At 44.2% G+C, this 135800-nt stretch overlaps 2 protein-coding genes across 3 annotated transcripts; both read left to right on the top strand.

Moving 5' to 3' along the window:
* Window positions 1–17538: 17538 nt before the first annotated feature.
* Window positions 17539–111379, top strand: LOC139367238 (zinc finger E-box-binding homeobox 1-like). Of its 2 annotated transcripts, none has more exons than XM_071105469.1 (9): window positions 17539–17690; window positions 81427–81582; window positions 89641–89799; window positions 90993–91195; window positions 91495–91600; window positions 92031–92473; window positions 93150–94496; window positions 107255–107435; window positions 108367–111379. In XM_071105469.1, exons 1-9 carry the CDS (start codon window positions 17633–17635, stop codon window positions 109260–109262), a joined length of 3549 nt encoding a protein of 1182 aa, XP_070961570.1. In that variant the 5' UTR covers window positions 17539–17632; the 3' UTR covers window positions 109263–111379. The 2 variants fall into 2 exon arrangements, with proteins under 2 accessions (XP_070961570.1, XP_070961571.1); XM_071105470.1 differs by lacking the exon at window positions 17539–17690 and adding an exon at window positions 19413–19506.
* A 15497-nt stretch (window positions 111380–126876) lies between these two features.
* Window positions 126877–130991, top strand: LOC139367239 (zinc finger E-box-binding homeobox 1-like). The gene is made up of 2 exons (XM_071105471.1): window positions 126877–127045; window positions 127977–130991. Exons 1-2 carry the CDS (start codon window positions 126904–126906, stop codon window positions 128870–128872), a joined length of 1038 nt encoding a protein of 345 aa, XP_070961572.1. The 5' UTR covers window positions 126877–126903; the 3' UTR covers window positions 128873–130991.
* The last annotated feature ends 4809 nt before the right edge of the window (window positions 130992–135800 follow it).

Consider the following 135800-nt stretch of genomic DNA (forward strand, 5'->3'; position numbering starts at 1 on the left):
CCGTGGATTGATGGCAGCATTTGCGCAAAACTGAAAGCAGGAACCACTGCTTTTAATCAGGGCAAGGTGACCGGAAACATGACCGAATACAAACAGTGTAGCTATTCCCTCTGCAAGGCAATCAAACAAGCTAATCGTCAGTATAGAGACAAAGTAGAGTCGCAATTCAACGGCTCAGACACGAGAGGTATGTGGCAGGGTCTACAGTCAATCACGGACTACAAAAGGAAAACCAGCCCCGTCACGGACCACAATGTCTTGCTCCCAGACAAACTAAACAACTTCTTTGCTCGCTTTGAGGACAACACAGTGCCGGCTACCAAAACCTGCGGGATCTCCTTCACTGCAGCCAAGGTGAGTAAAACATTTAAACGTGTTAACCCTCGCAAGGCTGCCGGCCCAGACGGCATCTCCAGCCACGTCAGAGCATGCGCAGACCAGCTGGCTGGTGTGTTTACGGACATATTCAATCAATCCTTATCCCAGTCTGCTGTTCCCACATGCTTCAAGGGGGCCACCATTGTTCCTGTTCCCAAGAAAGCGAAAGTAATTTAGCTCAGGTAGCACTCACTTCCGTCATCATGAAGTGCTTTGAGAGACTAGTCAAGGACCATATCACCGCAACCCTACCTGACACCCTAGACCCACTCCAATTTGCTTACCGCCCCAATAGGTCCAAAGACGACGCTATCGCAATCACACTGCACACTGCCCTAACCCATCTGGACAAGAGGAATACCTATGTAAGAATGCTGTTCATAGACTACAGCTCAGCATTTAACACCATAATACCCTCCAAACTCGTCATTAAGCTCGAGACCCTGGATCTCGACCCCACCCTGTGCAACTGGGTACTGGACTTCCTGACGGGCCGCCCCCAGGTGCTGAGGGTAGGTAACAACATCTCCACCCTGCAGATCCTCAACACTGGGGCCCCACAAGGGTGCGTTCTCAGCTCTCTCCTGTACTCCCTGTTCACCCATGACTTTGTGGCCATGTACGCCTCCCAACTCAATCATCAAGTATGCAGACGACACTACAGTGGTAGGCTTGATTATCAACAACGACGAGACAGCCTACAGGGAGGAGGTGAGGGCCCTCGGAGTGTGGTGTCAGGAAAATAACCTCACACTCAATAACAACAAAACAAAGGAGATGATCGTGGACTTCAGGAAACAGCAGAGGGAGCAGCCCACTATCCACATCGACGGGATAGTAGTGGAGAGGGTAGTAAGTTTTAAGTTCCTCGGCGTACACCACGGACAAACTGAAATGGTCCACCCACACAGACAGCGTGGTGAAGAAGGCGCAACAGCGCCTCTTCAACCTCACGAGACTGAAGAAATCCGGCTTGTCACCAAAAACACAAACTCACAAACTTTTACAGATTCACAATGGAGAGCATCCTGTCGGGCTGTATCACTGCCTGATACGGCAACTGCACCACCCACAACCGTAAGGCTCTCCAGAGGGTAGTGAGGTCTGCACAACTCATCACCGGGTGCAAACTACCTGCCCTCCAGGACACCTACACCACCCGATGTCACAGGAAGGCCAAAAAGATCATCAAGGACAACAACCACCCGAGCCACTGCCTGTTCACCACGCTATCCTCCAGAAGGTGAGGTCAGTACAGGTGCATCAAAGCGGGTACCGAAAGACTGAAAAACAACTTCTATCTCAAGGCCATCAGACTGTTAAACAGCCATAACTAACATTGTAACCAACATACTGACTCATCTCTCGCCACTTTAATAATAAAAAATTGTTGTAATAAATGTATCACTAGCCACCTTAAACAATGCCACCTTATATAATGTTTACATACCCTACATTTCTCATCTCAAATGTACACTGCTCAAAAAAATAAAGGGAACACTAAAATAACACATCCTAGATCTGAATGAATGAAATATTCTTATTAAATACTTTTTTCTTTACATAGTTGAATGTGGTGACAACAAAATCACACAAAAATTATGAATGGAAATCAAATTTATCAACCCATGGAGGTCTGGATTTGGAGTCACACTCAAAATTAAAGTGGAAAACCACACTACAGGCTGATCCAACTTTGATGTAATGTCCTTAAAACAAATCAAAATGAGACTCAGTAGTGTGTGTGGCCTCCACGTGCCTGTATGACCTCGCTACAACGCCTGGGCATGCTCCTGGTGAGGTGGCGGACTCCTGGACAGTCTGTGATGCATGGAGCGAGATATGATGTCCCAGATGTGCTCAATTGGATTCAGGTCTGGGGAACGGGCGGGCCAGTCCATAACATCAATGTCGTCTTCTTGCAGGAACTGCTGACACACTCCAGCCACATGAGGCCCAGCATTGTCTTGCATTAGGAGGAACCCAGGGCCAACCGCACCAGCATATGGTCTCACAAGGGGTCTGAGGATCTCATCTCGGTACCTAATGGTAGTCAGGCTACCTCTGGCGAGCACATGGCCCCCCAAAGAAATGCCACCCCACACCATGACTGACCCACTGCCAAACTGGTCATGCTGGAGGATGTTGCAGGCAGCAGAACATTCTCCACGGCGTCTCCAGACTCTGTCACATCTGTCACATGTGCTCAGTGTGAACCTGCTTTCATCTGTGAAGAGCACAGGGCGCCAGTGGCGAATTTGCCAATCTTGGTGTTCTCTGGCAAATGCCAAACGTCCTGCACGGTGTTGGGCTGTAAGCACCACCCCCACCTGTGGACGTCGGGCCCTCATACCACCCTCATGGAGTCTGTTTCTGACCGTTTGAGCAGACACATGCACATTTGTGTCCTGCTGGAGGTCATTTTGCAGGGCTCTGGCAGTGCTCCTCCTGCTCCTCCTTGCACAAAGGTGGAGGTAGCGGTCCTGCTGCTGGGTTGTTGCCCTCCTACGGCCTCCTCCACGTCTCCTGATGTACTGGCCTGTCTCCTGGTAGCGCCTCCATGCTCTGGACACTACGCTGACAGACACAGCAAACCTTCTTGCCACAGCTCGCATTGATGTGCCATCCTGGATGAGCTGCACTACCTGAGCCACTTGTGTGGTTTGTAGACTCCGTCTCATGCTACCACCAGAGTGAAAGCACCGCCAGCATTCAAAAGTGACCAAAACATCAGCCAGGAAGCATAGGAACTGAGAAGTGGTCTGTGGTCACCACTTGCAGAACCACTCCTTTATTGGGGGTGTCTTGCTAATTGCCTATAATTTCCACCTGTTGTCTATTCCATTTGCACAACAGCATGTGAAATGTATTGTCAATCAGTGTTGCTTCCTAAGTGGACAGTTTGATTTCACAGAAGTGTGATTGACTTGGAGTTACATTGTGTTGTTTAAGTGTTCCCTTTATTTTTTTGAGCAGTGTATATACTGTACTCTATACCACCTACTGCATCTTGCCTATGCCGTTCGGCCATCGCTTACGCATATATTTTTATGTACATATTCTTATTCATTATTTTACACTTGTGTGTATAAGGTAGTAGTTGTTAAATTGTTAGATTATTTGTTAGATATTACTGCACGGTCGGAACTAGAAGCACAAGCATTTTGCTACATTCGCATTAACATCTGCTAACCATGTGTATATGACAAATAAAATTTGATTTGATTTGATGCAATCAGCCATTCATATAATTTAATTTGACCCAAAACCAAAACAAGGAGTTACTTTTCATAGCAATTTTTTTGCAGCTTTATGCAGGTAGAGGATGATCTTGCAAAGATTCCCATGCCAATTCTCTCTTACCACAAATACAAATAATTTAGGCTCCAGTACCATGCTCATTATGTCAGTGTAGTGAGGGGGTTTTGATGTTTGGAGATGAAATGCTTTGAGATTAAATATGTATTTTTAGGTTAATTATGTATGTATGTGTCCACTGTCAAGTTGAAACTCATGCTCCTGTGATGGTGTTATTTCAAGTTCACCTTTATGCCAATGGTGCGGAATACATTTCCCCCTTATTATAGGGATTTCTTAGGTAAACTCATATGCAACCTTATGGAAATGAGGAGAGTGTATAACACACCTCATTGGTGTGTTTCCAACATATTCTATCTATGGACAGTTTTGTCCTATCCAAGCCATGCTGTTAAGGTGGGTTGAGCATTAGATATTTTCCGTGGGGCTATGTTCAATAACATATCTAGAGGCACTGAAGGAAACAGCATATTGACTCGAATGGGGATGTCCATTCTAGAAATTATATTTCTATGGCCGAGAGGCTCAAACATCTGGGACCTGGAGGGATGAACAAAATTAGATTCTGTCCCCCCCCCCTGCCTCTTTCTGTCCCTCTCTCTGCACCTCTATTTCTCCTCCCAGCGATCAAGGCAAGGCAGTATGCCCTCCCTTGATCGCAGTCTCCAGAGCTGTAAAACATTCAAATGAAACACTTGACTCTTCTCAACTTTTGACATTTTCAGTGTGCCGTAATGGAGAGACTTTTGGTGTATGGCTTGCGTTACTCCACGGAGTGTACGTATACTGTTGGTGGTCATGGTTTTACTCTTTAGGTGCAGGTCTGTGTTGAGTGAGTGTTTCACACAACTTATTACAAACTGTAAGTGATCATTTTGAAACATAAAAAAAAATAATTTAGTGCTGTAGAAGGTTTCTATCCCACTTCCTGTCAACCAATCCATGAGTTATTGGGAGAGGCCGGATTAGGCACCAATTATAGAATTCATGCACTGCTGAACTTCTATTTTTCCCCCGTTTACCATCTTTATTATGAATAACAAACGAGAATATCATTGTAGGATGTTTATTTCCAGCTAGCCCTTTGACAATGTTGTGTTATTACAGTCGTTTCCTGTTCTGGAATTTAAACTGTGGCTTTGGGTTTCCCTTACTACCCATACTCCCCGGCGGTCCCGTAACCCTTTCAGCACCTCGCCGGTTGGTGCTTGTAAAGGTGTGGGTGGTCGGGCTCAGTCTTAGTCAGGGGTTTGGACCCTGTAGCGGACGCGTGGACTTTGAGATGTGAAATTGCCAGTTCTAAAGTCATAATGGTAAGGCGAGGAGCCCAGGCAATCCTCCCTTTAATGAAACCTAAGTTACTTTACAGAGGAGAGGACCAGAGAAGGTCTGTTGGAGTTTGGCAACTGGGACTTATAAGGGGGAGGTTAAATGGAGGGAAACTGCAGTCATTCACATGCAGTTATGCCCGTGGTCATCTAAGATGAACACATACTTTATGACTCGGCACACTACCTCCGTTACAACAGCATATAGAGTAAACATGCAATGAAGGCACGGGAACGGATTTGAAATGTCTTACTCTTGTGGCACAGGAACAGATTTGAAATGTCAGTGGATGTTGTTTTATTCTACTCATCACAATCATACATTTGGTTGTTTTGTGTGGTCATACATGCTTATACCATGGTAACTGATCGTAAAACAATTGTGGAAGACCCTTTCCCCATCGCCACAACAGAAAAGAATGGAGCTGCAGTCAGATACGCCATTTTGGAAGACTCTCATTCAGCACGGCAGATCAATATTAAAGTAAGGAGAAAGAGAAGAGTGGTCTGGGAAAATATCCTTCCTTCTGCCTGTAACACCTGAGTAACAATTTCCTTCTCACTACATCTCACCCCACAGGTATTATTTCATCGCAGAGCGATTTTAAAATGTGAGAAGATGCCTCCAACAATAACACCTTGATATACTGAGCTTGACGTCTTTGCAAAACGTAAGGGTGGCCGTTCCAGGAACAGAAACAAATGAGCAGTAAAATACAACAGGCGCTCCAATAAACACAGTATAAATTTAAAACAGTGGTATCCAGGGGACGGCTGTCTCTTTTGACAATCACAACAGGGGGAAGACTGAGGAAGGAAAGATTGTCTGGGGCTCAGCGTGTGAGGCACACGTACACACATGCATACACACACACATATGTATGCACACAAACACACGTATGCTTTCCTTGCCATAATCGAAAGCTCCAAAGTCTCCATTCACGACACACACGCATGTACCACACACTGTCACAGAGCGAGCGAGAGAGCGCTGTACTGAGCGGCCAAGGTAAGTATGTATCTTGGATAGTTGGGCTGACAGACGTTACTGTATTCACCCTGAGGTTAGAAGACCTCAGTCCCTCAGCTAATGACACTGTCAGTGTAAATTCATATGAGTGAGTTTGTGTTTGTTTATTTAAGTGTGTGTGTGTGTGTGTGTGTGTGTGTGTGTGTGTGTGTGTGTGTGTGCGTGTGTGTGTGCACGTGCTTGCATGTGTGCATGTGTGCATGTGTGTGTCTAGTTGGGTGATACTGGTCCCTTATCCAAAACCTTTTCAGGTCTCATCTTATGCAGAGAGAAAAATATGAGGCCATTTGAATGTGATTCCCAAATGAATAGAAGGTGGTACACTCAGATGACCAGTGCTGTCCTGCATTACTTCACAACAATGTGTGAATGCCCTGGATCTTTCCCCCTGTCCCGACTCGGATTGTTTGTGTCAGTCAAATATTTCCTGGTGAGGAGAAAAATCCATAGAGCAGAAAGGAAGGTAGCCAAGCGGTTAGAGCATTGGGCCAGTAACCGAAAGGTCGCTTGTTCGAATACCTGAGGCCACAAGGTGAAAAATCTGTCGATGTACCCTTGAGCAAGGCACTTAACCCTCATTTGCTCTAGTACTACTATTGCTGACCCTTTAAAAACAACACATTTCACTGCACCTATTTGGTGTATGTGACAATAAATAAAATTAGGTCATAGCAGACAGGAAGTGAGTTCAGAATGACCTGGCGTTTAGGAGGGAAACGGACTAAGATTGAAATCTAGTCCTCAAACATTGTTGGGTTTGCAGGGTCTTTGTGTGTGTGTGTGTGTGTGTGTGTGTGTGTGTTGTGTTCAATAGTTATGGTATTTGTTCTGGAATGTCCCTTCCCAAGGGTTGGGTTTGACCTGTGAGACTCGGTCGGAGAGTATGGATGAGAAACATTTGCAAGAGTATGTATGAGAAAAATGTGGCAATATGATTTGTTTATTTGTGTCATTTATTGTTTGTTTATGACAAACTATCCAGTAATATACATTTGTATTTTGGTAGTAGTAACTATTATTGCTTATTAGTAGGGACGTAGTCACTATGGAAGCTCTAGTCTAGAGCCCCTGGTGGTTAAATTGTATTTACTAGCATTTTCTTTACTCACTCCATGGTTAAAGTAGTACGAAATATATGTCATTGTTGTAAACATTATTTTGACTGACGTTTTGAATTCGCCGGAATTAACCAGTAGAAAAGTGTTGTATTTCCTTCTGTAAGACTTGTTCTACTGGTTAACGTCAGTAAATCATATTCTCACGTTTATTTCTAAATAGCGACAGGGGCTAGCTTTCATTTGAGTGATAATTTGACCCTCAAATCCGTATGTGTTATTAAGGCCAGAGACGTTTGTAGGAAGAGCGCCCCCATTTTTCTTGTCACCGTGGTCCCAGTTCCATCGGGCCGATTCGATTATGCTGAACCCTGGGGCACCAGTCTATGGCCTGAAACGTGAACGGGCAAAAGTGGTGAGGGAGGAGCGCACTTTTCGAATCAAACAGTGGTCTGCGCCACTCAGTCATGTTGTCAACATGGCAGCAATGTGCGTCGTCCAGAAACATAACTATTTTCCATAACATATTTGTTTTAATTTTTATAATAGTTTTCATTGAAGGCAGATAAAGCATTTGTATTGAAAATCAGAATCCTACTCATTACTCCACAAGCTTAATTACGTTGCTTTTGTCTGTTCCGTTCCGACTTCGCCAAAAAAAACGAATGCAATCAACTTTCACCCGGTGCAAAACACGTCTACCGGGGCGCCCGTGCCAGATTAATCGAATCCCCTCATTGATTTCAATACAATTGTTGATGATATTAGTGAAGTCTTGAAAATGAGTTTGTCTGGCCTATTATTGGTAATGGATCTCTCTATTATTATCAATAACCATCTTTGCCCCACCCGGGCAGCTGGGGGTGTGCAGTACACTCTCTTCTAGTTTGTTATCATCTATCACCACAACTCTGAGTCTGGTGTGGTGATGTAAGGGATGTGTGGAGGAAGGCCTGGGCCTCACATTTAGCTGTTCTCTCCTGGGAGAGATTAGCCTGTTTAGGCTCTGGTGTCTCTCTCTCTATCACCGCCACACTTTGACTGCTCACTGCTGCTGGCCTCTCTTTGTTTTAGAACCAATGGTGTGTTATTCTCTCTCTCTGCTCTCTTTTTGTGCTTTCTGTTTCTCTCTTCTTTGCTCTCTGTTCCTCTACTCTTGCTTTCCTTCTTATCACGCATCCCCATTTGTCACTGTCTCAACCTGAACTGTTTCTATTTTCCTTTCAGTGTCTATTTCTCGCTCACTCCCTCCCTCTCTCTGTTATCTTGAAGTGTGCCAACACTACCCCTTTCTCATTTTAGCTCCATCTATTCCTTTCCCTCCCCCTCATCTCTCTCTCTCTCTCTCTCGCTCTCAGTCCCTCCCCAGCAAAGCTGATGCTCTTAACTGACAGCCCAGATGGCTTGGTGGGGTCCAGGCCCAGACTGGGCCCCTCTCTGCAACCCAATCCCACACCAGGTCTCTTGTTCTGCTCCAGAGCCCTCTACTACAGGTCTATCCCAAAATGGCACCATATTGCCTATATAGTGCACTACTTTTGTCCAGGGCCCTGGTCAAAAGTAGTGCACTATATAGAAAATAGAGTGCAGAGCCCTCCTCCACAGAACCCCAGGCCCACCGGCAGGCTGCTAGCTAGGTTCCTGTCTCCTGCCTCCTGCTCTGGCTAGGCCGGTAGGAGCTCCACTGCCCCACACCGCTGTTAGCATAAAACTCCTAAACGACCCCAGCCATAAGAGGATCAATACTAATTTTAAGGGAGAAGCATGATCCTCTCCTCCCCTCTCACTGCCTCCTCTCCCCCATCCCCTGCCTCTGTCTCTCGACAGGAGCCATCGCAAGCAGCTCTAGTCATCCTTTCATTTCTCTCACTTCCTGGGATGGGGTTAGTTAGTTAAAGACAATATCCTCTTTTATTGCTGATACCATTATTTCTGTGAATTGTGCTGCTTTAAGAACATCTGTAGTAGGTTATTCCGTGTTGGGAGGATGTGCCTGAATTTTAGATTCATGAGAATGCTGTATCTTTCAATATCTGTATTAATAGCTACAATATTGCTTTTGGTCCTTGGTGCCATTTTTTTTTATAAATGAAGTCCATGCATTGTAATTGACTTCTTTGAACCATCTTACTCTAGCTGTAGGGTCAACTTGAAGGGTCTCTGTATATAATAGCACAACCATCCGTCTTCATCCCCCAGTATATGAATTTATCCTAATACTTCTGCCAAAGAAAATAAATTGACCTGTTTTATTCGAGTTGCTTTTAAACACACCAGAGAGCACTCTCCCTCTCTTCAGACCGTTTCATTATTGGTAGTCATATTATTATTATTCTTTGTTTTCCACAGACGTTTCGTTTAAAAAATGACTTCACGCTAACAGTGGCATAATCCAAGGAAAATGGGAAAGATTTGAGAGAGTTTCCATTGGATAACAACCATCTCTTTTTCCAGTCAGTCTTCTTTGTATTGCACGAGCAGGGTATGAACAGGAACAGAACGTGGTTTAGCTAAACGCCTCATCTTTGATCTTTGCTGATGTAGACTGTTTCTGGGCCTTTTTTCAGCAGAGATGGAGGGAGGGAGGATGGGGCGTGGGTGAAACCACTCTTCTCTCACCTCCTCCATCCCCTATCCAACATGGCATGGCGGGTTGACTACCGTGGGAAACTGAAACAGGTTAGGAGGGACTCATTGGGTATGCTAAAACTATTATTCCCTGTCAGGACAACCGAGGCCCCACCGCATGGCCGTTCACTGTGGACCGACCGACCGACCACTCTGCTGAATTATTCAGCCTGCAGTCACATAAACAGTCAGTTTATCTCTAGTTTTCTAACTAATCAATGCAAGTGAGAGGTGACTCTTCAAGAGGTGTTTGACCAAACAGTGAATGATATAGGTAACATGATAATAGATGTGTGGTTAGTTACAAGCTGAACAGGTAAAATATATTTGCTGTAAAACAATCTGAGTGTAAAATCTGTCTTATGTTTAAAAGCTGAAATGTAGTTTTTTTTTTAACCTTTTGGCTCTTGGCTCAAATATACTACGTAGACATAATGCCAAGCTTTCTCTCTCCACACAAAAGGAATGCCTCAAGTCTGTGTACAATAAACCCTATAGTCTGTAGGTAGAAGAATAGCTTGGCCAAACAGCAACAGTTGCTCCTGTGTGTGACCTATAATTGCCTGCCTACCATGGGACCTCAAGAAGAATTTCATTTTGACCTTAGCAAGCAGGATTGTGCTCAATTCAGAATTGAATTGAGAATGCCTCATCAATTCCTATTCAATTCTTGAATTTAATTTGAATTTAAGTGGTAAACAGGATACAGAATTGCAATTTGAATGAAAGGAAATATAATTGAATTCAATTAAATTCAAATTGCAATTTGAATTTGAATTAAAGGAAATATAATTGAATTCAATTAAATTCAAATGCCTCTTCTATCCCCATTTCCAGCGCTCGACATCACCGGTCTAATAACCACCAGTCCTGGCACCATCAGTACATACACCTGATCCCCATTGTTATGCACACTTTGACCTCATCATCACCTTGATTACTCTCCATTTATTTAGCCCTCAGTAGCCTCAGTCATCAGGCTGTATTGGTTTGGTCTCGTTTAGTACGCTACTCCTGTTTTGTTTATCTGCGTTTTATAATGATTAAACTCACCTTCTACACCTGCTTCCTAACTCCCAGCTTATACATTACAGAATAATGCCTCACAAACTATGGAAGCAGCAGAAGAGAAAGACATCTCCCAGATGGTCGGAGAACAGGGACCCTTACCCTCCAACAACACAATCAGCTAGCGCAACTGAGTGCGGCTATGGGTGAGGTCCTCCGAATCCTCCACCCGAGAGGATTCGCCTCCAACTACCACGAGTCGTCCCAGCAAGCCAGTCCCCCAACCTAACCAGCAATCTGCCCAGGGAGGCGATGCCTGACTGTACCTCCCGGACAAGTATGACGGGGCGCCATCCAAATGCCGTGGCTTCCTACCCCAGTGCTCCCTCTATTTCGGCCGTCAGACGGGAGCCCCCATCACTGAGAGCGCCAAGGTGGCCACAGTCATTTCCCTGCTGACCGGGAGGGCGTTGGAGTGGGCTACAGTTGTCTGGGAGAGTGGAGAGGGAGAGCTGAGTTCCTACGAGAGGTTCATGGCTCTGTTCAGGGCAGTCTTCAATCATCCACCGGATGAGAGAGGGAGGTGAGCGACTATTCCAACTCCGGCAGGGTGCCCAGACCGCTGCTGAGTACACCCTCAACTTCCAGACCGTGGCAGCCTGCAGCGGATGAAATGAACCGGCGCTCTGCACCCTATTCCAAAGAGGACTGCGTGAGGAGGTCCAGACAGAGTTGGTGTGCCGGGATGACGACCTTTCCTTGGATGCGCTCACCGCGATGGCCATCCGTCTGGACAACCTTTTTCAAGAAGGCTGGCACCTCCCTCACCCCTCGCTTACATGAGGCAGAGTCTGAACCCATGGAGGTAGGGCCCACACACCTCTCCACGGCAGAGCGGCGTCACCAGAGACCGTTGGGGCTGTGTTCCTATTGCGGCCAGTAGTGGCACCAGCTTCAGCGGTGTCCGGTGCGTCCCAACCCGGGGCCACTGGGCAGAGGGGTGGCCCCATGATAATCCATCTCCCAGGGTAGGCATGAGTATTCATCATCATGTTTTTCCTACAAACCCTTCCTGGTTTCCATTTTACTGGCTTGTCTGTCCCTCAGGTGTCGTCTCTACAGCTCTAGTGGACTCATCAGGAATTTCATCGACCAGGCCCTCGCCTCCTCCCTGAACATCACCTCGTACCCGCTCTCATCTCCTTTACCGGTCCATGCCCTGGATAATCGACCATTGGGATCCGGCACAATCACGCACATCACTTATGTCAGTAACCTCCGGTAGCCGCTAGATGCAGTTGCAATAAACTTAGTGGTTTCTGTTGTCTTCCTACAAATGTAGCTCCATATTCTGAACAATAATATGACCCCATCACTGAAAGATAAGACTCTCAGGTACATAATGTTTTCCTCTACTATTCCCACAAGCCGTTAGAACCAAGTGGACAAAACCAGGCACTAAATCAAACTGGGGGAAAAAGAACATCATCAACGACGAGGCTCTTTTTTACACAGAAGATTATACAACATTATTGCCTGATGATCTTCTGAACTTCCCAATACCTTTTTGATGCATTTCAGTCACTTAAAACCATACGGTCATCAGATTGAAATACTGTCAAAAGTAATGTCAGACTGATTTGTAATAAACTGTCACAGTCCAAATTTAAAAAAAAGTTTATGGTGGATATCTAAACATGCAGCCCAACATTTGTATCACAACTAAAGTTGCATACAGTGGGGCAAAAGGTATTTGGTCAGCCACCAATTGTGCAAGTTCTCCCACTTAAAAACATGAGAGAGGCCTGTAATTTTCATCATAGGTACACTTCAACTATGACAGACAAAATGAGGAAAAAAAATGCCAGAAAATCACATTGTAGGATTTTTAAAGAATTTATTTGCAAATTATGGTGGAAAGGACCTCCCGGGTGGCGCAGTGGTTAAGGGCGCTGTACTGCAGCGCTAGCTGAGCCATCAGAGACTGGGTTCGCGCCCAGGCTCTGTCGTAACCGGCCGCGACCGGCAGGTCCGTGGGGCGACGAACAATTGGTCTAGCGTCGCCCGGGTCAGGGAGGGGTTGGCCGGTAGGGATGTCCTTGTCTCATCGCGCACCAGCGACTCCTGTGGCGGGCCGGGCGCAGTGCGCGCTAACCAAGGTTGCCAGGTGCACGGTGTTCCCTCCGACACATTGGTGCGGCTGGCTTCCGGGTTGGATGCGTGCTGCGTTAAGAAGCAGTGTGGCTTGGTTAGGTTGTGTATCGGAGGACGCATGACTTTCAACCTTCGTCTCTCCCGAGCCCGTACGGGAGTTGTAGCGATGAGACAAGATAGTAGCTACTAAAACAATTGGATACCACGAAATTGGGGAGAAAACAGGGTAAATTAAAATAAAAATAAAAAACAATAATAAAAAAAATATATATGGTGGAAAATAAGTATTTGGTCACCTACAAACAAGCAAGATTTCTGGCTCTCACAGACCTGTAACTTCTTCTTTAAGAGGCTCCACTGTCCTCCACTTGTTACCTGTATTATTGGCACCTGTTTGAACTTGTTATCAGTATAAAAGACACCAGTCCACAACCTCAAACAGTCACACTCCAAACTCCACTATGGCCAAGACCAAAGAGCTGTCAAAGGACACCAGAAACAAAATTGTAGACCTGCACCAGGCTGGGAAGACTGAATCTGCAATAGGTAAGCAGCTTGGTTTGAAGATATCAACTGTGGGAGCAATTATTAGGAAATGGAAGACATACAAGATCCTTGATAATCTCCCTCGATCTGGGGCTCCACACAAGATCTCACCCCGTGTGGTCAAAATGATCACAAGAACGGTGAGCAAAAATCCCAGAACCACACGGGGGGACCTAGTGAATGACCTGCAGAGAGCTGGGACCAAAGTAACAAAGCCTATCATCAGTAACACACTACGCCGCCAGGGACTCAAATCCTGCAGTGCCAGACGTGTCCCCCTGCTTAAGCCAGTACATGTCCAGGCCCGTCTGAAGTTTGCTTGAGAGCATTTGGATGATCAAGAAGAAGATTGGGAGACTGTCATATGGTCAGATGAAACCAAAATAGTACTTTTTGGTAAAAACTCAACTCGTCGTGTTTGGAGGACAAAGAATTCTGAGTTGCATCCAAAGAACACCATATCTACTGTGAAGCATGGGGGTGGAAACATCATGCTTTGGGGCTGTTTTTCTGCAAAGGGACCAGGACGACTGATCCGTGTAAAGGAAAGAATGAATGGGGCCATGTATCGTGAGATTTTGAGTGAAAACCTCCTTCCATCAGCAAGGGCATTGAAGATAAACGTGGCTGGGTCTTTCAGCATGACAATGATCCCAAACACACCGCCCGGGAAATGAAGGAGTGGCTTCGTAAGAAACATTTCAAGGTCCTGGAGTGGCCTAGCCAGTCTCCAGATCTCAACCCCATAGAAAATCTTTGGAGGGAGTTGAAAGTCTGTGTTGCCCAGCAACAGCCCCAAAACATCACTACTCTAGAGGAGATCTGCATGGAGGAATGGGCCAAAATACCAGCAACAGTGTGTGAAAACCTTGTGAAGACTTACAGAAAACGTTTGACCTCTGTCATTGCCAACAAAGGGTATATAACAAAGTATTGAGATAAACTTTTGTTATTGCAAATAAATTTGCAAATAAATTCATTAAAAATCCTAGAATGTGATTTTCTGGATTTTTTCTCTCTCATTTTGTCTGTCATAGTTGAAGTGTACCTATTATGAAAATTACAGGCCTCTCTCATCTTTTTAAGTGGGAGAACTTGCACAATTGGTGGCTGACTAAATACTTTTTTGACCCACTGTAAATTGGGGTGGCAGGTAGCCTAGTGTTTAGAGCGTTGGGCCAGTAACCGAAAGGTTGCTGGATCGAATCCCCGAGCTGATAAGGTAAAAATATGTCGTTCTGCCCCTGACAAAAGCAGTTAATCCACTGTTACCCGGTAAACCGTCATTGTAAATAAGAATTTGTTCTAAACTGACTTGCCTAGTTAAATACAATATTTTAAAATACTCTAAATGAAGCATATACTCTAAGAGGACCTGTTTCTTTGTGAACCGCTCAATGCAGATTAGTGTGGGCATTCCCTCAGAAATTTATTTTATTCAGCTACAGTGCATTCGGAAAGTATTCAGACACCTTGACTTTTTCCACATTTTGTTATGTTACAGCCTTATTCTAAAATGGATGTATTTTTTTTTCTCTTATCAATCTACACACAATACCCAATAATGACAAAGCAAAAAATGTTTCTTACAATTTTCTTTAAAAAAATTTACAAACCGAAATACTATATTTACATAAGTATTCAGACCCTTTGCTATGATACTTGAAATTGAGCTCAGGCCCATCCTGTTTCCATTGATCATCCTTGAGATGTTTCTACAATGTGATTGGAGTCCACCTCTGGTAAAATTGATTGATTGGACATGAGTTGGAAAGGCACACACCTGTCTATATAAGGTCCCACAGTTGACAGTAAATGTCAGAACAAAAACCAAGCAATGAGATCGAAGGAATTATCCGTAGAGCTCCGAGACAGGATTGTGTCGAGGCACAGAAGTTTGGAACCTCCAAGACTTCCTAGAGCTGGCCGCCTGGCCAAACTGAGCAATCGGGGGAGAAGAGCCTTGGTCAGGGATGTGACCAAGAACCCAATGGTCACTCTAACAGTGCTCTAGAGTTCCACTGTGGAGATGAGAGAACCTTCCAGAAGGAAAACCATCTCTGCAGCACTCCACCAATCAGGTCTTTATGGTAGAGTGGCGAGACGGAAATCACTCCTCAGTAAAAGGCACATGAAAGCTTGCTTGGAATATGCTAAAAGGCACCTAAAGGACTCTCAGGAGTGGCTTCGGGACAAGTGTCTGAATGTCCTCTGGCCCAGCCAGAGCCCGGACTTGAACCTGACCTCAACATCTCTGGAGAGACCTGAAAATAGCTGAGCAGCGACTCTCCCCATCCAACCTGACAGAGCTTGAGAGGATCTGCGGAGAAGAATGGGAGAAACTCTCCAAATACAGGTGTGCCAAGCTTGTAGAGCCATACCCAAGAACACTCAAGGCTGTAATCGCTGCCAAAGGTGCTTCAACAAAATACTGTGTAAAGGGTCTGAATTCTTATGTAAATGTGATATTTGAGGGGGGGGGGTTTCATTCATTTTCAAAAATTCCTAAAAACCTGTTTTTGCTTTGTCATTATGTGTAGATTAATGAGGGGGAAAAAACTATTTAATCCATTTTAGAATAAGTCTGTAACGTAACAAAATGTGGAAAAACGTCAATGGGTCTGAATACTTTCGAAGTCATACAGTAAGTGGGGTTAGATTTTTTATTTTTTATTTTTTAAATGGGGACGCGGGTCCAAAGGTGTTTGGGAACCCCTGCCCTATTCCCTATCTAATGCACTACTTTTGACTAGAGCTTTTGACCAGGGCCTTTAGGGCTCTGATCAAAAGTGGTGCACAGTCACACAACTCTTATCACCCACATGTTGCATCCCAAATGGTTGCCATTGTGAGACTGTGGAGGGTCAGGTCTGATGAGACACAGTTGGACCTGCAGATTGTTTTGGCATGGCCCTGTCTTCCTCCCGTACGCCACACCTGGGTTCAAACACTATTCAACACATTTCAAAATACTTTGAGCATTTGTTCTAGTCTGCCCATAGAGTGCAAGATAGGTGGGATTTGCAGTTTTGGAACTAGCCAGGCAAACTCAATCAAGCATAGATAAAGTAGTTGAGGTGATTTTGAATAGTATTTGAAACCAGGTGTGGGCCCTGTTGTCCCCAGCGCTGCAGTGAACCCTGGTGCAGTAGGAGAACAGCCAGGCCTTTCTTTAGGTAGGAGGCAGGAGGATTGAATCACCGCTGGGCTGGCTGGCTGGCTGATGGTCTCATGACCCTCTCTCTCTCTCTTTCTCTCTCTCTCTCCCTCTCTGCAGTCTCGGAACAATCACATCGCATTCCTTCATCCTACACGTGCCCTGTCTTCTCCCAGAGAGTAAGGTATGAGATTTGTGGAGAGAAAAGCTTGTTTAGATGCATCATACATTTGATGGTATCCTAAGCAAATGTATTCCAATTTTGGTGAAAAACGTCTGAAACATTCTTCATTTATATTATTATTTTTGTTTAAAAAATTACAACAATTCTATGTAAAAATATATATATTTATTTGTAAGTCTTTTGCATTTTAAATTTTTTTTTGGGATTGATTCATCTTGCTCCATGTTATAGCCTTATTCAGTCCATGCGACCAAAAACAACACCCACAGAGGAGTGATATAACAGGTGCAAGCTGTTAAGCTCCACCCACCACTACATGTACCAGTTGTGTCACTGTCATAATGAACCTAAATTAAAACATAAGCTCTACTAAGGATTTTTTTTAACCATAAGACTCACTAGAGTCTTGGTCAATTACTTTTAAGCTTCCATAATGACATGGCCCCAACCCTACCAGAATCTCAGAAGAGTTTATATATATATATTTTTTATATATAAGCATGTTGAAAAGTGCGATGATCACAGGCAGAAAGAAAACATGGAGTAGGAGTTTAGGTTTCTTGGTCCTATGGTTTGGGTCACTAGGGTCCTTAACCCTTACCCTAACCATAACCCGTACCTAACCTTAACCCTTACCTTAACCCTTTTAACTGTAAACTTCATTGGGATAGGGACGTCCCAAGGATCCCGGATACCATAGGACGCACCCTAGGGTTTGGGAGGTGGAAGGTAATGTCGTAAAGCAGAGTGTCGTAAACCAGGTGCAGGGAGGGGAGGTGAAGCGGGGGGAGTGGGGGAGAGAGAGGAGGTGACTCTCCAGCAGCATTTAGACACAGCGAAAGGATCATGGCGGATGGCCCCAGGTGTAAGCGCAGAAAGCAGGCAAATCCGAGGAGGAATAACGGTATGTAAAACTACTTCAATGTCCCTTCTTTTCGTGTGGTGAAGTGGACTATAATGTGTTCTATCGAATTCTCTATTCTCCGGAGACTTTAGTACCTCCGGAGTCCCGGTTTTAGTGGGTCAAAGTGCTGGAAAGTAGCAAGTAAGCGCACCATTATAGCCCTATGTGGCGTACCGTTATACCTGTCTCGCGACTCTCCCTCCGCCTAGCGGTTGAGTGCACCACCCTGGACCGTTATACGCACCTAATCCCGTCACTTCACTCGCTTTTGGCTTTTGTTTCCCGTTCAGTCCCTTTTAAATTCTATTTAAATTCACTTTTCAATTTTTTTTTTAGTTTTCAACTTGATAGCTTGTTTCACCGTCTCTCGCCTTTGGGTAGCTTTTTGAAACCTGTGTCTGGGAAAATAATGTTACCTGGTTGTTTTTGCGGACTGCGGTATTTTTTCCATCAATATGGAATATAGATTGATGTTCTGAAATGAGTGAATATGTGTATAAGGTTAATTCCTTCAATGCACTTTCGAGAAAAAATAATTGTTTCTGTCGCTTTTCTCTTTGTCGTACCGTGGCAGGTAGCGCGAGCCATGACAAGACACTGTTGCTACATTGAGGGCTCGGGCTTTAGGAAATGTTTTTACTGTGGAAATTGTGCTGTTCTGTTGCTTCATATTATATTCAAATGCATGATGTTATGTTTATGTAGACTACACATCTATTTTCTCACTACTTTTATTTGTAAAAGATGTGTAGGCGCGATGCACGCGTTTTCACAATTCAATTGGTTTTCACAATGCAAGTGTGCATTTACAAATCATTCGAAAAGTTATTGCTAAAATAAGTAGACAATATGCAGAACAAGGTAAAGTAGCTATAATTAATAAATGCAAATGAACTTCGAACGAAAAACGTTGTTTCTGTAGCATGCATTGTTGGGTAACGTTTCAGAGAATGGGAAGAATACATCAAGCGTTGTTTGTGTAAACAAGGCACAGCCTATATAAGGAGTGTGGGTTTACATCCACAGTCCTGCGCTGGGAATTCTGATTTTACACACTCAAGGTTTGGTGGCGTGGGAGCGAAACTTGAAGTTGGAGCCAATCTGTTCATCCTGAGTTTCTATACTTAAATAATTGTTATTTTGTTTTTGTTTGTGCTTTTGTGTTTGTGTGTGTGGTTAAAAGGCTGCATTGTAGGGTCGTCCGGGTAGCCAGTGCGTTTCTCTGAATAGTTATTTTTTTTCTTTCTCGCCAGTAATTTAATCAATTTAATAGTGGAAGGCTTTTATCTGGAAATCATGTTAAACCCTATTTGACTTGCAAAGATCATGATCTTCGGGTTGCTTGTCTTTGCCTTGTGCGTTTTATTAGTCTCGTGTGTTCTCATTTTATTTAGTTAAGGGACTTGTGACTTTTTTGTTTCAACATCGGAGGTGGTAGTTTTTCACACATAGGAATAATGTTTGTGTTGTAGGCTGTTTGGAGGCATATGGGTTTTTCTCCTGTAGGCTAGCTGACGACATGCGTAGTCTACTTACAGCCTCGTGAGAACAGTCACCGGCACAGCATCGCAAGTGGTCGAGCCACCCAGCACAGCTTGCAGGAACTGAGAACATGTTTAACTGATCCGGAAAACGGGTATTTTGGTCTTTGTAAACACCCCTCTGTCAAAACATAAAAACAAACCAGCAGTCTGATTTCTGGGGACTGAATACGCTGTTAGATTCCCGTGAGACGATTCCTTCTCTATCGTCCCTTTCCAAAGCAGCGGAGAGCGGTCCCTGTGCGGTGCGCCGCAACAAATGTCAACTTGTGCAGGTAGAAAAGGCAACCGTGTCTGTAGGCGCTGCATGCTGTCATCATGAGTGAATTTGCTGTGATTTTTCTCTTGGAGTCGCTTGTTGTGCTTACTCTCCTTGTTTGTTGTCGCTTTCTGTCATTGATTGTATGACATGGACATATTTCGTGTGCTCCTTATTGCTTTTTTGGCTGAAAAGGTGTTGGTCACCGGTCCATATCATGTCAGCTCTTGATTGACGACGGTTCATGTTGTGCATTCTGTAAGGTACACACCTGATAACGGACTTGTTCTAGCGCATTTGCACCTCAGTCATGGTAGGCCTACATTATTTATAGCCTAGGCTACATTTACGACATTTTGTCACTGTAAACTTTGTCCATCTGATGTTCATTTCAGAATAAATTGAGATCTGTTTTATTCCTTATTCTTTGTGTTCATGTTATCCATTTGAAATGTTCTGTTTTCAAATACATAGACTACAATATAATACATCAAGAGGGGGGGGATCGAACAAAAAGTTCAGGAGACCATAGTGATTTTAATCATGTGATATGGGTGCATCAACCTGCTGGGTGGAAGAGCTCAATATACTGTACCACTACAATGAGAGACAGAGAGAACCTGGGTTGATCCAATACCTCATATTTGTCGGGGGTGTTATGTTTGTCATCAGGTTAAAAGCCTTTTAGGGGCAGGTTACTGTTGGTTACTGAAGCCAAAAGGTACTTAGTTGTCTGGCCCTCCCCTGTCCTGTGTTGGTTGTCTTCCTGGGTCTGGCAGAGCAGGCTAAGACCAAGGTGAGCTCCTGTCACAGCTGTAAACATGGAGGCGCTAACAGCCGGCCAGCTGGCAGGACGACAGGTGTTTGCAATCTGTGGGATACTAGTGTTTCCACTGGCTTCCTTTGTCACTTCTCCTATCCCGTCCAAGTCTAGCTCCCGTCAGGAATAGCAGTGACCATTTCCTGGAATGGCAATTTAACACTTCAAATTTGTGAAAAGAGGAATGCGGCACGGTATTAACCTTAACACTCTTGGCCCGTATTTGTAGATGAGTGGAGGGTATTGGGCCTACATTTCAAAGGAACTGAGTATACAAAACATCCAAGACCTAGACTGACCAGGTGAATGCCATGATCCCTTATTGGTGTCACTTGTTAAATCCACTTCAATCAGTGTAGATGAAGGGGAGGAGACGGGTTAACGAAAGATTTTTAACGGGATATGGTAGTAAGTGCCAGCGCACCGGTTTGAATGTGTCAAGAACTGCAACACTGCTGGTTTTTCACACTCAGCAGTTCCTCGTGTGTTTCAATAATGGTCTACCACCCAAAGAACATCCAGCCAACTTGACACAACTGCGGGAAGCATTGGAGTCAACATGGGCCAACATCCCAGTGGAACGCTTTCAACACCTTGTAGAGTCCATGCCCTGATTAATTGAGGCTCTTCTGAGGGGAAAAGGGGGTGCAGCTCAATATTGCTCCTAATGTTTTGTACACAGGTTGGATTTCTATTTCTTTGAATTTATCAAAGGAGTCTCTCTCTCTTGCTCTGTCTCTCTCTCTCTTGCTGTCTCTCTCTCTTGCTGTCTCTCTCTCTTGCTGTCTCTCTGTCTGTCTCTCTGTAACACACACACATACAGTACAAAACAGTTTTGGAAGTTTTTTGTCTCAATGCTACAGAAGAAGAATGGGTCTGTGGGTCTAGTTTTGGCTACTGTACAGCTGTATGATGTAACAGAGGATGTTTATTTGGCTGTCAAAAGTATAATTAGTGTGCTGGACTCATTTTTCACCCTAAATAATATTGAATGTAACCACACGCTGTAAAGTTGTGTGAGAACAATAAAGAAACACTGTGGTTAAGCTAACACTCTTAAGAAAATAAGATGTTTTGGCCATTCCAAAGGCTTCAGGGGGAGAGGGGTGGTGTTCTGTGGGCCGGCATGTTGCTTTAGTGTTTTAAAAGCCAGCTGTTAACATTTAAAAGGTCTACTACCCCTGGTGAGTGGAGTTTAGCAGGAGAGGAAATTTTCATTTATCAGTTATTTTGCTTTGGAGCAACTTCCTCTGCTGCATATGAAAGTGCCAAGTGAGAGGAAAATCCCCCGCCCCCTCTTCTCATCACCCCCCCCCACCCCTCCACCAGTCCTTTATTCCAGGGGGAGACACAGTAGCCAGGGGTGCTGTTGATTGCCCCCTGACCTAGGCACCCATGCGTGCCTCCACTATGACTTCACTTTCCCCCCCTGTGCCATTGTTGGGTTCCTTTCCAGCATGTCCAATTGCGTTTGTGTTTAAGTCCTTTCAATAAAAGGATCCTGAGGGGTAAAAACCCTTGTCCCTACTCCCTCAATCCCTCTCGTGTCTCCCTCCATCCCCCTGACCAGTACATCCCTTCAGTCCTGTGGAGTTTGGTGGAGAGGAAGAGGGACAAGGGAGAAGGATAAGGGGGGAGAGGGGCTGTGAGAGCTGGCAGAGTGACACTGAGGTGCTGCTGGAGACGAGAGCCAGTGGGAAGAAAGGTGGACACTCACTCACTCTGTCAAACATGACAGCTCCTTTTACATTCGAATAGTGTGAGTGTTTCTTATGGAACGGAATGGAGAGGATTCATTTAGGTTAGTGAGGCAAACTATAGCCTAGGTATTGTCTTTATAGACTTCTGAGGTTCTGTCTTGTGTCTTGAATAACCTGTTTCTTTGTTATTGCTTGTCACTTTTATGTATCTCCAGGCTTTTTAAAATGTATGATATGAAATTCTAATTTACACCATTCAATTCACCATGTCACACAGTTCAATGATTTCCCAGCAGACAATTCTGTTTGTGCCCATAATCTGAGGTACGGCACTCAAACCCTTTCCCACTGTTGTTGAGGGAGCTTAATGATTAGCAAGCTCCTATAGAGGCATTGCATTACCCTATAAAAAGGTGCTTTCTCTTGCCTTAGAAAAGCAGTTTTAAAACCCAAGTCAGTTTCACTAACCCCCTTAACTGTGTTTGAATGTGCTTTATTGGGGTTGTATGTGGATGAATGCTTAAATGAACCATTGTGTGTTAAGGCTTTGGTTGGAGAAAGCCTGAGGAGAAAGAGCCTAGTTACCTTTGCAGTCTGCCTGCTCTACTTCATACACTTTCAGTGGAGGAAGAAAAGGCCCATTGAGTGGGGCTGGCGTGGGGAGGGAAAGGCCTTTTCACACTCTGCTTGTGGGAAACTTCTATCTGTACTGGGCATGGCCATTTGCATATGACCCATTCTCTTCCCAGAGAACCCAAGACTGACAGAGGAATCTGTGGAACACTCTGAGAATTCATCACAATCTTCCTCAGTCTCACGACACGCAATGCTCAGGTTCTTGCGTTTGCGTGTGCATTTTTTGGGGGGCATATGCGCACCCCTCTTTTGTTTTGAGAATGTGTTTAGGCTATTTGTCTGTGTCATGCACACTTTTTTGCTGAAGGCTTGTTTGTGTCTACTGCCGATGCCTCCTGACTGTGTCATTTTGTGTTTTGTTTTTCCTGCGTGTCGTCTAAGCCACGTATTTAGTGTGTTAAAACTGAGGATGAGTCCTATAATGTGCTCCAGCTGCAGGCAGGAGTCCCCCTTTCTATAACCCGTATAGGGCCCACGACGGAGTTGCGTGCCTGGGCTGCCAGGGCTGGAGGTGCCGGGGGGCTATGCGGGGGCCAAGGCTGACATAATGAATGAGGAGGAATAAGCAACGGAGTGTCAACACTGTTGTTGAAAGGAAATAAATATTGTGTAGTTATTCAGTTGGGGGTTGGCGGGACAGTGAGGGGGAGGGGGAGCTGTGTGTGTGTGTATCAAGGGGAGTAGGCTATGCAGCGAGGCGTCAGGTCCACTGAACTGAACAAAAACATGCCGGGGGGGCTCAGAAGGATCGAGAGGGAGACTGGGCTCCAGAATAGAATAGGATAGCTCCTTGTAGCTAGATCAGGTCAGGAGCCTTCCTCAGTGGTTCAGATACACTCAGGGGACTGAGAATGGGACCTTGAAGGAAGCAATGAGATATTGTCAAGCTCCCTGCTATCACTCTATTGAGTGATTCATATAGGCCTATTTTCCTATTTTTGTCCATCAGCGACTGAAAAAAATGCATTGATTTGACCAATGACATTTCCTCCTCCCCTCTGACATGCCAGACAGGTATGTTGGTAAGATGACCTCACCCAGCCCACAGGCCTCAGGAGTTGTCATGTATCGCTTCTAAGGGAAATAAATGCAATGTCTACTCTTCCCTCTCTCTCTCCCTCTCTACCTGGATATTGAGACAGATGGGAGTTGAAATTACAGTCCAAAAACATATTAAGTGTCTTCCCCTCCCTCCCTCCCTCCCTCCCTCCCTCCCTCCCTCCCTCCCTCCCTCCCTCCCCCCCTCCCTCTTTCTCTTTTGTTCTCTTTTTCCTCCTACCTGTTCCATATTACATAGAAACAGGTGGGAGTTGAAATGATAGTCCAAAACCAAATGAAGCCTGTTCCGCAGACCAGTGTTTCCCAAACTTTTTCACTCAGGCCCCCCCTTATATCATTGGGGAACATCCCACGCCAGGTGGGAGCTGAAATTATAGTGTACCGTTGTGTATAGCCTATACCTGGGGGAGATGGCAGCTCTAAATTGCCATCCTTTGGGGGTTATTCATTGTGAGCAGCTTGGGCTTGGTTTATGTGTCTTTTTTAATAATGTGTTTGGTGGCTGATCTTTAGGCTGGGCTAGTCCTGTTGGGTGTTGACACTACTGTCTGTAGCTTCAACCTCCCCTTTCCTCCCTCTACTCTACCCTCCCCTCCTGTCCTCCCTCTTATCCCCTGTTCCTCAGTGTCTTTTGCTTCAGCCTCTCTTCCCTCTCTCTCTTTCCCTCCTCCTCTCCCATTCTCCTCCCTCCCTCCCTCCTCACTATGTATTGCCTCAGCTTCTCCTCCCTCCTCCTCTCCTCCCCTGTTCCCCAGTGGAGCGGTTAATGAAAGGCCTGTGTTAACAATAGGCAGGCAGCAGGCGCTGGGCCGCCAGCCCTCTTCATGCCAGCTTGTGTTTGGGCCACAAACTCATCAGTGGAATCTTTGTTCCTCACATTTAACCTGACAATTCACTACCATTTTTTTCCCCCCTCAAAACCTGACAATGCACAACTGTTGAAACAATATGGCGGCTGGTATGTATGCAGAGATCATAAAGTTGTGTACCTGCATCACATTTGTTTAAGTTACTATATCATTAACGTTTACTGCAGTGGGCTAAATCAGGGTCACACGGAGTGTTTCTTGGTAGTCTTAAACAAATCTACTTTGAAACAAAAGTATACACCTCACACACCTGGTTATGGGCTTACAGAAAATAACACACCTGTACCATGTCAGATGTAGAGTTGACATGTATTCAATGTTGAGTTTGCATCCCAATATTACACTTTATATACATCATAGAAGACTGAAATATAACAAAACTGTTTGTTGCTTTTCTCTTCCTGAAGCAGACTGATTGATCATGGGAGTCCCAAATGGCAACATAATCTCTATTTAGGTACTACTTTTGACCAGGGCCTATAGTGGCCCATAGTGCACTTTAATAGGCATAGGGTGCCATTTGGGAGGAAGCTTTAATGACAGAATGTGAGTGCAGTCTTGTCTCACACACTGATTACACCTAGCATTGAGCTCTGCTGAAAAATACTATTCACCCACTATATCTCTATCGCACTGGCAGGGCCAGGCCGGGCCGGCACAGCCGCTCGCTCACTCACTCACTCACTCACTCACTCACTCACTCACTCACTCACTCACTCACTCACTCACTCACTCACTCACTCACTCACTCACTCACTCACTCACTCACTCACTCATTAGTCCAGTGTGTTGTGATGTTTACAGACTCTGACATTCAGCGTAGCAGCCAGCCTCTCTCCTCTCCACTCCTCTCCTCTCCGCCTGACTTACAAAACAAGGTGACTCAGGGTTTCTGTTAAAGCTGTAGGCTGGCTAGCTACCTATCACAGTGTGACTGTGCCCTGTGTTAGTCACTCACTGTATCCTGGGGACAGGGACATCACAGGGGCCATTTTCGTCTCTGTCAACATTTTCATATCATTAGGATGGCTCTGGATACACACATCTCTCTGGTCTGTGTCCCAAATAGCACCCTATTCACTATATAGTGCACTACTTTTGTGCCCTATGAACCCTGGTCACAAGTAGTGCAATATATAGGGAATTGGGTGTCATTTGGGATGCAGCCCGGTTGATGAATGAGTTTGGTCTAGAAACAGCATTATAAGCTTCATTCAGCACGATGCCTGTTGATCAGAGGCTGTATCGTCTCATTTGCTTACGGTCCTTAATTTGATCAGGTTTTGGTGTGTCTAACTACCGACCTAATACTCACCTTATGTCATTGACTCGAGACTAGAGCAAAGTACACCTAGTCTGTCCACGCTCCAACCCCTCCAACTCTCTCTGCCAACTCCGGGAACAGAGAACCCTATATGAACCAGTACAGATGTAGGATCTTTATTTAATCCTGAAGCAATTATGCAGCAATTATGTGGATTATATTAATGGACATTTTTGTAGGGGTTGATATTTTTTTTTGTATCTATCGTTCAGGTGTTGGCTATCAAAACACACCATGGCCTCAGCCTCGCTACACACGTTTCACCCACAGAGTTGGGGTGGACTGAGAATAGGAGTAAAAACGAGGTCAGCCATATAGCCAGACAGTACCACATCTGTCCTCCTCTTACTCATAGAGATATCATCCTGTTCGTGCTCATTATTCTGACAGACTGGCACCCAGCCTCCTGTCCCATTTAGACAGAGGGAGAGCCAATGAACTGTGGGTTCTAATTGATCATGTTTAGAGTCATATGACACCATTTATTTAGTGCTTGTAGTCTTTGGGTGTTTGTTTGTGTGTTGGTTAGTTGTTTCCTGCTGTTGATCTACGCACGCCTGCCACCGTCGTTACGCGCATCTGCACTTCACGAGACTCACCTGGACTCCCATCACCTTCCTGATTAGGAAAGGGGGAGATACCTAGTCAGTTGTACAACTGAATGCCTTCAACTGAAATGTGTCTTCTGCATTTAACCCAACCCTTCTGAATCAGAGAGGTGCGAGGGGCTGCCTTAATCGTCTTCGGCGCCCGGGAACAGTGGGTTAACTGCCTTGCTCAGGGGCAGAACGACAGACTTTTACCTTGTCAGCTCGGGGATTTGATCCAGCAACCTTTCGGTTACTGTCCCAACGCTCTAACCACTACCTCCCTTATATCTGTCACTCCCTTAGGTTATTTCCCGAGGCGTTATTGTTTCTGTTCCTGTGTTTCATGTCTGTACACTACTCGCGTTTCTTGTTTTGTTGCATGTTTAATTTATTTATTAAATTCACTCCCTGTACTTGCTTCCCGATTCTTAGCGTACATGTTACAACCAGGCATCATTAGGTGTCTCATCTGTTAGCTGCGCAGCACTGAGTTAACATCACATGCCCGGTGTTGCACTACCTCTCTCTGTCCCCATCTCTCGATCGCTCTCTTTCCAAATTTCTCTTTCTCTCTTTCTTTTCCCATCTTGCTCTCTTACTCTCTTTCCCCATCTTTCTCTCTGTGTGTGTGTCTGTCTTTCTAAATCTCTCTTATCTCTTTCTCTCTGTCTTTCTCGCTCTCTCTCTTCCTCCTTTCTCTCTCTCTTCCTCCTCTCCCTCTCTCTGGCAACTGCCTGGGTTATCCTACTCCAACATGAGCAGGTGCTGCAGGCACCAGAAACTCACTACATCACTCATAAATAACACCTAACAAAAGTATGAGAGAGTGGGAAGGAGGGAGAGAAAGAGCGATGGGGAAAGAGATTTAAAGTTTCGTCTGGCAGTGGAGCTAGCCTAGACCAAGCAGGGTGTGGCTCATCTCATGGTCAGGCAGTTCCTCAGTCCTCCTGCAGAAGGATATGCTGCTGATCACTGAGAGCAACGTGAGCTTCTTAATATCTTCTGTCAGTTTGAATGAAGTGCCTGCCCTTCTCAAATGTATTTGTTCAATGCCTCTCCCTCCCTTTTTCTACCAACTACCCATAAAACGTTTCAGCTATAGCCTACTCTTTCATGCCACATCAAATTAGTCCCCACCCCAAAAAATTAAATGAAAAGGGCACCACTTAGTGAACACACAAAGAGGAAGTTGGTAGAAAGAAAGACGTAAAGTATTGTCATTCAGTTATCTTTTTCTGTCATTACGAATCTAAGAGCTTCCGAACAATGTTAATTGCCCAGTGCTCTACAAGAAAATGAAGTGGTCAGAAAGGAATTACATTTAATGCACACTTTAATAATCTTCCACAATAATGAATCTGTTCCCAAAAGAACTGAACCCCATAAATACATCTAAATGGAAGAGTATTAATTAACATTAATGAAATGAAAACTATAATGCAAGAACATGTGTTTATACCCTAGGCTACTTCAAGTCTTTAGTCTGTCTTCAGCCACTTCAGCCAATCACTTCTCTGAATCATCACCCTATGAACACAACCAGGAAGTCTGTGTGAGATTGCAGCTCAGGATACAACCCTGAAAGGGCTTTATCTCTGTCAAATCAACAGTCTTCCTGGCCTGGGGATGTTTCCCAAATGGCACCCTATTCCATAGGCCTATCCAGTGCTAAGGTTTATTCAACGCTGGTCTGACCAATCAGAATCCGTGCTTTAAGATTGTTTTGATCACACGGACTGGGATATGTTCTGGGTTGCCTCTGAGAATAACAGTGACGTGTTCACTGACACATTGACTGAGTTCATCAGGAAGTGTATAGGGGATGTTGTTCCCACTGTGACTATTAAAACCTACCCAAACCAAAATCCGTGGATAGATGGCAGCATTTGCGCCATAAAAGTACGAACCACCGCATTTAACCACGGCAAGGTGCCTGGAATATGGTTGAATACAAACAGTGCAGTTTATGCCCTCTGATTTATGTGGCAGGGACTCCAGACAATCACGGTTTACAAAGGGAAAACCAGCCACCTTCTTTGCTGGCATTGACACACAGTGTCACCGACGTGGCCCGCTCCCGAGGTCTGTGGACTCTCATTCTCCGTGGCAGACATGAGTAAGACATTCAAGCGTTTTAAACTTTGCAAGACTGCCGGCCCAGACGGCATCCCTAGCTGCGTCCTCAGAGCATGCGGAGACTAGCTGGCTGAGTGTTTATGGACATATTCAATCTCTCCCTATCCCAGTCTGCTGTCCCCATTGCTTCAAAATGTCCACCACTGTTCCTGTACCCAAGAAAGCAAAGGTAACTGAACTAAATAACTATCGCCCTGTAGCACTCACTTCTGTCATCATGAAGTGCTTTAAGAGGCTAGTAAAGGATCATATCACCTCCACCTCACCTGACACCCTAGACCCACTTCAATTTTTATACCGCCCCAACAGTTCCACAGATGATGCCATTGTCATTGCCCTGCACACTGAAAACTGCCCTATCCCATCTGGAATACCTACAGTATGTAAGAATGCTGTTCATTGACTACAGCTCAGCCTTCAACACCATAGTACCCTCCACATTCATCATTAAGCTCGGGGCACTGGGTCTGAACCCCGCCCTGTGCAACTGGACTTCCTGATGGGCTTCCCCCAGGTGGTGAAGGTAGGAAACAACACCTCCACTACATTGATCCTCAACACAGGGGCCCCACAAAGGTGCGTGCTCAGCCCCCTCCTGTACTCTCTGTTCACCCAGGACTGTGTGGTCTTGCACACCTCCAACTCAATCATCAAGTTTTCAGACAACACAAGAGTAGTAGGCCTAATTACCAAAAATGATGAGACAACCTACATGGAGGAGGTGAGGTCCCTGGCGGAGTGGTGCCTGGAAAATAACCTCTCACTCAACATAACAAAGGAGCTAATTGTGGACTTCAGGAGACAGCAGAGGGAGCATGCCCCCATCCACATCCATATTCACTGGACCGCAGTGCAGAAGGAGAAAAGCTTCAAGTTCCTCAGCATACACATCACTGACAATCTTAAATGGTCCACCAACACAGACAGTGTGATGAAAAAGGTGCAACAGTGCCTCTTTAACCTCAGGAGGCTGAAGAAATTTGACTTGACCCCTAAGACCCTCACAAACATTTACAGATGCACCATTGAGAGCATCCTGTTGGGCTGTATCACCGCCTGGTACCGCAACTGCACACCCCGCAACCGTAGGGCTCTCCAGAGGGTGGTTCGGGCTGCCCAACTGGTCACTTTAATAATGTTTACGTACTGATTTACTCATTCCATATGTATATACTGTATTCTACTTCTATTCCGACATTGCTCATCCTAATATTTCTTAATTCCATTATTTTACTTTTAGATTTGTGTGTATTGTTGTGAATTGTTAGATACTATTGCACTGTTGGAGCTAGGAACACAAGCATTTCTCTACACCTGTAATAGCATCTGCTAAATATGTGCATGTGACCAATAAAATTTGATTTGAATTTGATTTGATTGGAACAAGTTTTGATTAGCATCTTATGGGCCCTTATTAACAGTAGTACACTATATAGGGAATAGGGTGCCATTTAGAATGTAACCTTGGTCTGGTCCTGATCAGCTAAAGTCAGCAACCCCAGCACCTGTGGAAGGCAGCAGCCTATTTAAGGTGTCTTGTTTGGAGTGGGCACCCCAGACTGGGAACAGCATAAAAGCCTTTAGTTGGGAGGAATAGCTGTGCTGCGCGTATAGGCTAGTTTTATAACCCTTGTGAACTAAGCAGAAGAAAATAACTTTTGTGATAACAGAAGTATTACAATTTTAGTTGTGTAAATTAAGGGGTACTGCAGGAATGAGAGGGCATTTTTTTCCCCAAATAGCAGCAGACACAGGTTCATAAAGGAGGTCTGACTCCTCACACTGCAGAATGTATAGAGCTGCCACCTGTAATCCCAGAGTCTCAATGCACGCATTGTTGAAGTGATTTTCCCTTCCGCCTTAGATAGACCTGACTTAGGCTGACTTAAGGTGGTTGGGTCATTTGGAGGAGTCATTCAAAGTTGGTACTCGTTTGATTGATAGAAAATTGTCTATTAACCCTGTCACCCAATGCTGTATCAAGTCAAATCTTCACGCTTTCTCCTTTTGATTGTGTGCCACTGGCATCCAATGTTTCCCAAACACCAACCTGCCTTGAATACAAATGACCCGGTCCTTATTCTGGCAGCTATGCTAACTGCCCCCCTTCACTGCAGAAGTCTGGAGGATAAAGAAGCTTCATTCAACCAGTAAACAGTGTGTGACTGTGCCTTCCTTGTTCTAGTGCCAGGATGTAGCACGTCTCGTGGCAAGGTGCCCTCACCCATCTGCCCTGTACCATTAACTGATAAATGTATCTCTGGTGAGTGTCGAAACTAAATTAGCTTCTGGTCTTGGGTCAGTTTTACGTTCCCCCCCGGTATAATGTTTAGGATTTGTGCAAGCTGATCCTTTCTACCTCGAAACTCCTTGTAGCTAACAGGGCTGAGAGGTGGGTCAGGGTCAGTGGAAGCTCACTTCCCGTTGGTGATGGTGCTGCAGCTGTTGTGTGAACAAGGTTAGGAAAGGAAGGTAAGGAGGGAGATGCACCCATGAGATTACCCCATGAGAATCCTAGTGTTCTCTGCATGGGTCTAAGGCTGTGTGTGTGTATGTGCATGTGTGTGTGTGCCTGCATTTGTGCGTGTTTGTTAGTTTGCTAATGCATACCTGACCTCCACCTGAATGCTAACCTGTGAGTTTCTTTCTGAGGCCTCATGCCTTTTGCCCCCCTCCCATCCAGCCCAGGCAGTAAACCTTAAAAAGAGTCACAGAGAAGCGTTTCACATGGGGGGGGGGGGGGGGTGGGGGGCTGTTACTAATATATATTTGGACCACGGCTGCTTTGCCACTCAATAACATGGGCATGTATTTTGTCCCCCACCTGTCTCTCTGGAATGCATACACATACTTTGTGGGCACTGTTACATTGTTTTGCATGATCCACTAATGTAAAATACCACCATACTTGAAATAATAGAATGCTTTGCTTGATCAGATTCAGAGTGATCTATCTACGACTCAGGAAGAGGACATTTTTCTTTGAATCTGGCAATAGAAATGATTATGTGATGTTATTTCCCCCAAATGGAAATGTCTTAACATGGTAAAGGCCATGGCAAGGTAAAGCATAGAGGGCATTGACTCTCCACTTAGGCCTTAATTCCCTGAGTTAAGCAGCCCCTGTTTCCTCCCCCTGGCTAGCTAATTTAAAGCAGTGGCTTCCTAATCGAATGTCTGTCTAATAAATCTATTAGATCAAAAGGAATCTCTTCACTCTGGCTGGCGCGTGGGGACAGAACGTCTAGACAGGGGGACGCAGTTGTAGAGTCACAACTGAAGTAGTCTTACTGTATCCTCTCTGTCAGGAAACACGGAATTAGAACAGAAGGAATCTTGCCTACAGACAGTAGGCTTTGATTCCATCTGCAGGCATGGAATGAGTTGTAATTCAATCATTTCCACAAAGCTGTATTTCTATCCTATATATAGGAAGGTCCGATTAAACCTCTGAAAACAAGGATACTTTTTAAGGTAGCCGTAACAGTAACAAGTTCTCAAAATGAAGTGTTTCCTTTTGCATTAACTGGGGGAGGAGGATCTCCTAATGCCCGTCTCTTGTACGATTAGAATAATGTAAGATTATGTATATGTGCCCCAATTGTAGATGTTGTTGTAGATGATGAGTCCATTGAGCCAAATCATAATCATGCTCCTATCCTATAGTCCTATCCCTGGATTGCTAATCTAATCCCCTAGAGATGCATATTAAAGCCTGCTTTAAATGGGGTTGTGTGATGAACAGCCAGATTAACATACCAATAAAGCATACATCATGATATAGGCAAGTGGTGGGGGCCTAGCTTGCTATTAAAATATAGATAAGGAGGATTACGGTCTCTGTCTGTCCGTGGAAAGGGGATTAGGTGGTGGAGGGCAGACAGATTGGATTTAATGTGTGTGTTCGACTAAATGATTACTGATGGATCGCGAAGCCCTCGTGTAGGGAATGATCTCTGCAAGTCTGCCCCTTACCCCCTTCACGGGTATACACACACACACGCTAGCAACCACACAAACACACACACCTCCCTTCCCTCCTTCATGCATGGGTGATAATTACAGCATCACAGGGCCCCTACTTTAGAAAACACAACAAGAGCGTGACTAGTCTGTCTGTCGGGACAGAAAATATCCTCATGATGCTTAGACAGACAGTAGTAGGCACTAAGCATGACCTCCTGCTCAGCCCACAAACAGAACCAGAGGTTTCAGAGGTTTCACTACAAGTCCCAGCTGTTTAGTTGAGGAGGCTATGGTTAGCCTAGGTGGGTGATTCTCATAAAACTGACAAAAAAAAGAAATACATTTTCCACCATAATTACACTTGGATCATTAAGATTAGGATCTGGATATCTCTATTTCATAGTATTTATTTTGTTTATTGATCAGATATTATGCATTTGTCTGAATCCTGGCTTAGGAAGGCCACCAAGAACCCTGACATTTCCATCCCTAACTATAACATTTTCCGACAAGATAGAACTGCCAAAGGGGGCAGAGTTGCAATCTACTGCAACCTACAGAGTTCTGTCTTACTACCCAGGTCTGTACCCAAACAATTTGAACTTCTACTTTTAAAAATCCACCTTTCCAGAAACAAGTCTCTCACTGTTGCAGCTTGCTATAGACCACCTTCTGCCCCCAGCTGGGCCATGGACACCATATGTGAATTGATTTCCCCCAATCTATCTTCAGAGCTCGTGCTGTTAGGTGACCTAAACTGGGACATGCTTAAAACCCCGGCCATCCTACAATCTAAGCTTTATGCCATCAATCTCACACAAATTATCAATGAACCTACCAGGTACAACCCCAAATCCGTAAACACAGGCACCCTCATAGATATCATCCTAACCAACCTGTCCTCCAAATACACCTCTGCTGTCTTCAACCAGGATCTCAGCAATCACTGCCTCATTGCTTGCGTCCGTAATGGGTTGGCAGTCAAACAACAACCCCTCATCAGTATCAAACGCTCCCTAAAACACTTCAGCAAGCAGGCCTTTCTAATCGACCTGGCCCTGGTATCTTGGAAGGATATTGACCTCATTCCGTCAGTAGAATATGCCTGGTTATTCTTTAAAATTGCTCCCCTCACAATCTTAAATAAGCATGCCCCATTCCAAAAAAATAGAACCAGGAACAGATATAGCCCGTGGTTCACTCCAGACCTAACTGCCCTTGACCAGCACAAAAACATCCTGTGGCGTACTGCATTAGAATGTAATAGCCCCCGCGAAATGCAACTTTTCAGGGAAGTTAGGAACTAATATACACAGGCAGTTAGGAAAGCAAAGGCTAGCTTTTTCAAACAGAAATGTGCTTCCTGCAGCACAAACTCCAAAAAGTTCTCGGACACTGTAAAGTCCATGGAGAATAAGAGCACCTCCTCTCACCTGCCCACTGCACTGAGGCTAGGAAACACTGTCACCACCAATAAATCCACAATAATTGAGAATTTCAATAAGCATTTTTCAACGGCTGGTCATGCTTTCCACCTGGCTACCCCCACCCCGGTCAACAGCCCTGCACCCCCACAGCAACTCGCCCAAGCATCCCCCATTTCTCCTTCACCCAAATCCAGATAGCTGATGTTCTGAAAGAGCTGCAAAATCTGGACCCCTACAAATCAGCCGGGCTAGACTATCTGGACCCGCTCTTTCTAAAATTATCTGCCGAAGTTGTTGCAACCCCTATTACTAGCCTGTTCAAACTCTTTCGTATCGTCTGAGATCCCCAAAGATTGGAATGCTGCCGCGGTCATCCCCCTTCTTCAAAGGGGGAGACACTCTAGACCCAAACTGCTACAGACCTATATCCATCTTTCTACGGCTGGCCATGCTTTCCACCTGGCCACCCCTACTCTGGTCAACAGCTCTGCACCCCCCACAACAACTTGCCCAAGCCTCTCCATTTCTCCTTCACCCAAATAGCTGATGTTCTGAAGGATTTATGGACAAACAAAAGCTTATTTTATTTGAATAAGTTATGTTTTTTTGTATAAATTGTATAAAAATACCAGAGAATTTAATGTACAAAATTCAGGCGAAAATGTAATAAAAATAAATAAGACACTGTGCCATTAACTAGGCGTCTTAGTCTTCAGAATCATAGTTGATTGTTGCAGATGCATAATGGTTTTATAACTCAAAATGCTGCTGCCATGGTTAAAACTGGTTTTATGAGAATCATCCAAGTGTGTAAAGGATGCAGTGGAGGGAGACAATAAAAAAAAAGATAACCTTTATTTAACTAGGCAAGTCAGTTAAGAATAAATACTTCATTTACAATGACGGTCTACACCGGCCAAACCCGGACAACGCTGGGCCAATTGTGCGCCACCCTATGGGACTCCCAATCACGGGCCGGTTGTGATACAGCCTGGAATCGAACCAAGATGTCTGTAGACACACCTCTAGCACTGAGATGCAGTGCCTTAGAACGCTGCGCCACTCGGGAGCCCAGTGTTGGTTTGGTTTGGTCTGGTTACTCCTGAATAATGCCTGTGAATCATCATCCCTACATCCTGTTGAAAATAGAGAAAATGACCTCCAGAGATGTGTTTAAGTCCTGCTTCCTCCCAGTGAGTGTCCTAGACCTACCCACTTGCCCTTTCCCTCATTTCTCCTATCTACTCACCCAGCTCTGCTGTAGGCCTTCCTCTCTACTGCACCTCCATCCTCTTGCCCCCTCATCTTGCTATAGACAGGGACGTTGTGAGGAAAGACAGATCAATCAGGGAAGATGTGTGTCTTTTCTTTTTTTTGGTAGTGTGTGTTGTGACATCCTATAGGGGGGAGGTCAGAGACCTGACAGTGTGGTGCCAGGATAACAACCTCTGGCTCAACATGGCCAAGATAAAGGAGATGGTCGTGGACTGCAGGAAAAGGAGAGCCGAGCACGCCCCTATTCTCATCGACTGGGCTGTAGTGGAGCAGGTCGAGAGCTTCAAGTTCCTTGGTGCCCACATCACCAACAAACTATCATGGACCAAATACACCAAGACAGTTGTTAAGAGGGCACGACAATGCCTATTCCCCCTCAGGAGACTGAAAAGATTTGGCATGGGTCCTCAGATCCTCAAAAACGTCTACAGCTGTACCATCGAGAGCATCCTGGTTGCATCACCGACTGGTATGGCAACTACTCGGCATCCGACCGCAAGGCGTTACAGAGGGTAGAGTGTACGGCCAAGTACATCACTGGGGCCAAGCTTCCTGCCATCCAGGACCTCTATACCAGGAGGTGTCAGAAGAAGGCCACCCTAGTCATAGACTATTCTCTCTGCTACCGCACGGCAAGCGGTTCTGGAGCATCAAGTCCAAAAGGCTCGTCTACCCCCAAGCCATAAGACTGCTGAACAGTTCATTTAAAGGCTACCCGGACTATTTGCATTGACCCTCCCCCCTTTTTTTACACTGCTGCTACTCACTGTTTATTATCCATGCAGAGTCACTTTACCCCTACCTACATGTACATATTGCCTTAATTACCTCGACTAACCTCTTTCCTCACGCATTGACTCGGTGCCCGTACCTCCTGTAAAAATAGCTTCGTTATTGTTATTTTATTGTCTTACTTTTTAAAAACTTTAGTAAATATTTTCTTAACTCCTTATTTTTCTTAAAACTGCATTGTTGGTTAGAGGTTGTGAGTAAGTATTTCACGGTAAGATCTACTACACCTGTTGTATTCGGCGCTTGTGACAAACACAATTTGATTTTGATAAAAGATTTTAGGCTGGTGAGAGACGTAGTGTTAGGTGGAGGTAGTGAGTGTGTGTAAGTACATACACATGTAGTATCACAACACCCAGATGTCCTCCAGATAGGCAATGTGTGTCCCAAGAGATGCACACCGTGTGTGTGTGTGCTTACGTGCATATTTGTTTGTTTATGTGTGAGTATTTTCTATCTGTGTGTGTGTGAGTCAAACCTTTTGCCTGAGTCTGTCCCTAGCTTGTTTATCCCCAAGGGTGCCTATTTGCAAAGCAGAGGAGGTTTAATCATCTCACTGACACATGTCCTCGTTATCACCCTAGATTAATGAGCTCTCCATTAATGAAAAAAGCAGGAGGTGCTATCCTCCACACGTTTAACACCAGCCTGTACGGGAGAGGGCGGAGGAGGGAAGGAGTGAGAGGGGTGGGGTGGGGGGGTGGGGGGGGTAGAGAGGGACAGATACTGTAGAGAGAGGGAAGGAGGGGGGGGGCGGAAATATGATGCTAAGCACTGAGCACTCTCCAGGTAGAATGACATCACTCTCTGAGGGAGATATGATATCTATCAGCTCTGTGTTTATTATCCATAACAGAGAGGGTGTGTCTGGGTATTACAGCCCTTACTGTATTTTTGTCTGGATCAGAACCTCTATTCTTTCTCGTTGTGTTATTTTTCTGTTCTTACAGTTATCTCTCTCTCGGTATTGTTGAATATAATTTTGCTTTATATGTATCTAGTGTGCTGATTACTAAGTGAGGTTTCCTGTGTGACAAAGCCCATGGGATGTACTTTGTTTGACCATGGCACAATATAGGGAATAGGGTACCATTTGAGATGAAGACAAAGCCAATGGGTTGATGGATAAGGTGTGGATGAGACAGGGAGAGATGGGAGGCAGGTGCAGCTAACGGGGAGTGCAATCATCAGATACCAGGAACCAGCAACAGGATAGCAAGGTTGCCATGGCAACCTGGTGTTATTGATTAAACGGTCATCTCTGAGCTCATGCAGCAACCAGGGTTCCCAGTGGAGATGGTACTGGTCCTTTTACAAGGAGAGGAGGAGTGATGCACTGCTCTCTGTCTCTGAAGAGGGGCTCAAAAACATGTTTACATCTGTGCTCAAAGGCCCTAGTCCTCTTACTCTTTACTCTTCTCTGTACCAAATTTTCTTTCTTTCTTTCTTTCTTTCTTTCTTTCTTTCTTTCTTTCTCACTCCCCCTCTCTCTCTTCCTCCCCACTCTCTCCCTCTCTCCAGCCTGTGTCTCTATATAAGGGTGTGTGCTGAGATGTTTCATTGGGTGTTCCCACAGCCTTAACTCACATGGTTCAGTCGGATTCACGGGGCTGTGGCAAACATGGAGATTTTGCTTTCCCATTTAACTAGAATAGAGGGACACCCGACCAGACCAGCCCTGCCCAGACACAGTGATTTAAGGCATTTGCTGTAAATGCAATGATCATGATGTACTGTGGGCCTATAGGTTAAATCCTATTCATAATTAGCTGCTGGCGGTGTATAGGCCTACAACTTTTGAATAGTTTGCACTGTGTTTGGCTGACTTGAAAGTTGACACCCTCGTGGTATCTTCTTTCAGTGTAAACCAGATTACCCCCCCTTCTCTCTCTCTGTAGAGCAGAGGGTGCAGGACAGGGTCACTGGTCATCTTGCCCAATCTCAAATCCCTACCAGATGTCTCTCCTCTCCTGCTCACACACCCAGTGCTTTGGTCATGCATGGCTCTTGCTCTGGCTGTGGAGTGCTAGGCTATAGGACACTGTGACAGTGTATAATGGAGGAATGGTGTAGCCCCGTCTGGGACGCAATACTCAGTACAACAGCCTGGTTGGCAACTGGAGGGGCATGGGGGAACAATGAGTAGGAGGCCTAGGCTATACCTTTTAATACTGCCCTGGGAACCTAGGTTTCTCCTGGGTTTGCCTCTGTAACTTGGTATAAATGGGTCTTCCCAGTTGGGGAGTTTTCTGTACAATATGGGGTGTGTTGAGGCTTGACTGACGTTGCGGTCTTGTACTTTCAAAATATCTTTGCTTTGAGAGAACTTCATCACACATAGGCAGACTTGCTTTGCGAGGAGGAGAAGCATGGAAATTGAGGCTAAGGAGGCAGAAGTACTCCCTTGTGTACAACTCAAAGACGGGATTTCCTGCTAGACTTAATACAGGCCTACTGTGATGATCATCCCTGATACAGCCCAGCTATGCAGGAGATGGCAGCACAAGCTCCTTCCCCTTCTCCCAGATTAGGAGTTGTCTCTAGCTCCTCACCCCCCTCCCCAGTCACACTACACTAGAAGACAGAGCAGTTCTCTGTCTGTGGCTCATCTGTGTGATAGGCGTGACCCTGCCCTGTTAACCTTGACTGCGGAACTGAATACCAGCCCCCAATACACTTAGGCTACTTCCACACCAATGTTGAGAGCTTGGTGTGATGACTAGAGAGGTTAGTTATAGTGAGAGTTAACCCTAGAGTCTGGAGTAAAAGTATGCATTGTAGCAGTGAGGATTCTGGACCTACAGCTCAGTAAATGAAAATCTGTCCCAGCTAGCACATAACTTTCTGAGAACCATATGTTTCTTAGAGCTTGGTGAGAGCATGGCTGTCCAAAGGTTATTTGCATACAACCTTCCCACAATGTTCTGGGAATGGTGCAGGATACCCAGCTAGCGCACAACGCTCTGAGAACCATATGTTTATTTTGTGGGACTTCAGCATAGCATTTCCTCAAGGTCCAATGTAAAGTAATGTTCTTAGAAGGTTCAGGGAACGTTAAGAAGCAACATTCTGTGGGAATTTCAGTACTTCAGCATAACATTTTATGCAGGTTTCCTTATGGTTTTATTTAAAGTCATGTTATCAGAACATTAAGACAACCTTTCATAAACACCACAAGAAAACACTAGTTCAAAGAATGTTCTAAGAATGTTATTTAAAAACATATACATTCCGTTCTCTGCTTCAACAAAGCTCTCTCTCGATCTTGTTAAGTGTGTTCAGGTGTGTTGGCCGTGCCCACTAATTGGCCACACTTGATCTTAATGAGTGCTTGTTACCTCCCTGCAACCTTAAAAAATGTACGTTCCCAGAACAGGTGAAATTTTTCCTAAGATCCCAGAATGTTTACAAAATGTTCCATTTTGGCTTATGGCTTCGTTCCCAGAACCAATGGGAAACCAAAAACGTACGTTCCCACAATGTCCAAAGAACCAAATGTGCTAACTGGGTTGTGACTCAGCATTCATTAGATGTGCAGACAGCCAGACAGCATTCTCCTGGAGGCTAGAGAGGAAGCCAGCCAGTCAGTCAGTCTGAGGACGATTGGTAAAGAGCTTGGTTTAAATGCTCAGAACGTCCTAGCGGGCCAGTTTAGCCAGTGTGTCGGCTCCCATTAACCTGGGCCAAGCCTGAGTGACAGGTAGACAGCTGTACCATCCCCACTATGTCTGTACTGTTTAGCCTCACGGCACTGAGAAATACAGTGGCCTTTGTCACGTAAGACATGGGAGATTCTGCTTTAGATGTTATTTTTTTATAGTGTGCAGCTCGTCTGTCTGTGTTTTGATTAGTTGTTGTGTAAATTGAGTTTATTTGATTACTTTATTATTCAATTCCAAGTCATCATCTCATCTCTATAGAGCTGCTGCCTATGCTGTCTGACAAAACCACTATTTTAGTAGTTCTTACAAGTAAATAAGGCATACTTTTATGACTGCTGAATACCATCTGTCAAGCATTTAGATCATCTATTGTCTGGTAGAGATACCTCACGAAGCAACTACTCGTATCTCTCTCGAACGTGCATTCTTCTCTTGATCTCTGTGTCTGCACCACCACCACACTAACCTAACATAGCAAGCGTAAATGAGGCGTGCAATCGATTATGGTCATTGTATTTAATTACCATAATGTCTGTGCTAAACTATGTAAAATATTGTCCTGTTGGAAACTACAACTCCCTACTACATCACACAGTTCGGGCTTGATCTGATTTGATCTCTAGAGAAACGGCAATGTGCGCATTGAGCTCACAGAAAAAAAAGAACAAAATTGAATTCAAATAATTTATCCAATGTTGGTCAATTAGTAGCTTAAAAAAAAAAGCGGACATTTCGGTTAATTGCTAAGCATTAATTGGTGTAAAAGCTGTGTGTGGGTTGGTGTGTCTGCCAGAAATCCTCAGCAGAGGTTCGTAGAGGAAGTGAACTGAGAGAGAGAGGGCCCAGTCAGTCATTCCCAAAGAGGGAGAAGCATGTCCGGCTGCTGTGGAGTGTAAACAGGGAAGCTAAATAAACTGCTGTATGGGGCGGAGGAGTGCTCTGGAGAGAAGAAGGGGAGAGAGACAGAGGGTAAAGGCGTCACCATACTTCAGTTCAGCTGGCGGCAAGCCGAAGTCAGCTAGGTGAACCGAACAAGTGTGCTCTAATACTCCCTGAAAAGGCCTTCGCTTGAAAAATGGGAAAAAAGTGGCAATAGTACTGTTTGTCCATTTTTAGATGCCGTAGCCAGTATACACTTCCTAAAAAGATAACTCAAGAAATCTGTCATTCATTTTGATGTTTTTGCAGAGGAGATCCCATACAGCAACTTTACATCTAACTAAGATGTTTGGTGCAGTATTTCTCAATGAAAAATGTGCATTAAAACAAGTCATCTCTTGTTGAATGACAAAGACTTTAGTGAAGAATCCCTACTGTTGACCAATCACCAATGAAGAGGCGTAGACTTCGGAAAAATGTTTGTGTGACCGAACTGAGAAAACCCTTACCGAAGTCCAAAACAAAGAAAAACGTCACAACATGTTGTCATAATATATACACAAACTCTTCCAAACTGTTTAGGCTAGGAAGCATGCAGATGCCTTAAGAGGGAAGGAGAGATAGAGGGTGGGGAGCCCAACTGGAGAGAACCACTGACTCTCTACGTACCTCAGGCAACAGAGAGCAAGAGTCAAGTTAGGTTAAAGAGGACTAGAGGAGTGGATAGATAGATAGAACAGGGGGCATGTATAGGGAGAGCAGAGAGTGCTAACTAGTTGTTAGCCCCCCCCCCCCCCCCCCCCCTCTAAACACCTTATCCTCACCTCTCACTCTAAATAAGATGCTATGACAGATGTGTGACACCTTGTCTTTTGACACCGGTCCCATGAGTTCTCAAATACTCTCACCCCTTTGAAGTGCCATATGTTAAAACGAGCTTCCCAAAAATGATAGTTTATATATCTTCCTTAATTAAACAGAGGTAGGATGTATACAGTAGTCTTACTGTAATGTAACATGCTAGCTTGATGAGTAGGCCTGACCATGCCTGAGACCTGAAGACTTAGCTACGCTGTAGTTCAGATAACAGTCTTTTGATAGCCCTGGTCTGTTGGGCAGCAGAAGCAGTTGGCAGCCATTACATGAAAAGACAGAGGTGAGGTTACTCTGTCGCCAGAGATGTTGCAGACCATTCTGCTTTCTCTGCCCGCAATGGGTTCTGAGGTGTAGCTATTGACTTAGCTGACTAAGCGACTCTGTGCAGTGTTCTACAGAACCACCCTTCCGAAACTGACAGAAAGACACCTTGGGAATGGAACAGAGGTATTTCACTTTGTTTTTCTTTCCCTTTTCTGTTATTTTTCTTCCTTTTTTCTTTCCCCTTCCATGTGGAGCTCTTTTTACTTCTTCCCAAGGTGGATCAAAGACAAAAGCCTGTGGAGGCGAACAAGTATAGACCCAGTGACAACAAGCACCCTCTCTCGGTCTCTCCTTTTTCTAGGAGGGCATTCTCTTGTAATGTTCGTGTTTGGCCATGGTTTCTTTGGAAATGGCGTCACACAGCCTTCTTTACCCACGTAATAACTTTCATTTGTGAAGTTTAGGGGAAGTTGAAAAAGTTTCCTTTACATTTAAAAAGTGCCAGCCTTTTACACATATGCCTATACATCAGGGGGGGGGGGGGGTGTGTGTGTGTGTGTGTGTGTGTGTTGGGGAAGATAAATACTACTGTCGGATCTGTCGGTCTCTGAGACATCATCCTTTATTTATTCATATCCATTAAAACAGCATGAGAATTGCCTTTGCCAGTTGTTGCTGTACCTCTCTCCAATAGACAGGAAAATGCACACAGCGAAGTACATTATTGATAGGTGTGGAGTGGAGAGGGGTGGAGGGGGTGGGGGGGGGGGGTGTGGAGGAGGGAGGATGATGAAATAATAATCATATTGGTTCGGGCGGGCCATATACTGGTGGACACTGGTGTTAGATGGACAGAGTTTGTTATGGTTGGAGAGAGCCAGGCAACCTCCTCCCACCTCCCAACTTCCATACCAACATACACTATGCATGACTTGGCATATGCACATGGCATCATGCACCTACTTTTTCTGGGCAGGCACTGATGGCCAAATATGAAATCTTTGAATTAATTAGGCCAATGAATACAATAAACAATATGGTGTATATTCATTCGGCTTCCAAATGGACAAACTGTTTCAATCGGCATGGCACCCGTCTGTGTCTCGTGGCCTGTCAAACCAAAAGGCTTCCATAGTCAGCCCTAGCCCCAGGCTGCATATTACAAATAGGGCCTACCAGACGACATCAGATCAGCCTCTACCTAACCTTCTCCTCCACAGTTTAGTGGGCCATGGGACTGCTAAACAGAGACATAAAGAGAAAGAGAGAAGGACAGAGGTGGGAGAAAAGAACAGAAAAGGTCAAGAAAAATGTAGATGAATTTAGATAAAGTGCATAGCCAGCAAATCTCCCAGAGCAAGTTCCTCTGGCTACTGGAATTCGAGGTAAATCGAATCAGCACTTCCTGTGGGCTCACTGCTAGCTACGCTGATGCTGTCAGGGTGATATCCATCCTCTTTCACTCTTTAAGTCTTTATCTCTCTTTCTCTCTCTCTCTCTCTCTCTCTCTCTCTGAGGGGTTAGGTTAAATGCGGAAGATACATTTTGGTTGAATGCATTCAGTTGTGCCATTGACTTGATCAGGAATTCCCAATGCTGTCGGGTGTATGCCAAATAAAAATGTGATTCACCAAATAACAACAATGTCAAATACAGGTAGCCTAGTCAAATAATTAACATCCAATCATATTAATTGTTATTCCACTAACGTAGCTGCTGCTCAGGTTAGATGGCGCAAAAGCCATGACAGGGAGACATAGTGGAGTAGTGACGTACGTGCAAGCAGTGGCTCCCGACGCCACTTGGGTACACTGCAGCATCCACCGAGTGGCTCTTGCTGCCAAGGGAATGCCTGACAGTTTGAAAGAGGTTTTGGACACAACAGTGAAAATGGTTAACGTTGTTAAAGTAAGGCCCCTGAACTCTCGTGTATTTTCTACACTATGCAATGATATGGGCAGCGACCATGTAATGCTTTTACAACATACAAATCAAATAATTTATTTGTCACATACACATGGTTAGCAGATGTTAATGCGAGTGTAGCGAAATGCTTGTGCTTCTAGTTCCAACAATGCATTAATAACCAACGAGTAATCTAACCTAACAATTACAAAACTACTACCTTATACACACAAGTGTTAAGTCTACCCCCTCCTTTTTCGAACATTCTGTTAAAAATCACGCAACTTTTCAGCGTCCTGCTACTCATGCCAGGAATATAGTATATGCATATGATTAGTATGTGTGGATAGAAAACACTCTGAAGTTTCTAAAACTGGTTAAATCACGGCTGTGACTATAACAGATTGTTTGTTTCATCAAAAAACGCAAGAAAAACTGCTCTCTGAAAGCTAAAAATAATTTCCATGCGTCACTTTCATGGGTTGTTAAAAGGGCACAAAATTAATTATGGATCTGCATGCAATTCCTACAGATTCCACACGATGTCGCCATTGTCGTCATTTTCAAAGGACTTTTTTCTTGGTAAATCCAACTAACTGGATTCCATTTCTTCCGGTCTCCACCAGGATGTTTTGAATGTGCACATTGGCAGCCATTGATTTGAAAACGAGGAGCTATTGAATATACATCGCCCTGTAATCATTTTGATAGATTATAAACGTTTACTAATACCTAAAGTTGGATTACAAAAGTATTTCGAAGTGTTTTGTGAAAGTTTATCGTCGACTTTTTTAATTTTAAAAAATGACGCAGTGTTTAAAAACGATGTTTTTTCTGAATGACACAGCTTCCATAGAAAGCTATTTTGGGTATATATGGACCGATTTAAACGAAAAAAAGACCCAATAGTGATGTTTATGGGGCATATAGGAGTGCCAAGAAAGAAGCTCGTCAAAGGTAATGAATGTTTTATATTTTATTCTGCGTTTTGTGTAGCGCCGGCTAAGCTATATCTTTGTTTACATCGCATTCAGGCATTTTGGGGTGTTGCATGCTATCAGATAATAGCTTCTCATGCTTTCGCCGAAAAGCATTTTAAAAATCTGACTTGTTGGCTAGGTTCACAACGAGTGTAGCTTTAATTCAATACCCTGCATGTGAATTTTGATGAACGTTTGAGTTTTAACGAGTACATTTAGCATTTAGCGTAGCGCATTTGCATTTCCAGGTGTCTACTTGAGACATCTGCGTCTCAAGTAGGAGCAAGAAGTTAAGGGATAAAGAATATGTACATAAAGATATATGAATGAGTGATGGTACAGAACGGCATAGGCAAGACGCAGTAGATGGTATCGAGTACAGTATATATATATGAGATGAGTAATGTAGGGTATGTAAACAGTGGCATAGTTTTAAAGTGGCTAGTGATACATGTATTACATAAAGATGCAGTAGATGATATAGAGTACAGTATATACATATACATATGAGATGAGTAATGTCGGGTATGTAAACATTATATTAAGTAGCATTGTTTAAAGTGGCTAGTGATATATTTTACATCAATTTCCATCAATTCCCATTATTAAAGTGGCTGGAGTTGTGTCAGTGTGTTGGCAGCAGCCACTCAATGTTAGTGGTGGATGTTTAACAGTCTGGTGACCTTGAGATAGAAGCTGTTTTTCAGTCTCTCGGTCCCTGCTTTGATGCACCTGTACTGACCTCGCCTTCTGGATGATAGCGGGGTGAACAGGCAGTGGCTCGGGTGGTTGTTGTCATTGATGATCTTTATGGCCTTCCTGTGACATCGGGTGGTGTAGGTGTCCTGAAGGGCAGGTAGTTTGCCCCCGGTGATGCATTGTGCAGACCTCACTACCCTCTGGAGAGCCTTACGGTTGTGGGCGGAGCAGTTGCCGTACCAGGCGGTGATACAGCCCGACAGGATGCTCTCGATTGTGCATCTGTAGAAGTTTGAGTGCTTTTGGTGACAGGCCAAATTTCTTCAGCCTCCTGAGGTTGAAGAGGCGCTACTGCGCCTTCTTCACGACGCTGTCTGTGTGGGTGGACCAATTCAGTTTGTCCGTGATGTGTACGCCGAGGAACTTAAAAATTACTACCCTCTCCACTACTGTCCCATCAGTGTGGATAGGGGGGTGCTCCCTCTGCTGTTTCCTGAAGTCCACAATCATCTCCTTTGTTTTGTTGACGTTGAGTGTGAGGTTATTTTCCTGACACCACACTCCGAGTGCCCTCACCTCCTCCCTGTCGGCCGTCTCGTCGTTGTTGGTAATCAAACCTACCACTGTAGTGTCGTCCGCAAACTTGATGATTGAGTTGGAGGCGTGCATGGCCACGCAGTCGTGGGTGAACAGGGAGTACAGGAGAGGGCTCAAAACGCACCCTTGTGGGGCCCCAGTGTTGAGGATCAGCGGGGTGGAGATGTTATTACCTACCCTCACCACCTGGGGGCGGCCCGTCAGGAAGTCCAGTACCCAGTTGCACAGAGTGGGGTTGAGGCCCAGGGTCTCGAGCTTGATGACGAGTTTGGAGGGTACTATGGTGTTAAATGCTGAGCTGTAGTCGATGAACAGCATTCTCACATAGGTATTCCTCTTGTCCGGATGGGTTAGGGCAGTGTGCAGTGTAGTTGAGATTGCATCGTCTGTGGACCTATTTGGGCGGTAAGCAAATTGGAGTGGGTCTAGGGTGTCAGGTAGGGTGGAGGTGATATGGTCCTTGACTAGTCTCTCAAAGCACTTCATGATGACGGAAGTGAGTGCTACGGGGCGGTAGTCGTTAAGCTCAGTTACCTTGTCTTTCTTGGGAACAGGGACAATGGTGGCCCTCTTGAAGCATGTGGGAACAGCAGACTGGGATAAGGATTGATTGAATATGTCCGTAAACACACCAGCCAGCTGGTCTGCGCATGCTCTGAGGATGGGACTGACTGTAGACCCTGCCACATACCTCTTGTGCCTGAGCCGTTGAATTGTGACTCTACTTTGTCTCTATACTGACGCTTAGCTAGTTTGATTGCCTTGCGGAGGGAATAGCTACACTGTTTGTATTCGGTCATGTTTCCGGTCACCTTTCCCTGGTTAAAAGCAGTGGTTCACGCTTTCAGTTTCGCGCGAATGCTGCCATCACTCCACGGTTTCTGTTTTTGGAATGTTTTTAACCGTTGCTATGGGAACGACATCGTCAATGCACTTTCTAATGAACTCGCTCACCGAATCAGCATATTCGTCAATGTTTGTTGTTGGAAGCAATGCGGAACATATCCCAGTCCACGTGACCGAAGCAGTCTTGAAGCGTGGAATCAGATTGGTCGGACCAGCGTTGAACAGACCTGAGCGGGGGAGCTTCTTGTTTTTAGTTTCTGTCTGTAGGCAGGGAGCAACAATATCGAGTCGTGGTCAGCTTTTCCGAAAGGAGGGCGGGGGAGGGCCTTATATGCGTCGCGGAAGTTAGAATAGCAATGATCCAAGGTTTTACCAGCCCTGGTTGCGCAATCGATATGCTGATACAATTTAGGGAGTCTTGTTTTCAGATTAGCCTTGTTAAAATCCCCAGCTACAATTAATGCAGCCTTAGGATATGTGGTTTCCAGTTTGCAAAGAGTCAAATAAAGTTTGTTCAGGACCATCGATGTGTCTGCTTGGGGGGGAATATATACGGCTGTGAGTATAATCGGAGAGAATTCCCTTGGTAGATATAGCGGTCGAGATTTGATTGTGAGGAATTCTAAGTCAGGTGAACAGAAGGACTTGAGTTCCTGTATGTTGTTGTGATCACACCACGTCTCGTTAATCATAAGGCATACGCCCCGCCCCTCTTCTTACCAGAAAGATGTTTGTTTCTGTCGGCGCGATGCGTGAAGAAACCAGCTGGCTGCACCGATTCCGTTAGCGTCTCTCGAGTGAGCCATGTTTCTGTGAAGCAAAGAACGTTAGTCTCTGATGTCTCTCTGGAATGCTACCCTTGCTCGGATTTCCTCAACCTTGTTGTCAAGAGACTGGACATTGGCGAGTAGTATGCTAGGGAGTGGCGCGCAATGTGCCCGTCTCCGGAGCCTGACCAGAAGACCGCTTCGTTTGCTTTTTTTACGACGTCATTGTTTTGGATCGCAGGCTGGGATCCATTCCGTTGTCCTGGGTGGAAGGCAGAACACAGGATCCGCCTCGGGAAAGTCATATTCCTGGTTGTACTGATGGTCAGTTGACATTGCTCTCATGTTCAGTAGTTCTTCCCGACTGTATGTAATGAAACCTAAGACTACCTGGGGTACCAATGTAAGAAATAACACGTAAAAAAAACAAAATACTGCATAGTTTCCCTGGAACACGAAGCGAAGCGGCCATCTCTGTCGGCGCCGGACATACAGAAGTGCGCTGGTTATCAAGGGGCAAAGTATTGACACTTTTTTAAAATTGAGAGACGAGCTTAAAGTTCTTTACTGACCATCATTTTCACTTGTCTGACGGCTTGCATGATGACGAGTTTCTCACACGACCGGCCTATCTGGGTGATGTTTTTTTTCACCTGAATGATCTGAATCTAGGATTAAAGGGACTCCCTGCAACTATATTCAATGTGTGGGACAAAATTGCGGCTATGATTAAAAAGTTGGAGCTCTTCTCTGTCTGCATTAACAAGGACAACACACAGTTCTTTCCATCATTGTATGATTTTTTGTGTGCAAATGTACTCAAGCTTATGGACAATGTCAAATGTGATATAGCGAAGCACCTGGGTGAGTTGGGTGCGCAATTACAGTTGCGCAGTTCCCGAAACGGATGACACAAACAACTGGATTCGTTATCCCTTTCATGTCCTGCCTCCAGTCCACTTACTGATATCTGATATCTGAGTGCCTCATCGAAATTGTAACAAGCGGTTCCGTGAAAATTAAATTTTATCAGAATCCACTGCCAGATTTCTGGATTGGGCTGCGCTCAGAGTATCCTGCCTTGGCAAATCGCGCTGTTAAGACACTGATGCCCTTTGCAACCACGTACCTATGTGAGAGTGGATTCTCGCCCATCACTAGCATGCAAACTAAATACAGGCACATACTGTGTGTGGAAAATGATTTAAGACTGAGACTCTCTCCAATATAACCCAACATTGCAGAGTTATGTGCATTCTTTCAAGCACACCCTTCTGTGGTGAGCTATTCACAATTTTCAATTAAGGTTTTATATGTAAGATGGTTAAATAAAGAGCAAAATTATTTATTATTATTATATTATTATTTGTGCCCTGGTCCTATAATGAGCTCTTTGTCACTTCCCACGAGCCGGGTTGTGACAAAAACTCACACTCATTCTTATGTTTAATAAATGTTATGTGTGTGTGGCAGGCTAACAATGTTGTAAAAAAACAAACATTTGAGAGTGCGCTGACCCTGGTGCCAGAGGGGGTACGCAGCTGGAGGTTGAATGTTTGAAGGGGTACGGGACTATAAAAAGTTTGGGACCCACTGAAGTAGATATTTATCGAGAGAGAGAGGCCATTAAAGTGAGCAGAAAGTATAAAGGTAAATGCTTTCCATAATCCCTCTCTCGTTTCCTCTCCTGGCAGTAGAGTAGCAAGATTATTTGGGAGCTTACTTTGGATTTGTGCCCTGTTAAAACCCACCAGGGAGTAGGCCTATACCATTATAGGGGTAGCACACACCTTTTAATGTTCCACAATAGAACACACACGCATGGGTGCACACACACACCGAGAGCTGAGATACACAATCCAGTGACCAAATGCAAACAAACAAACAGTGGATGGAAAAGGAGTAAATATATCTATCTACCTCAATAGATCCCTAGACTGTACTAGATCCTAACGTTACCTCACACAAATTATCAATGAACCCACCAGGTACAACCCCAAATCCGTAAACACGGACACCCTCATAATACACCTCTGCTGTTTTCAACAAAGATCTCAGCGATCACTGCCTAATTGCCTGCATCCGTAATGGGTCGGCGGTCAAACGACCACCCCTCATCACTGTCAAACCTTCCCTAAAACACTTCAACGAGCAGGCCTTTCCAATCGACCTGGCCCGGGTATCCTGGAAGGATATTGACCCCATCCCGTCTGTAGAGGATGCCTGGTTATTCTTTAAAAGTACCTTCCTCACCATCTTAAATAAGCATGCCCCATTCAAAAAATGTAGAACCAGGAACAGATATAGCCCTTGGTTCTCTCCAGACCTGACTGCCCTTGACCAGCACAAAAACATCCTGTGGCGTTCTGCATTAGCATCGAATAGCCCCCGTGATATGCAACTTTTCAGGGAAGTTAGGACCCAATATACACAGGCAGTTAGGAAAGCTAAGGCTAGCCTTTTCAAGCAGAAATTTGCATCCTGTAGCACAAACTCCAAAAAGTTCTGGGACACTGTAAAGTCCATGGAGAATAAGAGCACCTCCTCCCACCTGCCCACTGCGCTGAGGCTAGGAAACACTGTCACCACTGATAAATCCACTATAATTGAGAATTTCAATAAGCATTTTTCGACGGCTGGCCATGCTTTCCACCTGGCTACCCCCACCCCGGTCAACAGCCCTGCACCCCCCACAGCAACTCACCCAAGCCTCCCCGATTTCTCCTTCACCCATATCCAGATAGCTGATGTTCTGAAAGAGCTGCAAAATCTGGACCCCTACAAATCAGCCGGGCTAGACTATCTGGACCCTCTCATTCTAAAATGATCTGCCGAAGTTGTTGCAACCCCTATTACTAGCCTGTTCAAACTCTCTTTCGTATCGTCTGAGATCCCCAAAGATTGGAAAGCTGCTGCGGTCACCCCCCTTCTTCAAAGGGGGAGACACTCTAGACCCAAACTGCTACAGACCTATATCCATCCTACCCTGCCTTTCTAAGGTCTTCGAATGCCAAGTTAACAAATAGATCACCGACCATTTCGAATCCCACCGTACCTTCTCCGCTATGCAATCTGGTTTCAGAGCTGGTCATGGGTTCACCTCAGCCACGCTCAAGGTCCTAAACGATATCATAACCTCCATCGATAAGAGATATTACTGTGCAGACGTATTCATCGACCTGACCAAGGCTTTCGACTCTGTCAATCACCACATTCTTATCGGCAGACTCAACAGCCTTGGTTTCTCAAATGATTGCCTCACCTGGTTCACCAACTTCTTCTCTGATAGAGTTCAATGTGTCAGGAGGGCTTGTTGTCCGGACCTCTGGCAGTCTCAATGTGGTTGCCACAGGGTTCAATTCTCGGGCCGACTCTCTTCTCTGTATACATCAATTATGTCGCTCTTGCTGCTGGTGATTCTCTGATCCACCTCTACGCAGACGACACCATTCTGTATACATCTGGCCCTTCTTTGGACACTGTGTTAATTAACCTCCAGACGAGCTTCAATGCCATACAACTCTCCTTCCGTGGCCTCCAACTGCTCTTAAATGCAAGTAAAACTAAATGCATGCTCTTCAACCGATCGCTGCCTGCACCTGCCCGCCCGTCCAGCATCACTACTCTGGACGGTTATGACAACGGTTCTGACAACTGCAAATACCTAGGTGTCTGGTTGGACTGTAAACTCTCCTTCCAGACTCACATTAAGTATCTCCAATCCAAATTAAATCTAGAATCAGCTTCCTATTTCGCAACAAAGCATCCTTTACTCATGCTGCCAAACATACCCGCGTAAAACTGACCATCATACCGATCCTAGACTTCGGCGATGTCATTTACAAAATAGCTTCCATCACTCTACTCAACAAATTGGATGCAGTCTATCACAGTGCCATCCGTTTTGTCACCAAAGCCCCATATACTACCCACCACTGCAACCTGTACACTCTCCTTGGCTGACCCTCGCTTCATACTCGTCGGCAAACCCACTGGCTCCAGGTCATCTACAAGTCTCTGCTAGGTAAAGCACCGCCTTATCTCAGCTCACTGGTCACCATAGCAGCACCCACCTGTAGCACGCGTTCCAGCAGGTATATCTCACTGGTCACCCCCAAAGCCAATTCTTCCTTTGGCCTCCTTTCCTTCCAGTTCTCTACTGCCAATGACAGGAACGAACTGCAAAAATCACTGAAGCTGGAGACTCATGTCTCCCTCACTAGCTTTAAGCACCAGCTGTCAGAGCAGCTCACAGATCACTGCACCTGTACATAGCCAATCTGTGACAAGATTGCGTTTAGAGGTAGGTGAAGGAGTCAGGCGCAGGAGAGCAGAGATGTCCGAGATGCGTAATTTTAATGGGCAAGTCCACCAACATACAGGTAAGGTACAATATCAAAATCAAACGCCCTCGACAACAGATAAACCCATTACTCATGAAAGAAGGAACAAACAAAGCTCCCAAATGTATACACACTCAGTATAAATACGTGAAGCAAAATGGGCACAACCTAAACGAGCAACATCACAATAAATAATCCCGCACAAACCTAGACAGGCAACAGGGTTAATTAAACACACAGAAATGAAGGCAAATGAAACCAGGTGTGAAATTACCAAAGACAAAACAAACAGAAAAGGAGAAAAGGATCGGTGATGGCTAGTAGGCCGGCGACGCCAAGCGCTGCCCGAACAGGGAGAGGAACTACCTTCGGTGGAAGTCGTGACACCATCCAACTACCTCATGCCCATACTGTATTTATTTATTTATCTTGCTCCTTTGCACCCCAGTATCTCCACTTGCACATTCATCTTATGCACATCTACCATTCCATTGTTTAATTGCTATATTGTAATTACTTCGCCACCATGGCCTGTTTATTGCCGTACCTCCCTTATCCTACCTCATTTGCACACACTGTATATAGACTTGTTTCTACTGTATTATTGACTGTATGTTTGTTTATTCCATGTGTAACTCTGTGTTGTTGTATGTGTCGAACTGCTTTTTCCTTATCTTGGCCAGGTCACGGTTGTAAATGAGAACTTGTTCTGAACTAGCCTACCTGGTTAAATAAAGGTGAAGTAAAACCTCTACGCACCTACATGCCCCTTTGTTGGAACCCTAATCAGAATCCTACCGGTGTTACAGCAACGTTGCAGATGTGTGGCCGTCACAAACAGGCATGCTGTGTTCGGGCTTTGATCCTACGGCTTATTTGAAGACAAGATTGATTCTGTAACAACCTGATTGTCAGTTTAAAGAGGATGACATTGTGTCATACATAACCTTTCACCTTCAGTCATTTAGTCATTTTATGTTACTGTGTTGATCTTTGTTCTGTATGGCTACGTAAGTGTGTGTGTGTGTTGATCTTTGTTCTGTATGGCTACGTAAGTGTGTGTGTGTGTTGATCTTTGTTCTGTATGGCTACGTAAGTGTGTGTGTGTGTGTGTGTGTGTGTGTGTGTGTGTGTGTGTGTGTGTGTGCGTGTGCGTGTGCGAGAGAGAGAGAGAGCAGGTAGCCATCTGCCACATTAGTAACATGATCGCTTCACGGTTAAAGCGGTCCTCTGCATCAGTGACAAAGTGGAACCTTTTTTTCCAGTGTCTGTTTGTTTGTTTAAGATGATATGGCTGACTGGTACAGAGGCTGGTGTGTTGCTGGGTGAGACAGTCCTGAACACTTAAAGGGATGGAGTGTTTTTAATATATTAAGTAGGGAAACAAGGTCGAGTGGAGCCTGGTCACTTGGCACACACACACACACACACACACACACTTAATAGTATAGACACCACATCGCTGACAGTGTCTATAATAACCAGTACAGCCAGAAGAGTTACAGTTACAAGTTTGATCCCAACAATTCATAAAACAAAGCCTCCATCACCAGCACCATAAATACAGGCCTGAGATCTGCTGACAGGTGCAATTACTGGGTCTACGCTATAGCTAGGCTATGTTTTAGCTCTAAGCCAAGAGTTTTAGTGTGCATGTCCATGGCTATAGTTATAGAGCTAGACTATAGCCCTGGGCAAGGATAAGGGCCAGATTTATCCCTGCCCAAGGAAACAGCCTCCACTCTTGCGTATAGAGGCATGTCCACAAACTGTAGTGAACGAAGCACACTAGACACACTTAAAAAACATCAACCACTGTGAACTCTAGCTAGACTCTATAGCTATAACTATAGCTTATAGGAAGATTACAGACCTGAGCAGGGGTGAATAAGCACCATAGTTACTGTCCATATCCGCACAATGTAGTGTATCTTTGGAACACCACACTACAACTGGGGCCTTGTAAAGGTACAGTATAGGCCAGGGACATGGTCTATAAGGTAACAGGCTGTGTATGCAGTACTGTATGGTATCCGCTAGCCAGGCCTATATTCACTGTAGCAGTGAGCTCGGGATGACTGGTGGATGTGGCTGGCTAGTAAAAGTGCTGTACAGACTGAAAATGGAGTGAGCGGAACAGGGGCGGCTGACTAGCTGTGGATGGTGACATGGCTCATGGGCGGCAGCATTTTTATGTGACAATAATAGGAGGATGAGTTACTGTGACGCCCCGTTGTGCACCCTGCCCTCCCCTGTGGGAAAAATGTATTGCAGCACCACTCAGTGTGTGTGTGTGTGTGTGTACTTGTGTTAGTGTACTTGTGTTAGTGTGTGTGGCGTGCGTGCGTGCATTTGTGTCTGTATGTTAGTGTCCTTGTGCGTGTGTGTCACGGCGTTTCAATCAGCGGTACAGTACCTTGACCTTGCACGTCTAAAGGCCTACGGTAGCCTATGTGTTTAGCACACTAATGTCATGTCAAGGCACCATTTCATTAACATGGACCACTTCAGCTCATTAGCTAGTCTCGGGACTAAGTGAAGAAACGCTTGCTTGAGTTAACAACGTTAGGTAATCGACATAGCCTAAACACGCACCTCTTCACTTCTTGTGTACATACAGTACATGATTAACATTGACCGTGGCCATTTCACGTTACAGTGAAAGATGGGAAATATTCTGGTTCATACATAAATAATATACAGTCAGGTCCATAATTATTGTCACTGCCCTCCGTAGCTGAGCCGGACCTAGAGACTTAGGCTACAGTACATCCCAAATGGCACCCTATCCCCTATTTCTTATGAACCCTGGTCAAACGTATTGCACTATAAAGGGAATACGGTGCCATTTAGGACGAAGCCATAGTAGTTTCGGACCTGGCATCCTAACACTCAGGTTGTGGAAGTATGGTGTCAGCTCTGTGATCCCTTCTAATCGTCCTTCTGCTATGATCACTTCTTGTCCCAGTCCCAAGTCGTTGCCCACTGCCAACTAGGCCCCTACAGCCTCTATCACTACATCCTGAAGGGGAATGTAGTGTGACCGCTTAGCAGACTGGGAAAAATGTGGTTGTGTTCATATGATAGGCCAGCCTACTGTTTTTTTTTGTACCAATATCTTGGGTCTGTGAGTTGACATGATGACAGCCAAATTCCCAAATCCCCACTTCCACTTCAATTGATCCTTTCAGAAGCAATCTATCTAAAAATGTACCTAAAATGTACCCGGTTCTTAATGTGACTCTTGTTGCTGTCTTAATTTGTCCTTTTCTCTCCCTCCCCACCTCAGGAAGCCACTAGAGGTTCTGATTACACTTCTCCTTCTCCTGCCCGGCGTGTCTCTTACGTCTTTCAGTTTTGTTTTCTTGCAGGTCACGTTGTCTAATAGTGTGTTAGGTTTCCTATTATCCTCGTCATTCCTTAGAGCCACTCGTTACTTCCCCCCAAGACACCTGTAGACAGGGAGGAATGAATAACCATGAGGTTAGTCATCACACCAAAACATACTCATATCTCGTTGCCTGTCTGTCTACTCCGAAAAAAGTTCAAGTTCTTAAATGCTTCTTCCTCACTCTTAAGGTTTCTTGAAGAACTCTTGCCAAATAAATAATCTTTGAGTTAAGTGTGGGGTTCTTGACATAGCATCTACGGTTCTTAAGAATGATTAAAGGTTCCTGAAATGTATGGAAGCCTATAGATGTATCCCTTTCATAACACACAGTAAACTGGCCAGTGTTGACTAGTATTGATTTTACATACATATCTAGTGTTGATTCAAGAGTTAAATTGAACACTCTATGGTGTAAAATAACTCCAGAGTTTGTGTTAATTACCAGGGTTGAACCAAAACCACACCCATCATTATCATATTTCCCAGCATGCTTTATTGCAGTTTTTTTTTTTTTTTTTTTTTTTTCAATATCTATGTTTTCGCACGTACATTGATTCCTTAATCCTATGCTACTCAAATATAAATAACATACATTTTTCTAAACTATTTCAATCTGTTATTTGGACTTATTGCACCTGTTACTGAAATGGTTGTTCAACTTTAGATGTTTAAGGTAGTCTCACATCTTAGTCTTCCCAATCCTGGCTGTCAAACCCCTACAGCAGGTTCGTCACTGATTTTAAACCTAACCTTCCTTAACCCTAACCTTAACCACACTGCTAACCTCATGCCTAACCCTGACCTTAAATTAAGACCAAAAAGCAAGTGTTTACAGTAAGGAGGATCGGTGCTAGGCCTGCCATCCATCACACCACCATGGCCTTTCAGCACACCTCGCGGCCGGCCACTCCCATCCGCTGGGTTTATTAAAAGCCTGAGTGTGATCGCTGATCTGGCTGACAAAACACACACACGAGCATCACACTCACACCCAGCAGTGGCAACACTTATAGATCTTTGAAGAAGCAAACAAAAATCCCAAACCAGAAAATGTTTTGGCCTTCCAGCAGGCAGGAGTGAGGTGTAGTCACTAGATAGCACAGCCACAAAGTAACAAAAAATCCTCCCATCACTTCTAGTCAAACTCACATTGGCATGACCAGTCTAGTAGCTGCTCATCCTTCACTCTGCATAGAACATTCTTTATTTCCTCTTTCTATTGGTCGATGAGAGCATCATAAGTGGTAAACAGGAAGGCCACTGTTCACGGTCACATTGCCTCATGGAATTCCCCCAGCCAGGGAAGTTCAGTTCACACAGTCAGTGCTATGTTTGTCCCTGTGCAGCCACCATACTGAACTCCTGTAGGACAGATATGGAGAAATTGAAGCAAGATAAGTATTCATAGTTCGTATCCTTGACCTTTCTGTGTTTGTGTCAGGTTATATCAGATGGGTGAGGCCTAGATAGAGCAGGGCTATGCTCTTATTAGTACTGGCTGGGTCAGAGGCAGGCAGGCAGTCAGGGAGGGAGGGAGGGAGGGAGAGGGAATGAGAGATCTGTGACTATTGACTGCCCCCAGAGAGTGTTGATGCTCTCTTCGATTTCTGCCACAGAAAGCTAATGGTCCCTCTGCCAGTGGTAATGACCCCCCCTCCAGCTCCACACACACACACACCTACCTCCATCTCCACTGTGTAGTGCAGCACTTCTGGTGTGTAACAGACAAAAGAAGGCTGTTAATACGTCAATAACTGACGACAGAGCTTACCTGCTAAGACAGCTATTTGACTCTGTTGTTCACATCAGCACCAGTCCAGGGAAAGGGCATTTACAGTGCATTTGGAAAGTATTCAGGTACCTTGACTTTTTCCCCCAAAAAAGTATGTCACAGCCTTATGTAATGTGTACACTGGGAGTTGGGAAGCAAGTTCAGGGAGTGTATTTAATAAATAAATTAACATAGAACAAAACACACAGGAAGTGTACCGACATGAACACTGGAACAGAAACAACAATGCCTAGGGAAAGAACCAAAGGGGGTGACATATATAGGGAAGGTGGCAGGTGATGGAGTCCTGGTGAGTCTGATGAGGCGCTGGGACGCGTAACGATGGTGACAGTTGTGCGTAATAATGAGCAGCCCGGTGACCTCAAACGCCAGAGAGGGAGTATACGTGACAGTAAACCCTTCCCTGACGCGCGGCTCCAGCCGCAGGATGCTGACCAGAGGAGTGGGCCGAAACCTGACGCACGGGAACCTGACAAGCCGGCTGAGGCACGGGAGCAGAGAGGAATATACTTGACACCTTACTCTAAAATTTATTACAAAAAAATATTCCTCATCGATCTACACACAAAACCCCATATTGACAAAGTGAAACAGGTTTTTTGAAAATTTTGCAAATGTATTAAAAATGAAAAACGGATTTACCTTATTTACCTAAGTATTCAGCCCCTTTGCTATAAGACTCAAACGTGAGCTCAGGTGGATCCTGTTTCCATTGATTATCCTTGAGATGTTTTGTGGAGATGGGAGAACCTTCCAGAAGAACAACTATCTCTGCAGCACTCCACCAATCAGGCCTTTATGGTAGAGTGGCCAGACGGGAGCCACTCCTCAGTAAAAGGCATATGACAGCCCGCTTGGAGTTTGCCCTAAAGGCTCTTAGACCATGAGAAACAAGATTCTCTGGTCTGATGAAAACAAGATTGAACTCTTTGGCCTGAATGCCAAGCGTCACGTCTGGAGGAAACCTGGCACCATCCCTACGGTGAAGCATGGTGGTGGTAGCATCATGCTGTGGGGATGCATTCCAGAGGAAGGACTGGGAGACTAGTCGGGACTGAGGGAAATATGAACGGAGCAAAGTACAGAGAGATCCTTAATGAAAACCTGATAGAGAGTGCTCAGGACCTCAGGCTGGGACGAAGGTTCACCTTCCAACAGGACAACGACCCTAAGCATACAGTCAAGAAAACGCAAGTTTCGGGACAAAACTCTGAATGTCCTTGAGTGGCCCAACCAGAGCACGGACTTGAACCCGATCGAACATCTCTGGAGGTACCTGAAAATAGCTGTGCAGTGACGCTCCCCATCTAACCTGACAGAGCTTGAGAGGATCTGCAGAGCAGAATAGGAGAAACTCCCCAAATATAGGTGTGCCAGGCTTGTAGCTCCATACCCAAGAAGACTTGAGGCTGTAATTGCTGCCAAAGGTGCTTCAACAAAGTACTGAGTAAAGGGCCTGAATACTTATGTAAATGCGATATTTCAGTTGTATTTTTTTAATACATTTCTAAAAAACGTTTTTTTGCATTGTTATTATGGGGTATTGTGTGTATATTGATGAGGAAAAAAACGATTTTAATACATTTTATAATAAGGCTGTTACGTAACAAAATGTGGAACAAGTTAAGGGGTCTGAATACTTTCCAAAATGCACTGTAGGCTAATATAAGACCGTGTTTCTTTGAGGTACGATTTCTTATTTTTCATTCGTCATTCTAATGTTAAGAAATTATGGGGTTAATGTGTGTGTTAGTCTCCTGTACAGATGTAGGAGCTTAATTTAATCACCCTGTTGCAGGAGAACCTTCCTGCAATGCATGACATTTTAATCTTGTAGTGTATTTGAGGTTTACAAAGCCTTCTGAAGTTTGTAATTTCTACTTTGTAATTAGGAAAATATATCAACTACTACAAAAATGTCCATTAATTATAATGCACATAATTATTCACATTTCCTGTTGCTGCAGGATTATTTCCCTGTTGTAGAAAACTGGCTCAAAGTAAGATCCTATAATAGACACCCATAGAGTTTGTCAGTCACTCCCAGCACAGAACAGCACAGTGATTGAAGGTGTCATCAGGGAAAAGCTTTTTCAAGTCAACCTTGTCTTCACTTTCTCCTACCATCTCCCCCCTCACCTGGTTTAACAAGACGGATTTCCCCAGTCGGCCGACAGAGGGTTTAAGTGATGGTTGTCTTGGTCATTTAGGAGCAGTGCAATGGTCTTAGCTGTGCTGGCTGACTGCTCTAATGATCGGGGTAGGGCTGAAGGATAGGTGGGTGCTAGGGCCTGGGGGTGCTTAACCCTGCTTGAAAGCCCAGTGAGGGGGCACTACGCCTGGGGCAGAGTGGTAGGGAGTTGTGGGGTATGGTAGGGTTGACAGAAGGACTCTTTGTTGATTAAAGTTGATGGCGTTAACCCTTTCTTTACAGCTCTACCTAGTAACAAGTGACTAATGTCACATGAGAACAGCAGCACAGCTTGTAGTATTGTGAAGGGGGTAGGCAGGGTTTGTAACCAGGAAGTGAGGTCATCGGAGGGTCGTCTGCGACGGCTGACATTCTAGAACCGAGAGAAGGGGAGATTTCTCAAACGTCCTTAGAAATTTGACAAAGCATTTTCTCAGATATAAATAAAAAAGGCTTATATATGCCATTTGTGTAGGTGTCCGAATGAGTCAAGCTAGGCTGTCTACATGAATCCTGGTTGTCGGGGTTTTATAGGTGTGCAGGTTGCAAGGGTTGTAGAAATACAATTTTGCAGACAAACAAAAAGTCACTTCTGTTTCGTTATTTCAACGTTTCCTCCTGTTTCAGTGTGTGTGTGTGTCCAGTTGTGAGTGTGTGCGTGCATGTGTGTGTGTGAGCAGCCTGTGTGTGGTGGTTTTGACCTGCCTCTGGGGCTCTGCTCAGCAAGGCATCTGTCAGGCCTTCTGACTACTACTCTGCCACCGCATCAACACCTGACCTTTAACTGGGGACCAGGGAACCACAGAGAAGAGGAAAGGTGAAGGAGATGCCAGTTGCACAACTGAATGCATTCACCCGAAATGTGTCTGCCGCATTTAACTCAACCCCTGTCGAGACAGACAGAGACAGGGTTACATGGACTACTGCCACCCTGGAACTCTGGGTGCACTTTCAGTAAGCTATATCTCCTTATCACATCGTCTTCTCTCAGTCTAAAGTCGTCCGCATGCTTCCCAGCCGAAACAGTTCATAAGAGTTTGTGCATATATTATTATTATTATTAATATATATATATATATATATATATATATATATATATATATATATATATTGTGCATTTTACCCCCTTTTTCACCTCAATTTCGTGATATACAATTGCGATCTTGTCTCATCCCAACGGGCTGCAGAGAGGCAAAGGTCGAGTCATGCGTCCTCTGAAACATGACCCGCCAAACTTAGAATAATTCAGACTATTTTGAGGAAGTGAATACTGGCTACGGCATCTCAAAAATTGTCTCGTTTTTCAGGTGAAGGTCTTTTAAGGGAGTATGCGAGCACACTAGTTCGGTTCGTCTAGCCGTCTTCGGCCAGCATCCCGGAGTCGCCTCTTCACTATTGATGTTGAAACTGGTGTTATGGGGGTACTATTTAATGAAGCTGCCAGTTGAGCACTTGTGAGGCATCTGTTTCTCAAACTAGATACCCTAAAGTACTTGTCCTTTTGCTCAGTTGGTCACCGTGGCCTTCCACTCCTCTTTCTATTCTGGTTAGAGAAAGTTTGTTCTGTGAAGGGAATAGTACACAGCTTCTGTATGAGATCTTCAGTTTCTTGTCAATTTCTCACATGGAATAGCCTTCATTTCTCAGAACAAGAATAGATTGATGAGTTTCAGAAGAAAGGTCTTTGTTTCTGGCCATTTTGAGCCTGTAATCGAACCCTCAAATGCTGATGCTCCAGATACTCAACTACTTCTTTAATCAGGACAACAGTTTTAAGCTGTGCTAACAATTGCAAAAGGGTTTTCTAATGATCAGTTGGCCTTTTAAAATTATAAACTTGGATTAGCTAACACAACGAGACATTGGAACACAGGAGTGATGGTTAGTGTATTTGAGTTGTTGTGACTTAGATGAAGATCAGATCAAATTTGATGACCAATTTATGCAGAAATCTAGGTAATTCCAATGGGTTCGCATACTTTTCTGTATTCAAAAAGGTTTGTTATACCTCCACTGGTATGCCATCCCGCCCTGGTGTTTTCCCGGACTTAAAGGCTTTAATTGCATCAATAAGTTCCTCCTCTGTAATCTAGCCTTCACATTAGTCTTTCTGTATAGATGCTAATTTTACATTATTAATATGAAAAAAATCCATACAGTTAGCTTCAGTTAGTGGAGATTGCCATCTATTTTTACTGTCCTTCAGTTTCCTTTGTTAACATGGACTCTTTTGACCTAAATTGCTTTTGTTTTACAGATTAGCACTGAATTGCATTGCCTCTAAAGGCACATTTTAAAGTGTCCCATACAATAAAGGGATCTGCTGTACCTATGTTATGTCTGAAAAAGTCTGTTAGAAATTCTTCTGTCCTAGTTAAAAACAAGTTATCATCCAGTAGGCTTCGATTAAATTTCCAATATCCTCGCCCATGTGGAAATTCTGTAAGAGTAATATATATGTCATTTATTAAGCCTCCGCCATGTGTATCTCACTAGGTCAGGGTGTTTAAGCCTCCATATATCCACTAATTCCAAAATATCCATGACATTCATGATTTCCTTAAGTGCATGAGGGTGATAGTTTGTAGTGTCAAGTCTCGCTCACTGACTCGATTTCTTCTAGTTCTTTTTCTTCTGTTCTTACAGTCCTTTTTCTTGTTTTTTTCTCTCTCTCTCTCTCTCTCTCTCTCTCTCTCTCTCTCTCTCTCTCTCTCTCTCTCTCTCTCTCTCTCTCTCTCTCTCTCTCTCTCTCTCTCTCTCTCTCTCTCTCTCTCTCTCTCTCTCTCTCTCTCTCTCTCTCTCTCTCTCTGTGTGTGTGGAAACATGTTTACAGCGAGTGAAATAGATCAAACAAAAGTGAAGTAAATAATCAGAATGAACAGTAAACATTACACTTACTAAAGTTTCAAAAGAATAGAGACATTTCAAATGTCATAGTATATTATAGTCCCTCCCTCCCTGCTCTGCTTGGCAGGGAGTCACAGACTCTGACCGTTTGTGACACTGCCTCCCTCGGGCAGTTCCAGGCACAGATGAGCATTGTATCTGACAGGCCAGCTTTGTCTTTGCAAGTCATTAGCAGTTTCTTGGCGGATTCTCCCTCCTCCCGCCACTGTCGCATAGCTGCCTCCTCCCCCCCTTCCCTCTCATCATTTAAAAAAAATCTCTCCGTCCCCTCTTTATTCTCCACCTGTAGCCAGATCCACAGGGTAAAGAAGAGAGAGGGGGATACATGTGAGGGTGGTAGGGGGGCTCGGTTCTGTGATATGGAAGTGATTTTATATATTAAGAAAACGACAGTGGGTGTGTGTGTGTGTAAACTCTGAGGAAATAAACTGTTATTGCCGTGTGTGTGTGTGTGTGTGTGTGTGTGTGTGTGTGTGTGTGTGTGGTCCCCATAAGAACTGTAAACAAACAAAAATTTGACCAGCTGGGAAGCAAATGCTATTTCTAGGGAGTTTAGTTAGTTTTAGGGTTAGGAGCATGGATTAGATTTAGGGTTAGGTGTTAAGGTTAGGGTTAGTAATAAGGTTAGAGTATAGGCTATGGTTAGGGGTTAGGAAAAATAGGATTTTGAATGGGACTGAATTGTGTGTCCCCACAACGTTAGCTGTACAAGACTGTGTGTGTGTGCATACATCTGCATGTGTGTGTCCATGCCTATATGTGTGTCCATGCCTTTTCACTGGATTTTCCTACATCTGGCAGGTATGTGAAGTGTGTGACTGCTCTGCTGACTGGGAATGCATGGATTGCAGAGAACCACAGTGCCTTCTAGTAGTCTAGTACTGTACTGCCTACTCTTACCACATCACCTGTGAACCTGTTGTGTTACATTAGCAGGAGGACATTGACTTGACAGGGTGCTGTTGAGGTAAAAGAGAATGGCAATAGACGTGTGTTTGCGTGCACATGCACACTACTGTTTGTTACCATGGCTCGGTAGTATCACACCACCTGCCCTACGTACTTCTCGCTTGATGTCCAATGGCTTCACACTTTAGCCATTTATTAGGCTACAGAAATAGTATATGGACAGTGTATGGATGGACGATGGAGACTACTTTTTTGTTGTTGTTGCTGTCCTTTCATGATGATTAGCTAGCTAGGCTATTCAAAGTGGTGAGAGCAGAGCAGCAATTGAAACAGCTGATCTGATTCTAGGTGATGGTGATGCCGTGTGCCCAATGGTGTGTGTGTTTGTTCAGACAATCAATGCCACATCAGTACATGCCTGGAAAGCCCCAGGAAGCTGCTCTAATATTAGCCTCCCAGAGACAACCTCCTCTGTCCTCTCTCTCGCATCAAGTCTCAGTTAGGGGGGAAAATGTCAGAGAAAAGTAACCAAGTGTAAGGGAAAATTAAGAGAAGTTCACAGATTTTCTTTTACATTGGTGTTCACTCACTGCCTCTGTCTGTCTGTCTGTCTGTCTGTCTGTCTGTCTGTCTGTCTGTCTGTCTGTCTGTCTGTCTGTCTGTCTGTCTGTCTGTCTGTCTGTCTGTCTGTCTGTCTGTCTGTCTGTCTGTCTGTCTGACAGTGGAGAGGGACACTGGACAACACATTCTGTCACCCCCGAGGGTTTGAAGGCGTAAAGTAGCTAGGCCTATGCATTTAACTGCTTTTTCAGTGTATGTGGATCTGTACGGTGTTACAGTTAAATCTTTCCCCCTAGAGGTGTTACAGTTAAACTGGTCCCCCAGGAGAGGAAGAGTTGTTTATCCAGGTGTGTGATAGTAATATTGCTATCACAATATTTGGATTGCTGTGTTGCTGGTGTTGTTGTTGTGGTGTGTTTTTTAGTAACTGGAGCCATCAGGTTTCTCTCAAATTGGCTGACGAAACCAAACCTGTACCAGCTGGAGAGGTATGAAAGGTAGAAAAGAGAACGAGCATTCTGGAGCAAGATAAATAAAGGGAGGTGGTGAGAGAAGTGAAGCAGACCAAGGCAGTGAGAGGTTGCTGGAGCGAAGGTGCAGGTACTGTACCTCCCAGAGGCTACACCAGATGTTTCCTCTCCTCTACATCTCACTGCCCTGCTAGAACACTCACAGCCACCTTGGCTTTATATAGACGGGCTATAAAAAAACAGCCAGACTCCACCCAGTACAACCGATAAAACAATGGAACGATAACATCAGGTCTCGGTATGGACCTGCTTAGTGTTCGGAGCTAGACTTGTGTGTGTGTGTGTGTGTGTGTGTGTGGGGTAAGGGATGTTGCAAATGCTCATATTAAAATGTAAAGTGTTGGGCTATGTGACTAGGTTGGCCTATAGGTGTGTGTTTGTGTGTGTGTGTGTGTGTGTGTGTGGGGGGGGGGGTAAGGGACGTTGCAAATGCTCATATTCAAATGTAAAGTGTTGGGCTATGTGACTAGGTTGGCCTATAGGTGTGTGTGTGTGTGTGTGTCTGCGTATGCATATGACTGTCCACTCCCTTGAAGCTTGTCCTTGTTGAGGTCATGTGACACAGTGTGCTCCATCTACTTCTGATAGTGACGGAGGGCTTTTTGCATACCAGGCATGCCTTTTAACAGCTTCATGTAGGCCACAGTGCACACACACACTTCCCCCTGCCTGTGTAGCATAACGCACTGCCATACGCACATTCTCCAGTCCGCGTAGCACGATGTACAGTACACACACATTTGTCCAGCATTGTCCTAGAAGTACACAAACGTATACACACACATGCACACAGAGTTTGCCCACCACCCAGCCACACACTGCTCATTCCATTCCCTTACGAGGTGAGCAACTTATTAAGGTACGCTGTTATTGCTGTGGATGGGGTTGTCTCACCTCTAACGTAAACAGGTAGCGTGTGAGTGTAAACACCTTGGCAGACAGGGGCATTTCTGAGGAACGTGTCTGAGCTCTGAGTGGTGGAGTAGCCCAGCTAACGTCACTTACACCGGTCTACCTGGCCTTATTTAGAAGAGCTCTGGAGAGCCAGGCAAACACTACTAGGCTGAGGACAAAGATTGTCTATGTGTGGCTGTGGCTCATCTTAATGTTCATTGGGTAGGCCTATGTGGTTTAAAGGTTTTATCTCCAGGTACTAATAGTCTACAGCTTTTCTTGTATGAGAATTAGGCCTATGCTATGTCTTCTTCAGGTATTTCAGGTTAAACTTAAACACTTTATCAAACAGTTTTCTCATGTTCTGTAATGTTTTTGTATTCCTAACCTAAACAACAAGGATTCTTTCTTCAGTGAGAGGCCATTCATTTTCCTGGAGTTATTGAAAAGTAGGGCCAGGACGATACCAGTATCGCGATACTCGTTGGTATCGTGGCACGAAGCAGATTTAACAGCCCCAGTGTTGGAAACAAACATCATTATGTTGTCATCCAGTGTCGTATTGATTTATTTTCCAAGCTATGGCACACTATTTTACATACAGCTAGTTTTTTAAAGGACCAAAAAAGTTTGTCTGCTTCGTGTTCTCATTTATGCCATGGAAGAAATATTGCAATACTGGTATCGTCACAGCCCTATTGAAAAGCCTTTCTCCCATAGAGATATGGATAGAGCATTCATCTTTGTATCTGTACCGTTATAGCGTCTGTGACAGCATGGGCAGTGCCATTCTCCGGTTTGAAGTAGTCTATTTTCTTTTTTAAGAGTGGCTGATCCCTCTGAGAACCTGGTTGGACATGACTAGAACAGGGTCACTATAGGAGAAATCAGGCAAGGAATTTGGAAGTCATACTCAGTTGACAACATTAAAATGGTGGAAGAAGAATTATCTCCATTAACCACCCTCCCTGATGTACAGTGCCTTGCAAAAGTATTCATCCCCCTTTGCTTTTTTCCTATTTTGTTGCATTAAAACCTGTAATTGTATTTGGATTTCGTGTAATGGACATACGCAAATTGATGAAGTGAAATGAAAAAACTTTTTAAAATGTTTTTATAAATGGAAAAGTGGTGCGTGCATATGTATTCACCCGCTATTAATCCAAATAAGATCTGGTGCAACCAATTACCTTCAGAAGTCACATAATTAGTTAAATAAAGTCTATCTAAGTGTCACATTATCTCAGTATATACACCTGCTCCTAAAGGCCCCAGAGTCTGCACCACCACTAAGCAAGCAGCACCATGAAGACCAATGAGCTCTCCAAACAGGTCAGGGACAAAGTTGTGGAGAAGTACAGATCAGGGTTGGGTTATAAAAAAATATCCAAAACTTTGAACATCCCACGGAAAGATTATGACACCACAACAAACCTGCTGCCCACTAAAACTCACAGACCAGGCAAGAAGGGCATTAATCAGAGAGGCAACAAAGAGACCAAAGATAACCCTGAAGGAGCTTCAAAGCTCCACAGCGTACATTAGAGTACCTGTCCATAGGACCACTTACAGAGCTGGGCTTTACAGAAAAGTGGCCAGAAAAAAGCCATTGCTTAAAGAAAAAAATAAGCGAACACGTTGGGTGTTTGCCAGAAGGCATGTGGGAGACTCCCCAAACATGTGGAAGAAGGTACTCTGGTCAGATTATGCTTTTTGGCCATCAAGGAAAGCGCTATGTCTGGCGCAAACCCAAAACCTCATCACCCCGAGAACACCATCCCCACATTGAAGCATGGCGGTGGCAGCATCATGCTGTGGAGATGTTTTTGGTCAGAATTGAAGGAATGATGGATGGTGCTAAATACAGGCACATTCTTGAGGGAAACCTGTTTCAGTCATCCAGAGATTTGAGACTGGGACAGATATTCATCTTCCAGCAGGACAATGACCCTAAGCATACTGCTAAAGCAACACTTGAGTGGTTTAAGGGGAAACATTTAAATGTCTTGGAGTGGTCTAGTCAAAGCCCAGACCTCAATCCAATTGAAAATCTGTGGTATAACTTAAAGATTGCTTTACACCTTCGGAACCCATCCAACTTGAAGGAGCTGGAGCAGTTTTGCCTTGAAGAATGGGCAAAAATCCCAGTGGCGAGATGTGCCAAGCTTATAGACACACCCCAAGAGACTTGCAGCTGTAATTGCTGCAAAAGGTGGCTCTACAAAGTATTGACTTTGTGGTGTGAATAGTTATGCACGCTTATTTCTTGTTTATTTCACAATATAAAATATTTTGCATCTTCAAAGTGGTAGGCATGTTGTGTTAATTAAATGATACAACCCCCCCCCCCCCCCCAAATCTATTTTAATTCCAGGATGTAAGGCAACAAAATAGGAAAAATGCCAAGGGGGGTGAATACTTTCACAAGCCACTGTAGTGCAGTGTAGAGCCCTCAGCTTCAACACACTCTACCTGAAGATATACTGTAGGAGCATGTAACCTGTGGGGAGACTCATTAGCTTCTATGCTAAAGCTGATTAGCACCATTAAGATGACACATTTTTGTCTTCTCACTTGATGAATATGAGGAGCCCTCTGCTGCTTCTTAGATTTGAATGATTCACTGCTGAAACCCCCTTGGTGTTACTATCATGGCAACGGTGTTGTTTTTTCTCCTTTTTAGGGCTAATATTAAACTTAGAACAGTGATTCAGACTTGTATGATTCTTTCTGTGTTGTGTAGTCATGGAAAGATAGCCTGAGAGCAGTCATATCCAGCATCAGTTATCTCCGCTGAGTTGAGGGCTCTGATATGGCTGGGATAGCCTCTCTGTGGTGAAGTGGGTTAATGGGTGAATGTTAGGCTGAGAATATGCTAAGTCAGGGGTTCTCAAACTGGGGTCGCGGAGGTACTGCAGTGGTCCGTGGCCAGATAAAAAAGTAAAAAAACAGATTGAACACATTTTAGCCAAGGGATCCATGGAACATGTTTAGAGCGTGTTATTCAATGTAATATTATTAATCTAATCTAATATATGTTCTTAACCCTGGACAACATGGGCTTGGGAGGCCCACAGTACTCCACCAATTATACATTTTTCAACTACTTCGTGTATTACCCCAAAATGTTTTTATTTTTTTACATAAATGCACTGTAATTTAAGCACTAAAACGGATATGTTTTCTCTCTCCCTCATGATTTTTTTTTTGTTGAAGTGCAGGATATTATCTGCAACAACAGAACATCTCTCTGCACAATGACAAAATGTGTAGAATTACAGATTTCCTTCAGAGGGCCCGAGACTTTGGCCCGGTTTGTCTGGTCATGCACTCCTTGTATGCTATTTCTATCTCACTCGAGTTGTGTTCTCATTATGAGGGGGTCCCTGATGACACAGTAAGGGTCCCCTGCCCCAAAAAGTTTAAGAACCTCTGGGCTCAATAGCAGTAGTAATGCGTGGGTAAAATCACTGGGGAAGCCAAGCCAGAAAAAAAGCGATAATTGCATTGTTTTGCTCTTCAACCTGTTAGTTCATACGCCTTGCGACCGTGATATTTTTCTATTTGTATTATATAACCTTTATTCAACTAGGCAAGTCAGTTAAGAACACATTCTTGTTTTACAATGACGGCCTACCTATATATGCCTATGGCCGAGACAATAAGAAGACACAGTGGCAGAATAAATTCAACCACACCTTTTATTTCATCACAAAACCATATTTTGTAAATAATGTCTGAGTGTTGGAGTGTACCCCTGGCTATCCATTTATTTTTAAACAATACAATTGTGCCGTCTGCTTTGCTAAATAACAGGAATCTTAAATGATTTATACTTTAACTTGATACGTAAGTATATTTAAAACCAAATACTTTGACTTTTACTCAAGTATTATTTTACTGGCCTACTTTAAGGTATTAAGGTATCTGTACTTTTACTCAGGTATGACAATTGGGTACTTTTTCCAACGCTGCTAGCTAGCCACCGGAAGACAACAACACAACGGAATGCAACAATTCAAGTTGTTCGATGACATATTTTTTTGTGATAGGAGTGAACACAAATCCAAATCTGCTTCCCTTGACACTTTTCTTTTGGTGTGCCAGGACAGTTGAGCTCACTCAGTTTAGCTCAACGCTGATTGGTCTTTAAAAAAAAAATATATATATATATATATATATATATATATATATTACCCCCTTTTTCTCCCCAATTTTGTGATATCCAATTGGTAGTTACAGTCTTGTCCCATCGCTGCAACTCCCGTACATACTCAGGAGAGGCTAAGGTTGAGAGGATAAGGACATCCTGGCCGCCCAAACCCTCCCCTAACCCGGATGATTCTGGGCCAATTGTGCACCGCCTCATGGGTCTCCCGGACGCAGCCGGCTGCGACACAGCCCAGTATCGAACCAGGATCTGTAGTGACACAGTGGTCTAAGGGCTAGTTGCATCACTACAGATCCTGGTTCGATACCGGGAGGCGATTTGCTATTATTTTATACTTTTTTATCAAGGGGGGCCAAATGCATGCTGGCTTCCCATGCATTCAATGCTACGGGCAGGAACACTGTCATACTCTTTATGACCAGACCGCATCAGATAGATGTCCTACACTTAGAGACAGAGGGGCGCTGTTTTGCTCGCTCGGATGCTTTCTTCGGTGGGATACAGTACGTTCATGTACATTCAAAATGATGAAAACACAGAGAGACAAAAAAACAATTATTATTATATATATATATATTTTTTTTTTGTTAAATATATGAAATGACGCGTGACAACATTTGAATGTTTTTTTTTTAAACTGCAAATTCGACTTTTACATATGAATGTTTTTCATATGTTAAAATGCAATTCCAGAGTTAGATTTTCACATGTGAAAGTTTGTAACATGTTATTCTCCTAATGAAAAAAGGTGATGTTAACATGTGAACTGTAAATGTAATACACGTGAACATAGTGAACAACTGTTTTTTGACGTGAACATTTCAGCTCTACATGTGAAAACAGCTATTTCACATGTTTTTTGTTTGTTTGGGTATGTAATAAAGTGGCATGGCGTTGAAAAGCAAGTGATACACTGTTCAAGATAAAATATTGTAAACAGCTTTAATCAATATGATTACATTTGACGTGATCACATAGACCTGATATTTTAATATGACCCCACTTAGGATTTGAACTCAACATCTGAATTTGTGTTAGACTGAACTTTCTGTTGTGCCACAAAGTCTGTCAAATGTTTAGAAGAGGCGGAGGCTGCTGAGGGGAGGACGGTGCAAATGGAATGGCATCAAACACATGTCAACCATGTGTTTGATGTATTTGATACCATTCCACTAATTCCGCTTCAGCCATTACCACAAACCCGTCCTCCCCAATTAAGGTGCCACCAACCTCCTGTGCTCAAAGAAGTCCCCTACAGATTCACTACCTATAATACATCTCTGCACTTAGCAAAGAGTGCCATCTGCACTTCTATTTTAGTTAATCAGTTAATCAGACTATTCTTTCATCATTGATTTCATTTACTTATTTCAGCAATTTGAGTTTGTGTGTGTGTATAGTTGTCTAATGTTGGTGGGGGATATGATTCTGTTTCAATGTTACTCCTGAATCACTTTGATAAATATACTTTTTTCAAAGTGTAGGAATCCAAGTAAAATGTATTATTTATATGGCGTCGTAGCAGGAAGATCAGAATACCGTGAACCAAAAGGTTTTCAGTTCAAATCCCATCACATGTTGAATAATAATTGCAGTATAAATAAACATATACAACGTAATTGTGTGTGTCAAATATATCAGTTGAAAACACTTTGACTGCGTGACGTTCCGGGGACATCCTAACGACTCATTTATATTTGCAGGGCATCACCTGTGTAATCTACTGTGAAAAATATCCACATGTGAAGTGTTCCAAAACCACATGGTTTCATGGGAAATATTTTGTTACGGTAAGAGGCTTGATAGAGAGTTCATAAAGTGACTGATCACACATGGCCATCAGAGGAGGCTGGTAAAGAGGAGCTATAGGACAACGGGCTCATTTTAATGTCTAGACTGAAATGGTACCAAACACATCAAAACAACGTGTTTGACTCTGTTCCATTTGATTCCCTTCCAGCCATGACAATGAGTCCAGTCCTCCTATAACTCCTCCCACCAGCCTCTAATGGCCATATTCACAATTCCTGGAACCTAGCTAAGCATTTGCATTGCCACTCTTCCAAGTCTCATTCCTTCAGCAAATGTTTTATTTATTTTACCTTTACCTTTTTTACCTTTACCTTTATTGAACAAGACAAGTCAGTTAAATATTTTCAATGACGGCCTAGGAACAGCGGGTTAACTGCCTTGTTCAGGGGCAGAACGACAGATTTGTACCTTGTCAGCTCGGGGATTTGCAACCTTCCGGTTACTAGTCCAACGCTCTAACAACTAGGCCACCTGCCGCCCCAGCTATTGTAGCAAACGTGAGAAAGTCGGAAATCAAGGTTCATATTGGTTAAACCTATGTGTCTTTTTGTAGTGAGGTGAGAAGGTGCCTTTTTAATAATAAAACATTTTTTGTCACCCTGACTGTTTAGGTGACCTTCCTGTCCAGTCCTATCTGGAGTGCATGGTTTTGTTTTAAATAACAGTACCGTTGCCTCAGTCAAATACAGGGCGTCTCACCTTGAGTCTGCATACTGGGTTTTGAATGGCACGGCTTTGTTTTAGATTGGTTTGTTTCATTTTTGTGGGTTCCGTGAGGAAAGCAAAGTACCTTGCTCTGCAGCAGACTGTGACGGCGCTGGTTTGTTCTCTTCAGAGGGGGATGCCTGTGGTGTTTTCACCGTCCGTTGACTGCCTGGCAGCGCTGTTCGGTGAGTTGCTGTGCTGCGTGGCCTTTCTAAAATAAGTGGTGTACCTCAGTGTGTGTATGTGTGTGTGTATAAATGGTATACTTCAGCGAGAGGAGAGTGTAGCCTAGTGGGTTAAATATAGAAGTGGTGTGAAAGCTGCTCCAGCAGGATGTAGCCTGTCCAATCACACGAACTAAACGCTGCAGCAAAGGATCCTGAACGAGTGCAAGTGATTCGTTTTGTAGAGAGCGAGAGGGAGAAAGCGCACACACACACACACGCGCAGATCTGTCTCTTTAAGGCCCAAACACTGTGGAGGTGTTTTGGCTGGACATTCCAGGCATAGTTCATACACCATAGTGCAGTATGTGTTGTGCTGTAGGTTGCATTCATCTAAAGACTTCCTTTACTCTTGGTTTCCATTTCTTGCACAGTATTTTCCAATAAGAACTGTTGTTCCACCACTGTTTCACCCCCATTCAGTGCCCACCCAACATCCACTGAGAATGTCCTAGGTACAGTAGGTACTCCGATTGAACGTCCGTCACTGAGCTAAGAAGGTAGATCTGTGACATAACATCAGATCAGAATTTTGAAGTCTGTTGAAATGATCCTAGTATACGGAGGTTACAGGGGCTTGTGAGGGGGCCAATGAGGTGGTTAGGTTATCACAAAAGGATTGTCCCGCCCCGCTCCTGTTTCATAGGCTTTTATTGACTCAGCTTGGCATGTGTCAAAACAGGGTTTCTGAGTCCCAAAGGCGCATGGTACAGTAGGTGACAGTAGGTGTGGGCATTGGCTGGGCAGGGTTGCCATCGACTAGGTTTTAAATATGCACTTCACAGAACAAAGCAGAGCAGGCCGAGGATATTCGGGGAAGAAAGGCTTGATCAGACTTGCCCTATCCCCTTTACAGTGTACTACTTTTAGACAGGGCCCATATAGCTCTGTCCACATTCCCTGTATGGTGTATTGTGCACCACACCGGGAATAGTGTGCCATTATTCGGGACACACAATTTAAAAGGGTTGGCCTGATACCTGACTGGTGGCTACTAAACCAGAGAGGAGCGGATGTGACTGTTGTGTAATGGTAGACCAGTCTAGAGACTAGTCAAGAGTTTTACTGACTGCTCTGTTCTGTTCTTAAAGAACAGGCTTTCATTCACACACCCATGTTAGGTGGCCTCTTCACCTCCACCTCCTCCACTAGGTAGTTTGTGAGAAACACCAATGTATGCATTGGGACCAGAGAACTGGATGTCTTCCCAGATAAGCTGTGAAAATGTGGTTGACTTTTGGCTTAGGTTTACATCATCTGTATAGCCTAACTAGTTATTCTCAGTGGAACGTATTTCCTACTGGTTCTGTATTTGGCGATGTGGTTCTGGGTGCCAAGATGAATGTAAACATTTTCTTTGGTGTTCTAAGTTAAAGGGTGGTAGAGGTTTCTCCTCTCCTCAGATGAGTTGCAATAGAGTCCTGTTGTGTGTTGGTGTCTGTTAGCTTGCTAGTGCTAATGAACACAGCTGTCTAAACAGGTCAGGCTGACGGAGAGAGGAGAGGAGAGGAGGGAAAGGGACCTCTGTTCTTGCTTTGTTTTCCCTAGGTGTTGCTTACCTACCGCTGTTAGAAACACACTATTGTGGCCCAGAGGAATTCACTCCCCATCCAGCTAATGGTCAGTGCTAAGCGCCACCCTTTTACTCTGTCAGTTCTGAGGTGACGCGAACAAACATGGCTGTGTCTAGTGAGGATTTATCATTTCGGAGGATTTTTTTCCCCTCACTACCAGCAACCTCTTTCACTTTTATCTATCCATCAAACGACTTTGTGGTGGCTCTGGCTTGCCATTTGTCATTTCTCTGACACATCTAAATCCACTCTCAGTGATGCTCCTGTACGTGTTTTTATTGCTGACTTTAGCACCTATATCTCTGACTGTATGGCTCTTGTTTCAGATTGAAGAGTCACTCAGCACTGCGGCTACTACTCCAGCCAGAGGGTCTATACATCACCTGACTCAGCCTGACAGGAGTGTGGGGGTGGGGGTTGGGGAGATAAAGAGATGGAGAACAGAGAGATGATAGACAGAGAGATGAGTCTCCTGATGATACTGTAGCTGTGGAATTCTGCAGATGCAGAGCCGTGTTGACCCTGGGAACACACTCCATATAATGGCCTCCCTCCATCCCTCTCTTCCTGAGCTGTGTGTGTGCCTATGGGGAGTCTCTGTGAATATCAACCATGTGTACTCTATGCAGAAAACGACCCCCCCCCCCCCCCCCCCCCCCCTGATTCTCAGCTCTACATAACTATTCTTACAGAAGATCATTCCCCAGCCACAGGCTGCCGCATCTCCACATTATCATCATCCACCACTATGCTCCAGAAGGGGAGTGAGAGAGAGAGAGAGAGAGACAGAGAGAGATGGAGTGGGGTTAGGAAAGAGAGAACCACCAAATCAGCTTAATGTAAATGTGGGCGATAAAGCCAGAGAGTGTGGGCTGGGGAGAGAGTGTGTGGGGGTGGTTGTGTAGTGTGTGTGATGTGTGTGATCTGTGTTTTGGCGCTGCAGCGTGAGCCCACTGCTGACTGGGCGCCTCTCAGAGGAGAATTGATTTGGCCTGAGAGAGGCACAGTGCTGAGAGCTGGGGAAAAAGAGATGGAAAGAGAAAGTGAGGGAGAGAGAGGGGGTGACCACAGGTGGAATAGAGAGAGAGAGGTGGAATATATATAAAAAAATATATATATATAAAAAAAAAATATATATATATATATATATATATATATATATATAGAGAGAGAGAGAGAGAGAGAGAGAGAGAGAGAGAGAGAGAGAGAGAGAGAGAGAGAGAGAGAGAGAGAGAGAGAGAGAGAGAGAGAGAGAGAGAGAGAGAGAGAGAGAGAGAGAGAGAGAGAGAGAGAGAGAGAGAGAGAGAGAGAGAGAGAGAGAGAGAGAGAGAGAGAGAGAGAGAGAGAGAGAGAGAGAAAACAGGTTGAAATGAAAAGAGACGAGAGGCAGTGTGAAGTATGATTACTCCCATGACTGTGAAGCTCAATAGCACGCACACTAGTGATGCACATGTAGACGTATAACCCGCAGTCCCTGCGGTTGTATCTGAGGCACGGGTGGATTAAGGGTCATTAGCTATTGTGTGGAAGAAGGGCAGGTGTGTGGCGGTTGAATAAAGAACAAACAATACCTTAATAAATCTAAATGTATCATTCTTGTTTATTTTTTATTCTTTTAGGCTATCTGGCATTAGTGCATAAGCCTAAGCTTTAGGGCCTAACCGTACGCGCACCAAAAGCTTTTTGGAATAGGCAGAAAAGTTAGTTGTTCCACGGAGGCACAGGGGACAATGTCGGAGTTTAATTAAATCAGAGAAAAGCAGCGAAATAGATTTTTGACCAAAGGAGGGACAGAAAAGTAATGTTTGGGAATGTTTTGGTGAAGTGGTAAAAGAGAACGTTATGTGTGATGATTGTGAGGTGCTATACAAATTCAACAGTCACAAGACCGGGATTTCAAATAGGCCTATCAAGGGGACTGTAGCCTACTGTTCAGATGGGTTTAATGGAAACTGAAATCTGGACATAACCTCTCACATACCATTAACATTAACTCCTTGAGACAGTGCAGTAATATCTAACAAGTAATCTAACAACTTCCTAGTACATACAAATCTAAAGGGGTGAATGAGAATATGTACATATAAATATATGGATGAGCGATGGCCGAGTGGCATAGGCAAGGTGCAATAGATTGTATAAAATATAGTATATACAGTGCCTTGCGAAAGTATTCAGCCCCCTTGAACTTTGCGACCATTTGCCACATTTCAGGCTTCAAACATACAGATATAAAACTGTATTTTTTTGTGAAGAATCAACAACAAGTGGGACACAATCATGAAGTGGAACGACATTTATTGGATATTTCAAACTTTTTTAACAAATCAAAAACTGAAAAATTGGGCGTGCAAAATTATTCAGCCCCTTTACTTTCAGTGCAGCAAACTCTTTCCAGAAGTTCAGTGAGGATCTCTGAATGATCCAATGTTGACCTAAATGACTAATGAGGATAAATACAATCCACCTGTGTGTAATCAAGTCTCCGTATAAATGCACCTGCACTGTGATAGTCTCAGAGGTCCGTTAAAAGCGCAGAGAGCATCATGAAGAACAAGGAACACACCAGGCAGGTCCGAGATACTGTTGTGAAGAAGTTTAAAGCCGGATTTGGATACAAAAAGATTTCCCAAGCTTTAAACATCCCAAGGAGCACTGTGCAAGCGATAATATTGAAATTGAAGGAGTATCAGACCACTGCAAATATACCAAGACCTGGCCGTCCCTCTAAACTTTCAGCTCATACAAGGAGAAGACTGATCAGAGATGCAGCCAAGAGGCCCATGATCACTCTGGATGAACTGCAGAGATCTACAGCTGAGGTGGGAGACTCTGTCCATAGGACAACAATCAGTCGTATATTGCACAAATCTGGCCTTTATGGAAGAGTGGCAAGAAGAAAGCCATTTCTTAAAGATATCCATAAAAAGTGTCGTTTAAAGTTTGCCACAAGCCACCTGGGAGACACACCAAACATGTGGAAGAAGGTGCTCTGGTCAGATGAAACCAAAATTGAACTTCTTGGCAACAATGCAAAACATTATGTTTGGCGTAAAAGCAACACAGCTGAAAACCCCATCCCCACTGTCAAACATGGTGGTGGCAGCATCATGGTTTGGGCCTGCTTTTCTTCAGCAGGGACAGGGAAGATGGTTAAAATTGATGGGAAGATGGATGGAGCCAAATACAGGACCATTCTGGAAGAAAACCTGATGGAGTCTGCAAAAGACCTGAGACTGGGACGGAGATTTGTCTTCCAACAAGACAATGATCCAAAACATAAAGCAAAATCTACAATGGAATGGTTCAAAAATAAACATATCCAGGTGTTAGAATGGCCAAGTCAAAGTCCAGACCTGAATCCAATTGAGAATCTGTGGAAAGAACTGAAAACTGCTGTTCACAAATTCTCTCCATCCAACCTCACTGAGCTCGAGCTGTTTTGCAAGGAGGAATGGGAAAAAATTTCAGTCTCTCGATGTGCAAAACTGATAGAGACATACCCCAAGCGACTTACAGCTGTAATCGCAGCAAAAGGTGGCGCTACAAAGTATTAACTTAAGGGGGCTGAATAATTTTGCACGCCCAATTTTTCAGTTTTTGATTTGTTAAAAAAGTTTGAAATATCCAATAAATGTCGTTCCACTTCATGATTGTGTCCCACTTGTTGTTGATTCTTCACAAAAAAATACAGTTTTATATCTTTATGTTTGAAGCCTGAAATGTGGCAAAAGGTCGCAAAGTTCAAGGGGGCCGAATACTTTCGCAAGGCACTGTACATATGATATGAGTAATGTATGATATGTAAACATTATTAAAGTGGCATTGTTGAAAGTGACTAGTGATCCATTTATTATTAAAGTGGCCAGTAATTGGGTCTCAATGTAGGCAGCACCCTCTCTGAGTTAGTGATCGCTGTTTAGCAACCTGATGGCTTTGAGAGAGAAGCTGTTTGTCAGTGTCTCAGTCCCAGCTTTGATGCACCTGTACAGACCTCGCTTTCTGGAGGGTTGCAGTGTGAGCAGACAGTGGCTCGGGTGGTTGTTGTCCTTGATTATCTTTTTGGCCTTCCTGTTACATCGGGTGCTGTAGGAGTCATGGAGGGCAGGTAGTTTGCCCCCGGTGATGCGTTGTGCAGACCGCACCACCCTCTGGAGAGCCTTGTGGTTGAGGGCGGTGCAGTTGCCGTACCAGGCTGTGATACAGCCCGACAGGATGCTCTCGATTGTGCATCTGTAAAAGTTTGTCAGGGTTTTGGGTGACAAGCCAAATTTCTTCAGCCTCCTGAGGTTGAAGAGGCGCTATTGTGCCTTCTTCACAACACTGTCTGTGTGGGTGGACCATTTCAGTTTCTCTGATGTGTACGCCGAGGAATATAAAACGTATCACCTTCTCCACTCCGAGTGCCCTCACCTCCTCCCTGTAGGCTTTCTCGTCGTTGTTGGTAATCAAGCCCACTACTGTTGTGTCGTCTGCAAACTTGATGATTGAGTTGGAGGCGTGCATGGACACGCAGTCGTGGGTGAACAGGGAGTATGAGCTCTCCCCAGTGTTTAGGGTCAGCGAAGTAGAGATGTTGCTTGCTACCTTCACCACCTGATGGCGGCCCTTCAGAAAGTCCAGGACCCAATTGCACAGGGCGGGGTTGAGACCAGTAGCTGTAGTCAATAAACAGCATTCTTACATAGGTATTCCTCTTGTCCAGAAGGGATAGGGCAGTGTGCAGTGTGATGACGATTGCATTTCATCGTCTGCGGACCTGTTGGGGCGGTATGCAAACTGAAGTGGGTTTAGGGTGGCCGTGATATGATCCTTGACTAGTCTCTCAAAGCACTTCATGTTGACAGAAGTGAGTGCTAGTCGTTTATTTAAAAAAAAATAATAATAATTCTTTGCCTTCTTGGGTACAGGAACAAAGGTTGCCATCTTGAAGTATGTGGGGACAACAGACTGGGATAGGGAGCGATTGAATATGTCTGTAAACACACCAGCCAGCTGGTCTGTGCATGCTCTGAGGACGCAGCTAGGGATGTTGTCTGGGCCAGCAGCCTTGCGAGGGTTAACATGTTTTACTCACGTCAGCCACGGAAGAGAAGGGGGGGGGCACTGTCCTTGTAGTGGGCCGTGACGGTGGCACTGTATTATCCTCAAAGCGGGCAAAGAAGGTGTTTAGTTTGTCTGGAAGTGTGACGTCGGTGTCCATGACGTGGCTGGTTTTCTTTTTGTAGTCTGTGATTTCCTGTAGACATAAGTCTCACGTCTGAGCCATTAAATTGCAACTCTACTTTGTCCCTGTACCGGCATTTTGCTTGTTTGATTGCCTTGAGGAGGGAATAACTGCACTGTTTATATTCAGCCATATTTCCAGACTTCTTTTCATGGTTAAATGCGGTGGTTCGCACTTTCAGTTTTGCGCAAATGCCGCCATCCATCCATGGTTTCATCATCAATATCAGCATCATAAAAGCTGATATTATTTTAACCACTTAAAATATGCATCCAAGCTGAACTGAAATCAGAAACATGTTGGTTTGTTTTCACAACTTTCTATTTCCTTACAACCGGTCATTTGAAAATGTTGCACGTAACTTTTTTTGTTTGTTTTGTTATTGCATTTTATTCCCGGTCCCTTAACACCTTTGCTCTGTGTAAGAAGCAGAGATGACAGAGATACCTTTACCGCTGTCAACTAGATCGAAGCATTCAATTCTATCGATTTATTACATTCTGGTGAGCAAGGGTTTATTTAGTCTTCTAGGGCAACATTTTATGACAGATGAGAAACTGCATGTATCTAATTATAGACAAGTTGACTAACAAATAGCCTATCTAAATGTTAGAAATTATAAGCAGAAACATATCTAAATCAGGCAACAACAAAAAAAACTGCCTTTCCTGTAAAAAAATATATAAATTGACTGTAGCCTATAGAACATTTTCTATATTAGCGGGTTAGGGTCAGGTGCGGGCCTCAGATTTTCACTTTATCACACATAGTCAGGTACAGTGCCTTGCGAAAGTATTCGGCCCCCTTGAACTGAAAGTAAAGGGGCTGAATAATTTTGCACGCCCAATTTTTCAGTTTTTGAATTGTTAAAAAAGTTTGAAATATCCAATAAATGTCGTTCCACTTCATGATTGTGTCCCACTTGTTGTTGATTCTTCACAAAAAAATACAGTTTTATATCTTTATGTTTGAAGCCTGAAATGTGGCAAAAGGTCGCAAAGTTCAAGGGGGCCGAATACTTTCGCAAGGCACTGTAGTTGCTGATAGATTATTAGCAATTGCGGGCGGGTGCGGGTGAACAAACAGCTGACCCGTGCACAACTAGCGCACTCGCAAGCAACCACACCCACCTGCTGTAGAGCATCAGTGTTATGTATGTCTCTAATAATCACTTCTGTAGACTGAGGCTCTCTTAGCGCTCTAACTCTGTAGCACACACACACACACACACACACACACACACACACACACACACAGAGAGAGAAAGAGACCCTTACACATCTCACTCTGCCAGTAATAATGTAGAGGTAAAGATGTACACATGGATGGGGGAGGGGAGAGTTCAAGGTTTAATATGGAGTCAGCCTTGGATTAGGTTATGTTGACTATAGGCTATTTATATAGGTCATTGGCTATTAGTAATCACATGAGTCTCAATATATGAATATTTCCCTTTACTGTACATCCGCTTATGGGTCTGAACACGTCATTACATATTTATAACCCATACATATCATATTCATAAGCCGTACATAACCATTTCACAGAGCGCTCTGTTCTCCTGCTGTATAATAGTATGTCAGTGTGCGATGCTAAGCTAGGCTAGCACATACCTTAGCATGCCACAGATAATTAGACTTTAGGCCACTTCCCTTATCTCCATTTCCACTGTGTAAACTAACACTGAAATGGAATGGAGGTCGCTGGCTATGGGCACCTCCAGGAGAAAAATACGGAATTTAGAGAGGTGGTTTGAGAAAAGCCGTCCTGTGTCGAGAAGATACCATTCAGGAGTGCTCTGTTTCCTTGGTTGTTAGTAATGACGTGCTTTGGCTTTAGCCTGCATTTGATTTGTTTGCATATTTCCGGTCTAGATTTGGCTAATCTGCAGGCATAATTGACTATATTCCAAGACTGGAGACTAAGGATGTTAATGGTTAACCGTTAATCGGTTAGCTGCCTGAAAATACATTTGACCACCGGTCATGCTTATGGTTTATAGATTTTCATCTCTGTCACATTTGGAACTGCCGACATTAGGCTCTCTGTTTAGAACTGTGTTTCCCCGCAAACTGCATTTTGGCAAATGTTTGAAAAAAATAACGCTTCATTACAGGAGTTGCATGTTCAATAATAGGCTATAGCCTTTTGCCTGTAAGACGGTAGGCTTGCTATTGTTGCATGTTTCCATTAAGCTCTTCATGAAAAATGTTCGGTCCGTGTATGCATGTACTGTATGTATCAGAGAGGAAGAGGCGAAGTGAGAGGTTTCACTCTCGCCAAAATATGTCCAATGCGTTTCTATGGGCTTATTTTGGGCCTAAGCTTCTTTTCTGCCTTCAGACGACTCCCAGTGTTAAGGCAGAAACATAAGCATCTCATCATTATATGAAGATCTCTGATAGTATTTTCTGTTGGCCACGTCATTATACTGTTTGGAAAAAATGTAACCGGTTAATGACGGTCAGTTAGTTGGCAGCAAAATTGACCAAAATTTGCATCCCTACTGGGGACCATTCTCTCATCCAATACAGCACCTTCCATCTTCATTGTCTTAAATCACGTCTCATTTTTATCATATTAACGGTTGATAGACAGTGAAATGACCAAGCCCTCTCCTCTCTCTCTGCCCGCAGTAACCAACTACAGTAATGTAGTGAAGGCCCCAGGCTCAGATTCAGATGATGAGGACAAGCTGCACATCGTGGAGGAGGACGGGAGTCTGGCAGACGGGGCTGACTGTGACAGCAACGTACCCAGTGAAGATCACAACGGAGACCGCTGGGATGAAGGTGATGGTCTCTCACACACACACACACACACACACAGAGAGTGGGACACACACGCACACAGATCTCCGTCTCTCTCTCTCCGTGTCTGTTTCTCTGTGTGCTTTTTGCTGAGCGTTTACTGATGTACCGATTTACTGATTTTTCCTTGTACTGAACTCAGTAAAGGTGATGTCAGTAAAGAATACCTAGTACCTTGACCGGGCTCTACCTACCGTGTAACTGTGATACAGTGAAATGAAACGGGTACTACAGGCTGCAGGAATCCTCGTATTTAAACAGGACAATGCCACCAGGGTAGAGACCTTCAGCTTTCCAAAATAGACCTGCCATGGTGAGAGCTTTCTGTTGCCAGTGGGCATTGGAGTGCTGTACCGCGCTGTGACTGAACTAAGCTTACCTTACACACATACTCACACAAACAGTATATACACACGCACAAACCTACATATACACACACACACACACACACACACACACACGTGAAATTGACATCACCACGGGACGAGTCTGACGTCACGTCCCAAAACACAACAATGTGAGGTGTTATTAAAGGATGTTAACATTTCAACAGCTGTACCAAGGCAATCTCGCATAGAGAATTAGCTCGTGGTGTGTATATACAGTGCCTTGCGAAAGTATTCGGCCCCCTTGAACTTTGCGACCTTTTGCCACATTTCAGGCTTCAAACATAAATATATAAAACTGTATTTTTTTGTGAAGAATCAACAACAAGTGGGACACAATCATGAAGTGGAACGACATTTATTGGATATTTCAAACTTTTTTAACAAATCAAAAACTGAAAAATTGGGCGTGCAAAATTATGACCTGGTTCAGTTTACCCAGTGGTATGGTATGCTATGGTATGTGCAGTGGGTGACATTTACTAAGTATGTTAGCTAGTGGATGACATGGAAGGGACAGGTTATTTGACACAGTGTGATCTGACAGAGTTGTGTTTAGATCATGGTGACTATGTATGTAAACAGACTTATAGGACAGAATGTTCTTCATGGCTAGATAGATGAGTTTGGTAATCAGCATAGCTGCCAATACAGAACAGAGTTGAGCATTTATTTTTGTGGACTGCCTGTGATGCAGACAGTTTCAAGCTCTCAACAGCTGTCTCACACCTGACTGACATACTGTAGCCTACTCTGCAGACAGATCCTGCTGTCATTGACATCACTATTGTGCCATATCCACCCCTGTCTATCTGCATCGTCCCTCTTAAAGGGGAAGTTGGGGAGGAATGCCATTGGTCTCTGAGAACATTAAACACTTCAAAAGCATGAGTTCTACTTAAATTGCCGAGGCTTTAGAAAGCTGGCTGCTGGCCAGATCCATGCCCGATCAGGCACATTCCTTCTCCCTTCCTCCTTTCTCCCTCCTAATTCTCTCTCTCTCTCTTTCCCTGCTCGTCCTCCACTCTCTCTCCTCGTCCCTCTCTCTCTCTCTCTCTAATAAACGCCAGCTCTGTGGGAATAAACCGATGAAACATAACGCAAGTCTCAGCCCTTTTCCTTTTAAAACACACCTCCACACTCATCCTCCCTCTCTCTCTCTCTCTCTCTCTCTGTCCCCATTGCTTTTCTCTCTGGAAAACAGTTGTCGGTACTCCAGGTCGGCGTAACCATTGAAAGTTGCAGCCACCCACTCATCTTTCCCTTACCCTGGCTGCTTGTGGCGCTCGCTCAAATTAAAGCCTTGACGTGGTTTTCACTCTGCTGTAGTCCCCTCGCTCCCTCCCTCCGTTTTCCCCCTCTCTTCCTGAATCATTCCCCCTGATCATATGGTATCACTGGCCCCCTGCTCACTGTCATTACTCATTTAGTTCTAAATGAATATCCACTGTAGTACTGCCACAGCCCTTGGAGTAAAGCATTGCCTTTACCCACCACCTCAATGAAGAGGCCGGATGATTCTATGTACCAAGGAGAGGTGAAAAATGTTTATTGAGGTGGGATTTGTTCCATTACTGATTCATTAATGACAGTATTCTCTGTTCAGTTCAGAGTGAACGGGTAGGGAGGAGAGGAAAGGAGAATGTGTGGTTTAATACTTGGAAGTAGCCACTAATATATAGTCAGTGGAGGGAACTAATACAATGATCTCATGAAACCCAGGTTTAACTGACCTGCCTTATGGAAATATACAGAGTTCTTTCCACGCTGTAAGATTAGCGTGTTATTAGGCATGGCATGTGCTCACGTCATACGGTCGATACACGGTATGATGATTTCGTTTGAGTAAATTCCTTCTGTCTGGTCACTGCTGTTCACCTAATAGCTCGTCTGCAATGGGCCATGCGTTTCCCCTGAAGATGAGTCTCAATAAAACATTTGAATGCCCTAACTCAGGATAATAGCTACAGCAGGAGTCATGGGCATTGGGGAGCACATAATAAATTCCTGTAGGGCTTAAGTCATGATACTCTCAGTCAGTAAGTTAAGACACCATGGAAGGAAAGGAAAGGGAAACCGACAGAGAGAGAGAGAGCACTGGGAAAGTTGTGTGGTGGATACTCAGGGACTGACTCTCTGATAATACTGAACTCAAGTTAAGTAAATCATCCCGAGCATAGATAAGATAAACCTCACATTCATCCCAGATCCCACTGGCTTGCATCCTGTTGTTTCAAGATTATTTTAACAGACTGGGTCTATCACTCACTGCTTATCTCAGAGACATGCTGGCTCCCCCTCTCCTTCCCCGATAGAAGACACCTAGTAGGGGCAGGATGCACGGCCACAGGAAGTAGGGGTCAAAGGTGAGTCCAGCTCACCCAGGACAGGAAATGCTGATGTGGTCGTCTTGTATAGTTAGGCTCATGGGACCCCTCGGTATCAGGTTACAGAGATAGTGTGTGGGTGTTCTGATGATTCTGGCCTTCTAGCGTAAGCTAGAATTGAACTCTTTATTTAAGCACAAAAAGGAAAGAGGATTTTTATATCAAGGATCAAGGTCGCTATTCACGTAATAAACAAGTAGTCCCTGAACAACGGCCACCATGGGGGAAAACAGCTGCCGTTCCCGATCTGCACTCATACAGCATAGCATAGATGTACATAGTTATTACTTCTAAACATACGCTTAGGGTTCTCATACGCTTTTTGGGGTTCTCATATGCTTACAATGTTGATTTGATTATTGCTTGAACAGTCGCTAAGATCGTATTTTTGCAAAATACCTATTTTGGATGCAGTAGTGGTTAGCTAGTATGCTAGTTAGTTAGCCAAAGGGCATTTATACTGGTTGAAGTGTTTCTAAAGTATAATGCTGTTGATTGGCAACGATGGCACAAACATTATATTAAGCAGGAGTAGGCAGAAGATTCATACGAGCCTTACAATCCAATAGCAGTGTGCACTCATAAGCAACATGAGAATTCCCCCGCGGTGGGGATGTTTTAATACTGACTCAAATCAAATGTTATTTGTCACATGTGCCGAATACAACAGGTGCAGACCTTACCGTGAAATGCTTACTTACAAGCCCTTAACCAACAATGCAGTTCAAGAAATAGAGTTAAGAAAATATTTATTAAATAAACTAAAGTACAAAATAAAAAGTAACACAATAAAATAACAATAGCGAGGCTATATACAGGGGGTACCGGTATCGAGTCAATGTACAGGTTAGCCGAGGTAATTTGTACATGTAGGTAAAGTGACTATGCATAGATAATAAACAGCGAGTAGCGGCAGTGTAAAAACAAATTGTTGGGCCATTCCTAGTATATAGGTCCTGGATGGCAGGAAGCTCACATTGAGGGAGAGGTTGTTGTCCTGGCACCACACTGCCAGGTCTCTAACTTCCTCCCTATAGGCTGTCTCATCGTTGTGTCGTTAGCAAACTTGATGGTGTTGGAATCGTGCTTAGCCACGCAGTCGTGGGTGAAAAGGGAGTACAGGAGGGGACTAAGCACGCACCCCTGAGCCCCAGTGTTGAGGATCAGCATGGCAGATTTGTTGTTGCCTACCAGTTGCAGAGGGAGGTGTTTTGTCCCAGGGTCCTTAGCTTCTTGATGAGCTTTGTGGGCACTATGGTGTTGAATGCTGAGCTGTAGTCAATGAAAAGCATCCTCACATAGGTGTTCCTTTTGTCCAGGTGGGAAAGGGCAGTGTGGCATGCGATTGAGATTGGGTCATCTGTGGATCTGTTGGGGCAGTATGCGAATTGGAATGGGTCTAGGGTTTCCAGGATGATGGTGTTGATGTAAGTGCTACAGGGCAGCAGTCTTTTAGGCAGGTTTCCTTCGCTTTCTTGGGCACAGGGACTAAGGTGATCTATTTGGGGCGGCAGGGTAGCCTAGTGGTTAGAGCGTTGGACTAGTAACCGGAAGGTTGCAAATCCCCGAGTTAAGAATTTATTCTTAACTGACTTGTCTTGTTCAATAAAGGTAAAATAAATAAAACATTTGCTGAAGGAATGAGACTTGGAAGAGTGGCAATGCAAATGCTTAGCTAGGTTCCAGGAATTGTGAATATGGCCATTAGAGGCTGGTGGGAGGAGTTATAGGAGGACTGGACTCATTGTCATGGCTGGAAGGGAATCAAATGGAACAGAGTCAAACACGTTGTTTTGATGTGTTTGGTACCATTTCAGTCTAGACATTAAAATGAGCCCGTTGTCCTATAGCTCCTCTTTACCAGCCTCCTCTGATGGCCATGTGTGATCAGTCACTTTATGAACTCTCTATCAAGCCTCTTACCGTAACAAAATATTTCCCATGAAACCATGTGGTTTTGGAACACTTCACATGTGGATATTTTTCACAGTAGATTACACAGGTGATGCCCTGCAAATATAAATGAGTCGTTAGGATGTCCCCGGAACGTCACGCAGTCAAAGTGTTTTCAACTGATATATTTGACACACACAATTACGTTGTATATGTTTATTTATACTGCAATTATTATTCAACATGTGATGGGATTTGAACTGAAAACCTTTTGGTTCACGGTATTCTGATCTTCCTGCTACGACGCCATATAAATAATACATTTTACTTGGATTCCTACACTTTGAAAAAAGTATATTTATCAAAGTGATTCAGGAGTAACATTGAAACAGAATCATATCCCCCACCAACATTAGACAACTATACACACACACAAACTCAAATTGCTGAAATAAGTAAATGAAATCAATGATGAAAGAATAGTCTGATTAACTGATTAACTAAAATAGAAGTGCAGATGGCACTCTTTGCTAAGTGCAGAGATGTATTATAGGTAGTGAATCTGTAGGGGACTTCTTTGAGCACAGGAGGTTGGTGGCACCTTAATTGGGGAGGACGGGTTTGTGGTAATGGCTGGAGCGGAATTAGTGGAATGGTATCAAATACATCAAACACATGGTTGACATGTGTTTGATGCCATTCCATTTGCACCGTCCTCCCCTCAGCAGCCTCCGCCGCTTCTAAACATTTGACAGACTTTGTGGCACAACAGAAAGTTCAGTCTAACACAAATTCAGATGTTGAGTTCAAATCCTAAGTGGGGTCATATTAAAATATCAGGTCTATGTGATCACGTCAAATGTAATCATATTGATTAAAGATGTTTACAATATTTTATCTTGAACAGTGTATCACTTGCTTTTCAACGCCATGCCACTTTATTACATACCTAAACAAACAAAAAACATGTGAAATAGCTGTTTTCACATGTTGAGCTGAAATGTTCATGTCAAAAAACAGTTGTCCACTATGTTCACATGTATTACATTTACAGTATTACAACCACTGTTCCTAGGCCGTCATTGAAAATTAGAATTTGTTCTTAACTGACTTGCCTAGTTAAAGAAAGGTTAAAAAAATATATATATTTATTTTTTGAAACATGTAGGTAATAAAGACTCGGTCAGGGAGAGGTTGAAAATGTCAGTGAAGACACTTGCCAGTTGGTCCACGCATGCTCTGAGTACACGTCCTGGTAATCTGTCTGGCCCCGGGGCCTTGTGAATGTTGACCTGTTTAAAGGTCTTGCTCACATCAACTATGGAGAGCGTGATCACACAGTCATCCGTAACAGCTGGTGCTCTCATGCATGCTTCAGTGTTGCTTGCCTCAAAGTGAGCATAAAAGCCTTTTAGCTCGTCTGGTAGGCTCGCGTCATTGGGAAGCTCGTGGCTGGGTTTCCATTGTAGTCTGTAACAGTTTGCAAGCCCTGCCACAGACAATCACAAAATACATTTTTTATAAATCTTCTTTAGAGTCTAGTCAGATAACTCCAGAACCTGTCCAAGTTTTCCACTCATGCTTCAGTGAGTTCACGTCCATGTGTCATGTTTGGCCATGTCGAAACATGCTGATAAACTGACTTTTCATAGACTGCCTGACTGGCTTTGACCCTTGTGGCCTTCAGCTCTTATTTACTGTAGCAGAGGTCTGAGAGAGACGGTGAATGGGGCCGTAACCGTAACAACCAGAGACCTGTAACACCTCAGTGCCGACCGCCAGAGCAACCCTATCTCACACACACACTCTATATTCAGTCTCCCGGGTTGGTGTGTGTGTTGGAGATGTAGGCTGTTACATCATTCTGAGACCCTGAGTGAGGCAGGGATCAGGTAACTTCAGGCCAGGGTAGTGGACTGTAGATACAGAAAACAGCAACATGTGTGACTGTTGAAATAGGTTTTTATTTAGCTGCTTAATGTTATTAAAATAACATTGAACTGCAAGAAACATTTCATCTTACAAATCTAGCTCAACGGTGAAAAACTGAAGACATTTCTGAATGGTTGAGAGAGAGAGTGAGGGATCCATTGAGGCCATGGGAAGTAACGCTGTGGCTTAATGTGAGGGTTGGGAGGCACTCATCTGTTTCTCCCCCTCCATCCTATATTGAGGATGGATATAATCCTGCAGTCAGTCTTTCTCAGCACCTGGTGATTACATCTCTCTTTTTCTCTCCCTCTGTATCTCTTGCTTTCTTTCTCTGGTTCTCTTTCTTACATACACTGTGTTGGCCACTGGATTTTTTTCACACTCACTCGCTCTCCTTCCTCTCCTTTTTTGCTGTGAGGCGGCGGGATGGAGGAGGTTCGGCTGAATGTGTTTAATAACCATGGTAACCAGTAACTGTGTGTGTGTACCGTGTCGTTGGGATGTGTGTTCCGTGTAGTGGAACCAACCATTTCTCACCTTGTCTCATCGCTGTTATAGTGCACAGGAGAGAGCTAGGAGAGAGCCAGCCAAGGGATGGGCCCTGTTAAGTAGAGGGTTGTTGGAATTTACTGGGCCTGCCTGGCTGAGTCACGGAGCGTACAAGCTCCCCTCTGACACAGCAACACACAGCTGGGTCTCACTATCACAGCCCTTTACACGCTCGGAAAAACCTTGACACTTAAGAAACTAACAGGAGAATTAAATTCCCCTAGACTGATACATCTGCTCAGTAAATAAAAGTTGTCTCTCTTTAGGGAGGTAAACAATGCCGTTAGGTGTTTTATAATCATACTCTCTCACTTCCTGTCAAAGAGAATGTGTTCCTACTCTGTCAACCTACCTGGTAAAATAAGGGTTAGTAATAATGATAATAACTAGGTGTATTTCTTTATTGTTTTAACTGCTGTTGTGTACGTGCTTCAGGAAGCGAAGCCGAGCAGAGAGACGGAAGCGTTCCACTTCCTAAATGTGTCCTCGAGTTATGCTGTTTCCTACAGCCTTATTTAGCTCCTTAATTAGCCCTCATTAGTGGCGCAACGGCAGCAAATGTGATGCGGAGGAGAGAATATGCTCCCTGATAACGAATCTCATTTACTGGTGTATTAGGATATTAGTTCCCACAGTGGCCAGGTTGTTCTTTCTTATCCAGAGAGGAGGTTGATCTCGGCCTGGAGTTTGAGGAGGCAGTGAGGCGTTTATGTTTGAAGTCTATTGCATTGGGATTGGTTGATTCTAGGGATACATCAGATGTACTAACTCATCTAGTTGTAGGTCACAGTTATAATGTATTACAATTGTGATGTTTTATAACAACGGAAAGGATCTTTGATGTCCCTTTCCTCATGTTCTTGTCCAAATAGTTGCCTGTCCCTGTGTTTCAGTGAGGGAGGAGTGTGGTTCTGATGGGGAGGATGACGGCAGTACAGATGCTCTGGTGGAGGAGATACTGCAGCAGGGAGACACGACCATCATCTACCCAGAAGCCCCTGAGGACGAGCCCCGCCAGGGGACGCCCGAGGCCAGCGGACAAGACGAGAATGGTAAAGACACACACACACCTCACCTGCACACCTTTCTCACACACACACACAACATACATACCTCACTTCATCGCTCCTCTGCTTTGTACTGGTTCAAAGTACCAGTTTTCATTAAATAGTGTCACTGATTAGCCATAGATTCCACTCTGAGTCAAGCTCAGCACAGAGCAGGGGTAGCACACATCCCACAAAAAATACTTTGTACCTTGACACCCCCCCCTAATCCCCTACAGGTTTGCCTCCAGGCAACACCTTGATTTGTTGTTCGGGCCTCTGTATCTCCCTCTAAAGGTGTTAACTCCCCCCGCATTAACACACGCACACATGTAGGCACACACACAGCTGTGAATGGACACAGACTGGGCTTTTATGGCCTAAGAGCTTTTGGCTGTTACCTGTCATCCCCAGAGAGTTTGAAAGCAGCAACACCTGAGCAAATGTCTCACACCTGTGTCAGTGATGATTCACTAGTACCTGGGTGATAATGTGTGTGTGAGAGACATTATGTGTGGCCAGTAGGGAGGCTTAATACATCACCTGTTAACAGGTAATACTTTACCTGTGTGGGACCCACTGGAGCAGGAAACAACCCTGGGGAATTGGAGCCCGGTGTGCATTATGTCTTCTCACCGTGTTCTACCGTGTCTCCAGCAGGCTTTTATTGGATGTCTGGGCATTCATTTGAAACCAGTGGGTGTTTTTTTAGAGAAAGATATAGGCTTAGATTTCCAATATTTCAAAGACATTACTCGTGTATACTAGTGCCGTTGATTGTACATTTACAACACCTACTATGTTATTAGTGAATTACCAACAGTATCCAGCTCGCTTGAATGCAAGTGAGAGTATGTTGCATCTGTCACGTAGTTAGTGTGGAAACTGTGAGTCTTAATAGAGGATCGCTTAGTACCTGGTGAAATAGGTTAAAAGAGAAAACAGTCCAGAGCTCATGTGTCTATCAATCATCATAATCAAATGACCCTTACTATCTATTGACCCTCTGATTACTCTACAGACTAGCCCCCTTTCCATACTACACACACACACACACCCTTCTCTTTCACTCACTCACACACACTCCCCCTTCTCTTACACACACACACACACACACACACACACACACACACACACACACACACACACACACACGCACGCTTACATGCTCCCTTCCTCTCGCTCTCCTCCCCCACCAGGCACTCCGGATGCGTTCTCACAGCTCCTCACCTGTCCCTACTGTGCCCGCGGCTACAAGCGCTACACGTCCCTGAAGGAGCACATCAAGCTGCGCCACGAGAAGAGCGAGGACAACTTCAGCTGCTCCCAGTGCAGCTACACCTTCGCCTACCGCACTCAGCTGGAGAGACACATGAGTGCCCACAAAGCTGGGAGAGACCAGGTACCTGGTAACATAACACTAGATATCTGCTGTTTGTCAACTACTACGTGCATGAAGATTAGGTAGATAAAAGGTCATGTGATGTGAAATTTGTGTCCAAAACCCAGGAAGTGGGAAAGTAGGTGTTGATCAGTATTCCCTCATAACTTCATTTTTTTTAATAGACATTTTGACCATTTCATTTCCCAGGATTGGATTGGCCATTGTCCAATGTTACTCTTGCATACATTTTTACTAGTACAAAGTGAATTTTTGTGTGACTGACCATCCCCTCTCCCCTTTCTTCCTTTGTCTGACAGAGGCACATGACACAGTCGGGGGGCAACCGAAAATTCAAGTGCACTGAATGTGAAAAAGCATTTAAGTACAAGCATCACCTGAAGGAGCACCTACGCATCCACAGCGGTGAGTGGACCCCTCAGTCACCATGGCAGCCCTGTGTGTGTGTGTGTGTGTGTTTGTTTGTGTATGTGCGCGTGTATTCTTTAATGTGGAAAAGCGTCGAGGTAATTGTAGAACTTAGTTACTATTGGCCACGCCATCCGCCCAGATGTTTCTGTTTCCGTCAAACAAATATTTACGTTTAGTAACTCTGTGTATTTATGTGTCCTTGATTGAGTTTCAGAGCATTGTGCTCTGTCCTAATGTGATATAATTGTGTTTGTGTTGGCGCACCGGCCAACAATTAAAGAGTATTTCCCAATGGTGCCATTACCTCAGCGTTTAAGCATTTTTGAAATGCATTAGACCCTTTTTCCCTGGGAGGTTTATTCATTTACTTCTGCTCCTAATGGAGGTCTTGTGTGTGTGTGTGTGTGTGTGTGTGTCCCTACAGGAGAGAAGCCATACGAGTGCTCCAACTGTAAGAAGCGTTTCTCCCACTCCGGCTCCTACAGCTCCCACATCAGCAGTAAGAAGTGCATCGGCGTGATCTCAGCAGTCAACGGCCGACCCCTGCCCGCCAAGGCCTCCCAATGCCCATCCCCAGCCATGCCCGCCTCGCCCTCCTCCACCACACGCACCCAGACCCGAGACAAACCCTTGCAGGAACAGCTACCCCTCAACCAGATCAAGAGCGAGCCAATGGACTACGAGTACAAGCCCATGGTAGTGTCTCCAGCAGCGGGGGCAACAGGAGTGAACGGTCACGGAGGAGGGGTGTTCAACGGGGGTGCGGCTGCCCCACTGCAGGGCGCGATGCAGGCGGTGATGCTCCCCACCATGGGCCTGGTCTCTCCGATCAGCATCAACCTGGCAGACCTACAGAACGTCTTGAAGGTGATTTGTGAATTTGTATATCGGATTAAAAATAGTACTCTGTATTCAGTGATGTATTTGTAATTCAAGTACAGGAGAGACTGACTGTATGAGAGACAGAATGCATCACTTCTTCTTTTTATAAGAAACATTAATGTGTTGAAAATCCCAACTTGTTTGCTTAGTCAACTTACACACAGCCCTGACACACACACTTATCCCACCAGACATGCCACCAGGGGTCTTTTCACAGTCCCCAAATGCAGAACAAATTCAAGAAAGCGTACAGTATCATATAGACCAATTATTGCATTGAACTCCGTTCCAGCTCATATTGCTCAAATGAGCAGCATACCTGGTTTAAAAAAACAGATAAAGCAACACCTCACAACGCCTCTCCCCTATTTGACCTAGATAGTTTGTGTGTATGTATTGATATGTAGGATACGTGTGCCTTTTTTAAATTGATGTAGTTTTGTCCTTGAGCTATTCTTGTCTATTAATGTATTGTATTATGTCATGTTTTGTGTGGACCCCAGGAAGAGTAGCTGCTGCTTTTGCAACAGTTAATGGTTATCATAATATAATACCAAAATACAACTTTGAATTCATGAAATACTTGTAATGTGCTTGTTGTTGCTATTTGTACAATGACTTATTAAACAATGCGCAAACCATTTTCATCTTAATCTTGAAGGTGGCGGTGGACAGTAACATGATCAGACAGATGTTGGAGAACAATGCTAAGTCAGCGGGGACTGGCATGGGGGCGACAGGTGTTCCTCACCAGCAGCTCATCTCAGCCATCAGTCTGCCCATTATGGGTCAGGACGGCAGCGCCACCAAGATCATCATCAACTACAGCCTGGACCCCAGCCAGACACAGACCCAGCTCACTGCCCAGAACCTGAAAAAGGAGCCCCCGACCCTGGCTACAACACCAGGCCAGGCTGCCACAGAGCCCTCCAGCAAGACCCAGCAGAAACTCCCAGAGGACCTGACAGTTAGCAGGCCCCCCAGGAGCAAAGAGGAGAAGATGGAAGAGGAGACTACTAAGACCTGCCTGCTTTGTAATGAGTGCCCCAATGGTCTGGACGCTCTCCACACACTCAAGCACTGTAAGAAAGCCTCAGGCCTCAGGATCAATGGGGACAAATCAAAGTCTGCCATCGATTCATTATTGTCTGAGGGGTTCGGGGACCAGCCCAAGAACCTTCTGTCCCTCCTCAAGGCCTACTTCGCCTTAAATGTTGAGCCCACCAAGGAGGAGCTCAGCAAAATCTCCGACTCGGTCAGCCTGCCTGCCGACATAGTCAAGAAGTGGTTTGACAAGATGCAGAGTGGTCAGGTCTCATTAGGGGCCCCGACCCCTCCGTCTGAGGAAGAAGGGCCCTTGTCTGAGTGTCATGGGGCCATTGTTGTGTCCCCTAAAGTAAGATCAGAGCAGAACACAGAGAGCCCCACCCTGATGCAGTCCAGCCCAGCTGAGGCCACTCCGGCTGAAGTTAACGGCTCTGGGCCCTGCCCGGCCTCCCCTACACCACTAAACCTGACCACCGGGGGGGCCGTCCCAGCCAAACCCTCCTCCTCAGACAGCACGGAGGTCCCCCTGGACCTGTCGCTACCAAAGCCCCTCCGAGAGGAGACCGCTGCCACCGCGGCCTCTTACCAAGCCACTGTTTACTCCCATCAGGACGAACCCCTGAACTTGACGAAGACTTGCACAACCAAGAAAGAACTTCCGCTCTCTGCCGGCCCCTCAGGCCACCACATGACTAGCCAAACCTTGTCCTTTTACACCGCCGGCCCACAAAGTGCCAACCCCATCAGCATCATGACCACTCAGCTGCCCAGCGGGACCATCTATGCCATCACTGATCAGGGCAGCACGGGTGTGCCCTGCCTCCGGGCGCTCACCACCAATAACAACCAGACTATCCTCATCCCACAGTTGGCCTACACCTATACCACTACAGCTACAGCCAGCAGCCCTGCAGGGACAGAGACACAGGAGAAGACCACACTGCAGATCAACGGCATCAAGGTTTGTAAATCAGTGGATCAATCAATCCGTCAATCAATCCGTAATTTAAATATATTTGTTTAGCTCTTTTCACAGCAACAGTCACAAAGTTCTTTACAGTAACCCAGCTTAGACCTCTAAAGAGAAAGCAGCAGTTTACATTTACATAGCAGATGCTCTTATTCGGTCAGTTGCAAGGAAATCATCTGCTGTGTGTGTATGGCCTTAACTACATGTATTTGAATGTGTTTGCCGGTTCGAGAAAATGACCCTGTTATATGGAAACAGTTTAGCATGATCGGTATTGCAGGTGCATGACTGAGAATCATGTTCTCTTGCTTAAGTCTCTCCCCTGACTTGGCTCAGGTTTAGTGAGGGAGGAGGTGCTGGAAGAATGGGAAGTTCTGAGATGTAATCATTCCTCCTATTTTTCATTCTACCCGTGTCTTATTTGTTTTGAGTGAAACAACAAGGCCTCAACACTCAGGAGTCAGTCTATTGCCCCTTTAGTGCTTCAATTCTTTTGGCTCTGTTCCACTGCAGCTCAGCCATACTGAGAAGGTTAAGCTCCACCTATCGAGCTGGGAACTCTCCCAGCTGAATGAATTTCTCTCCTGTAGCTCTGGGTGGAGGCGGTGGTGTTTTGGCACTACTGTCTGTCTCCTGTGATGAACTGTTTTGTTTCAGCGCTGGGAGGAGGAGGAGAGGGGGAAAGGTGGACAGGACTCTAGTGAGAAGACCTAGCTCTCCTCTCTTCTTGTTCACTCTCTCTCTCGTGCTCTCTCTCTCTTCCCTTCTTTCTCAGGGATGTAGGGAGAAATAGTAGAATGATATTAAGTGGGTATTCATGCTAGAGTATACTGCCAAACATTTCAAAATGTGAAATGACTAAAAGTGTTAGTGTCAAAATGTTTTGACAATGCTATACAACAGAGGAAAATGGCCTAATAAATTACTCTACATTATACAGAAAGTGCTGAATTCTGCCAGCAAACTCTAATACAGTGGTAAAGTCAGAGCCAGGACATGTAATGAATCCATAATGATGGATAGATGTGTGAGAGACATCACTCCCCGAGCACAGACCTGAGCTGCTGCTGCTGTCACGCAGCCAGAAGACATGAGGCAGCACTTACTGTAGAGACCTATTGATCTGTAGGAATCTGTTTAAACGCCCAGCCTCCTGTCTCACCATTGACTTGTTGTTGCATTATGCTTAGCTATTAAGTCGATTGGCAAAGAGCATGCCTTGTTAAAACCCATAACTGTACATAAAGCTATTATATACCAGTTCCTTAATGATGCTGCTGCCTGCCACACTTCCTCTTTCTCTCTGTGTCTCATTGCTGAATACTCAAAAGTTGCTGACTGTGTCCCAAATGGCACCCTATTCCCTATATAGTGCACTATTTTGATCAGAGCTGTATGGGTCCTTGTCAAAAGGGAATAGGATGCCGTGCCATTTGCAACTCAGCCGTAGCCTATGCTCATGAAAAGTTTTTACTCACCATTGATGAGTCATGATGAGGGTAAGGACTGGTTTTCAGGGCCAACACACCAAGGTGGGATGATGTCATCATGATGGTATTTTTCACTCAGCCAGTAAAAGATTAACTGTGAAATTGTTATGGCGAGGTTATGATTCCCTGAGAGCCATAAACAGGAAGTGGTATTAGTCAGCCTACCTACACCATCCCTTCCTGATACTCTCTTTTTCCTGGGAAACAGAATGACACACCAATGAACTACTTAAAACTAAATCAGTTATAAATTCATTTTAGCTCCATATCACTTATTTTGTATTATTGTCCTGCACATTTTGTTTGCTGTTTTAATCAGACATTGCTGTATTACTGTTAGAATTGATACTTAAAAACAGTAAACACTATATTACATACAGTACCAGTTAAAGGTTTGGACACACCTATTCATTCATGGGTTTTTCTTTATCTTACTATTTTCTACATTGTAGAATAATAGAGAAAACATCAAAACTGTGAAATAACACATATGGAATCATGTAGTAACCAAAAAAGTGTTAAACAAATTCTTCAAAGTAACAACCCTGTGCCTTGATGACAGCTTTGCTCACTCTTTGCATTCTCTCAACCTGCTTCACCTGGAATGCTTTTCCAACTGTCTTGAAGGAGTTCCCACATATGCTGAGCATTGGCTGCTTTTCCTTCACTCTGCGGTCCAACTCATCCCAAACCATCTCAATTTGTTTGAGGTCGGGTGATTGTGGAGGCCGGGTCATCTGATGGAGCACTCCATCACTCTCCTTCCTGGTCAAATAGCCCTTACACAGCCGGGAGGTTTGTTGGGTCATTGTCCTGTTGAAAAACAAATGATAGTCCCACTAAACTCAAACCAGATGGGATGGCGTATTGCTGCAGAATGCTATGGTAGCCATGATGGTTAAGTGTGCCTTTAATTCTAAATAAATCCCAGACAGTGTCACCAGCATAGCACCATCACACCTCCTCCTCCATGCTTCACAGTGGGAACTGCACATGCAGAGATCATTCGTACACCTACTCTGCATCTCACAGAGACATTACGGTTGAAACCGATTTCCACTGGTCTAATGTCCATTGCTTGTGTTTCTTGGCCTAAGAAAATATATTTTTCTTATTGGTGTCCTTTAGTAGTGATTTCTTTGCAGAAATTCGACCATGAAGACCTGATTCACGCAGTCTCCTGTGAACACTTTTGATGTTGAGATGTGTCTGTTACTTGAACTCTGTGAAGCGTTTATTTGGGCTGCAATTTCAGAGGCTGGTAACTCTAATGAACTTATCCTCCACAGCAGAGGTAACTCTGGGTCTTCCTTTCCTTTGGTGGTCCTCATGAGAGCCAGTTTCATCATAGCGCTTGATGGTTTTTGCGACTGAACTTGAAAAAACTTGAAAAGTTCTTGACATTTTCCATATTGACTGACCTTCATGTTTTAACCTCTGGGATATGTAGGACGCTAGCATCCCACCTGGCCAAAAGCAAGGGAAATAGCAGAGCGCCAAATTCAAATAAATTACTATAAAAATCAAACTTTCATTAAATCACACATGCAAGATAGCAAATTAAAGCTACACTTGTTGTGAATCCAGCCAACATGTCAGATTTCAAAAAGGCTTTTCGGCGAAAGCAAACAATGCTATTATCTGAGGATAGCACCTCCGTAAACAAAGAGAGAAAAGCATATTTAAACCCTGCAGGCATGACACAAAACGCAGAAATAAAAATATAATTCATGCCTTACCTTTGAGCTTCTTTTGTTGGCACTTAACATCACAAATGGGCCTTTCGTTCGATTAATTCCGTCAATATATATCCAAAATGTTCATTTCTTTGGAGCGTTTGATCCAGAAAAACACCAGTTCCAACTTGTGCATCGTGACTACAAAATATCTCAAAAGTTACCTGTAAACTTTGCCAAAACATTTCAAACTACTTTTGTAATGCAACTTTAGGTTTTTAAACAAGAATTTGTTCTTAACTGACTTGCCTAGTTAAATAAAGGTTGTTGTTTTTTTAAAGCTGGTTGAGAGAATGCAAAGACTGTGAAAATCTGTCATCAAGGCAAAGGGTGGCTACTTTGAAGAATCTCAAATATATCTATTTTTATTTGTTTAACTCTTTTTTTGGTTACTACATGATTCCATATGTGTTATTTCATAGTTTTGATGTCTTCACTATTATTCTACAATGTAGAAAATAGTCAAATTAATACAAAACCCTTGAATGAGTAGGTGTGTCCAAACTTTTGACTGGTACTGTATATTCACGTAAATTACATATCTATAAGTAAGATGGCGCCAACAGAGATGGCAGGATCTCTTAGGAAACTTTGTTTTTTTTACGTACAATTTTTTAGCATTTTTAGCTCAGGAAATGTTTAGTTTTATTACATACAGCCGGGAAGAACTATTGGATATCAGAGCAGCGGTAACTCATCAGAACTACCGGCATTACAACTTCCCTGTATCAAATCCTTTATTCACTCTCCTCAGAGCAATTTTTTATTTTATTTAACCTTTTATATGGCTAGGCAAGTCAGTTAAGAACAAATTCTTATTTACAATGACAGCTTACCAGGGAACAGTGGGTTAACTGCCTTGTTCAGGGGCAGAATGACAGATATGTTGCCTTGTCAGCTCGGGATTCGATCCAGCAACCTTTCGGTTACTGGCCCAATGCTCTAAACACTAGGCTACCTGCGTTGAACTTGTTCAATTGAACTTATTCCAGAGGCCGAGCCAAAACATCGCCGGCGGAGGAGAGGCAATCGAGGCAGCCTGCTGGTTCGATTTAGGAGGTGCGCACATCACCTACCACTTCTGAGTATATTACTCGCTAATGTTCAGTTTTTGGATAACAAAGTTGATGAGCATGGAGCAAGGATTTCTTTCCAGAGAGACATTGGGGCCTGTAACATCCTTTGTTTCTGTCACGCCCTGACCATAGTTTACTTTGTATTTTCTATGTTTTGATTGGTCAGGGTGTGATCTGAGTGGGCATTCTATGTTTCATGTCTTGTTTGTCTATTTCTATGTTCAGCCTGATATGGTTCTCAGTCAGAGGCAGGTGTTCGTCATTGTCTCTGATTGGGAACCATATTTAGGTAGCCTGGGTTTCACTGTGTGTTTGTGGGTGATTGTTCCTGTCTATGTGTTTTTCTCCAGATAGGCTGTTTAGGTTTTCGTTACGTTCGTTACGTTTTGTTTTTTTTGTAGTATTGTATTGGAGATTCGTGTTTTCGTATTATTAATAAACATGGATCGTAAACCACACGCTGCATTTTGGTCCGATCCTTGTTCTACCTCATCATCAGAAGAGGAGATAGAAGAAAGCCGTTACAGAATCACCCACCACAAAAGGACCAAGCAGCGTGTCAACAGGCAGGAGCAGCGCGAGGAGACGCGCAATAAGGATTTCTGGACATGGGAGGAAATCCTCGACGGGAGAGGACCCTGGGCTAAACCAGGGGAGTGTAGCCGCCCAAAGGTGCAGCAGGAGAAGAGGCAACAGGAGCAGCCCAAAGAGGAGGTATGGACATGGGAGGACGAATTAGAAGGAAGAGGACCCTGGGCTCAGCCAGGAGAATATCGCCGCCCCAAGGAAGAACTGGAGGCGGCGAAAGCTGAGAGGCGTAGATATGAGGAGGCAGCACGACGTAGCGGATGGAAGCCTGAGAGGCAGCCCCAAAAATTTATTGGGGGGGGGCTAACAGGGAGTATGGCTATGCCAGGTAGGAGACCTGAGCAGACTCCCTGTGCTTACCGGGGGGCTAGAGAGACCGGACAGGCACCGTGTTATGCAGTGGTGCGCACGGTGTCTCCAGTGCGGGTGCATAGCCCGGTGCGGTATATTCCAGCTCCGCGTGTCTGCCGGGCTAGATTGAGCGTCGAGCCTAATGCCATGAAGCCGGCTCTACGGAGCTGGTCCCCAGTGCGTCTCCTTGGGCCGGCTTACATGGCACCAGCCTTGCGCTCGGTGTCTCCGGTTCGCCTGCATAGCCCAGTGCGGGCTATTCCACCTCGCCGCACTGGCAGGGCGACCGTGAGCATTCAACCAGGTAAGGTTGGGCAGGCTCGGTGCTCAAGAGCTCCAGTGCGCCTGCACGGCCCGGTTTTTCCAGTACCACCTCCACACCCCAGCCCTCCGGTAGCAGCTCCCCGCACCAGGCTTCCTGTGCGTGTCCTTGGCCCAGTACCACCAGTGCCAGCACCACGCATCAGGCCTACAGTGCGCCTCGCCTGTCCAGCGCTGCCAGAGCCTTCCTCCTCTCCAGCGCTGTCGGAGTCTCCCGCCTGTTTAGCGCTGTCAGAGCTTTCCGCCTCTACAGCGCTGCCGGAGTCTCCCGCCTGTTCAGAACTGCCAGTTAGCATAGAGCTGCCAGTTAGCATAGAGCTGCCAGTTAGCTTAGAGCTGCCAGTTAGCAAGGAGCTGCCAGTCTGCATAGAGCTGCCAGTCTGCAAGGAGCTGCCAGTCTGCATAGAGCTGCCGGTCTGCATGGAGCTGCCAGTCTGCAAGGAGCTGCCAGTCTGCAAGGAGCTGCCAGTCTGCATAGAGCTGCCAGTCTGCAAGGAGCTGCCAGTCTGCAAGGAGCCGCCAGAGCTGCCTTTCTGCAGGATGCCGCCAAAGCTGCCAGTCTGCAAGGAGCCGCCAGAGCTGCCAGTCTGCAAGGAGCCGCCAGAGCTGCCAGTTAGCATGGAGCAGCCAGGGCCGCCAGTCAGTATGGAGCAGCCAGGGCCGCCAGTCAGCATGGAGCAGCCAGGGCCGCCAGTCAGCATGGAGCAGCCAGGGCCGCCAGTCAGCATGGAGCAGCCAGTCAGCATGGAGCAGCCAGTCAGCATGGAGCAGCCAGAGCAGCCAGTCAGCATGGAGCAGCCAGAGCAGCCAGTCAGCATGGAGCAGCCAGAGCTGCCAGTCAGCATGGAGCAGCCAGTCAGCATGGAGCAGCCAGTCAGCATGGAGCAGCCAGAGCTGCCAGTCAGCATGGAGCAGCCAGTCAGCATGGAGCAGACAGAGCTGCCAGTCGACCAGACTCTTCCAGATCTGCCAGTCGTCCAGACTCTTCCAGATCTGCCAGTCGTCCAGACTCTTCCAGATCTGCCAGTCGTCCAGACTCTTCCAGATCTGCCAGTCGTCCAGACTCTTCCAGATCTGCCAGTCGACCAGACTCTTCCAGATCTGCCAGTCGACCAGACTCTTCCAGATCTGCCAGTCGATCAGACTCTTCCAGATCTGCCAGTCGTCCAGACTCTTCCAGATCTGCCAGTCGTCCAGACTCTCTCAGATCTGCCAGTCGACCAGATTCTCCCAGATCCGCCAGTCGACCAGATTCTCCCAGATCCGCCAGTCGACCAGATTCTCCTAGATCCGCCAGTCGACCAGATTCTCCCAGATCCGCCAGTCGACCAGATTCTCCCAGATCCGCCAGTCGACCAGATTCTCCCAGATCCGCCAGTCGACCAGATTCTCCCAGATCCGCCAGTCGACCAGATTCTCCCAGATCCGCCAGTCGACCAGATTCTCCCAGATCCGCCAGTCGACCAGATTCTCCCAGATCTGCTAGTCGACCAGGATCTGCTGAAACCGCCAGCCAGCCAGGTTCTGGTAGTTTCTACTACCTGCCTGGGCTTCCTCTCAGTGCTGAGCTTCCTCTCAGTGCTGAGCTTCCTCTCAGTGCTGAGCTACCTATCGGTCCCGAGTTACCTCTGTCCCGAGCTGTCCCTCTGTCCCATGTTATCATTGTGGTGGGTAACCTATTTAGGGACGTTTAGGAGGGGGATTAAAACTGTCATGGAGTGGGGTCCACGTCCAGCGCCAGAGCCGCCACCGCGGACAGATGCCCACCCAGACCCTCCCCTATAGGTTCAGGTTTTGCGGCCGGAGTCCGCACCTTGGGGGGGGGGTACTGTCACGCCCTGACCATAGTTTACTTTGTATTTTCTATGTTTTGATTGGTCAGGGTGTGATCTGAGTGGGCATTCTATGTTTCATGTCTTGTTTGTCTATTTCTATGTTCAGCCTGATATGGTTCTCAGTCAGAGGCAGGTGTTCGTCATTGTCTCTGATTGGGAACCATATTTAGGTAGCCTGGGTTTCACTGTGTGTTTGTGGGTGATTGTTCCTGTCTATGTGTTTTTCTCCAGATAGGCTGTTTAGGTTTTCGTTACGTTCGTTACGTTTTGTTTTTTTTGTAGTATTGTATTGGAGATTCGTGTTTTCGTATTATTAATAAACATGGATCGTAAACCCCACGCTGCATTTTGGTCCGATCCTTGTTCTACCTCATCATCAGAAGAGGAGATAGAAGAAAGCCGTTACAGTTTCACGGAAACATGGCTCTCTCTGGATAGTCTGTCAGAGTCGGTAAAGCCAGCAGGATTCTCAGTACATCGCTCATACAGGAATAAATATCTCTCCAGGAAGCAGAAGGGCGGAGGGGTGTGTTTCATGATTAATTCTAGAAACATACAGGAACTTAAGTCCTTTTGTTCACCCGACCTAGAATACCTCACAATTAAATGCCGACCATATTATCTCCCAAGAGAATTCTCCTCCGTCATTGCCACGGCCCTTTTATATCCCACCTCAAGCCGTTACCTCGACGGCCCTCAAAGAACTTCACTGGACTTTATGCAAACTGGAAACCACATATCCTGAGGCTGCCTTTATTGTAACTAGGGATTTAACAAAGCAAATCTGAGGACAAGGCTGCCGAAGTTCTATCAACATATCGACTGTACTACTCGCGCTGCTAAGACTCGACCATTCCTATTCAAACTTACATAATGCTTACAAGGCTCTCCTCCGCCCTCCTTTTGGCAAATTTGACCACGACTCCATCTTGCTCCTCCCGTCCTTTTGGCAGAAACTCAAACAGGAAGTACTCGTGCTTTGAACTATTCAACGTTGGTCTGACTAATCGGAATCCACGCTTCAGGATTGTTTTGATCACTTGGACTGGGATATGTTCCAGGTAGCTTGCGAAAATAATCTAGACACATACACTGATTTTATAAGGAAGTGTATAGGAGATGTAGTATCCACGGTGACTATTAAAACTTACCCTAACCAGAAACCGTGCATAAATGGTAGCATTCGTACGAAACTGAAAGCGCGAACCATCTCATTTAACCATAGCAAGGTGACTGGTAATATGGCAGAATATAAAGTGTATTTATTCACTCCGCAAGGCAATCAAACAAGCTAAACGGCAGTTTAGAGAAGAAGTGGAGTTGCAATTCAAAGGCTCAGACACGAGACGTATGTGGCAGGGACGACAGACAATCACGGACTACAAAAGGAAAACCAGCCACGTCGCCGAGACCGACGTCTTGCTTCGGGACAGGCTAAACACATTCTTTGCACACTTTGAGGATAACACAGTGCCACCGACGCGACCTGCTACCATGGACGGTGGGCTCTCCTTCTCTGTGGCCAACGTGAGTAAAACATTTAACCGTGTTTACCCTCGCAAGGCTGACGGCCCAGACGGCATCCCTAGCCGCGTCCACAGAGCATGCGCAGACCAGCTGGCTGGTGTGTTTACGGGCATATTCAATCTCTCCCTATCCCAGTCTGCTGTCCCCACATGTTTCAAGATGGCCACCAATGTTCCTGTACCCAAGAAGGCAAAGGTAACTGAACTTAATGACTATGCCCAGTAGCACTCACCTCTGTCATCATGAAGTGCTTTTTAAGGAATGGATCACTAGTCACTTTAATAATGTTTGCATATCTGGCATTACTCGTCTCATATGTATATACTGTATTCTATACTATTCTATGGTATATTAGTCTGTTCCGCTCTGACATCGCTCGTCCGTATGTATATAGTCTTAATTCATTCCTACTTAGCTTTTTGTGTATTGGGTATATGTTGTGCAATTTGTTAGATATTACTGCCCTGTCGGCGCTAGAAGCACAAGCATTTCGCTACACCCGCAATAACATCTGCTAATCACTTGTATGTGACCAATAAAATTTTATTTGATGTCATTCCCTTCTATCCCAAGGAGGAGAGGCAGAACATCAGCTCAGACCGTTATAATAATCACATGATTACGTCTTTCTAATACATTATATAACATATACTCAGTTTCTTAGGTACACCAATCTAGTACCAGGTCGAACCCCCCTTTGCCTTCAGAACAGCCTGAATTCTTCGGGACATGGATTCTCAGTTAGAATCAAAGGACCAAATGTGTACCAGGAAAACATTTCCCACACCATTACAAAACTGTCACCAGCCTGTAACGTTGACACCAGGCAGGATGGGGCCATGCTGCTTACACCAAATCCTTTTTCTGCTTTTATCATGACGCATCAGAAACTGGGAGTCCAGTGTTGGTGATCGCATGCCCACTGGAGCCTCTTCTTCTTGTTTTTAGCTGATAGGAGTGGAATCCGGTGTGGTCGTCTGCTGCAATAGCCCATCCATGAAAAGAACCGCCGAGTTCTGTGTTCCGAGATGCCGTTCTGCACACCACTGTTTTACTGTGCCGCTATCCGCCTGTTAGCTTGCATGATTCTTGACATTCTCCTTCGACCTCTCATAATTAAGCTGTTTTTTCCCACATAACTGCCGCTGACTGGATGATTTTTGTTTGTCACATCATTCTCGCTAACCCTAGACACTGTCGTGCGTGATAAGCCCAGGAGGCTGGCCGGTTGTGACATACTGGAACCTGCGGCTGGCACCGACGATCATACCATGCTAAAAGTTGCTTAGGTCACTCGTTCTACTCATTTAAATGTTCAATCAAACAGTAACTGAATGCCTGGCTGGAGTCCCCCCAATTTTTTTTTACCCCCTCAGCTATTGCGCCAGCCACTTTCCCTTGGGGGAATCCCCATCGAAACCGGATGCAGTTTGATTGCCATCTTCAGTGGAGGTCCAATTCACTTACCTTGCCCCCACGATTTAGTTTGAGGGAGCGAGTGAACAACTTTGGTCACTTGCGGGGTTGATATGACCCACAATTCAATGTACCAAACCCACAATTAAAAGTAGCAAACTGTAGTCACAAGTCACACTCTGGTGGCCGCAAAGTGTCAAATTAATCAACAAGGCTGCATTTTTGGCATGTCAAAAACAGGTATGAAGCTAGCTTGCTAAAAAATATATACAGTGCCTTGCGAAAGTATTCGGCCCCCTTGAACTTTGCGACCTTTTGCCACATTTCAGGCTTCAAACATAAAGATATAAAACTGTATTTTTTTGTGAAGAATCAACAACAAGTGGGACACAATCATGAAGTGGAACGACATTTATTGGATATTTCAAACTTTTTTAACAAATCAAAAACTGAAAAATTGGGCGTGCAAAATTATTCAGCCCCTTTACTTTCAGTGCAGCAAACTCTCTCCAGTAGTTCAGTGAGGATCTCTGAATGATCCAATGTTGACCTAAATGACTAATGATGATAAATACAATCCACCTGTGTGTAATCAAGTCTCCGTATAAATGCACCTGCACTGTGATAGTCTCAGAGGTCCGTTAAAAGCGCAGAGAGCATCATGAAGAACAAGGAACACACCAGGCAGGTCCGAGATACTGTTGTGTTTAAAGCCGGATTTGGATACAAAAAGATTTCCCAAGCTTTAAACATCCCAAGGAGCACTGTGCAAGCGATAATATTGAAATGGAAGGAGTATCAGACCACTGCAAATCTACCAAGACCTGGCCGTCCCTCTAAACTTTCAGCTCATACAAGGAGAAGACTGATCAGAGATGCAGCCAAGAGGCCCATGATCACTCTGGATGAACTGCAGAGATCTACAGCTGAGGTGGGAGACTCTGTCCATAGGACAACAATCAGTCGTATATTGCACAAATCTGGCCTTTATGGAAGAGTGGCAAGAAGAAAGCCATTTCTTAACGATATCCATAAAAAGTGTCATTTAAAGTTTGCCACAAGCCACCTGGGAGACACACCAAACATGTGGAAGAAGGTGCTCTGGTCAGATGAAACCAAAATTGAACTTTTTGGCAACAATGCAAAACGTTATGTTTGGCGTAAAAGCAACACAGCTCATCACCCTGAACACACCATCCCCACTGTCAAACATGGTGGTGGCAGCATCATGGTTTGGGCCTGCTTTTCTTCAGCAGGGACAGGGAAGATGGTTAGAATTGATGGGAAGATGGATGGAGCCAAATACAGGACCATTCTGGAAGAAAACCTGATGGAGTCTGCAAAAGACCTGAGACAGGGACGGAGATTTGTCTTCCAACAAGACAATGATCCAAAACATAAAGCAAAATCTACAATGGAATGGTTCAAAAATAAACATATCCAGGTGTTAGAATGGCCAAGTCAAAGTCCAGACCTGAATCCAATCGAGAATCTGTGGAAAGAACTGAAAACTGCTGTTCACAAATGCTCTCCATCCAACCTCACTGAGCTCGAGCTGTTTTGCAAGGAGGAATGGGAAAAAATGTCAGTCTCTCGATGTGCAAAACTGATAGAGACATACCCCAAGCGACTTACAGCTGTAATCGCAGCAAAAGGTGGCGCTACAAAGTATTAACTTAAGGGGGCTGAATAATTTTGCACGCTCAATTTTTCAGTTTTTGATTTGTTAAAAAAGTTTGAAATATCCAATAAATGTCGTTCCACTTCATGATTGTGTCCCACTTGTTGTTGATTCTTCACAAAAAAATACAGTTTTATATCTTTATGTTTGAAGCCTGAAATGTGGCAAAAGGTCGCAAAGTTCAAGGGGGCCGAATACTTTCGCAAGGCACTGTATAGACATGGAGTTTACCATTGGCAAATTGGCTTAGTCTCATAGTGAGGAGCTTATAAAACATAGCTAGATTCATAAACATATTTTGGGGAATTCTGAAATGTATTGGAATAAATTACCAAAGTATAAAACTAGCTATCCAGCTATGGGTAACTGTAGCTAGCTACCTGACAGGAGTGCTAGCAAGATATGTTAGCTTACTAGGAGGTACATTAATAGCTTTAGGTTGGTTGTTTTTAAAGCTCAACTTCCAGATTTACACCAAGGACGTTACCTCTCCGATCATCATTCTCCCTCGCTTGGCGAGGGACATTTAAGGTACACTAGGAATGTGACGATGTTAAACATCATTACAGGGCAGAGGGCTGTCTACTTTGAGTTTGAAATGCAGTCCCTGTCAGCCTGCTTTTATATAGCAAGCCACAGCCACATAACTCACTGTCTGTAGGAGCGAACCATTTTTATGAATAAAATGGCCGAGTCTATATTCACATGTATTTATATTTGTTGTTCAGGAGGAGCGTCAGGACACAAGCTCAGAGGGCGTGTATACCATGGAGGAGCAGAATGACTCAGACACCACCCCTTCCAGGAATAAGATGAGGAAGACGGAGAGTGGGTTGTACGCCTGCGACCTGTGTGACAAGATCTTCCAGAAGAGCAGCTCTCTGCTCCGACATAAATACGAACACACAGGTACGTCGGGGACTAGAGCAATCAAATCTGGGTCATGTTCATTAGGGTGCGACGTAGCGAATCACTTTGCAACTGAAAATTAACGCGAGTGTTTGTTATTGGTTAAAGTTTAGATAGTACCTCCCCGTTTCAGACTGTTTTCTTCCATTTCATACCTACTGATTATCATCCTTACTGCACCTCCCCAGGGAAACCTCAGGGAAATATGAGGCAAAGTGAAACTGAAGGGGGTAATTTCAGAAATCACACACTGACTGACTGCAGTGTTGTCATTACTATTGTGTATTGCAGAAGGGTGGAGGACACCTCCAATACACATACACACAATATTGGGTAGCTATTATCCAATACACACACAAACACATACACAGACTCATTCAAACACACACACGCTGTAAAGCCTGGGAATTGCTTGCCGCCAAGTTCCCCCTGCCAACGACATTACCTTCCCATATGAAATGTTGGAGGGATGTTGCAAAAGAGCTCTGTTAGTAATTTTACATGAGAACATGGGTAGTGTTGTGGCCAAGCACAGGTCAACCCACTCTGAAGCGTTCTGTCTTTATGACTTTGATACCTGGCGTAGAACCACAGTTTTACATCCAAGTGACTTCACTTAGCCTGGAACTACCCGTTCCTCTCGTTGGTGTAATGTTCAGCCTTCAACCCTGAAGCATTTCTGGTCGGATTGCTCTTTTGTTGTGTGTTGTTTTAAGATATTTCCCATGGATACGTGATGATAAATAATATAGATTTCACCGACCTTTGGCGCTATAATATAAACCGTTTCACAAGCACAACTGTCTGGGGAATTAAAACAATTTGACAGGAGAAGATTTCACTCAACAATAATCCTGCCCTGAATGATTTATCTATTTCTGTCTGAGATATCTTTTTATTTACTGTATATTTATTTTCTCCCGTGCTACAGGCAAGAGACCCCACGAGTGTGGCATCTGCAGGAAGGCCTTCAAACACAAGCACCACTTGATAGAACACATGCGTCTCCACTCCGGAGAGAAACCCTACCAGTGCGACAAGTGTGGCAAGCGCTTCTCTCACTCAGGCTCTTACTCCCAGCACATGAACCACCGCTACTCCTATTGCAAGAAGGAGGCGCAGGGAGGAGGTCAGGGAGGTGTAGGGGAGGAAGTGCTGGAGATTCAGAGCCCCGTGGGGTTGGGCCTGGGAGGGGAGCAGCCGGAGCAGTCAGACAGCAGGCCCACCTCCTCCCCTCCCTCCCACCTGGACTCGGACGAGCGAGGGAGCAGCACCAGAGAGGAGGAGGAGGAGAGTGATGAGGAGGACATGGAGACAGTGGCAGGGGAGGCGGTGGAGGGAGATCCGGACAGCGTTCTGGATATGGATGATATACAAGTGGTACGGATAGGAGATGAGGGAGGGGAAGAGGAGGAGGAGGAGGAGAGAGAGGAGGAGGGGGAAGACACTGGTCAGGAGGGGGGAGAGCAAGGAGTGAAGAGAATAGTGGTAGGGGGTGAAGAGGAGGAAGGAGAAGAAGAAGAAGAGGGGTTAGTGGGGGTTGAAGTAAAGGAAGAGCAGGAAGAAAAGGAGGTTACAGGGGAAAAGGCACATACAAGGCAAGAGGAGGTGAAGGAGAACCGTGAGAAAAAGGAGGAACATGGAGGAGAGAAGGAGCAGGATGAGAAGGAAGTGGAGGAGGAGCAGTCAGAGCAGGCTCAGGAGGAGGTGACGGAGGAGACAATGGACACAGAGGAAGCGGTGACCTCAGAGGAGAAGGAAGAATCAGGGGAGGTCATGAAAGAGAATGAAGGTGAAACAAACGGGAACACTGTTTCAGAAGACTAGAACCAAACACCGACCAGAGCAAAAGGAGATACAAAATAAAACAGGGAGGAAGCAGACCTGTGTTTCTTCCTCTATGAAATGGAAGGATCTGTTTTCTCCCCATGACGTTGGGGGAAAGGAAAGGGATAACGTTTGGGTTGCTCTGACGGATGCTGCATTTCAGTTCACTACTGTGTATGAATCCAGCTGTGCCTGAAAAAAAATACTAGTGACTTATTCCACAGAAGGAGATACCATTTTCAGTGTTAGAAAATGTATTTGTAAAAATCAAAAACAAAGTTTAAAGACAAAAAATGCATTATACGGACTTTGTAAGCTAGAACCGACACGTTTTGGATAATGTTTTATTACTAAAACAACCTTGGGTCATTTCTTTTTATCAGTGTTATCATTCATATTTTAACCTTTAAAAGCTGTACAGTTGGGAGAGATTTCTATACCTTTTTATTGCCAATGAACAAAAAAAATCTGTATTTTATTAAGTTGGAGGGGAGAAAAAAGATCCTGTGCACTACAAGTGGCTTGGTTTACTTATGGCTCTAACAGTTATGTGTTGTCTACCTTTCAGTATTATCGCACTAGACCTACAGTATACAGCATCAGCACGTTAGCTGATAATGTTAGCATACCTTTTGTTTGTTTTACATGGATTGTGAGCCTTAAAGATAAACTGTTGTAAGGTGATGAAGTTCAGCCATGATGTTCCAGTAGTTGATTATTACCTTATAGATGAAGAAGACGTCAAGGGGAGTATGGAAGGAGGTACATAAGTCTGCAATGACACATTGTTCTAATTGTTTTGTTAGTTTGTTTGTTCATTTAATAAATCATTACTGAATCAGATCAAGCAGAAGAATAAAGAAGAACATTCATGATCTAGGCCTAGTAAGTAGAGATCATTTGACCCTTAAGCCCTGGACCCTATTCCCACTCCCAGCCTTATGCAAAACATTTTTTTTTATTTTTTTTAAATACACCATGCATATCAAAAGTGCCATTGCATACTGCTATTTCTCCTTAGCAGCTGTTGTCAGGTTGTTTCAAGGCCCAGATTTGATAGTAGCTCAAACATGTCAACTCTTTCAGCTGATCTACTGTTTTTGGCTCACTACCACTAGTCCCGATGTTGTAGAAGATAGCATTACCATGACTTATAATTTAGACCGGAATTCTATATTTGAGAAAAAAAATCTGCCTCTTTTATAATCAGAGCAATCATTGGCAAAAAGGACTTGTAACGGGATGATGAAACATGATTTTGAAGTATTTCCTGCCTTGAAATGTATCCTTTTCCCCAGTCCAGTCCCAGTGCACTTGTTTAACACTTGTGAAACTCTCTCTCTTCAGGTAACAAAAGTAGGCAAATATGATACCAGAATGGTTATTCAGACAATATTTTTTACCTGTCAGTATTATTTTGTTGTTGATGTTTTTTTGTATATGTTAAATGTGTGTACTGTATGTTTTCAGCAATGTCGGTATTATTACCATTCCCAATGATATGGGTTATTTGTTTAGTTCTAGAAAACGTTTGTATTTATGTGTCTTATTTTTTTATATTTCTTTATGGTTATTTATTACAGTGTAGTGTACAATACTGTAGTTTGTATTAATACAATAATATATTTTAGTATGAAAATCATTTGAAAGGTAAAATGACTACAACAAAGCTGGAACATAAAAAAGTCTGGCATTTTGAAGTATGTTTTAGAACAAAAATAGAAATGCACTGCTATCTCAAGTTGTCAACACACCCCACAAGCAGGAAATTGGAACCTTCCTGCATCCATTAATTCTCATGTTAGTTTTTACCTTTTGCCCACTTTAATATGAAGCTACTGAAACTCTTTGAGAACTAACTGTATGTCTAATAGCATGAGTGTGCTGTTGTATTGACAGATGATCCTTCACCATGAATCTGTCCTTTTGCCAAGCCAAAATAATATTGACCTTTTTTGTTTTATTTGTGCCAATTTGTTATTTTGTATGTCTGCTACGTCAAGGCCACAACCTCTTTTTATATGTCCCTGTTTTAATCCACATTCATTTTTATAGTGATAGTTTGTGCTTTTGTTTTTTTATGACTCCCCATCTCACAATAAAATACATCAATTACATACCCCTTGTTTGTTGATCTATTTCTTATATTAGCTTGCGAAATAAAGCTTTAGGCTTTTTCCCCTCTGTCATTATTGCATGTGCGATAGAACAGCAGCACGTGTACTGCAATTGTTTTTACCACGAAGCGAGACATTCCCCAGCTCTGCTCTGTCAACCAAACAAAAACAACGGCCGTCAGGCAGACAGTGGCGCTGATTCCCATACTGCCGATTCTATCTTTAAAATTTGCAGAGATTGTAATCAAGGTAAACGCTGCAGATGTAGGCTCAATTGAAAATTACCTTTCAATGTCAAGCATGCTATAGCCATCTATTTACCACCACAAACTGATGCTGGCACTAACATGCTGACCACACCGCTCACGTCGCGACCATAATTCTACCCCCTTGATTCCTGCTTACAAGCAAACATTAAAGCAGAAAGTACCCGTGAATACGTAAGTGCTCAGATGATGTGGATTCTAAGCTACAGGACTGTTTTGCTAGCACAGACTGGAATATGTTCCGGGTTTCATCCAATGGCATTGGCATATACCACCTCATTCACCAGCTTCATCAAAAAGTGCATTGACGACATCGTCCCCACAGTGACCTGTACGTACATATCCCAACCAGAAGCCATGGATTACAGGCAACATCCGCACCAAGCTAACGGCTAGAGATGCTGCTTTCAAGGAGCAGGACACTAATCCGGAAGCTTCTAAGAAATCCTGCTATGCCGCAGACAAACCATCAAACAGGCAAAGCGTCGATACAGGACTAAGACTGAGTCCTACTACACCGGCTCTGATGCTCATCGGATGTGGCAGGGCTTGCAAACTATTACAGACTGCAAAGCGAAACCCAGTCGCAAGCTGCTCAGCGACGTGAGCCTACCAGACGACCTAAATACCTTTTATGCTCGCATCGAGGCAAGCAACATTGAAGTATGCATGAGAGCACAAGCTGTTCAGGACGACTTTGTGATCACGCTCTCCGTAGCCGATGTGAGCAAGACCTTTAAATGGGTCAACATTCACAAGGCCGCGGGGCCAAATTAATTACCAGGACGTGTACTCAGAGCATGCACAGACCAACTGGCAAGTGTCTTCACTGACATTTTTGATTTCTCCCTGACGAGTCTCTAAAGACTACATGTTTCAAGCAGACCACCATAGTACCTGTGCCCAAGAAAGCGAGGGGAGCCTGTCTAAATGACTAACACCCCGTACCACTCATATTGGTGGCCATTAAGTGTTTTGAAAGGCTGGTCATGGCTCACATCAACACCATCATCCCAGAAACCCTAGACCCACTCCAATTTGCATACCGCCCCAACAGATCCACAAATGATGCAATCGCACTCCACACTGCCCTTTCCCACCTGGACAAAATAAATATCTATATGAGAATGCTGTTCATTGACTACAGCTCAGCGTTCAACAGCTTCCACGAAGCTCATCACTAAGCTAAGGACTCTGGGACTAAACACCTCCCTCTGCAACTGGAACCTGGACTTCCTGACGGGCCACCCCCAGGTGGAAAGGGTGGGCAACAACACATCTGCCACATTGATCCTCAACACGGGGCCCCCCCAGGGGTGCGAGTTTAGTACCCTTCTGTACTCTCTGTTCACCCACAATTGTGTGGCTAAGCACGACACAAACACTATCATTGAGTTTGCTGACAACACAACAGTGGTGGGCCTGATCACCGACAATGATGAAACAGCCTATAGGGAGGTCAGAGACAACAACCGCTCTCTCAACATGAGCAAGACAAAGGAGATGATTGTGGACTACAGGAAAAGGAAGGCTGAACACATCCCCATTCACATCATCAGGGCTGTGGTGGAGCAGGTTGAGAGTTTCAAGTTCCTTCGTGTCCACATCATCAACAAACTATCATGGTCCAAACACACCGAGACAGTCGTGAAGAGGGCACGACAACACCTTTTCCCGCTCAGGAGACTGAAAATATTTGGCAATGGTCCCCAGATCTTCAAAAAGTTCTACACCTGCACCATTGAGAGCATCCTGGCCGGTTGCATCACCGCCTTGTATGGCAACTGCTCGGCATCCGTCCGTAAGGCGCTACAGAGGGTAGTGCGTATGGCCCAGTACATCACTGGCCATCAGCTTCCTGACATCCAGGACATATATACTAGGCAGTGTCAGAGGAAGGCCCAAAACATTGTCTAAGACTCCAGTCACCCAAGTCATAGACCGTTCTCTCTGCTACCGCACGGCAAGCGGTACCGGAGCGCCAAGTCTAGTTTCAAAAGGCTCCTCAACAGTTTCTACCCCCAAGCCATGATGAACAGTTAATCAAATGGCCACCTGGACTATTGACATTGACCCCCCCCCCCCCCTTCTTCTGACACTGCTGCTAATCGCTGTTTGTGATCTATGCATAGTCATAGTCATAGTTTACCCATACCTACATGTACAAATTACCTCGACTAACCTATACCCCCACACATTGACTCAGTACCGGTACCCCGTTTATATAGCCTTGTTATTGAGTTACCTTTTATTGTATAAAACAATACAATAAAATACAAGTCAGTTAGTAAGTAAGGTTTTATTCGGCACATGTAACAAATAAAAGTATTTGATTTGATTGTGTTCATTCTGCTGAACATTGCCCAGACCAACCTAAGGTCATTCCTATTGATCTAGATCAGGTTTCCTGCAAGGAGAAGGAGGGTCGACCCTTAACATGAATTAGTAATAGAATGGACCCAAAATCTATAGTCTGATGAGGAGCTGAAAATGATACAATACTCTCACATGTCTGTTACTGTTACTCTTCTCAACCTTAGGACTGGAAAAGGGATACTTTCAGGAGGGATTTGGTCCATGTCTGTAGGTCTGAGACAGTATACAATACATCCGTTTCTATGGTTAAAAGAAATTGAGAGCGGGTGTGGGTGTGTTTGTGTGGGAGGGGGGTTCAACAATTGCAGCGCCTCCCTTGTCTATGTGGGGAGTGGGTATGATGAATGTGGAAAAGAGAATGGGGGGTTTTCTTCTCCAAACCCATATCACGCACTCACAAACTGAAATATATGTGTGTGTACATTGTACAATCAATCAGGTAGAGAGAGAGAGCCTCAAACATCACATTCATTTGTATAACCAAACAAGTCAAACCCCCCAAAAATATTGATTGGTTGACAAAAGATCATCCCACAATGCAGGTGATTTCTGTAGGATGAAGTCAGTGAAGAGCAACTGCAGAAACATGTAATGAACAGCAGTCAAAACTTCATAACCTTTGATTGCCTGAACTTCACAAAAATCATGTTGGACAATTTATATCCCATAATGCAACACACTTTGGAAGGCGGTGACCAAAGATGCCCAACGACTTGACAAAAGTGCTTTGCTCGAATGTTCCCAAAGTGTGTGTGAGAGAGTAATCTGTCACTTGGCACTTAGTGAGCTGGTGATTGTGTCTGCTGAGTAGGTGGGGGAGGAGGGATAAGGTAAAATCATTCAGTGCTACCATAACATTATGATAATGACATTATCTTCTGTAACATTGTCATGTCAAACTGCCTTCACTAATTACGAATTTTAAAAAAAATCAGTTTTATGATTTTGATGTCAATAGCAAAAATGTTTTTTTTAAGTCAGTAAAATCACAAGGTGTCAAAACAGGTTGTTCCAGACCAATAGCATAAAGATTTTCAGGGCCTATGAGCCCTGGTTAGTGCACTGTATAGGGAAAGGGTGCCATTTGGTACACAGGCTAAGAGGATAACTGCTAAGAGGATATGATGCACCAGTGCCAATAATGGAGCAGAAGGCTGATGAACTATCATGGCTGCTGTGTCTCTGACATGAAACCAAACCCAGGGGACAGTGTCCCAGTGGAAATTTAGAGAAAAGCCAATAAGAGAGAAAAAATGGTGCTCAGGAAATAGCACTCACTAAAATATCATGGCCATTTACTCAACCACTAAATACCGGATTGTATGGTATACAGTGTGTGTGTGTGTGTGTCTGTGTGTGTCTGTGTGTGCGTGAGTCCCGTGAGTCCCGGTTGGTAGAGCGTGGCGCTTGCAACGCCAGGGTTGTGGGTTTAATTCTCATGGTGGACCAGAATGGGGAAAAAAAGAAGGATGAAAATGTATGCTCTCACTACAGTATGTTGCTCTGGATAATAGTGTCTGCTACATGACTAAAATGTCAATGTAAATATGTATGAGTATGTGTTTGTGCAATAAATGTTTAATAAGTGTTTTTATTCAGAATATTCATTTGGAACAAATTGTCCTTCTTTGGCCAACAGCATGTGGTCAGGTTTGATATACATATCCAAAAAGTGACCATTGCTTGAATATCAATCTAGAGCCCTTTCATCACAGTAAGTGCTACTGCCTTTTCGGCAGAGACCACAATGTATTGTATAAAAAAAATATATATTTCAATCAGCACATTGACTCAGACTACTACCCTACTGCTGTAATTCCTCCCACATCCTCCATTACTTCTCTACCATAATAAGAAACGCATACACAATAAAAACATTTAAATCACCTTTATTTAACCAGGGAGGCCAGTTGAGAACAAGTTCTCATTTACAACTGTGACCTGGCCAAGATAGAGCAAAGCAGTGCGACAAAAATACCAACACAGGCTGCAGGTGGTCTAGTGGTTAGAGCGTTGGACTAGTAACCGAAGGGTTGCAAGATTGAATCCCTGAGCTGACAAGGTAAAAACCTGTCATTCTGCCCCTGAACAAGGCAGTTAACCCACTGTTCCTAGGCTGTCATTGAGAATAAGAATTTGTTCTTCACTGACTTGCCTAGTTAAATAAAGGTAAAAAAGAAGAGTTACACACAAACATACAGTCAATAACACAATAGAAAGATCTATGTACAGTGTGTGCAAATATAGAAGAGTAGGGAGGTAAAGCAATAAACAGGCCATTGAGGCTGAATAATTACAATTTAGCATTGATACTGGGGTGCAAGAGGGTAAGTAATAATATGGGGATGAGGTAGTTGGGTGGGCTATTTACAGATTGGCTGTGTACAGGTACAGTGATCGTTAAGCTGCTCTGACAGCTGATGCTTAAAGTTAGAGAGGGAGATATAAACTCCAGCTTCGGTGATTTTTGCAATTCATTCCAGTCATTGGCAGCAGAGAACTGGAAGGAAAGGTGGCCAAAGTAAATGTTGACTTTGGGGATGACCATTGAATTATACCTGCTGGAGATGTTCATGAACATTTACATATATACTATAGAACCATAAACATAAGTAGATACCATAAGAAGTTGTCTCGTCATAGCCGTCATAACATTAGAAAAAGACCCTCCACCTCCAATGTCAATTCGTTGCATTGGTCAATGTGGAAGTCCTAAATGTGTAGATGGCAGTGATTGGATTGTCATTGTGCTGAATTTAGCATATTGAAATATTCTGTATCAACAAAACTGCTCTGAGAAAAGTAATATTGCAACATGTTAGCCAACACAGGAGGCTATTTTACTCGAGCAACCCAAATTGTTCAGTGTTGGGGTCATAGAATTGTACATTTTCCAAGTTTTTGTGAAGGCTGACAAAAGAAAAGGCATGTATTGTAAAAATGTAACCAATTACAGAATTAAATGCATGTATTTCACTTAAAATGGTTTAGTTATTTTGTGTGTAGCCCCACTTCCCTGCAAAAATGTTTTTCTGGGGCCAAGTTGTCTCTGTCTGATATTATTGGGTTGCCTACTCAGCATCTTGATGCTCATGATATAAAAAAGACCCCTACAGCCACACTATAGCTAAATAATTTAGGAATATTTAACGACGTTGGGACAGTAAGATTAATAGAATTTAATTTTAATTAAGAAAGATGGACAAGCATGACTGATAGAGTGAGAGGTGGAAATGCATTATACCAGAGGCAGGTAGGCTACAGGTAGGGATGCAGGCAGAGGATGATGATGTAGGCCTACAGAAAGAACTTTAAAAAAGTTAGGCCAACTAGGTAATCATTCATTATTTGCATTATCTCAATTATCATTCTGCCACTGCATGACAATGCACATTTGTTATAGCCTACAATTGTTTTAAGCCAAAAACAAGACACGTACTTTGGGGGAAATGCTCTCAAAAATCACGTTTTTTCCAGGTGTTACTTTTCATACCAATAGGCCTACATGAAACCAAAAAGGCGCGAAAATAATAATAATTAGGTTTACAGCTATCACAATGTCTATTTTAATAGTAGTAAAACAGCTTTTGGTTTCGATTGGTCACCAAAATGGAGGGCTACCCAGCTCCCAATTACCATTTAGATTAACCCCTGGCTATAAAATTACAACAAGGTTTACAAGATTTACATGGAGCTGGATTTTATTTTTTGGTGAGCTACAGACGGCTGTATTGAACCGTAAAGGTGATCAGATTTCTGGGAGCACCACATACCTAACAGATACAAAGTCATAACAATAACATTGCATTGGTCTACTACACAATCCATGTATTCCCTGAGGCAGGATGGGAGGAGAGAAAGGGAGAAAGCGAGAGAGGGATAGAGAGAAGAAGAGACAGAGAGCTTCAAGTGCCCTCTAGCTAAATAGAGCCGCCTCGTTCCTCGATACAGTGTTTCAATATTCTCAGAAATACCTTGTTGATGCAAAGCCTCAATATTCTCAGAATGTTTCCCTTCCCTGGCAAATAATGCACAGGCAAATACAACAATTAGCTGAGCGCACACATTGTAAAGAACATTTCTCTGAATACATAGCTAAATCTTTGGTGGGAGGCGCACGAGACAATTGCACTGTCATAGTACACTGTATGCTCCTTCCATAAGTGTGCGTTCACATAGCCTATAGCAGGGGGTCTGCAATCTTTTTCATATGAGTGACAATTTATAATTGATCTTACAATTTCTAAAGATCTGCATGCTAGTTAAGATTTTTATATAAGCATTGTAGGCTAGCTGCTCAAGTGTGCTCAGAAAATGTCTAACTGTGCACCAACAACAAAGCCGAATTCGAGGCGCTGTCCATTCAGCCACACCCCACAGAGCTCCAACTATACCTGCCTGTACCGAGGCGCTGTCCATTCAGCGGTGCTGAATCACGGGCGCGGCCTTATGCCTCGATCACACCAATAGTTTTTTTGCTACGCAGCGTCATCTGGATATGTGCACAACAAAAGTTCAACATTCAACTTCTGCCTCCATTTCCGTCAAGCCATCTATGCATACAGTTTGACTTATACATCCGATAAATCCAACGTTTGCACCACACAGAACGCATTGCAACTAACTCTGCAACGCAACGCTTCAAGGCAAAAGCAGCGTCCCATTGGAAATGAATGTACTTCTGGTGTACCATAATGCAATGATGCTGTCGGTGCAATCGTGGTGTTAATGTGCAGATTTTTCTTCATTCCTTGGTTGAGATTGTTTGTCTTTACGCTTCCTTGTCAATTGTATACTTAAGGCATTGCTTTGATGTATGCCTTTTATTTCAATGCATGTGTAGAATTTATCTGGCATAGTTTGCATTCGCAGTCAGCAGTTTTATGCTACGGTTAATTTCACATTGATGTTCATATTTGCAGTCGGCCTTGATGTGGTGTGTCATGACTGGCCTGTTCGGGTCATGTTACCGTGGATCACAGTCCTACAGAAACATCTCTATGACACCTCACGCCCATTGTAAATGTTAAGGCAGCAAACAAATCATTTGTCCTCTCAGTGTGGAGGATTGGAATGTATGGTGGGTCTATGGAGAAACTACCTCAGGATGGTGACAGGGCATAAATGAACTTTGGGACAATATATTTCATCAGCCAAAACGGTGGTAACAATGATATATGGAATATGAAAATGAATGTTGTTTTTGTTATGTTATTTAAAAGTTAAAACCTCTTACTTCTACCCCCTCCTTTTTCGAACATTCTGTTAAAAATCGCGCAACTTTTCAGCGTCCTGCTACTCATGCCAGGAATATAGTATATGCATATGATTAGTATGTGTGGATAGAAAACACTCTGAAGTTTCTAAAACTGGTTAAATCACGGCTGTGACTATAACAGATTGTGTGTTTCATTGAAAAACGCAAGAAAAACTGCTCTCTGAAAGCTAAAAATAATTTCCATAAGTCACTTCCATGGGTTGTTAAAAGAGGACAAAATGTAATATCGACCTGCATGCAATTCATACAAATTCCACACGATGTCGCCATTGTCGTCATTTTCAATTGAATTTATTGTTGGAAAATCCATCTATCTGGCTTCCGTTTCTTCCAGTCTCCACCCGGATGTTGTTAATGTGGACATTGGCAGCCATTGATTTGCAAACGAGGAGCTATTGAATATACATCGCCCTGTAATCATTTTGATAGATTATAAACGTTTACTAATACCTAAAGTTGGATTACAAAAGGATTTCGAAGTGTTTTGTGAAAGTTTATCGTCAACTTTTTTAATTTTAAAAAATTACGCAGCGTTTAAAAACGATGTTTTTTTCTGAATGACACAGCTTCCATAGAAAGCTATTTTGGGTATATATGGACCGATTTAAACGAAAAAAAGACCCAATAGTGATGTTTATGGGGCATATAGGAGTGCCAAGAAAGAAGCTCGTCAAAGGTAATGAATGTTTTATATTTTATTTCTGCGTTTTGTGCTGCGTCGGATAAGCAGAGTCTTTGTTTACGTCGCATTCAGGCATTTTCAGGTGGTGCATGCTATCAGATAATACCTTCTCATGCTTTCGCCGAAAAGCATTTTAAAAATCTGACTTGTTGGCTAGGTTCACAACGAGTGTAGCTTTAATTCAATACCCTGCTTGTGAATTTTGATCAAGGTTTGAGTTTTAACGAGTACATTTAGCATTTAGCGTAGCGCATTTGCATTTCCAGGTGCCTACTTGAGACATATGCGTCTCAAGTAGAGTCAAGAAGTTAACAAAAATATTGTAACTTGAAGAATTTTCATATTTCATTGAGGCGGCAGGGTAACCTAGTGGTTAGCGAGTTGGTATAGTAACCAGAAGGTTGCAAGTTCAAACCCCCGAGCTGACAAGGTACAAATCGGTCGTTCTGCCCCTGAACAATGATGGCCTGTTCCTAGGCCATCATTGAAAATAAGAATTAGTTAAATAAAGGTAAAATAAATATGTGTATTACCCGATCAAAGATAATGTTTTTGTAAAGATGAACTGTGAATTTAGTTGTCCAAACTAGATCAGAGTAACAACCTTGCCATACCTTGCCTCATAACTACAGTTGAAGTTGAAGTCGGGAGTTTATATACGCCCCAGAGAACTTGCCATAAAGACCGTTGGAGTCATTAAAACTAATTTTTCAACCACTCCACACATTTTTTGTTAACAAACTATAGTTTTGGCAAGTCGGTTAGAACATCTACTTTGTGCATGACACAACTCATTTTTTACAGACAGATTATTTCACTTATAACTCACTGTATCACAATTTCAGTGGGTCAGAAGTTTACATACACTAACTGTGCCTTTAAACAGCTTGGAAAATTCCAGAAAATGATGTCGTAGCTTTAGAAGCTTCTGATAGGCTAATAGACATAATTTGAGTCAATTGGAGGTGTACCTGTGGATGTATTTCAAGGCTTACCTTCAAACTCAGTTCCTCTTTGCTTGACATCATGGGAAAATGCTTTGCTGCAGGAGGGACTGGTGCACTTCACAAAATAGATGGCATCATGAGGGAGGACAATTATATGGATATATTGAAGCAACATCTCAAGACATCAGTCAGGAAGTTAAAGCTTGGTTGCAAATGGGTCTTCCAAACGAACAATGACCCCAAGCATACTTCCAAAGTTGTGGCAAAAAGGTTCTGGTAGTTTCTACTACCTGCCTGGGCTTCCTCTCAGTGCTGAGCTTCCTCTCAGTGCTGAGCTTCCTCTCAGTGCTGAGCTACCTATCGGTCCCGAGTTACCTCTGTCCCGAGCTGTCCCTCTGTCCCATGTTATCATTGTGGTGGGTAACCTATTTAGGGACGTTTAGGAGGGGGATTAAAACTGTCATGGAGTGGGGTCCACGTCCAGCGCCAGAGCCGCCACCGCGGACAGATGCCCACCCAGACCCTCCCCTATAGGTTCAGGTTTTGCGGCCGGAGTCCGCACCTTGGGGGGGGGGTACTGTCACGCCCTGACCATAGTTTACTTTGTATTTTCTATGTTTTGATTGGTCAGGGTGTGATCTGAGTGGGCATTCTATGTTTCATGTCTTGTTTGTCTATTTCTATGTTCAGCCTGATATGGTTCTCAGTCAGAGGCAGGTGTTCGTCATTGTCTCTGATTGGGAACCATATTTAGGTAGCCTGGGTTTCACTGTGTGTTTGTGGGTGATTGTTCCTGTCTATGTGTTTTTCTCCAGATAGGCTGTTTAGGTTTTCGTTACGTTCGTTACGTTTTGTTTTTTTTGTAGTATTGTATTGGAGATTCGTGTTTTCGTATTATTAATAAACATGGATCGTAAACCCCACGCTGCATTTTGGTCCGATCCTTGTTCTACCTCATCATCAGAAGAGGAGATAGAAGAAAGCCGTTACAGTTTCACGGAAACATGGCTCTCTCTGGATAGTCTGTCAGAGTCGGTAAAGCCAGCAGGATTCTCAGTACATCGCTCATACAGGAATAAATATCTCTCCAGGAAGCAGAAGGGCGGAGGGGTGTGTTTCATGATTAATTCTAGAAACATACAGGAACTTAAGTCCTTTTGTTCACCCGACCTAGAATACCTCACAATTAAATGCCGACCATATTATCTCCCAAGAGAATTCTCCTCCGTCATTGCCACGGCCCTTTTATATCCCACCTCAAGCCGTTACCTCGACGGCCCTCAAAGAACTTCACTGGACTTTATGCAAACTGGAAACCACATATCCTGAGGCTGCCTTTATTGTAACTAGGGATTTAACAAAGCAAATCTGAGGACAAGGCTGCCGAAGTTCTATCAACATATCGACTGTACTACTCGCGCTGCTAAGACTCGACCATTCCTATTCAAACTTACATAATGCTTACAAGGCTCTCCTCCGCCCTCCTTTTGGCAAATTTGACCACGACTCCATCTTGCTCCTCCCGTCCTTTTGGCAGAAACTCAAACAGGAAGTACTCGTGCTTTGAACTATTCAACGTTGGTCTGACTAATCGGAATCCACGCTTCAGGATTGTTTTGATCACTTGGACTGGGATATGTTCCAGGTAGCTTGCGAAAATAATCTAGACACATACACTGATTTTATAAGGAAGTGTATAGGAGATGTAGTATCCACGGTGACTATTAAAACTTACCCTAACCAGAAACCGTGCATAAATGGTAGCATTCGTACGAAACTGAAAGCGCGAACCATCTCATTTAACCATAGCAAGGTGACTGGTAATATGGCAGAATATAAAGTGTATTTATTCACTCCGCAAGGCAATCAAACAAGCTAAACGGCAGTTTAGAGAAGAAGTGGAGTTGCAATTCAAAGGCTCAGACACGAGACGTATGTGGCAGGGACGACAGACAATCACGGACTACAAAAGGAAAACCAGCCACGTCGCCGAGACCGACGTCTTGCTTCGGGACAGGATAAACACATTCTTTGCACACTTTGAGGATAACACAGTGCCACCGACGCGACCTGCTACCATGGACGGTGGGCTCTCCTTCTCTGTGGCCAACGTGAGTAAAACATTTAACCGTGTTTACCCTCGCAAGGCTGACGGCCCAGACGGCATCCCTAGCCGCGTCCACAGAGCATGCGCAGACCAGCTGGCTGGTGTGTTTACGGGCATATTCAATCTCTCCCTATCCCAGTCTGCTGTCCCCACATGTTTCAAGATGGCCACCAATGTTCCTGTACCCAAGAAGGCAAAGGTAACTGAACTTAATGACTATGCCCAGTAGCACTCACCTCTGTCATCATGAAGTGCTTTTTAAGGAATGGATCACTAGTCACTTTAATAATGTTTGCATATCTGGCATTACTCGTCTCATATGTATATACTGTATTCTATACTATTCTATGGTATATTAGTCTGTTCCGCTCTGACATCGCTCGTCCGTATGTATATAGTCTTAATTCATTCCTACTTAGCTTTTTGTGTATTGGGTATATGTTGTGCAATTTGTTAGATATTACTGCCCTGTCGGCGCTAGAAGCACAAGCATTTCGCTACACCCGCAATAACATCTGCTAATCACTTGTATGTGACCAATAAAATTTTATTTGATGTCATTCCCTTCTATCCCAAGGAGGAGAGGCAGAACATCAGCTCAGACCGTTATAATAATCACATGATTACGTCTTTCTAATACATTATATAACATATACTCAGTTTCTTAGGTACACCAATCTAGTACCAGGTCGAACCCCCCTTTGCCTTCAGAACAGCCTGAATTCTTCGGGACATGGATTCTCAGTTAGAATCAAAGGACCAAATGTGTACCAGGAAAACATTTCCCACACCATTACAAAACTGTCACCAGCCTGTAACGTTGACACCAGGCAGGATGGGGCCATGCTGCTTACACCAAATCCTTTTTCTGCTTTTATCATGACGCATCAGAAACTGGGAGTCCAGTGTTGGTGATCGCATGCCCACTGGAGCCTCTTCTTCTTGTTTTTAGCTGATAGGAGTGGAATCCGGTGTGGTCGTCTGCTGCAATAGCCCATCCATGAAAAGAACCGCCGAGTTCTGTGTTCCGAGATGCCGTTCTGCACACCACTGTTTTACTGTGCCGCTATCCGCCTGTTAGCTTGCATGATTCTTGACATTCTCCTTCGACCTCTCATAATTAAGCTGTTTTTTCCCACATAACTGCCGCTGACTGGATGATTTTTGTTTGTCACATCATTCTCGCTAACCCTAGACACTGTCGTGCGTGATAAGCCCAGGAGGCTGGCCGGTTGTGACATACTGGAACCTGCGGCTGGCACCGACGATCATACCATGCTAAAAGTTGCTTAGGTCACTCGTTCTACTCATTTAAATGTTCAATCAAACAGTAACTGAATGCCTGGCTGGAGTCCCCCCAATTTTTTTTTACCCCCTCAGCTATTGCGCCAGCCACTTTCCCTTGGGGGAATCCCCATCGAAACCGGATGCAGTTTGATTGCCATCTTCAGTGGAGGTCCAATTCACTTACCTTGCCCCCACGATTTAGTTTGAGGGAGCGAGTGAACAACTTTGGTCACTTGCGGGGTTGATATGACCCACAATTCAATGTACCAAACCCACAATTAAAAGTAGCAAACTGTAGTCACAAGTCACACTCTGGTGGCCGCAAAGTGTCAAATTAATCAACAAGGCTGCATTTTTGGCATGTCAAAAACAGGTATGAAGCTAGCTTGCTAAAAAATATATACAGTGCCTTGCGAAAGTATTCGGCCCCCTTGAACTTTGCGACCTTTTGCCACATTTCAGGCTTCAAACATAAAGATATAAAACTGTATTTTTTTGTGAAGAATCAACAACAAGTGGGACACAATCATGAAGTGGAACGACATTTATTGGATATTTCAAACTTTTTTAACAAATCAAAAACTGAAAAATTGGGCGTGCAAAATTATTCAGCCCCTTTACTTTCAGTGCAGCAAACTCTCTCCAGTAGTTCAGTGAGGATCTCTGAATGATCCAATGTTGACCTAAATGACTAATGATGATAAATACAATCCACCTGTGTGTAATCAAGTCTCCGTATAAATGCACCTGCACTGTGATAGTCTCAGAGGTCCGTTAAAAGCGCAGAGAGCATCATGAAGAACAAGGAACACACCAGGCAGGTCCGAGATACTGTTGTGTTTAAAGCCGGATTTGGATACAAAAAGATTTCCCAAGCTTTAAACATCCCAAGGAGCACTGTGCAAGCGATAATATTGAAATGGAAGGAGTATCAGACCACTGCAAATCTACCAAGACCTGGCCGTCCCTCTAAACTTTCAGCTCATACAAGGAGAAGACTGATCAGAGATGCAGCCAAGAGGCCCATGATCACTCTGGATGAACTGCAGAGATCTACAGCTGAGGTGGGAGACTCTGTCCATAGGACAACAATCAGTCGTATATTGCACAAATCTGGCCTTTATGGAAGAGTGGCAAGAAGAAAGCCATTTCTTAACGATATCCATAAAAAGTGTCATTTAAAGTTTGCCACAAGCCACCTGGGAGACACACCAAACATGTGGAAGAAGGTGCTCTGGTCAGATGAAACCAAAATTGAACTTTTTGGCAACAATGCAAAACGTTATGTTTGGCGTAAAAGCAACACAGCTCATCACCCTGAACACACCATCCCCACTGTCAAACATGGTGGTGGCAGCATCATGGTTTGGGCCTGCTTTTCTTCAGCAGGGACAGGGAAGATGGTTAGAATTGATGGGAAGATGGATGGAGCCAAATACAGGACCATTCTGGAAGAAAACCTGATGGAGTCTGCAAAAGACCTGAGACAGGGACGGAGATTTGTCTTCCAACAAGACAATGATCCAAAACATAAAGCAAAATCTACAATGGAATGGTTCAAAAATAAACATATCCAGGTGTTAGAATGGCCAAGTCAAAGTCCAGACCTGAATCCAATCGAGAATCTGTGGAAAGAACTGAAAACTGCTGTTCACAAATGCTCTCCATCCAACCTCACTGAGCTCGAGCTGTTTTGCAAGGAGGAATGGGAAAAAATGTCAGTCTCTCGATGTGCAAAACTGATAGAGACATACCCCAAGCGACTTACAGCTGTAATCGCAGCAAAAGGTGGCGCTACAAAGTATTAACTTAAGGGGGCTGAATAATTTTGCACGCTCAATTTTTCAGTTTTTGATTTGTTAAAAAAGTTTGAAATATCCAATAAATGTCGTTCCACTTCATGATTGTGTCCCACTTGTTGTTGATTCTTCACAAAAAAATACAGTTTTATATCTTTATGTTTGAAGCCTGAAATGTGGCAAAAGGTCGCAAAGTTCAAGGGGGCCGAATACTTTCGCAAGGCACTGTATAGACATGGAGTTTACCATTGGCAAATTGGCTTAGTCTCATAGTGAGGAGCTTATAAAACATAGCTAGATTCATAAACATATTTTGGGGAATTCTGAAATGTATTGGAATAAATTACCAAAGTATAAAACTAGCTATCCAGCTATGGGTAACTGTAGCTAGCTACCTGACAGGAGTGCTAGCAAGATATGTTAGCTTACTAGGAGGTACATTAATAGCTTTAGGTTGGTTGTTTTTAAAGCTCAACTTCCAGATTTACACCAAGGACGTTACCTCTCCGATCATCATTCTCCCTCGCTTGGCGAGGGACATTTAAGGTACACTAGGAATGTGACGATGTTAAACATCATTACAGGGCAGAGGGCTGTCTACTTTGAGTTTGAAATGCAGTCCCTGTCAGCCTGCTTTTATATAGCAAGCCACAGCCACATAACTCACTGTCTGTAGGAGCGAACCATTTTTATGAATAAAATGGCCGAGTCTATATTCACATGTATTTATATTTGTTGTTCAGGAGGAGCGTCAGGACACAAGCTCAGAGGGCGTGTATACCATGGAGGAGCAGAATGACTCAGACACCACCCCTTCCAGGAATAAGATGAGGAAGACGGAGAGTGGGTTGTACGCCTGCGACCTGTGTGACAAGATCTTCCAGAAGAGCAGCTCTCTGCTCCGACATAAATACGAACACACAGGTACGTCGGGGACTAGAGCAATCAAATCTGGGTCATGTTCATTAGGGTGCGACGTAGCGAATCACTTTGCAACTGAAAATTAACGCGAGTGTTTGTTATTGGTTAAAGTTTAGATAGTACCTCCCCGTTTCAGACTGTTTTCTTCCATTTCATACCTACTGATTATCATCCTTACTGCACCTCCCCAGGGAAACCTCAGGGAAATATGAGGCAAAGTGAAACTGAAGGGGGTAATTTCAGAAATCACACACTGACTGACTGCAGTGTTGTCATTACTATTGTGTATTGCAGAAGGGTGGAGGACACCTCCAATACACATACACACAATATTGGGTAGCTATTATCCAATACACACACAAACACATACACAGACTCATTCAAACACACACACGCTGTAAAGCCTGGGAATTGCTTGCCGCCAAGTTCCCCCTGCCAACGACATTACCTTCCCATATGAAATGTTGGAGGGATGTTGCAAAAGAGCTCTGTTAGTAATTTTACATGAGAACATGGGTAGTGTTGTGGCCAAGCACAGGTCAACCCACTCTGAAGCGTTCTGTCTTTATGACTTTGATACCTGGCGTAGAACCACAGTTTTACATCCAAGTGACTTCACTTAGCCTGGAACTACCCGTTCCTCTCGTTGGTGTAATGTTCAGCCTTCAACCCTGAAGCATTTCTGGTCGGATTGCTCTTTTGTTGTGTGTTGTTTTAAGATATTTCCCATGGATACGTGATGATAAATAATATAGATTTCACCGACCTTTGGCGCTATAATATAAACCGTTTCACAAGCACAACTGTCTGGGGAATTAAAACAATTTGACAGGAGAAGATTTCACTCAACAATAATCCTGCCCTGAATGATTTATCTATTTCTGTCTGAGATATCTTTTTATTTACTGTATATTTATTTTCTCCCGTGCTACAGGCAAGAGACCCCACGAGTGTGGCATCTGCAGGAAGGCCTTCAAACACAAGCACCACTTGATAGAACACATGCGTCTCCACTCCGGAGAGAAACCCTACCAGTGCGACAAGTGTGGCAAGCGCTTCTCTCACTCAGGCTCTTACTCCCAGCACATGAACCACCGCTACTCCTATTGCAAGAAGGAGGCGCAGGGAGGAGGTCAGGGAGGTGTAGGGGAGGAAGTGCTGGAGATTCAGAGCCCCGTGGGGTTGGGCCTGGGAGGGGAGCAGCCGGAGCAGTCAGACAGCAGGCCCACCTCCTCCCCTCCCTCCCACCTGGACTCGGACGAGCGAGGGAGCAGCACCAGAGAGGAGGAGGAGGAGAGTGATGAGGAGGACATGGAGACAGTGGCAGGGGAGGCGGTGGAGGGAGATCCGGACAGCGTTCTGGATATGGATGATATACAAGTGGTACGGATAGGAGATGAGGGAGGGGAAGAGGAGGAGGAGGAGGAGAGAGAGGAGGAGGGGGAAGACACTGGTCAGGAGGGGGGAGAGCAAGGAGTGAAGAGAATAGTGGTAGGGGGTGAAGAGGAGGAAGGAGAAGAAGAAGAAGAGGGGTTAGTGGGGGTTGAAGTAAAGGAAGAGCAGGAAGAAAAGGAGGTTACAGGGGAAAAGGCACATACAAGGCAAGAGGAGGTGAAGGAGAACCGTGAGAAAAAGGAGGAACATGGAGGAGAGAAGGAGCAGGATGAGAAGGAAGTGGAGGAGGAGCAGTCAGAGCAGGCTCAGGAGGAGGTGACGGAGGAGACAATGGACACAGAGGAAGCGGTGACCTCAGAGGAGAAGGAAGAATCAGGGGAGGTCATGAAAGAGAATGAAGGTGAAACAAACGGGAACACTGTTTCAGAAGACTAGAACCAAACACCGACCAGAGCAAAAGGAGATACAAAATAAAACAGGGAGGAAGCAGACCTGTGTTTCTTCCTCTATGAAATGGAAGGATCTGTTTTCTCCCCATGACGTTGGGGGAAAGGAAAGGGATAACGTTTGGGTTGCTCTGACGGATGCTGCATTTCAGTTCACTACTGTGTATGAATCCAGCTGTGCCTGAAAAAAAATACTAGTGACTTATTCCACAGAAGGAGATACCATTTTCAGTGTTAGAAAATGTATTTGTAAAAATCAAAAACAAAGTTTAAAGACAAAAAATGCATTATACGGACTTTGTAAGCTAGAACCGACACGTTTTGGATAATGTTTTATTACTAAAACAACCTTGGGTCATTTCTTTTTATCAGTGTTATCATTCATATTTTAACCTTTAAAAGCTGTACAGTTGGGAGAGATTTCTATACCTTTTTATTGCCAATGAACAAAAAAAATCTGTATTTTATTAAGTTGGAGGGGAGAAAAAAGATCCTGTGCACTACAAGTGGCTTGGTTTACTTATGGCTCTAACAGTTATGTGTTGTCTACCTTTCAGTATTATCGCACTAGACCTACAGTATACAGCATCAGCACGTTAGCTGATAATGTTAGCATACCTTTTGTTTGTTTTACATGGATTGTGAGCCTTAAAGATAAACTGTTGTAAGGTGATGAAGTTCAGCCATGATGTTCCAGTAGTTGATTATTACCTTATAGATGAAGAAGACGTCAAGGGGAGTATGGAAGGAGGTACATAAGTCTGCAATGACACATTGTTCTAATTGTTTTGTTAGTTTGTTTGTTCATTTAATAAATCATTACTGAATCAGATCAAGCAGAAGAATAAAGAAGAACATTCATGATCTAGGCCTAGTAAGTAGAGATCATTTGACCCTTAAGCCCTGGACCCTATTCCCACTCCCAGCCTTATGCAAAACATTTTTTTTTATTTTTTTTAAATACACCATGCATATCAAAAGTGCCATTGCATACTGCTATTTCTCCTTAGCAGCTGTTGTCAGGTTGTTTCAAGGCCCAGATTTGATAGTAGCTCAAACATGTCAACTCTTTCAGCTGATCTACTGTTTTTGGCTCACTACCACTAGTCCCGATGTTGTAGAAGATAGCATTACCATGACTTATAATTTAGACCGGAATTCTATATTTGAGAAAAAAAATCTGCCTCTTTTATAATCAGAGCAATCATTGGCAAAAAGGACTTGTAACGGGATGATGAAACATGATTTTGAAGTATTTCCTGCCTTGAAATGTATCCTTTTCCCCAGTCCAGTCCCAGTGCACTTGTTTAACACTTGTGAAACTCTCTCTCTTCAGGTAACAAAAGTAGGCAAATATGATACCAGAATGGTTATTCAGACAATATTTTTTACCTGTCAGTATTATTTTGTTGTTGATGTTTTTTTGTATATGTTAAATGTGTGTACTGTATGTTTTCAGCAATGTCGGTATTATTACCATTCCCAATGATATGGGTTATTTGTTTAGTTCTAGAAAACGTTTGTATTTATGTGTCTTATTTTTTTATATTTCTTTATGGTTATTTATTACAGTGTAGTGTACAATACTGTAGTTTGTATTAATACAATAATATATTTTAGTATGAAAATCATTTGAAAGGTAAAATGACTACAACAAAGCTGGAACATAAAAAAGTCTGGCATTTTGAAGTATGTTTTAGAACAAAAATAGAAATGCACTGCTATCTCAAGTTGTCAACACACCCCACAAGCAGGAAATTGGAACCTTCCTGCATCCATTAATTCTCATGTTAGTTTTTACCTTTTGCCCACTTTAATATGAAGCTACTGAAACTCTTTGAGAACTAACTGTATGTCTAATAGCATGAGTGTGCTGTTGTATTGACAGATGATCCTTCACCATGAATCTGTCCTTTTGCCAAGCCAAAATAATATTGACCTTTTTTGTTTTATTTGTGCCAATTTGTTATTTTGTATGTCTGCTACGTCAAGGCCACAACCTCTTTTTATATGTCCCTGTTTTAATCCACATTCATTTTTATAGTGATAGTTTGTGCTTTTGTTTTTTTATGACTCCCCATCTCACAATAAAATACATCAATTACATACCCCTTGTTTGTTGATCTATTTCTTATATTAGCTTGCGAAATAAAGCTTTAGGCTTTTTCCCCTCTGTCATTATTGCATGTGCGATAGAACAGCAGCACGTGTACTGCAATTGTTTTTACCACGAAGCGAGACATTCCCCAGCTCTGCTCTGTCAACCAAACAAAAACAACGGCCGTCAGGCAGACAGTGGCGCTGATTCCCATACTGCCGATTCTATCTTTAAAATTTGCAGAGATTGTAATCAAGGTAAACGCTGCAGATGTAGGCTCAATTGAAAATTACCTTTCAATGTCAAGCATGCTATAGCCATCTATTTACCACCACAAACTGATGCTGGCACTAACATGCTGACCACACCGCTCACGTCGCGACCATAATTCTACCCCCTTGATTCCTGCTTACAAGCAAACATTAAAGCAGAAAGTACCCGTGAATACGTAAGTGCTCAGATGATGTGGATTCTAAGCTACAGGACTGTTTTGCTAGCACAGACTGGAATATGTTCCGGGTTTCATCCAATGGCATTGGCATATACCACCTCATTCACCAGCTTCATCAAAAAGTGCATTGACGACATCGTCCCCACAGTGACCTGTACGTACATATCCCAACCAGAAGCCATGGATTACAGGCAACATCCGCACCAAGCTAACGGCTAGAGATGCTGCTTTCAAGGAGCAGGACACTAATCCGGAAGCTTCTAAGAAATCCTGCTATGCCGCAGACAAACCATCAAACAGGCAAAGCGTCGATACAGGACTAAGACTGAGTCCTACTACACCGGCTCTGATGCTCATCGGATGTGGCAGGGCTTGCAAACTATTACAGACTGCAAAGCGAAACCCAGTCGCAAGCTGCTCAGCGACGTGAGCCTACCAGACGACCTAAATACCTTTTATGCTCGCATCGAGGCAAGCAACATTGAAGTATGCATGAGAGCACAAGCTGTTCAGGACGACTTTGTGATCACGCTCTCCGTAGCCGATGTGAGCAAGACCTTTAAATGGGTCAACATTCACAAGGCCGCGGGGCCAAATTAATTACCAGGACGTGTACTCAGAGCATGCACAGACCAACTGGCAAGTGTCTTCACTGACATTTTTGATTTCTCCCTGACGAGTCTCTAAAGACTACATGTTTCAAGCAGACCACCATAGTACCTGTGCCCAAGAAAGCGAGGGGAGCCTGTCTAAATGACTAACACCCCGTACCACTCATATTGGTGGCCATTAAGTGTTTTGAAAGGCTGGTCATGGCTCACATCAACACCATCATCCCAGAAACCCTAGACCCACTCCAATTTGCATACCGCCCCAACAGATCCACAAATGATGCAATCGCACTCCACACTGCCCTTTCCCACCTGGACAAAATAAATATCTATATGAGAATGCTGTTCATTGACTACAGCTCAGCGTTCAACAGCTTCCACGAAGCTCATCACTAAGCTAAGGACTCTGGGACTAAACACCTCCCTCTGCAACTGGAACCTGGACTTCCTGACGGGCCACCCCCAGGTGGAAAGGGTGGGCAACAACACATCTGCCACATTGATCCTCAACACGGGGCCCCCCCAGGGGTGCGAGTTTAGTACCCTTCTGTACTCTCTGTTCACCCACAATTGTGTGGCTAAGCACGACACAAACACTATCATTGAGTTTGCTGACAACACAACAGTGGTGGGCCTGATCACCGACAATGATGAAACAGCCTATAGGGAGGTCAGAGACAACAACCGCTCTCTCAACATGAGCAAGACAAAGGAGATGATTGTGGACTACAGGAAAAGGAAGGCTGAACACATCCCCATTCACATCATCAGGGCTGTGGTGGAGCAGGTTGAGAGTTTCAAGTTCCTTCGTGTCCACATCATCAACAAACTATCATGGTCCAAACACACCGAGACAGTCGTGAAGAGGGCACGACAACACCTTTTCCCGCTCAGGAGACTGAAAATATTTGGCAATGGTCCCCAGATCTTCAAAAAGTTCTACACCTGCACCATTGAGAGCATCCTGGCCGGTTGCATCACCGCCTTGTATGGCAACTGCTCGGCATCCGTCCGTAAGGCGCTACAGAGGGTAGTGCGTATGGCCCAGTACATCACTGGCCATCAGCTTCCTGACATCCAGGACATATATACTAGGCAGTGTCAGAGGAAGGCCCAAAACATTGTCTAAGACTCCAGTCACCCAAGTCATAGACCGTTCTCTCTGCTACCGCACGGCAAGCGGTACCGGAGCGCCAAGTCTAGTTTCAAAAGGCTCCTCAACAGTTTCTACCCCCAAGCCATGATGAACAGTTAATCAAATGGCCACCTGGACTATTGACATTGACCCCCCCCCCCCCCCTTCTTCTGACACTGCTGCTAATCGCTGTTTGTGATCTATGCATAGTCATAGTCATAGTTTACCCATACCTACATGTACAAATTACCTCGACTAACCTATACCCCCACACATTGACTCAGTACCGGTACCCCGTTTATATAGCCTTGTTATTGAGTTACCTTTTATTGTATAAAACAATACAATAAAATACAAGTCAGTTAGTAAGTAAGGTTTTATTCGGCACATGTAACAAATAAAAGTATTTGATTTGATTGTGTTCATTCTGCTGAACATTGCCCAGACCAACCTAAGGTCATTCCTATTGATCTAGATCAGGTTTCCTGCAAGGAGAAGGAGGGTCGACCCTTAACATGAATTAGTAATAGAATGGACCCAAAATCTATAGTCTGATGAGGAGCTGAAAATGATACAATACTCTCACATGTCTGTTACTGTTACTCTTCTCAACCTTAGGACTGGAAAAGGGATACTTTCAGGAGGGATTTGGTCCATGTCTGTAGGTCTGAGACAGTATACAATACATCCGTTTCTATGGTTAAAAGAAATTGAGAGCGGGTGTGGGTGTGTTTGTGTGGGAGGGGGGTTCAACAATTGCAGCGCCTCCCTTGTCTATGTGGGGAGTGGGTATGATGAATGTGGAAAAGAGAATGGGGGGTTTTCTTCTCCAAACCCATATCACGCACTCACAAACTGAAATATATGTGTGTGTACATTGTACAATCAATCAGGTAGAGAGAGAGAGCCTCAAACATCACATTCATTTGTATAACCAAACAAGTCAAACCCCCCAAAAATATTGATTGGTTGACAAAAGATCATCCCACAATGCAGGTGATTTCTGTAGGATGAAGTCAGTGAAGAGCAACTGCAGAAACATGTAATGAACAGCAGTCAAAACTTCATAACCTTTGATTGCCTGAACTTCACAAAAATCATGTTGGACAATTTATATCCCATAATGCAACACACTTTGGAAGGCGGTGACCAAAGATGCCCAACGACTTGACAAAAGTGCTTTGCTCGAATGTTCCCAAAGTGTGTGTGAGAGAGTAATCTGTCACTTGGCACTTAGTGAGCTGGTGATTGTGTCTGCTGAGTAGGTGGGGGAGGAGGGATAAGGTAAAATCATTCAGTGCTACCATAACATTATGATAATGACATTATCTTCTGTAACATTGTCATGTCAAACTGCCTTCACTAATTACGAATTTTAAAAAAAATCAGTTTTATGATTTTGATGTCAATAGCAAAAATGTTTTTTTTAAGTCAGTAAAATCACAAGGTGTCAAAACAGGTTGTTCCAGACCAATAGCATAAAGATTTTCAGGGCCTATGAGCCCTGGTTAGTGCACTGTATAGGGAAAGGGTGCCATTTGGTACACAGGCTAAGAGGATAACTGCTAAGAGGATATGATGCACCAGTGCCAATAATGGAGCAGAAGGCTGATGAACTATCATGGCTGCTGTGTCTCTGACATGAAACCAAACCCAGGGGACAGTGTCCCAGTGGAAATTTAGAGAAAAGCCAATAAGAGAGAAAAAATGGTGCTCAGGAAATAGCACTCACTAAAATATCATGGCCATTTACTCAACCACTAAATACCGGATTGTATGGTATACAGTGTGTGTGTGTGTGTGTCTGTGTGTGTCTGTGTGTGCGTGAGTCCCGTGAGTCCCGGTTGGTAGAGCGTGGCGCTTGCAACGCCAGGGTTGTGGGTTTAATTCTCATGGTGGACCAGAATGGGGAAAAAAAGAAGGATGAAAATGTATGCTCTCACTACAGTATGTTGCTCTGGATAATAGTGTCTGCTACATGACTAAAATGTCAATGTAAATATGTATGAGTATGTGTTTGTGCAATAAATGTTTAATAAGTGTTTTTATTCAGAATATTCATTTGGAACAAATTGTCCTTCTTTGGCCAACAGCATGTGGTCAGGTTTGATATACATATCCAAAAAGTGACCATTGCTTGAATATCAATCTAGAGCCCTTTCATCACAGTAAGTGCTACTGCCTTTTCGGCAGAGACCACAATGTATTGTATAAAAAAAATATATATTTCAATCAGCACATTGACTCAGACTACTACCCTACTGCTGTAATTCCTCCCACATCCTCCATTACTTCTCTACCATAATAAGAAATGCATACACAATAAAAACATTTAAATCACCTTTATTTAACCAGGGAGGCCAGTTGAGAACAAGTTCTCATTTACAACTGTGACCTGGCCAAGATAGAGCAAAGCAGTGCGACAAAAATACCAACACAGGCTGCAGGTGGTCTAGTGGTTAGAGCGTTGGACTAGTAACCGAAGGGTTGCAAGATTGAATCCCTGAGCTGACAAGGTAAAAACCTGTCATTCTGCCCCTGAACAAGGCAGTTAACCCACTGTTCCTAGGCTGTCATTGAGAATAAGAATTTGTTCTTCACTGACTTGCCTAGTTAAATAAA

Source organism: Oncorhynchus clarkii, chromosome 15, assembly GCF_045791955.1.
Source record: "Oncorhynchus clarkii lewisi isolate Uvic-CL-2024 chromosome 15, UVic_Ocla_1.0, whole genome shotgun sequence".
Taxonomy (NCBI): Eukaryota; Metazoa; Chordata; class Actinopteri; order Salmoniformes; family Salmonidae; genus Oncorhynchus; species Oncorhynchus clarkii.

What these genes read in the sequence shown, in the direction of transcription:
- LOC139367238 (XM_071105469.1), top strand. Translation starts at nt 17,633, where the DNA reads ATGGCGGATGGCCCCAGGTGTAAGCGCAGAAAGCAGGCAAATCCGAGG. An exon ending in AAATCCGAGGAGGAATAACG is followed by an intron (nt 17,691 to 81,426) that starts GTATGTAAAACT and finishes CTCTGCCCGCAG; the next exon opens with TAACCAACTACAGTAATGTA. An exon ending in CAGCGGACAAGACGAGAATG is followed by an intron (nt 89,800 to 90,992) that starts GTAAAGACACAC and finishes CTCCCCCACCAG; the next exon opens with GCACTCCGGATGCGTTCTCA.
- LOC139367239 (XM_071105471.1), top strand. Translation starts at nt 126,904, where the DNA reads ATGGAGGAGCAGAATGACTCAGACACCACCCCTTCCAGGAATAAGATG. An exon ending in ACATAAATACGAACACACAG is followed by an intron (nt 127,046 to 127,976) that starts GTACGTCGGGGA and finishes CCCGTGCTACAG; the next exon opens with GCAAGAGACCCCACGAGTGT.